The 144179-nt window shown below is 44.9% G+C and overlaps 1 protein-coding gene and 1 non-coding gene across 2 annotated transcripts; one reads left to right on the top strand and one right to left on the bottom strand.

Annotated features, from left to right (window-relative positions):
- Positions 1–28060: 28060 nt before the first annotated feature.
- Positions 28061–100461, bottom strand: Usp46 (ubiquitin specific peptidase 46). The gene is made up of 9 exons (XM_028859458.2): positions 100281–100461; positions 71089–71169; positions 66534–66747; positions 63720–63949; positions 49620–49696; positions 39598–39681; positions 37123–37320; positions 32212–32290; positions 28061–31689 (listed from the first exon to the last, which is right to left on the bottom strand). The coding sequence occupies exons 1-9, from the start codon at positions 100314–100316 to the stop codon at positions 31588–31590; spliced, it is 1101 nt and encodes a 366-aa protein (XP_028715291.1). The 5' UTR covers positions 100317–100461; the 3' UTR covers positions 28061–31587.
- Positions 100462–126373: 25912 nt separating this feature from the next.
- LOC114689897 lies at positions 126374–126495 on the top strand. Its single transcript, XR_003733992.1, has one exon. It is a non-coding gene; the product is annotated as a small nucleolar RNA SNORA26 (small nucleolar RNA).
- The last annotated feature ends 17684 nt before the right edge of the window (positions 126496–144179 follow it).

A 144179-nucleotide genomic window follows, 5' to 3' on the forward strand; every position in this document is an offset into this window, starting at 1 on the left:
CAGAAAAAAATGCTTACCTCAAAGGGAGACTATCTGAGGGTGGGGAAAGGGGACCAGCAGGAGGGAAAGGAGCAGACAAGAGAGGTTATGAGTGGGTGAATGCATGCAAAGTATGTTTGAGATATATATGACAAAAGTAAGCCAAGCACAATTATTGGCATATATACATATATATATATGAAAAGTATGTATGAAATGTAGATATATATATACGTGTGTATGAAAATCACACAATGAAAACTATTATTTTGTACACTAAAAATAATTAATATTTGGAGGATGGAACCTAGAGCTATGGCTCAGTGATCAAGAGCACCTACTACTCTCTTGCAGAGGCTCCATCTGCAGCTCCAGTCCCAGGAGATCTGACGCCCTCTTCTGGCCTCCATGGGCACTGCATGTATGTAGTATACATACCTACATGCAGGAAAACACTCAAACACATAAAAATAAATGTCTTTTAAAAATAATTCTTTAAAGAGAGGATGCCTGAAATCTAGTAATTCCCTCTGGGTATGTACCCTAAAGTACCTGTCTAGAGGTGCAAAGACAAGACTGTACATTGTAACTTAGCTCTTAGTGGTGAGTGTCAGATGAGAAGCAATCAAAACGTCATCTGCAGGAGAATTAACGAATCACACACAGTTGTCCAGTAGAATACTATTCTACATGTTATTGCAAATAAGTTATTTCTATATACATCAACATGAGTGAATTTCACGAAGCTCAGGAAAGAGTTGATCGCGAATGAGTATGGTACTTATTTTGTATATTTTTTTTAACACATGAGAATGCTAGGTGCTAAATTCTGAAGCATGGTTGTCTCTGGATGTTGGTAAAGGAGATCAATAGAAACTTCACAGGAGTCCTGCTGAGCTCTGCTCTTCGCTCAGAAGGCAGCCCAGTGTGCTTGCTGTTACACTCTGTGACGAAGCCCGGTAGGCAACATGTTACACTCTGTACCACTTTTCCAGCTAGAAAATGTTTCCCAATGCATGAAAATGTGCTCACAGAGAAGAAAAGAAAGAAACCTGCTTACATCATGACTGGGAAGTAAAAAATGGGGGTGTGGATGGCGTTAGGGTCCCACTGCTCCCCAGTGACGTCATACTAGGTCTCATTCTCCAGTACGGTGATGGACTGAGGACCATGCCTACAACAGACACACCATAGGCTTTTCCATTTTTCACTTCAGTTTGTTTATATTTACAGCCTCTCACAAAGATGGAACCCAGCTATTAAGCCAATGTGGCTACCATCACATAGTAAGCAAGAAAGGACACCCCATTGAAACAATTTGAAGGAAAACAGGTTCCTCTCTAGCTGCCAACCAGAAGGCTTTCTAGAAGAGATGTGCAAACAACAGACCCTGAGCACTGGGAGCTCAGAAAAAGGATGCCACTCCATCAGGGAAGGCTGTGCCTCTCTGTTTACAAATTGAGGGTGGACATGTGGTTTAAGAGTTTACAATTAGGAGGCTAGCAGATTGCCTTGTAAAACGTGATTCTCCCAGGGTCTACCATTTGGATTCACCCAAAGAACACTTATTTCTAAACCCCAGAATCCATTTTAAAACTGGGGTATAAAATAAACCATATGATGCCGTAGAGTTTCGGATCAATCCTGATACATTACAGCCATTTCATTTACATTCCCAGCTATCATAAAGCTGCTCTGGTTTTTCCAAGGCTACTCTAGCAATTTAGAGTCCTGCCCCGAAGTGTTGGCCTACCTCCAAAACGAAAATGCCCTATTTTCACGGAGTGCATAAGGGTTCGTTTTGTATTTTTCTTTCATTCCAAGTGTGAGCCTGGTTTCTAAAATGGATAGCCCACCCCTTGCAGCTGATCAGACAGATCATCTAAAGGGCTCAGTCAAGAGAAGTAATCCCTATTCATATGAAAGACTCCTGCCGTGAAGGCTTACCTGGGACCACATTCCACAAATCACACAGCCCCAGGAAATCCCCCTTCCCAAATACAGGATCTCACTTAAAGTTTTTCCAGTAGTGCTCAAGGCCCTGTAAATCTTGTGAAGGCTCCTCCATGGGATAATGAGATTTGGGAATAGGATTAATACCAGAGCATGTATTCCTGAAGTTTCAAAGAATTTATATTCCTTAAATCCCACTTCTCAGTTTGTTAGAAAATGAAGTTAAAAGAACATCAAATTGTTCCTTGGCTTGTTGTCTAATTAAAATAACATAGAGCAAGAATGCTATCTTTAGTCCACCAAAAAGAGAAAGAAGGGGAAAAAAGAAAGAAAAGCAAGCATTCTCTACCCAACTAATCCAGGTTCTCTATCTGGGCTAAAAATAAAATAAAATGAAACAAAACAGAAACATAAGTATTGTCACCCACTCTTTCAAACACTCATTATTAAGGCAAATAACCTGATCTCAGGGGCTTATTCCAATATTGTTGTTGATTTTTTTTTCTCTTGTTCATAGACAGCTCTGCTGGCTGTTGGGGAGGCAGCCTAATGGATCTACGATCTTACAACTTGTCTTGGGGTATCCAGAGAGCTTTGGCAGCAGAGGAAGGAGAACAGACAGAGCATTCATGGGCCTGCTTGCTGGGGATGTCTTTCTGTATGCTGTGAATGTGTTGCTCTGATTGATTGGTAAATAAAATGCTGATTGGCCAGTAGCCAGGCAGGAAGTATAGTATAGGTGGGATAAACAGAGAGGAGAATGCTGGGAAGTGGAAGGTTGAGTCAGGAGACACTGCCAGCTGCTGCCACCATGAAAAGCAAGATGTAACGTACTGGTAAGCCACATGCCACATGGCAACTTATAGACTAATAGAAATGGGTTAATTTAAGATATAAGAGCTAAATAGTAAGAAGCCTGTCACGGCCACACAGTTTATAAGTAATATAAGTCTCTGTGTGTTTACTTGGTCTGAGCAGCTGCAGGCCCTAGCAGGACTGGAGAAAACTCCAGCTACACCTGCTGCTAGCCATGGTCATCAGTTGTGGTTTAATGTAAAATGTTGCCCACAGGCTCATATTTTGAATGTTTGGCCCCTAGCTGGTGCTGGTATTTTAGAAAGCTGTAGAAACTTTGGAGATGGGGCCTGGCTGAAGGAAGTAGGTCACTGGGGCTAATCCTTGAAAGTTATATGGCATTTCTGGGCTGTTCATTGTCTCTACTTCCTGTCATCCATGATGGAAAGTGTCCAGCATGCCTTCCCCATCAAGATGCAGGCTGAATGAAACCCTGAGCCTAAGTCAATCTTCCCGACTTACATTATTCTTTCTAGTATTTTGGCTAAAATCATTCAAAGGTAACTAATATGTTGATGTAATTGACCCTTGGGCGAGAACTCGAGATAGTATCCCTACTGACTCCAAAGGAGGCTGGGTAATGCTTTTCTACTCTGCTCCCAGAAAGAGGACAGTGTTGGGTAATCCTCCAATTATTCTCTGTCACCCCTGGGATAACCATCATTTGGTGTAGTCCTCATCAAAATCAAAGCAGCTTCTTAATTTACAGTTTATAAAATCCTTAAATACACATTATACTTGGAGGCATTGTGAGAGACAGTCTTTTGTTTGTTTTGTTGTTGTTGTTGTTTTTCAAGACAGGGTCTCTGTGTAATCCTGGCTGTCCTGGAACTCTTTCTGTAGACCAGGCTGGCCTCAAACTCACAGAGATCCGCCTGGCTCTGTCTCCGGAGCGCTGGGATTTAAAATGTGAACCGCCACCACCACCGCCACCAGGCTGAGACAGCCATCTTGATCCACACTTTAAAGACGAACACACTGAAGTAAGAGAGAATGGACAGTGGAGCTGGGTCTTGACCCAAGCCTGGTGACTAATGTGTCTAGGGAAGTGGTCAAGGAACCTGCCTGTGTCACAGACTACGGATATTAGAATCCAAGCTCTGCTAAATGACAAAAGCCCAGGGCACTCTGTGAAAAAGACTCACTCTCAAGAACCCAACATAAGGCAGTCTTCCGGCTGGAGACAAACACAGTAAACCCTTCAGCACCATGGGGAATTTATAGTTATAATAACACCACACCACACTTCCACGGGCTCGGTAGTTTATGAAGACGCTTTCCCGTTTCATCTTTGCCCTATGTACGCCCCTCAAGGGAGACATGGAAGATGGTATTTCCCATTTCTAAAGTCCAGCAAACAGGGCTGGGCCTGTGGTTTATGACTTAATCTCAGTACCTGGGAGGCAGAGGCAGTAAGATAAAGTCCAGCAAATGAAGTCCTCGGTTATGTGATCTGGAAGAGTGGGCTGTAGGGCTATGAAACAGCCAGATTCTACTCAAGAGTGTTGGAGGATAAAGCATTACTGCCTTTCTCGGGATGGAGTCTTAGGAGTCCCTGAGAGAAGGACTACAAGGCATGCGATCATTTTAGAGGCCATCCTCTGAAGTGAGAGGGATAAGGGAGAGAAGGTGTGTGCTATAGAGCAGGTTACCCTGTGGATGACCGAGGCTCATCTGAGGGGGAAATCCTAGAGATACTCTAGTCATCCTCCAGTTATTGATTGACAGCTTCCTTCAGGGCCATTAGCCTATCAGCTAAGAGCCACTCTCCATGTGGAGCCTCCTTAGGGATCGCAGGAAGATTTTCATTTGTTTTTAAGACGGTCTCACTATGCAGCCCCAGGAGGTGCCCGGAACTCTCTAAGTAGAACAGGTAAAATTCTTCTGGGAGAGGGAAAGTGGATTTCCTCTACGAGTGTGGCCTGGGTGACCTGACCACACTGCAGTGGGAGGCCACACAGCAGTACCAACTGGCCTTGATGGGGAGAGGGGGACCTCTCTTTGGGGCTCCCACCCGCTGTGACTGCCACACACCATTTTTAAAATATGCCGTGTAGACTTCACGCTGTCCTTTCCTGGCCTCGTTCTAATGTTCCTCCTTTGGATGACACTGATGGTTTACCTGTCCAGAGTAGCCAACAGCCAAGTGTGGGCAAGGCCATAGCTTTGCTTGGCTGCCTGACTCCTGTGTCTCCTCCCAGCATACTGCCTACCACATACTCCCTCCTCCTTTCTCCCATCATGGGTCTCATGAATGTCACAGTAAATTTCTAAGCCCTAAATATCGTGAGCCGTATGGCCAGAAAGTGCATCCCTTTAAAAAAAACAAAACAAAACAAAACACAACAACAAAAAAACTTGGTACACACATGGTCATATAGTAGCCTGGGGGGGGGGGGCGGTGTTGGTTATTTGCAGCGCTCTTACCCTGCGAGGAAACGTCACGAAACACGACAGAATCCACTAACAAGAGTTTTATTAAGATAAGGAGGAGAGACAGAAGTGCACAGGCCTGTGGAAAGGACACGTAAGTAAAGATGGAGCCGGGAATCATGGCGCTGGCTTATATAGGCTGGGCTGCGCCTGCGCACACAGGTCCATGTGGCTATTCCACACATGCACGTAGATTACATGGTTGCGCTGTGTGCTTTACGCAACCATGCAAAGCCACGGGGTCCTGGTCACGGGAGACGTTTTGACCTGGAAATGACTAGGCAGAAGTGACTAGGTCCCGCCAGGCGTGCGTAACCATGCCCAACTGTGGGGGCATATTGTGAATCCATATCAGTGGGGGATGGTTCAGTGGTAGACTATAAGGTCCTGGGTTCAATCTTCCTCTGGTGCACATGCCCAACACACCACACACACACACACACACACACACACACACACACACACACACGACATGTCTGAAACACTACAGAGGAATTCACTCATTCCACAAAACTTTAAAGACATTTTTTCTGAAGTTTTTTTTAAAGTACTTTATTTTTATTTCTTATTTTTAAAAATTAAAGTTTAATTCCAACTACACAAAAGGTGTGCTTTATAAGAGAGAAGGGGGTGCTGGTTTTACTAACATATATAAAATGTCTAGCCCAATCTCTAGTTTCCTCAATTTCAGATAAAAACCATTCGGACTGAATAGTTACTCTGAGAGATCAATCGGTGTCCTAGGACAACCACACTAAATCACCATAAATTCCACAGCTTGAAACAACAAATACTTGCCTTCTTTGTTCCGCTGGAAGACAGAGACCTAGGCGTGGTTGCCAGGACTGGTTCCTTCTCAAGACTCAGGAATCTAATCAATCTCTGTTTCTCACCTCACCTGGCCTCACCACTGGCAGTGGCCACCATCTTTTCCCAAGTTCTTGGCTCGCGGCACATCACTCTACCCTCTATCTAGTTCATGCCCTGTGGCTTTGCCCTGTGCTCTGTGTTAATTACCTTTTCCTTCTAAGGAGAGTAGTCTTTTGATTCAGGATTTCCCATTAGTGCTGAGTGGTCTCATTTGAGATCCGGTACTTAATTGTGTCTACCTCTTGCAACAACTTCACACTCATGGGTATCAGGAATCAGGACTTGAATGTATTGTTCTGGAGGCTACAGATGAACTTACTACTAGTATATAATTACCTATTTATTAGAAAGCATAATTGTACGTGTGTGTGTGTGTGTGTGTGTGTGTGTGTGTGTGTGGAGAGAGAGAGAGAGAGAGAGAGAGAGAGAGAGAGAGAGAGAGAGAGAGAGAGAGAATTTACAAGTTTTAAAGATGTATAGAAAAACATCCGCTTCCTCTTTGCTGCCAAACATTAATTTGTTAGCATTGTTTATTTTTTGTCTTCCTGAGATGCCCTAGAGGAAAGCAGAGTTTTCAGTAGTTACCCTGAAGTTTATGAATAAACACAGGAAACAAAGAATTTGCTCCCTGGTTCATGGCCTTGGAGATGTGTACAAGTTCTTTCAAGCTAGCACTAATTATTTAGTTTAAAGGCTGATAATTTATTTGCCAAAGAGCCAGAAAATAGCCAGAGATTAAAGAGCAGCTGTGGATGAATTAATTTTATCCCTGTCACATGAATGAGAGCTGGAAATTTACCAGGAACAAAGCAAGTAGAAGAGTTGAAAATCTTAAGCGTGTCCATTACCCTTAAGCTGATTATTTCTGTTTCCCACAGCAGCGAATACTAATAGCATAAAATACTGAGTATTCGCTTCCTGCTCACCAACAGTCACTGCTCGGAGCACTTTGGAGGAATCTTCTCATTTCATCCTCACAACAACCTGTGACAGTGACCATCCCTCATTACAGAAGAGGGCACTGGCGCAACTCAGAGTGTGGTCAAAAAGCCACTCTACGGAAAGCCTAGGTCTTAAAGTAAGGCAAGACACCAGAGTGCCTACTGCCAATGTCTGCTATTTTAAACGGGTTTTATTATTATTATTATTATTTAAAACTATGCAGACAGCAAAGATTTTGTCTCCTGCCTGCTAAAGGTCAAAGTATTGAGTAGAATCTTGCCTATCAAGTACCAACCCTATGTATAGCTTCCCTCTTCCTACCTTCAAATTGCTTGATGTGTTAATGCATCTTTCTCCAGAAGAAAAAGAGGTGAGAACATGCTTCTGAGAGTGGTGTCTTGACTTGCCTGTCCATCCAGCACTGGACTCTAGGCATTGCAGACAAAGCCTACATGAAAGATGCTGTGCTGGTTTGAGTGAGAATGAACCCCAGAGGCTAATACACTTAAACGTTTGCTTAGTTAGTGGAACTGTTTGGGAAGGATTAGGAGGTGTGGCCTTCTTGGAATAGATGTGGCCTTGATGGAGGAGGAATGTCACTAGGAGTGGGTTTTGTGATCTCACAAGCCCTCACCAAGATCTCTCTCTTCCTCTCTTCCTCTCTCTCTCTCTCTCTCTCTCTCTCTCTCTCTCTCTCTCTCTCTCTCTCCTTGTAGATCAGGATGTAAAGCTCTCAGCAACTGCTCTAGCATCAGGTCTATTTGCCTTCTTCCCACTGTGATGATTGTGGATTTACCCTCTGAAACTGTAACCTAGCCCCCAATTAAATGCTTTCTTTTATAAGTTGCCTTGGTTATGGTATTTCATCACAGCAATAGAACACTAGCTAAGACAGATTCCTTCCAATATCACATCCAAGAAAGTCCAGACTATGGATTGTATAAAAAAAATTTTTTTTAAAGGTAACAAAAAGATCAATTATAAGGAAAAGAAAATTAATTGAACCATGGTGTTCAACCATGTGCACTAGGTAATAAAAATATTTTTAGAGACCCAAGAAAGTGATAGCTATGAAAGTGAGGAGAGTGGTTGCTTTTGACTAGGGAAGGACACATGGAGGGACTTCTAGAAGGATCTGCCAGCATTCTGTTTCTTGGTCTTCAATCACAGTGTCAGCCATTGACTTTGTGTGCTGTTTTGGATCTGCTTTACTTTACCCTAAATACATTGAAAATTTTTGAATAACATTTTGGTTTTGAAATAATTTATATTACTTATAAATGCAGAAGCAATCACCATAATAAATGACCAAAATAGATAGAGGTGGTTCTTCTGGGCTACTGCATTTCTAAGAACAATGAATGCCTGTGTTTCACCACAAATTTTTTGGTGCTGTTTGAGATTTTTAAACTACACAGGTATAAGATATAGATTTACAATTCAATTTTAACATAGAATAATCTAGAGATAGTAAAGATTTACTTGCACAACTATCAAAATGATTTATTGATGAGCACAGACCACCTAGCCTCATGTTCAGCTTGCAATAGATTCTTAATAAATGGTTGTGGTTCTATTTATTCTTCCACACAAAGCTGGAAGATGGGTTATCAATCCACAGATTCCCCAGCACTGCAGAGTATATGCTACATACTCAACAAATACACATTTATTAAACAAGTAAGTGAATAGTCTTTTTTCATCAAATCCAAAATATCTTCAACATAAATGAGTTTCCATCCCAGCAGATCCTTTACCACTGTGAGCCAGCTAGGACATGTGACATCACACTAAGGCACTTGCTATCACTATTAGGAGATATTCAGACTGGGGCTAACGTGATTCAAAAAACTGTAACCACTCCATCCCAAAATAATTGAAAATAAAGAAAGAAACTAAAGTTTAAAATCATAAAATAAATACATATACTAAAAACCACTAAGGCTATTGGTTTATCTCCATTCTTACTTATAGGCCAGACTTAATTATTTGTTTGCAAAAACTGAACATAAAATAAGAAATATAGAAACTTTTGTAGGATGTGATGGCACATGCCTTTTATTCCAGCACTTGGGAGGCAGAGGCCTGCACATCTCTGTGAGTTCAAGTCCAGCCTGGACTATATAGCAAGTACCAGGCCAGCTAATGCTACAGACTCAATTAACTTGTCATCAATGATGTCATGCTGATAGCAAGCCCTCCTGATTGGATGCCGTGAGAAGAGTACCTTGCCTACGAGGAATTTCCAAAATTCACAACCCTGGTCTCATCAGGAAACAAAACAAAACAAAAAATAGACAAGCCCAAACTGAAGGACATTCCATAAAATCCCCAAATAATACTCAAAACTGTCAAAAGCGAGACAAAGGGAAGAAATGCAAAGCTGTCTCAGACTAGACAAGATGAGGAAGACATGACCGCTACATGTAGTGATGTTTGCTGGATTGCATCAGCAGCAGAACGGGCTCATGAGTGGGAAATAAAGGATGCAGCTTAGTTAATAGTAAAAATACGGCAACATCGGTTTCTCCGTGTTAACAAATGGACATATTGACGCTATGGAGGATGTTGAAAGCTGAAACTGGGTGAAGAGCACAGGGACCTCTGCAATATCTTGCCAAGTTTCCTGCACTTCTTCTATTCTAAAATTCTCCTTTCTTCATGCCCTCCAACTGTGTGAGAACAGGTACACAGAACGTAGGAGCCACCCAGGACACTAGACACTCGCCTGCCAGCACACTGACTGTGGGCATCCTTGGATTCGAAAGCTGTGCCTTTGTGAACAGCTTCACCCTGAGACACCCCTGTACAGATCCATCTCCTGGAGCCTCAGGAACAGGGCTTCTTCTATGAAGCATGTGTTCAATCCAGAGTAGGATTTTACAGTACATGTTACCAATAGAAGCTCGTCATTTTACCAAGTACTCTAAGTGGAATTATTTAATCCGTTTCTCCAGCTTTATAAATATTAGCACACTTGCTTTCTATGCCTAAGAGACCAAAAATATTTTGAATAACAACAAAATACCTTAAAGTTTTTGAAAAGCTACATTTTTTAGATTCTCTTATTGCCAAAAACAGAAACAAAAACAAACCTGAAAACACAGGACAAGCACCTGCTGGAGTCATGTGGCAGTTAGTGTATTGTCTTAGTTAGGTTTCTACTGATGTTATAAAACACCATGACCAAAAGTAAGTTAGGAAGGAAAGGGTCTGTTTCACCTTACAGCTTAGAAGTCCGTCACCGAGGGAAGCCAGGGCAGGAACCTGGAGGCGGGAGCCGCAGCAGAAACCACAGAGGAACAGTGTTCACTGATTCACTCCTCATGGCTTGCTCAGCCTGCTCTTATCCAGCCTGGAAGAAGCAGCTGCCCAGGAGTGCCGCCGCCTGTGCCATCCCGCCTCAATCGTTCGTCAAGACAACACCCCCCAGACTTGCCTAGAGGACAATCTGACGAAGGAATTTTCTCAGCTGCCTTTCCCTCTTCTCAGATAACTCTAACTTTGTCAAGTTGTCATAAAACTAGGCTGTGGCTGGGCGAGGCCAGCCTGGTCTACAGAGCAAGATTCAGGAAAGGCACAAAGCTACACAGAGACACCCTGTCTCAGAAAAAAGAAAGAAAGAAAGAAAGAAAGAAAGGAAGGAAGGAAGGAAGGAAGGAAGGAAGGAAGGAAGGAAGGAAGGAAGGAAGGAAGGAAGAAAGAAAGAAAGAAAGAAAGAAAGAAAGAAAGAAAGAAAGAAAGAAAGAAAGAAAGAAAGAAAGAAAGAAAAATATTTAAAACAAAAAACAAAACTAGGTTGTACATATGTCAAGTACTCACACTCTGCCTGTAATCATTTTGTTATTGTAGCTATGACGAATACCTGAGAGACACTATTTGGAAGGAGGAAATACATTTAGTTCCCAGCTTCAGAGGTTTCAACCCCTGGTCATTTGCTTTCCAATATTTCTGGAGCAAGTGAAGCAGAACATTATGGTGGGAAGGGTTTGGTACAGCCAAGGAGCTTACTTCATGTGACCCTGAGGCAGAGAGAGAGTAGGTCTGTGTTACTGGACTTCCATCCTCCCGCTTCTGATCCATGAAGGCCCAGCATATTGGATGGTGCTGCCCACAGTCAGAGTGGCTTCCCAAGTCTACTTAATGGATGTGTCCCTCAAGGACACACCAGAGGTGTGCTTTAGTAACCTAGGTGTTTCTTGACCCAATTCAATTGGCAATCCAGAGTAACCATCACACTGCTTCTTGTCCAAAAGTCAAGAAGTTATGAGAAGCAGGAGCTAAAAGTTAAAAATGAAAGTCACCTACAGGCACTTCCCTACTCTCTCCATAGCTAAACTCTTGAGATGAACGGGCTAACTAATGGGAAGCAGAGCAGACTGGAGACACCTTTAGGGAAGATACTTGAGTTGGTTGAAGAATTGGACAAAGCCAACAACAGCCGGAACATCGTGAAAGGGAAAAGGAGGCAGGACAGAAGCAGGGCCAATGTGTAGAAACCTCATTGAGGCTGGGTGGTAGTGGCGCACTCCTTTAAACCCAGCACTCAGGAGGCAGAGCCAGGCGGATCTCTGTGAGTTCGAGGCCAGCCTGGGCTACAGAGTGAGTTCCAGGAAAAGCACAAAGCTACACAGAGAAACCCTGTCTCGAAAAACAAAAAACAAAACAAAAACACAAAAAACCTCATTGACCAAGGCACAGAACATTAACCCAGTGAGATGCCCCTGGAGCAGAAGATGCTTGGAGGAAATACCATACCTGCCTCCCATTGTTCAAAGGACCCTCTGCCTTCTGACAGATGCCGACAGAGAGTTCTGTCAATGAGCTGCTCCTGGAGAATCCTCCAGCAAACACCAGTGAAACAGCCATCTGTTACTGGTCTACATGCTTCAAAAGTCCTGACCCAAAAGGCAAAGCAAGCCTGGGGTTAAAGAAATCAGAAGACACACAGCAAGATGTCCAGGGTCATCACCTAGAATGAGAGAAATTATCACACATGCTGTTTCTTAACAACTGATGAAATATGAATGTGGACTATTTGTTGGAGAATAGTTTTGAATCAATGTCCGATTTCTTGAACTTGATCATAGTGTTGTGGGGTGACATAAGAAAACGCCCTCTGAGGAAATCACAAATTGAAGTGTTCAAGAGTTAGGGGCCATGCTGTCATCAGCATACTCTCCAGTGGGTCAACAGTTACAACAAATTACACATATAAATATAAGGAGATATGACAAAGTTAGTAAAATCAGAAAATCTACACACAGGGTAAATATGCGTATTGCTCTATTCTTGTAACTTTTTGATATGGTTTATGATCTTTCAAAGTGAAATATGAAAGAAATCCCTTAAGCTGTTATTCTAGGGATGTACTGAATGGAGCAAAAAAAGTCAGACCCAGAAAGAGCAAAAGATGGCTTGGGCTCAAAAGTTGGTAGCAGATATGGAGGGATGCTTCTGCTGTTGACAGATGTCTCGAAGATGATGAATAGGCCTTGGGAATGAAAGAAAGACCATGTTTTATTCATGCATGTCAACAAAATTGTACTAGTTTACTGCAATTGACCTGTTAACATACCACTGATTTCCAAGGTATCATAATAATTATTGAGATCTCCACCAACGTAAGTTATATGTCCCATCATTGTTATGATTATTACTAACTCCATGGTAACTTGTTTCCATTATTATAATAAATTATCAAGAATGAGCATGCCAAAACTCCAACCAAATGCACCTATGGTCTAGGAGATGTTGAGAGAGGCTGTGAGGTTGTGTTGTTGTTGGTTGTGGTGGTAGTAGTGGTGGTGCTGGTGAAGGTAGTAGTGGTATTAGCACTGTTTTTGGTATGAGTAGTACTGGTTATGTTGATATTGTTGTTAGTAATGATGATTTTTGGTAGTGGAGGTATTGGTGGTGATTTTTGGTGGTAGTATTAGCGTTGGTGCTGTTGCCTTTGGTGTTGGTGGTATTAACAGTGTTGGTGATATTGATATTGTTGGTGTTGGTGGTGTTGTAGATTGTGTTGGCATTGGTGGTGATTGTAGAGATGGTCATGGTATGTTTGCTGATGGTGATGGTGGTATTAGTGGAAAGCTCCCACTATTCTGAAGTACAGTCAGGTTAGTTACCCATTGCCTTGGGCATAGTCTGAACTCTAGACTCTGATAATCTCTCAGTGTTTCAGAGCAAATCTACCCTTAGGTTGCCATAGCACAAGGATTGTCCAACAAACAAAAGATTATGCAATAGACCTTGAGCCTATCGTGAGATGAGAGGCCATCTCTCATTGGGGGCTTGAAATGGTAGTCTACTGAGTCTTCTCTCCAAGACCTGTCCTTCAACTTTTAAATTTTATGTCTTTTATCTCAAAAACAGGCACACAAAAAAGTGAAAGTAAATTTTGTTTCATGTACAGTGTCTGTGGTGTGACTTTGGCAACGATCACAAAACAACTACAAATTGAAAAGAATATTTCATCAGGAAGACAAGTTTCACAACTGAACCCGTTGGAAATCCTAGAGCCTGTTGAAAGGGCAACAGTGGAAAAATACACTATCGACTTTCAAGCCTCTCCCAGCCTTAGGAAACCTGAGAAGAAAGAATTCCACACACCAGATGGGGACAGACGTTAAGCAAGTGATACTGTCTTCTAGCAAACTTGAAATTGTGTCTCAGTTTACCATACTTGGATGACTGGTTATGTATATCAACAAACACGAACCTTGCACAAGACTCTCTTGGCATACTTAAATAAAACCAAATGGTGCTGGGGTTCCGCGGGTTAGCTCTTGGTCCAAAAGACTTAGTGAGGCCCTCCCGTTTCCCCAGTTACATTTTCTGGGCTAACTTAGCACTCACACATGGATACAATGTTCCCTTCCATATCTGCTAGTGTAAATCCTTCATTCTTGGTGGGGAAAGTTGCAAGTTTTAAAAAATCCTGTTCATTCAAAGATATGTACAAAGATACTCACTGCAATGTTGCTTATAATAGCAAAAACAAACAAACAAACAAAAAGTCGCAAATAACCTTTAAATAAATGATGGCACATCCATATTTTGGGAATATATGCAGTGGTTTTTATTTTAATGAGATAGAAAGAGCTTCAAAGCTACCAAGCTGGGGAGAAAAGCAAGTACCCCACATAATTTAATGGTGTTAGTTTTTAAAAGTCAGTAAGTTCTGACTTGTGTGGCGTATACACGGATACATGTGCTCAAGGAAGGAAGTTTGGAAGAGCCTTCTGCAACCTTTCATTTGGGGGAGAAATGTAAGGGGATTGAGTAAAGGGAACTTTTTCTATTGAACTGGGTAGTCTGAATTTTTTAACTATAGTCATGATTGGTATTCATTTTTGTAATTTTACCAAAAAATAAACGTATTCAAGTCAATGGTAATAAAATGGCAAAAAAAATTTAAGATATTGTATTTCTTAATTGTCAACTATTTATTTATTTATTTTGGTGTTTTCAAGACAGGGTTTCTCTGTGTAGTCCTGGCTATCCTGGAACTTGCTCTGCAGACCAGGCTGGCCTCTAACTCAGAGATCCACCCACCTCTGAAGCACTGGGATTGAAGGTGTGTGCCATCACCACCAGACTCCACTGTATTTTTAAAATACAGTGTCTTGTCTGTGAGTAGTGGTGCTGCTTGGGAAGCTGAGGCAGGAGGATCCTTTGAACTCAAGAGATCAGCATAGTGAGATGCTGTCTCAAGAAAATAATAGACCAGCAACTCTAGCACTTAAGAGACTGAGACAGGAGAATTGCGAATTTGAGATCAAACTGCACAACATAGTGAATTCCAGGCCAGCCTGGGCTACATACAGAACAAGTGTTGACTAAAGTTCTTAGTTAAACATTGCACGAGGTAGATAGATCAGCTGCTTAGGAATTCACTGACTGTAGAGGGTTAAAATGACAGACCCAGAGGCTAGGGATCTTGAGCTGTCGTAGGCCCTAAATAGGCGCTTACTGCCTGACTCTGTGCTTGACCAAACAACCTTGTGACTGCTAGGTAAATCATTTTGGAATGTTCAAACAGACCCACGCTTCCAGCAGCCCAAGCTAAGAATGCATGAGGTAGTATCTGAGGCCCACAGGTGAGAGTTCCCCACCTTATAGCCTGCTTACCCACAGTTTTACACACACACACACACACACACACACACACACACACACGAAAATGTCTTGATTTATGATTTTCTTTGTTTTGTTACAATAAAAACTTGGTGAAACTGTTGCCGCTTGGAACATGGAATTTAAGGTAACTTAAATCTGTGTTCCCAGGCCAGGGTCACTCACATTCCGGTCCAGAAAAAAACTAACTCTTATCCTGTTTGAAGGAGAGCTGTGGTTTTCACATTGGCCCAAGATCATGTGTCTCAAAAAAGAAGCAAACAAACAAAAAGTAAAGCGTTTGGAAACAAAATGATTAATAATTTGCCTCACTGAGACGAGGGGACCCAAAGGCAGTTCCACAGAAGAACCCAGGAGATCCCAGAGCGGCTCCAGGAACGTCTCTTGGTTCCTGGGTTTATGATACAGTGAGAGAGCCTAACCTTAGCTTCAAGGATGTTTCACCACAGAGGCATCCTGACCTTTGGAAGTTGCGAGACCAGTAATGCCATCCATCGGTTCCCTCTCTTCAAACCGCCAATCTAATCGGGGGACACATCTGCCAAGATCCAACTCCAGTCTCGTGGCTTCCCTCCCATCTACTCCTTCCCTACCTGGTCTCTCCAGGCTGTTAGGAGCACTGGTGAGCCAAGTCATGTTAGATCCTGTGACAGCTAATCATGACTGTCAACGTCACTGCCTTGAGAGGCACTTCAGTAAGCCACATCTCCGTGGCTGTGAAGGTCCCAGAGACAATTACATCAGGAGGGCTCCAACTTCATCAATGATTTAAAATAGTTTTATTTTTATTTATTTTTAAATTCTATGTATGTGAGTGCTTGCCTGCCTGTCTGTATGTGTGTATGTATGTATACCACATGTGTACTTGGCGCCCACAGAGGCCAGAAGAAGACATCAGATTTCTAGAACTGGACTTACAGATGGTTGTGAGTCACCATGTGGATGCTGGGAACTGAATCCAGGTCCTCTGCAAGAACAGCAAGTGCTCTTAACCACGGGGGCATTTCCCCAGCCCCTTAATCAATGGTTTAAACCACTGACGACAGGTAGATTTTGAATGAATTACTGGTAGGTGGTGGGACTGTGGAAGGCGGTGCTTCCTTCCAGGAAGTGGGTTGCTGGGGAAGGTCTTTGAAGGGTACATTTTGTCCCAGTCCCCTCCCTGTCAGGCCTTTCTTTTTCATGACTGCTTTATTTCATCACATCCTCTTTGCCGTGATGTTCTGCCACCACAGAGGCCCCAAAACAACAGAGGCAGCTAGCATGGGCTAAGACTTACAAAAACCACAGCCAGAATGAATCCTTTATCAAGCGTGTATCACAATGATCAACAGTCTGAGTAAGGAAATTGCTTAGCTTACCACCCAGCACAAAATAATTGCTCGATGAACATGTGATAGAAATCATACATGTTTGTAGAAGAGTACCAGTCAATATATCAGCCAGATTAGTTTATCAGTTCATCTGCCAACATTCAACCGAGGCACACTCTGGGTCATGTGGCACTAAATGAGGAAGTATTGATGGAAGACAAGACAGAATATATACATATATATAGATATATTTATTTATATATACACACACATATATATACATACATATATATATATGGCAAAAATATGCAATTAAAAGCAAATAGAATTCCCAGCCAAGGCTCCTAATCCGGGGGGATGCCCGTAGTCCTCTTATGTGACAATTTTACTTGGGTCAGGCTCAGCCCTCACTTGTGATGTGTCCAGCAAGAGGGGACAGATGAGGATGAGATGTGAATGCAGGGACCCAGGGTCAACGCGCCGCTACTTCAATCTCTTTCTGTCCTCGGTGACACTGAGGTAAAGTGAGTTCAACGCCACCTCTCTGGGGGGAAAATGAGGCATGTGAGGGAAGAGCAAAAGCTGAAAGATGTCTCGGGTAAGAACAAAAGGTAAGCCTTGCCTTTTGGAATGTCAGATTGACGGCTTTCAAACCGTGTTTCATCAAACCCTGCTCTAGGAGTTCCACAAATCTCTTCATTAGAATTTCATTTTTACAGTATATCTGGGCTCGATAACCTACCAACACCCTCAAATGCGCTATAAATGAGGTTTGAACTTTATGGAGACTTGAGGTTACCTGCGAGGTTAATTCCCTTCCAGAAAGAGCCCTAAAACGAAGGCTTTCCCACTGTTCTTGTTTCTTTGAGCAGATGTTGCAAAGCAAATGTTAAAAACAGAACAATAACCAAAATCATGTTGAAAATAATAAATACATCTGTGTATATTTGAATTATCATAATCCCATGGGAAACAAAACAAAATTCAGATATTAACTGGTTACAAACAGTGCTCCTATCACCAATTATCCCTGACTTCATTCATTGGAAAGCTGTGTTGTTCTCATTAATTAACTCTATAAAATCATTTTTGAGGAGTAGATCATAATTAACTCATGTAAAGTAGCACACATGTGCACACATGCATGCACACACATACACAGTTCTAATTCTGTGTCCCCCTTCACTGCTAAGACCACATCCTCCTCCTTCATGCCCAGACCCTTCAGACCCACATGCTTCCCTGAGGTGTTGTTTGCAGAATCCGGAAGAGAAGCTGGTGTGGAACTAAAAATGGAGCCTCTTAGGATTGAGGAAATGGGTGGCTTAGCCAAACGCTTGCTGCCTAAGCTTGAGGCCCTGAGTTCAGATCCCCAGAGCCTGTGTGAAAAGCCTAGTGTAGCAGAGTGCAACTGTAACAAAATTTGGTTACAATGTATTTATAAGCAAAGCACAGGGCGGGAGGCAGAGACCGGGGATCCCTGGGGCTTCCTGTCCATCCAGTCTAGCCAAACCCAGGAGCTCCAAGCTCAGAGCCCCTGTCTCAAAGTGTTGGGAGACTAGCATGAAGGTTCATGTGCCCACAGATCTCCAGAGGAACCAGGAATGTTACACATATGGGATTGTCTTTCCAAGGGGAAAGATGAAAAACCTGTTCTATCCAGAAAGCTGAGAATGGCTAGTAATTAACACCCTGGTGATGTGTTATTGGTTGGGCCAGGCTATAGCTCTTATAACCAAGAATGGAGGTGGCTAGTAATCTAAAGGATCCTGATAGCCAGAGGCTCCCCCAAGCTCCCACAACCAGGACCAGAGGTGACTAACAGTCCAAATAACCTATACACTATCTGTATGACCAAGACCAGGCCAGACCCTTAGGCCCTTAAGCTAGTACATTTCTTGGAGGAAATGACCTGTACCCTGGGTTCAGTTTCAATGTAATTATGCTTCTTTGTGCAGTGAGGATTGTATTATACCAGGAAACTTATTTCCCCAAAATTGTACTAGGCTTAAGTACATTGGGAATAAACTGCCTGTTTTTAGATTCCCCAAAGTCTGATTCAGGCTGTCGAAGTCAATCTGCACCAGGTTTTCATTCTTATCTCTTTGTGTGGTGCACTTCCCTGTAGGACATCTGCAGGGACTCCACTCAAAAAAGGAAGACACCAAGCATTAACCTCTGGCCTCCGCTATGTGTGCACACAGACGCTTGCACACAAGTGCACATATACAAGCACAAGAGAGCTCACACCATTTCCTCCTGTGTAGATCACCAGTATAGGGGTGCTGCCTTGGTGGGGCATCTCCACCTGGCCCTCCTTGTTACTCTACGTGATACCAACTTGGAAAACCTTGAAAGCAAGTCTGGCTAAGATAAAGTCTGGCCCATTTTCAGGAACTCCCTCCAGTTCTGGTGTTGAGGAATATTATTTTAAGGTGTATTACTTTTATGTTGCATTTGTTTAATTCTGTGAAGCTGTGTTACTGTGCTTGTCTAAAACACCTGATGGTCTAATAAAGAGCTGAATGGCCAATGGCGAGGCAGGAGAAAGGATAGGCAGGGCTGGCAGGCAGAGAGAATTAATAGAAGGAGAAATCTGGGAGGAGTAAGAAGAAGGAGTAGCCAGAGAAGGAGGAGGACATCAGGACCCAGCCACCCAGCTACACAGCAAGCCATGGAGTAAGAAATAATGAAAGGTACACAAAAATAGAGAAAGGTAAAAGCCCAAAGGCAGAAGCTAGATAGGATAATTTAAGTAAAGCTGGCTAGCAACAAGCCAAACTAATGCCAGACATTTATAATAAGAGTAAGCTTCTGTGTGTGATTTCTTTGGGAGCTGAGTGGTGGGCCCCCCAAAAGAACAACAACAACAACATTCTGGAATTTTTTTTAACATCATCCAGGGATCTATGAAATCTGTAGATGACATGCCATGAGGCAAAACACCACAAGGAAAGGTTGGACGCCATCCTTTTTTTTAAATTGAAATAAAAATTTTATACAATATATTCTGATCACAGTTTCCCCAGACCTTCCCCACCTTCCCACCCACCTACACATCCCCCTCCTCTGGTAAACAAACAAGCAAAAGAAAGAAAAACCCACAAACAAACCAGAATAAATAAAAGGTAAACGAAACACAGATACACACAGATATGCATGCACACACACACACACACATGCACACACACACACACACACAAACAAAACCCATAAAACCACAAAATTAAAAACCATAATATGCATGATCCAGGATAAAAAAAAGTGAGGTTAAAAAGGACAGAGAGAGAGAGAGAGAGAGAGAGAGAGAGAGAGAGAGAGAGAGAGAGAGAGAGAAGCACCCAAACAAAGCAATGTAAGACAGAAAAAAAATCTCCAAAAATACCACTGAGTTCATTTTGTTTGCTCATCATCTACTGCAAGGAGGCATGGGGCCTGCCCTTAGTGTGGTTTCTATCCCCAGACTCCATTAGAAAAAACTTCTTCTTTCTTTGTAAGCAGGTCCTGTGCATGCTGCCACGGTCTCTGTGAGTTCATATGTGCATCAGTCCTGTTTTGTCTGGAAGACACTGTGTCCCCAACCCCGATGGCTCTTATAATCTTTCCTCCTCCTCTTCCACAGGGTCCCCTGAGCTCTGAGGGGACAGGTTTTGTGGGGATATATTGTAGACTGTAATAAACTTACCTGAGGATCAGAGGACAGAGCCAGCCAGATTAGACAGATTAGACAGAGAGGCCAGACAGTGGTGGCACACACCCTTAACCCTATCACTTGGGAGGCAGAGATCTGTCTGGATCTCTGTGAGTTCAAGATCACATGGAAACAGAACCAGGCAGTGGTGGCACACACCTTTAATCCCAGTACTGGGAAGCACACACGCCTTTAATCACAGGAAGTGAGGACAGGGTAGAGAAAGGTATATAAGATAAGGCGTGAGGAAACAGGAACTAAAGCAGTTCAGCTGAGACCCTTTTGGGTGAGGACTCGGAGGATTTCAGTCAGAGGATTCGTGGAGTTGGTGAGGTAATGGGTGGTGGCTGTGGCTTGCTCTGATCTTTCAGCTCTTACCCCAATATCTGGTACCAGGTTTTTTTTTTTTATTAAAAGACCATCTAAGATTTGAACAACAGGGTTTGATAAAGACATCTCATTTAGGACAGAGTGTTCAAAGGTCTCGCTCTGCACACTGTCCAGGTGTGTGACCTCATCCTTTTGAAAACAAAGAAAATCAGAAAAGTAAGGGGGTAATTGGAAAGGTGAAAAGCCTAGACAGGGGCATGATTTATGTATAAGTTTCCACTTTTGCACAAAGGTATGTAAAACTATACTCATAACTATTTTCATTTTCATTTTCCAGATAGAGGCAGCCCACCCACCGCAGAGCTCCGCCCACCGCAGAGCTCCACCCACCGCAGAGCTCCACCCACCGCAGAGCTCCACCCACCGCAGAGCTCCACCCACCGCAGAGCTCCACCCACCGCAGAGCTCTGATTCAGAGGGGAGAGAGATAAGTGGCTAATCCTCCAGAGCTGGCTGTCATCTGGAGCACACTTACACCTCTTGCATTCGCACTTGATCTCCAGGTGACTTTCCAGTCCTCCCTGACCATCTTCTCAGCCTGCAGGAAGGTTGGCCAGAGTTGGCTGCCTCCCCCCGCCCCGCCCCCCCGCCCCGTGGTGGTGCCGCCTCCTCGCAGGAGGGAAGATATTTTAAAGAAGAGACACTTGGGGGGTTAAAATGGCACTAAAATTCCACCCGGAACCCCCCCCCCCCCCCCCCCCCCCGCTGGGGAAAGGGAAAGGCTGAAGCCCCAGCTGCAAGAGGAACTTGCCTCCCGAGAAGAGATTTCACACAGCTCTGACCACTTGGCTGAGACAACAGTGGGCGGAACCACACCTGGGCCAAGGCCTCTTGTCCATGCTTGCCTCCTGCCCTGTCTTCAAACCTACACATCAAGTCACCATGCTGGAGGAGAGACTTGGGGGTCACTGGGCCCCTTTATCTGTTCTTCTTCCCAATATGGCCACATTGCCCAGGTCTCCTTTCTTTCTCTCCTTTTCACTACTAACTCTTTAATTAGCATGATGGGGACTGGTCCTTGAGCCCAGCTGGTTGAGCCTTCCAGGGCCTGGGCTCTGACCCTAGCGAGAACTTCAGTCACTGTGGGCTCAGCCTCATTCTGTATTCTCTTCTACCTTTATGCATTTTTAATTCCCCATAATAAGAAAGTTTTCTTACACATAAAATATATCTGCCCTCCCTGAAGTCCGTTTTTAAAATAAATTCCACGAGGCAGCTCCTTCTAAATCTTAATGTGACAGAAGTCACTTACTAGTCACGCCTGGGAGGAATAGCGTGTTCTTCTTCCCTGAGCCTTTCAGCTCGGCTTTGCAAGTCTTTGGTGGGTATTCTCACACTTTTGCTATTCGCTTCTTCACAGCTCCTGTTCCCAGAATGTCACCGCAGACTTTGGGTCAGATGTCTCACTCCCCCAGCGTGTCTGCCCGCAGAGAAGAGACACGTCATGAGGCTCACAGAGTCAGAGTTCTAGTATATGGCCTAAAACTAGCAGACACGGTGACAAATAAGTGTCCCTGGCAAAAACCATGTAGGGGTGTTCCAAAGTGCAAACCAGTTTGCCAGAAATTCCACAATAGCGAACGGGTTCTTCTGCACTACTACTCTATGGAAGGTCTTAGATACTTTGTGTGTGTGTGTGTGTGTGTGTGTGTGTGTGTGTGTGTGTGTGTGTGTCTGTGTGCATGCTCATGTGTGAATCTGCATATGTGCATGTACGCTGTGTATACATACGTGTGTGTATGTTTTTGTCTGTGTGCATGCTTATGTGTGAATCTGTATGTGCATTATGCTGTGTATGCATACGTGTGTGTGTGTGTGTGTGTGTGTGTGTGTGTGTGTGCAGGTCAAAAGACAACGTGAAGCAGTAAGGTCTTTCCTTCTAGCTTGTGGGTCCCGGAGATCTGACTCCAGTTGACAGTCTCAGAGGCAAGAACTTCTACCCACTAAGCAATCTCACCAGCACATCCTATAATTTTTGTTAGCAGAGTTCCCTGGGTGGGAAAGCATTGTATCAAAAGGCTGAACAGTAGAAATCAGTTCTTGGCCCTGGGCAGGACACCAAGGATGGCCGTTGTGCTGTGTGTGTCCCCTTTACAGGCTTACTTTGGGTGGTCTCCCAACACTTCCTAAAACAAGAGAGAGGCCCCTAGGTCTTCCATCCATTTCTTATTTCCCCCTTGCCTTCCTTCCTCCAACCGGAGGTTGTTTCTTTTAACATTAACAAGTTAAATGAGAGTGTCATCATGGCCTCTCACTCTTCCATCTCAGCTCACTGAACTGAAGACCCCATCCATATCATGCGTGTGTTTCACGCAACAGCCTCCTGAGACCCAGGTTTTGAGAGACAAGCAGGACACCTACTCCACAAGCCCACTGTCTCCTTCCCAGGAGTCTCCTTCTCCATGGTCTTATTCTGCACAAAGATGAGAGCTGGGTGACTTCAGCCTTGGCTTGCTGTCACAGGAGCAGTCATTGATGTTTCAGTTTGGGGTTTTGTTTAGCCGAAAACTCATAGGCAGTACCTATGAGACCACTCTTCTGAGAAAGCTCAGGGGTGTTTTAGGCCGTTCTCACTAGAGGGCACCAGACCCTACACTTGTGTCCTGGGTCACCTCGACAGCTAGGGCTTGTACTCAGTCCAAGTCCAACTTTAGGGTTATGGAAATCTTTTGAGTGTACACAATAAGATCAGAGAGACTGGGATTCCTGAAATAGCCTCCCACGGGGAAGGCTCTCGAGTTCACGATTCAGGGTTCAGATCCTCCAGTGGGGATTCTGGTGCCCCGGCAAATTCAAAGGTTCTGGAGACAGACACATCTGAGCCAAAGGGACCCCAGGAGGGTGTGGAGGCTCATGCCAATGCGCTTTCCAGAGGCTTCTATGCATCATAACTCTGCTGTATTGATCTTCCTGCTATAGGGCAGGGAAGACTAACGTCATTATTTACTCAACGTTGGAAGACTCGGGTCCAGACCAATACAACCAAGTCCTCAGACAAGAATCGCGGTATTTATGGTGTATTCTGCAATAATTTTTCCTTCCTGCTCTTAGACCAGCAAGGTACCAGAAACAGCTTACCTCTCCTTCCAGCACATTCCTGTCATCACCCTCCAGCCAGACTACACACACAATTATGGCGTTGTGATCAGTCCAGCGCTCACTGCCGCAGAGGCCGTGTGTCAGGCAGAACCCTGGGCATCTACTAAGGGGGCTTTAGAGCTTTAGAGCCCGGGGCTTTGGCTGGGACCGTGGAGGAGGACAACAATGACTTTTCAGGATTGGGCACCATCAGGAAGTAGGAATGATTCTTTGTGTATCTTGCTACTCTTATCTAGGTCAGATGCAAGAGGAGGTACAGTGGGAATTGGTAAAACAGCAGTGTCCCCCCCCCCCTTTCACTCAGACTCGGGGAGCAATGGGCATTTTACCATTTACACCGTGACCTTGTTCTTGCCTGTGCTTAGAGAAAATTACAAAGTTGACACGTTTCTTGTCTGGCTTCATCATGGTCACAGCATGACCTTGTCTAAGGATGCTGTTCTGTGAATTGCTTGTGGCAAGCAAGAAGACCCCATGGCCTAGCTCTGAGCTGCAGGCCAGCCCCTGAGAGCATCTGACATGCAGCTTTCTCAGGCTAGCTCTCGGCTGCCGTTAGGGATTTCCCCTCTCACCTCATTTTGGCGTTGTCTTTATGCCTAGGAGCTCTTGGAGGAAAAGAGAAAGCATCGTGGGTCTCCATGTTAGAGTTCATCTCCAGATGGAGAACTGATGCTTACCTACTCTGAAGTGTGTGTGTGTGTGTGTGTGTGTGTGTGTGTGTGTGTGTGTGTCTACATGCCAATGGGCTTTGGGGCTTGACTTCTTTGAGCACCTAGCTATTAATAGTTTCATCACTTTACCTCTATGTTTTGTGCCCCTTAAGCGTCTGTGTCCTGAGTCCCCTCTGACTCTCCAGGACAGGGATGAGATGAAGCTCAGGAGTACAGTAACTGCCTAAGATCCGTAAGGCCCGAGTTCAATCCAAGTCCCTTAAAGGTAGGGCCATCAAATCCAAATCGTGGCAGGGTACCCCAAGGCTAGAAGCTAAGCAATGAGTCTTAACCTTGTTCCCCAACTCTTTGCCCAAACCCATGCCTTTATTCACCTGCAGTCTACACAGGCCCTCACCCAGACAGGCTCTTCAGGATGCTCCTACTTCATAAGCCTTTATAGGCTCCTCAGATGACGTGCTACCTAAAGTTCCAGCTGCTAGTAAACATCCTGAGGGACAATCTGTCCTTTCCACAGGCTCCCCACAACTTCTGCTGAAGTCTTCTCTGTCCGACCTGGCACAGACATCCGATCCAGGTGACAATCAATACTGTTGTTGTTGTCCCCTGGGAATTAAGGGTGGTGGGTGGGGAAATATGTAGAAGCGATTTGTTTTTAAGGAGTTTTCAAACAAAAAGTCTTTAAAGAATTTCTTACCCGAGGGAATGAGGATGGAAGGCAAGTTTCTCTTTACATGGGTTTCCTAACTCATTTTAAAAAGTACCCAGGGCAGAGAGATCAGGAGATGTGGAGTTAGATCCCAGAACCACATAGACACCAGGTGTGGTAGCACACACTTGTGATCCCGGTACTGGGGAGGCAGAGACAGGCAGATCTGGGGTGCTCACAGGCTAGTCAGCCTAGCATAACTCCCAGTGAGAGACCCTGTTTCAAAAGGCAAGGTGGACAGCTCCTGAGGCACAATGCCCGAGGATGACCTCTGGCATATGTATATATATATATATATATATATATATATATATATATATATATATATAGAGAGAGAGAGAGAGAGAGAGAGAGAGAGAGAGAGAGAGAGAGAATGTGCAGAAGTACAAAATTCTCCACCTGGAGATGAATAAACTCTGATATGCATAGGCCTAGCTTTCGGCAGGTTTCAAGCCCGTCCTCCGGTTCTTCGGGTGGTGATTTTCACAGCACATGAATTCTCTCTGGCAAGGTCCACTAAGATAGCCTCTAGAATGTGGATGCAGTCTAGTCGACTCACAGGGGGAAGACTAGGTTGAATATATAGGAATGGTGGTTTCAATCATGGAGTCATTTTGCTTCCAACTGAGTCAGATCCAAATCTCCATTTTCATCTCCAAATCCCCACTGTCACAAGGGGCTGAGACAAAATAGGACCAGAGCCCATGTCACCGGCCTGCCTCGCTGCTTTACATACAGCACACATGCTCACTCTTGAGAGATGGAAAGCAGAGGATGGACCTGTGTTATAACATGATGTCCCAAGGTTAACACATTACAACCACGTGGGAAATGAACACAAGATCAGGCATCCTTTTTCTCTACATTTCTGACCCTGGACTTTGATCACCAAAACAAAGTTAATCTTCATTTGTCTTTAAGTCCCTCATGTGTAGTTCAAAACAATTTTCTTCAGATGGGCACCTAAAAATACCAACACTGGTTAGAAAGCCAATATAAAGCTACTGCTCACATAGCTCCCAGACTCTGATGCCCTGATTCATTCTGATAAGTCTGGGTGAAGTCTAATGGCTGGGTCATAATGTAAACAAGCTGTGAAGACAAGACAGATAGTGGTGTTCACAAAAGCTACCATCCGGGCTTTCAAAAGAATGACTTTTCCAAAAAGATTTCGTTTTAATCATGTGTACGTGCACACATGTAGGTGAGGATGCCCATGGAGGCCGAAAGTACCAAATGGCCCTGAAGCTGGAGTTACGGACACATGTGAGCTGCCAGCCATGGCTGGGAACTGAACTCGGGTCCTCCGAGAAAGCAGTACATGCTCTCAGCCACTAAGCCTCCTCTCCAACCACCAGAAAGTTGATTCTTTTATCATAAGATTAAAAGGCAAAATAGTCCAATCCACGAGTGAAACATAATAGGTTTGCCCTTTGTTAAAAATGGTGTCAGCAAGAGAGCAAAAGAGAAAGCTAAGGCTGAAAGCAGAGAGGAGAAAGCGGGTCCCCAGGAGGGGAACAGGGCTGCTCAGGGCCATCTGCACGGGGACCCCTGAGCCAAATGCCACTGCCGCCCCCATGTGTGGTATTTCTATAAAGCTGCATTTTTTTTTCCCACAGACTTTTTCTGAGGCAAGAAATGGGGGGGGGGGGACGGCATTTGGCTCATCTTTCTATATCTCCACAAGTGTTAAATAATGAATAAGAATCCCTCCACCTGGGGTATCATTAGGAAAAGTAAGCAGTCTGCTTGGAGTACTGTCCCTGAAATCAAAATTTACCCTCAAGAAAAGTGACTCCACAAGTGTCCTTCACACTCATGTAAGGAAGACGCCATGGGAACGGGATTCTCGGTTAAAGGTGCCGGCTGTTGGTTTGCTTAAGGTTTGTTTTATGTGCGTGAGTGTTTTGCCTGGATGTGTGCATTCGTGCCATGTGCATGTCACCCAGAGAAGGCAGTGGACTCCCCTGGAATAGAAGCTATGGAGGTTGTAAGACACCATGTGGGTGCTGGGAACCAAACCCGGGTCCTCTGCAAGAGCAGTCAGTGCTCCTAACAGAGCCATCTCTCCAGCCCTGTTAAAGCTGTTTTAAGCATCAATGAAAACAGAAGAATATTGGATGAAGAGGGTGGCTTCTCATTCTCTAGAAATAGTTATCTGAGTGGCTTGTAGCGACAGGTCTGTGCTTAAACCCATTTGACGGAGGATGAAAACAAAGCCTAGGGGGGAAATTCTTATTCCCAAGAAGGTCCTCTATTCCTCTGGTTATCCTGGAAGTCAACAGCCTGCTTGGCCCAGTCACGTTCAAGCTCATGAACCCAAATGAAGATGCAGGAACAGGGAGACTTACAGTTAGTTATCCACAGTCCTGGCCCACAGGGTCCCATACTAACACCGAGTCATGGACTCAGGGTCACAATTTCCAGTCTACACACAGACCCCCTGAAGTCACTAGCTGGGAAGAAAAGCCCAGATTCTGGCAACTGTGGGTTTTCCTCTTGACTACAGGTAAGGCCTGAACTCATGTATGTGAGTAGGAAGTAGGCTGCATCTGGCTTAGAATTTTGAGGGCAGGGTCCCCACAAATCAGGCTTGAAAGGCCAGACCTAGGAACACATTCCTACTCCTGGAAACCAGTGCTGATGGCACCCCAGAGTTGGGAGCCACATCCTTATTTTAGGAATAGCAGGTTATAACTAAGAAGATTCCACACAAGGGGAAGTGGACTGCGAAGTCTAGCCAGCTGGTGCACACACTCTAGCCACTGATTTTCTCAGTGTGCAGTTTCCTCAACAGCAGTCTGTGGCTCCTGTTGCACAAAATGAAGTAGATTATGTCCAGGACATGGGTCTTACCAGACTCCACGGAGCTACTGCCTTTCCATAGGCTGATAAGCAGACTCTCCTTCACATTTTCAAAATTCAGTCCCGAATGATTCCCTGCACAGCGGCCACACCACTGGCTCATGTGTGATGCCAAGGACTTGAAGGTCACATGTGTGACAGTACTCCGTTATGGTTCTCTATGGAGATAATTCCTGTTTTATTCATTTTTCTTGCAAACACTTCTAGAGGCAGAGTGTTAAAGCGAATAAAATCTCAGGACACTGACAGCATTACTTAAAGTGCTTGAGTTGGTTACATTAAAAAAACAAACAAAGATACAGATTATTTTAAATAGAAACTACAAGCTTTTTTTTTTTTAAGCAACAAAATCAAGTGAATGTCACACACATACAGTAACTATTTTGGTTACAGAAATAGGAGCCAAAAATAAGTTAATGTAATACTAGAAAACAGAAATTTAATTAGGCAGAAAAATAGGCAATAATTTTCTCTGACCCATGCCATTTGCATGGGCTAATCACAATGGTGCTGGCCAATCCCTTGACCAGGTAACAGCAAACCAGGAGAGAACATTTAGTGCACGATATTTTAATACACATGAATATACAAAATTGATCAAAATGAAATGTTTAAAAGATAAAATCCATCCATAATAAAGCTACACTCCAGTATCTAAAATAAGCCTTAAGCGCCAGTTAGAACACACTTTCGAGTTAGACATGCCCATGAGATTAAGGGTACCCATGAATACAAACGCACAGGGACCATTTCTGTCATGTTCCTTTTTATGTTAAGTCCAAAATATAACCAGGACATTAAACCACATGGGAATGGCTTCCTATTCAGACTGACACCCTGATTGTATTATTTCTGGCTTTCTTCCAGCCAGTCTACCTGATGATGGCTTGGAATGGAAAAACACATCAACGTAACGGCTCTATACATGTCACCATTTCACTACATTTTGCCTTGAAACAAAAGATTTTAGCATACTGTACCATAATCTAGATGTTAAACTAGCAAGTAACCAATAAAACAAACATTTCATTTTTTTAAAAAAAGTTTTAAAGTCTCTTCAAAGACACTATAATTTCTTTTTAAATACCCAGCAATTCGAGAATGCAGCAGGCTTCCTCACTCCTGCTGGAGAAAACACGCAAAGCCCCATCTGGGGGCCTGTTGCTGGGTCTTTGTGCTATCGCTGCCGTGACCTTGGAGGTGACCTTGGAGTGGTCTCACGTGTCCCACCGTCACTGTTGTTTCTGCTAGAACCAGGGACGGCAAGTGAGAACATGATTTCTCTAGGACAAGAAAAATGATGGGTGTGGAAGAGAGCTGCCTCAGGTTGTTTCCTTGACTGAAAAAGAGGTGAGTAGTTACCAGATGGTCCTATGTTTTAAAGACAGATGGCGTGTGGATGGAGATTTGTATTTGGTCTTCTGCGATCTTTTTCCCCTGCACCATAACCAGCTGAAGGTCAGTACAGTAGTCTCCATGCTTATCTCTTTCCGTTCCAAAAACTTCTTCATGAATACTGAATTTTAACTCGCTTTCTCTGTTAAAAGCAATGACTTTGTCCACACTACTGGGGAAAACTTTACACGCTTACCAAAGGAAAAAAAAGAAAAGAAAAGTGTGCTGAACTTTATAATAGCACTTTGGGCTTCCAATTGAAATAATTTTTTGTCTAATAAATTAGGTCCAAGAGTTGTTTCAAAGATAATTTTAATAATTTTTGTTCTATGATCAGTTCCAAATAGATTAGAAACCAGTAACCATTTTCTTAACCTTTGTAACCCACAGTCAAATATATGGGCCATATGTGGTACAAACATTTCCTTCCATCAATCACTTTCATTTAGAAAGGGCCTTTCTTTAAAGAATAAAGGTTCACCTCCAAGGTAAGTGATTAATAAATATGCTTCATGGAGGGGGAAAAAAGACACAATATTTATAAATACGCATTTGCCTCTAACCAAAACAAGGTCCATTTCGCCACTTGCATAAGACAATAACATGAAATAACCCTGTTCGTCTTCTCCAGTGAAGAGTGAGACATCCTCCTTCAAGCATGAACAAATGAAGTGTTGGCATGCTTAAGTTCTGAGCCACAAACAGTTCAAGATATTTCAAAAAATAAAAGGTCCAGTTTTCACCTAGATAAAGTGCTATCCTCTTCATTGTTGCAAAATGGCCACTGACGCTCTTCAATTACAGTTGTAGTTCACATTATGCCAAGAGTTTGCATGTTCATTCGCTGATGTATTGGGTCACAACATAACACATTCACAGTATACTATAGTGTATGGAAGTCAACTGACGTCCCAAAGGAACCCAAGATCTGTGACTCATAGTATTTGTAGGAAAACTAAGATTAACTCAACAGTAAAACACCAAATCAACCCTTTTAAGAAAAGGTACCAATATTCAAATTCTCTAATAAATACACACATAACAAAAGGGAAAATAGTGAGATGAGGTTCTCCCAGGACACTGTCTTGTCAAGCATTCTAGAAATCTGAGCCAGAGAAACAGCAGCTGTCTTGTTCATCCTTTCGCCCACCCCTTAACACTTCCGGTGACCCATCTCACACTCCACTAACTCCAGCATTCCCTTCAGGGAGAGTTTTGTTTTAGCCCTGGAACTCACCAGTGTCCCCGTAAACAGACTGAATAGGATTTTGATTTTTAAATGAAGCTGTACAATCTGCTGATGGTCGTCAAGGCAAACAGAGTAGTTGATTCATCTTCCTGGTCTAGGAAGGATGTTGGTGTCCACTGGCTAGAGAGAGAGATGTGCCAGAGGCAGCCAACTGGTATCTCAGCCCTGATGCCACTGACTGCAAAACACCAGCAGGATTGGAAAGCCAGCTTGAAAAGCTTAGCAGTGCCAGATACGAGAAGAAGACAGCTACAGGACCCAACAGAAGAAAATGGTCACTGAAAAGGAACAGCCTCGCATCGTTTTCCTGAAACTTGGCTTTTGGTAGGAAGATAAGGAACTTCTCACTATCCACAAAAACATGTTCCTCCTGGCTTTGCCTGCCCTGAGCTCCATAGTCTTAGCCCCTGGGATTCTACCAGCTAGGTAAGCACAGTTGGGTGCAAACACTGGCCATCATCAACAGCCTGGCTTCACCCGGTTCCAATGCGGAGGATGATTTCACCATGGACGTTGCTCACTTTTAGACATTTTCACTTGCACAGACTTAAAGCTATGGCTGCAGCCTTACTGGGAGAAGATCTATCTTCCTGCCATCAGAAGAGGCAGGCACGCTAACAATGGGTAGCAACACTTCCAGGGACATGTCAAAGGAATGCATGGAAAAGGGACCCCGGAAACCATTCAGGAAGCTTAACAAACACTCAAAATGGGCTGTGACATTTACAGGAAATGTCACTCTGACTTAGCCAGACATGACAAGCCGCATAACATTCACCCCAATCTTCAAATTAGCAACAGTTATTCATCTAAATCTGACTAGAATCTGACTGCAGTTAACTCCACCTCAGACCAGGACAAACCAGGAGTAGTGCTGCTTATAAAAACACAAAGGAAGGAAGTTGAACACTGCCAGACCAGTGGGCATCAGTGATAACGTCAGTGGGTTGTGGGGGGGAAGGTCTGCAGAGAAACAAGGCTGTAGTGCTTTGAGTATTTCCCTGCTGGAATTAGTCCCACGCTCCGCTAAGTTATTCTCTTGATTGATAGAATAAAATATATCCAGATTCTGAATTTTTTGATATATCTGATGTCAGGCCATAGAATTCTTCAATAGCTTGAGCATCTATTTTCTGCAATGAAGGGGGAAAAAATAATGTGATTATTTCCTATGACTCCTGAAAACACAGAATCTAAAATGAGTTGGTGTAAAAATGTAATTAGGAACCTTTGAGGGCAAATGGTTCATTCTACAGATGTGGCAGATGCAAACTCCTGCAGGAGAAAACCCAACCCTTTCATTTAACCATAACTGTACATAGACATCCTTGGAATAACTTAGGAAGTCTGTCTTCCAGACAGTAATCTGAGGGGTCTGTGAATAACCTCAGCTCTTCCAGTTCATCAGAGCTCTTTTCCTTTAGTGCCCAGTCCACTAACACAGCTACCCTGGAGGGCTAAAACAGATTCCACCTTTGAGGGTAGAGTTTATAATATTCCTTTACAAAAAAAACAATACATGAAGTACATGGATGCAATCTAAATATGTCTTTACTACTGGAAGGCAGGTCTATTTTAGGTAGCATTAACAACAATTGCCCACCCCAAATCCCTTCTCCACCCTAGGCCCATGGGAGAGCAACCTACATACCTACCTCTACAATGTCGTCATCGAACAACAGCCAGAAGCCATGACTTTTCACAATGGTGATGTAATGTCCACGGTTAGGACCACTGGAAAAGAACCAAGGAGCGAAAGTCACCAGGTAAACAAGTCCTTCTTTATAACCCTCCAGCTATCAATGCAAAAATCTAATGTCACCAAGTAGAGTCAGCCCACTGGCAATTGGAGGCTGAGGCAGGAAGTCAAATCCAGCCTGGGCACCACAGAGATTGGCTGTTTCCAAGTTAAAAGAATGCGGGCTAGTTTTTGTCTAAGTGCACAATTTTGGCAGAGTACCTGGGTGCATGGGGAAGGGGTTGCGTGCGGTACAGAGGCCCGATGGGGAAAGCATGCATTCAGATTCAGTTAACACTGGGAATTACTGTACACCTACTACCTGTCAGAAAAACAGTGAGCAAGACAAAGTACCTCCCCCTTCTCTTGGGACTTGGTGTCACAGGTTGAGTGTGAATCCCAAAGTCTATGAGTTATTGATTTAATTCTCGGTCCTCTGCCCCCATGAGAGTGCACTTGTTATAGGGATCTGGCCCTTCCCCCTTTCTTGCACACTTTTCCCACATGCTGTCTTCCTCCATGCCCTGATGTAATAAGAAAGCCCAATCTAGATGTAGTTTGGGGGCTTGAATTTATCCACCTAAAAAACAAAACAAAACAAACAAACAAAAAAACCGATGAGCCAAATGACCCATGTTATATAAAACTTACTCGGATGAGTACTTTGTTATAATAGTACAAAAGAGAGAGGTGTCTGGGGAGGGAGTCCCACTGGCTATAAACAAACCAACCACATAAGCACATGGGAGAGTCAAAGCAGGGTGCTGGGAAAGTCGTGTTGATAAACAGCGACGAAGGGAGAGCTCTTGAATGTGTGATGCCTGAAGGAAACAGGTCGGAGAGAGAAGTCATGTGACTGTATGATGGATGTTTCAGCTGAGTAGAAAGCAAATATACACCAATCAACTCAGAAGTCGGAACAGCTGGGGCCAAGAAACCCCAGGGGAGGACAAAGGGGACAGAGGGTCAAAGGGACAGACCTTCCCTGCACCCCAGCACAGTAGCTAAGATCTCTGTCTTTTTCCTGAGCACACCCGGAAGATGCCAGGGAATGCTCAGCAGAGGTATGATCTAAGTTAAGTTTCAGAATATGTTACGATGCATTATTCCATGCTCTGGGATGCACACCTCTATGTACTATGCACTATGAAAAGCGATGGGGGGGGGGTAGTATAACTACATAGTTGCATTTAGATTTATATAAAACGGAGACTTCAATCCTAAATCTAGAATTGTTTCTTAATATACATACTACTAAAATTGAAAAGCTGAATTCTTTTCCCCTCATCACTTACCATGTGTGTGGGTAGTACATGCGTGAATGTGGGTGCTCACATGTGCGTGCATACGTGTGTGTAAGCCAGGGGTTGATATGGCGTCATCATCAGTTGGGTATTCTGGATAGCTCTCTTGCTTAGGGAATTCCCTGTTTCTAGCTCCCAAACCGTGGGATGATGGGCAGGCTGTCACACTCACCCGGCTTTTTACCTTGTTTCCAGACATCTGGAAACTCTGGTCCTCAGGCTGGTGAGGTAAGCACCTTATGCGTAAGCCACTTCCTCCCCACCCCCATCTACTTTCTTTACACACAGATGCTGCACACGCTCAGTCCCCATCTCTCCCACCCAGCTGCTTCTCTCTCCTGAGCTCCAGCCTGCCGAGTTCCTGTCTCCACCGCCTGTCCACCTGTGCGTGGCCCCTGCATCACTCCTAACTCTGGATGAAAAGGGCCTCTTCTACATTAGTAACCATGGCCCATTCCACCCACTCAACCTCCACAGGCAGCCCTGCCCTGGCCAGCATCCTGAAACCAGCATCCTTCATCCCCTTCTCTTCCCTCTTCCTGCTTCCAACTCAGAGCACTGACCAGCATCCTACGTTACCAAGCAGAGGCTAATTTTGGTGTTGGGGAATATTATTTCAAGGTGTGTTACTTTTGTTTATGTTGCGTTTGTTTAACTCTGTGAAGCTGTGTTACTGTGCCTGTCTAAAACACCTGATGGTCTAATAAAGAACTGAACGGCCAATAGAAAGGTGGGAGAAAGAATAGGCGGGGCTGGCAGGCAGAGAGAATTAATAGAAGGAGAAATCTGGGAAAAGAGGTAGAAAGAAGTAGTCAGAGGAGGACTCCAGGGCCCAGCCACCCAGCTACACAGCAAGCCACAGAGTACGAGTAAGATTTACAGAAATAAGAGAAAAGGAACAGACATAGAGGCAAAAGGTAGACGGGATAATTTAGGTTAAGAAAATCTGGCAAGAAGAAAGCCAAGCTAAAGCCGGGCATTCATAATTAGGAATAAGCCTCCATGTATGATTATTTGGGAGCTGGGTGGCGGGCCCCCGAAAGAGTAAACAAGTAAAAACCAAAAACACAGGCCACTGTGTGGACTTGCCCATTATCCATCTTTCCCACCAGACTCTAAACCTGGCAAGGGCAACAAGACCCATGCTGTGTGTTGTATTCACTCGTCTGATTGGTTCATATGTTCAGATCCTGACACAGAACCCAGGAAATAAGAGTTCAAACCCCAAGAAGCCATCCACTCCCTACACACGTCAGCCCCATCCTATGTAAAGGAATGGATTGCCTCTACAGGGAAATGAAAACAGCCGTTCGTAACATGTGAGAATTGGTACTCACTGTCCCTTGTGGCCAGGGCTGCTGAGACCTTGTATCCCCATTAAAGAAACTGGTGATCCCAGAGTCTGGCCTCCCCAGGGATCTGCTAAATGGGTTGATGCCTTGCCCTCAATGGTCTTCTTGAGGATAGAATCGGTCCCCGACAGAAAGCCAAACTGTAAGTGTTCAGGTACCCTGCTCATCAGTACCTCTACTTCCTCTTTGCCCAACCTCCCTGGAACTCCTCACTTGTCCACTCCCTCATCCCCGCCATGATTCCCACCCATCCCCAGGCCCTGCCTGCCCACGCTCTATACTCCACCCCACTGTGGGGTCCCCAGTGTTCATGGCTGGGTTGTGATCACGGGAGCCCTATGTTCTTTAGACAAATAACAATTAGAACTGTTCAGTGGAGCACAAAGTTGAATCACAACTATCCGATAAATAAAACTGACTGAGAAGAAAATATCTAGCAACCTGAAGTGGTATACTCAGGACAGAAATGGGGTGTGTCAGACGGGAAGTCACGGTCTGATGCAGTCCTCCCCACAGCTGGGTGAAAAAGTGAAGCAGCCCATTCCTGACATGGTGACAGTGTCGTCTTAGGAAAGGTGGGTCTACAGTCTCCAAACCAGGCAGAGAGGAAGAGACATTTGCAATATGCTGTCCCACAAGCTAAAACCCACACCCAAGAGGGACCCTGTGCCCGTCCCGAAAGAGGACGTGAACCCACTTATCCACCCTAGCCAGATGAAGAATGGATAGAAAACAGGTGAATTTTCAATGCACTTTCCCATGAATTATACCAAATACGAATTTTTTTAAAATAAATGTGCCAAGAACATTCAGTGAAGCCCTTGGCTTCTTCATATTTAGGGGCTTCCTTTCTTTTTCTCATGTAAATCTTACTGTAGACTGTGGGGAAATGGAGCTAGGAAGGTGCTCAGCAGGTAAAGACATTTGCTGCCAAACCTGACGACCTGAGTTGAATTCCCCAGGATACACTTGGTAGAAGGAAAAAAACAACTCCCACAGGCTGACCTCTGACCTCCACTCTCATGCCGAGGTGTGCGTGGATGCACCCACACACTAAATATTGCGATCTTAAAAAAAAAAAAAAAAGTTATGTTTTTTAAAAAAGAATTGGGGACATGCTGAAAGCTACATAAAAAATATTTTTAAGAACAGATTTTTTTGACTAGTCAAAATGCCACAAAATTATGACATCTGATCGATTGCTTCCAGGTTTGATTCAGACATAGTAAAATATTTTTCAGATCATGATTTTTATATATACACATGCATATATTATGTATGTATGACTCTTTATATTTAATTTTTAATTATGTGTGTCTGTGTGCCTGGGGCTGAGGCCAGAAAAGTGTAAGACCTCCCGGAGCTGCAGTTACAGGGAGCTGTGAGCCACGGGACACTGGTGTTGAAATTAAACTCAGGTCTGGAAGAGCAATACACTCAGTCATCTTGCCAACGCCTATACATAGCTTTTCCAAACATAAAATCTGGGGTTGTAGAGACGGCTCAGAAGTCAAGAGCACCCAAGTTTGGTTCCCAGCACCCACGTGAAGTGACTTACAAACATCTGTAGCTCCACCTCCAGAGGACCCATTTGGTCTCTGCAGGCACCTGCCCTCACATGCATACACCCACATGCAGATACACACACCTATACATAATTAAAATAAAAATAAATCTTTAAAGTATATAAATAAAATCATAATCGCATAAGCATTTATTTTACTATGTTATTTTAGACTCATTGTCTACATCATTTCCATCCAAAGGAGATGAAATTACTTCCCTGAATGATAGAACATTTGGATTATCATTGTTCTCATGTTATTTCACGTGTATTTATAGGTATGATTATGAACAGGCATGTGCTACATACTGACATGTCTTTTTCTTAATGACATTGGACACGGGTCAGTAGTGCTGTATTATTATATCACCTAGTATTTGTTAAGTACCCTTGATGATGACCACATGATGAAGTCAGGCAACATTGTATTTCTAGGGTTCACCTCCACATTAAGCATTTCTGTATATTTGGAGGTGATCAGTAAGAATCTGAGTGGCACTTCCAGAAGTACTATTGTATGTAGTCCAGTAAAGGTGTACTGGGTCTGTCTTGATGAAGAGATAAGCCCTCTGTTGACCACAGAAACTTGCCTCCCAGCCCACCTTTACCTTCCACAGTGAACAACGACAGCCACCAGGTCGTACATGCGGTCCAGGTTCACAGCATCACTGGAGGTGTTGAAGAGCCGGAGCTCCAGAGGGAAGACCACCCGGTAAGACAGCTTGGTGTACCTGTGCAGCTGCTCCATGTACTTGAACCTCTTTAGGTGCAGGGCCAGAATCATGGGCAGCTTTTTTACCCTCATCCTAAGAAAGCGAGAAACGGAAAACCATTTGCGGCCAATGCCCATTAGAGGAAGAAAACACACCATTGCCTATACAAACGAGAGCAGGAGGGGTCTGGCAAGTCTCCAGACTTCTCACTAGCAGAAAGGTGTGCTCGTCTACGGAGACTAGTACATCCTGCATCCTTGGCTAACCCAAGTAGGAGAAAAGCACAACCATGTATCTCCATGTGGTCATCATGGCAGACATTCTCTTGCCGTGCCTCTCTGCCTGCAGAATAGAAAGTATGTGGACAGTCTACTCCCTAGTACGTGGACAGGAGGACTGAGAAATTAAGAAAAGGAAGCTGGGGAAAGGAGCAGGCAAAATGATCCAGATAGAACTTCAGGTGCTAAAGACCAGCAGAAGGAAGTTTCTGGCACATACCTGGGCATCACACACCATGGGTGCCAGGCTCTTGCCCACTCCTCACTCTATGATTTCATGCTACATGGGTCCCCTACTATGGTTCTCACTCTCAGTGTTTATAAAGTGCAGGCATTACCTAAGGGCCATGTTCACAAACTAAACTCCAAGGTCCTGGCTACATTAGTAAATTGAGGGGTGGAGGGTATGGAGGTCAAGTTTGAACAAGGCTTCTTCCCATGTTGAAGCCTCCACATAGAACAGTGCGTTGAAGGTTTTGAGAAATACTGCCCTGGAGGAACTGTTCTGGCCCCAGCCTTACATAAATAGTTTTTCCCCCTACTACCTGACCATGAATTAACATTCCTGGGTAAACTGTCACACAGTCACAGCTTGGGTAGATAACATGGCTAGTGAGAAAAGTACCCAGGTTCTTCTCCCGCAACCCACACCTCTACCCCCACTGATGAATGTGCTGAATTAGCCGTGACAAACGCCGCGGACCTGTGCACAGTCTAGTACGTATTGTTTGAAAGGAACCGAGTCTAAGAGGATATTTATTGAGGTATCTACTAAGGCAAAAAGCCCTCTTCACAAAAATAAAATAAAAACATCTCTAGAGACTGACATGATGGCACAGGCCTTATAGTCCCAATGCTTGGAGGGAGGTGGAGATAGGAAGCGGGCATGTTCTAGACCAGCCTGGGCCGCACAGCCAGACCCAGCCTGCCTCATAAAAACAAATCAGTAGAAAAACAATAATTATATGAAACCTCCATATTTCCCAGGAGCATATGTCATTTCAATACATGAAACCTCCAAGGTTGAACAGAAAATACCTTCACACCACACAGGTACCCAGGCTGCCTGAGGCAGAGTCAATGTCCACTCACGTAGAATACTGGCTGCCTGTCACAGGGGTTGGCCTTCTACTCTGATGCCATGAGGAAAGATGTGCATGGGTAGTGTGGAGGGTGAGGGGCTAAGCACCATTGAGTATCTATGAGCTACCTTGAAATCTCTAAAACAAACAAGATAAAACTTATCCCAAGTAGGTGTTCACAGGAAGATTAAACTGTCAAGTTTCTTGGCTTCTGGGATAAGATAACGGGGACCAACTAATTAGTTCAGAATGTGCAAGAGCTGTAGCTGACTGGTACTGGTGAAAAAAAAAAAAGATTTTTGTTTTGGTTTTTTGTTTTTTTCGAGACAGTATTTCTTTGTGTATCCCTGGCTTTCTGACTTTCTTAACACAGGTTCCTCCAATGGATGCGTCCTTGCCTCACACAACAGATTATTTTTAAATCTCTGGCTGTAAATAAGAGAGCCAAGGTCTAGCCCAAAGCAGCAACGCTGTGTATACTGTGTGTTGTGCATGATGCAAAGTACCTTATATTGTTTATCTTTAACCCTAAGGACGCAGTGAGTACATCGGAGGCCCTCTTGTTTGCCAGCATAGGATCTGGCACACAGTAACACTTGGTATTTGGTGAGGGTTGAAAGAACGGACAAACAGCAGCTTCCCCAGGACAGCGCTCCTATCCAAGTTTCCCGGGTGAGGAAGGTTCCTGACTCCCAGGCTCTGTGAAGCTGAGATCCCAGACCCACGGAGCCCTTCTGCTGGGAGCCACCCCCTTAACCCTCCCCACCCACTCCCCTTAGCCCCTCCCCTTAGCCCTCCCCACCCGCTCCCCTTAGCCTCTCCCCTTAACCCTCCCCACCCGCCCCCACTTAGCTCCTCCCTTAACCCTCCCTACCTGACCCCCCACTTAGCCCCTCCCCTAGCCCTCCCCACCCGCTCCCCTTAGCCCCTCCCTTAACCCTCTCCACCCGACCCCCATTTAGCCCCTCCCCTTAACCCTCCCCACCCGACCCCCTTAGCCCCTCACGCACCTCTTCTGAGCCTCCTGTTTGCTGCAGCACGTTTCACAATAATATTTTTGTTCACTACACAGCGTTTCTGTGTTGCTGAAGTCTCTGTGGAGAAAAATATTTTCACCTCTTAAAAAAAGCCCAGACATACTTAATACACCACATTTACACCCCTCCATTACCTGAAGGGTAATTTCCCAGTGAAAGTGGAGAAAACAGTAATCACAAAAAAAGCCTTCTGAAGGCTGGGACCGGTCCGCCATTAGAACACGTCTATAGGACTTTGGCTTCTCCATGAGCGGTCTGGAAACACAGCTTGCTCTAAGCCAGACGTGTTGGCACACACCTGATTAAAGCCAGCCTAAGCTACACTGTGAGTTCAAAAGCAGCCCCCGTCCCCCAACAAAAACAAAACAAAATTTTATTGAAGGACACCCAGACAGATACAAACTAGAGTTTCTAACAGACTCAGGAGGGGGGGAAGTCAGTATTTAATAATAACAACAATATCTGTAAGTTAGATAAATACCATCCACAACAAAAGCCTACTCTTAGACCATGATGTCCCCCAAAAAGGCAATCATAAAATCCAAAGTGGTATTTTTCTATGTTAACTTAAAAATGGCATCTCGGAGGTTCCATGTTTCAAAGATCAGGACGATACACAACTGTCCTAACTTTCAGCTAAGAGAACCCTAAGAAGGGTCCAGGGGTATAGCTCAGTGGTAGAGTTCTTGCCTGGCACATGCCAGAGGCCCTGGGTTCTATCCGTAGAGCTGTACAAACTGGGTGGGGTGCACTCCTATAATCTTTACACTAGGGAGGTAGAAGCAGATGGGTCAGGGCTCCAGGTCACCCACCACCTAGTGAGTCTAAGGCCAGCCTGGGCTACATAAGACACACACACACACACACACACACACACACACACACACACACACACACACCACATACACATTCTTGCTCTCTCTCACACACAGACACACATACACACACACACAGACACACACATTCTTGCTCTCTCTCTCTCTCTCTCTCTCTCTCACACACACACACACATTCACACACACACACACACACACACACACACACACACGCAGTGACAACCTTCCACCCACCCCTGCTCTCCCACGCGCCCCAGGATAAGCACTCTAGTCCACTGCCTTTTTTAAAGCAAGGCCGCTGTGGCTGCTAGCACAGTCATCAGAAGGTTCTGCCGACTGCTTAGAGCTTCCCATTTCTCCATGTCACGGCCTCTCCTTCTTTTTCTGTGGCCGGCTTCAAAAGGCTAAAAACAACATCTGGAATATACTGTCCTGCAGTTTTGAAAATGCCTATTGACACTTCCTTCTTCACAGACACCCTCACCACCACCCCCCCACCCCGGGGAGCAGCGGAATGATCAGGTTTTACTAAAGAGAAGATGGTGTTAATGATCTATCACTTATGAAGAGCGAAGAGTGCATCAAAAGAAAGCCATTATCCATTTGCTAAATTCCCAGATAGGTGCTAGGTCCTGGGGATTTGAAGAATAACTATGCTCACACAGAGACAAGTGCAAATGAGCAAATCAGTGTAGCTTAGTCACAACCACGAGAGGTGATTCGCCTGCCTAAGATCTCCTCTCCGAAAGTTTCCTCCGGCACTCAGGAGAAACAGTCCAGCTCCCACACCACAGGCCCTGGGCACCAGACCCTACTAATCGGACCCTGCCTCCTCTACTCTGCAGGCCCTGGGCACCAGACCCTACTAATCGGACCCTGCCTCCTCCTCTACTCTGCCTCTTCCTGATCCAGCCATTTGGGCCTTGGGTGGCTCTCTACCCAAGGGACACAGGTAGGGGCTACTTCCTCAGCAATGAGGGTGCTTTACAGAGGCCTCGTGGCTGGGAAGGCTAGCTATTCAGAACTCAGTGGATTTCTCTGACCACTTAAGGAACCCCAGCAGGCTCTGATCCCACTGTGGTTGGTTTCCTGTGTTTGCCTGTTTTGTTTTTAAAGGTGTGTGTGTGTGTGTGTGTGTGTGTGTGTGTGTGTGTGTGTGTGTGTGTGTGTGTGCGCGCGCAGAGGCCAGAGAGGGCATTGGCTATCCTCCTCTATCACTTTCCTTATCTTCCTTTGAGGCAGGTTCTCTACCCAAATCTGAGGCTCATGTTTTCTCAGCTAGTCCTGAGATCCGACCATTATCCTGCCTCGGAACACCTCAGAACTGTGGTTACCGCCAGGCACAAGATGCTGGACCCTGAACTCTGAGACTCTGTATCCACACAGTGAGCACTCTTAACAGGGCAGGGAGAGACCTTGTCTATTTTGCTCACTGGTAGATATCCAGCCTGACCCTGTTGAATGAATGAATGAATGAATGAATGAATGAACGAACGAACGAAGACAGAAGAATGAAGTCCATGGGGAAAGCAGAGAGAAAAGAGAAAATAAACATGTGCCGGAATAATCAAGGTATTTTTCTAAGAGGCAATGTCCTCATCAGGTTCTCACAGAAGGAAGTGTGTCAGGGAGACACAGATGTAAGGCACAGCATGGGGGTGTGCGGGAGGGTCACAGCTGCAGGGAGCAAGCAGCTCCTCCTCAGGTATTACAAGGAAGCCCGCATGGTCCCTTACAGCTCAGTGGCTCCTGAACACAGGAAAGAGAGGCAGACAGCGCTTCTGAGAGCTGCTGCTGCTTTCAACAGCTCTACAGAGAAAGGCTTGGAAGAGGCCGGGCGATAAGGAGACCCTTGACAGGCAATCATGTCGACCCTGCAGATTTCAAGTCCTTAGTGAGCAATCAGACTCAAACGGCGCTGAATGAAGACCTCACCGAGTAACTGCTGTGGAATTTTGTGTGCAATCGTTTCCTTGATCAGAACAATCAAGGGAAGCACAGCAAAGAGCAAGCAACCAAACACATTTACATCTTAAAAACTAAACATTCTTTGTAGGCGGAGATAGGATAAAAATACAGCCAGAAGCTCGCCCTGATTGAGCAACCCTGGTCTCAACATCCCAAACACATCTAGTCCCGTGCATTTAGATAATGGTTACTCAACTTGGATTGATTTAAAGGCCCCGTTTAAAAAGGCCACCATGCTCCTCAGGCTCAGCTGGTCAGAAGCACAATGCCACAGTAAGAATCACGATTGCTGTCTTGACAGTGAACTTGGAAAAATGGACAGGGAAGGTAGGCCATGAGGGGCCGGCCCAGCAGTAATGGAAGCAGAGCAGCTCTGTGAGCTCATACTGGTGGTTAGAACTTGGTGCTGTCCGCCTGTCAGTGCAGCGCCCAGGCACTTAGGCATGGAGGCTCAAGAGTTCAAGGCCTGGCTTGATCAGTTTGGGAGGCAACTAGGCAGTGGGACCAAGTCCTGTGCTCATTGCATGAGTTGGCTGTTTGAAACCTGGAGCTTATGCAAGGACACTTGGCTCAGTCTGGGAGGAAGGGACTGGACCTGCCTGGACTGAGTCTACCAGGTTGATCACAGTCCTCGGGGGAGGACTTGTCCTGGAGGTGGTGGGAATGGGGGTAGGCTGGGGGTAAGGGGAGGGGGTGGGAGGGGGAGAATAGGGGAACCTGCGGCTGATATGTAGAACTGAATGGTATTATAAAATAATATATATTATTTATATATTTATATTATATATATTTATATTTATATATAAATATATATATATATATTTATATATATATATATATATATATATATATATATATATAAAGAGTTCAAGGCCAGCCTGGAATGCATAATAGATTCTCTCTCTCACATCAAGATCAAAATAATAATAAAGCGAGCAAGAAAGGTTGGGAAAGTTTCCGAAGGCCACGTTAAAATAGGCAGGAGGCAACCGAGAGATCTCTCTAGAACTCAGCATAAAATTTCTGATGCACAGAGAAGGCTGGGGCAGGACAGAGTGCTCTGTGTTGCTTTAAAAAGGGTCGTAATAGCAATCAAACATTATTTTAAGATTCACCATGGGAACAAATCTAATAAGAAATGCATGCCTTTATAAAGAAACTTGAAAGCTTCATGGAGACATACCCAGCCTGAGTTAAGTGGAGAAAAACTGTTCTCGGGTGGGAAGGTGTTCCCATGTTGCAGAGAGCTAGCATGCCCAACTAATAATGTACAGACTTTTTATAATTTCGATTAAAATGGTTTCTTTTAATAAAGTTTTTATTACGTTTCTTTTCCATTATGTGTGTATATATGTATGTGGGCATGCACATGGGGAGGTCAGAGGACAACTTTGGGGAACTGGCTTTCTCCTTCCATCACCTGGGAGCTGGGGCTTGAACTCAGGTCTCGAGGCTTGGTAGCAAGCACCTTTACCCACTGAGCCATCTTGGCGGCCCTCAATTAAAATCTTAATCTAGTCAATAAAATAGAACCAACTCATTTAGAAGAGAAAATTCTTTTTTTTTAATTGAAAATTCATGTTATAATTCTAATCATAATGTTCCCTCCCCCGTCTCCTCCTAGACCAAACCAACACCACCTTCTTTCTCTCTTTAGAAAAACGGGCAGCTAAGCGTTAGAAAATGTGACGTCTGGGGCTGTTAAACTGCCTGTTTCACAAGCGTGGGGACCTGGGCTTGTTCCCAGCACCTATGTTAAGAGCCAGCTGGTGAGACAGCACCCATCTGTGACAGTAGTGCCTGGGAGAGAGGTTAGAAGGAAGTTCCCTACAAGCCAGCAGAGCTGAATCAGTAAGTTCCGGGGTCAGAGAGAAATCTCAAAAACAAAAGCCAACACCAAAGAAAAGAAACAGGAAGTCGTTGCACATTTAGTGCCTTGTCCTTCCCTCTGGCTCCTTCGCAGAACCTCAGCTTTGTCTTTTAAGTATTTTGGGTTTCTACTTTTTGAAGATTTGTTTTTAAATTGTCTGTATTTTGCTTATGGTGGTGGGTGAGTGTGTGCAGGGGAGTACAGGTGTGCCCACTGAGGCCAGGAGGCTTCAGATCCCCTAGAACTGGAGTAAAAGGTGGCTATGAGTTGCCCAACATAGGTGCTGTGAACTGAACTCAGGTCCTCTGTAAGGGCAGCTAGTGTTCTTAACCACTGAGCCATCTCTCCAAACCAAGTGCTCTATATTTTAAAGATTTATTTATTTAGTATGTAATATCTGTATGTATGTTGTGAGCTGCCATGTGGTTGCTGGGAATTGAACTCAGGACCTCTGGAAGAGCAGTCAGTGCTCTTAGCCTCTGAGCCATCTCTCCAGCCCCAAGGGCTCCATAATTTTAAAAGCAATCTCAATCAACACTCGGCTCTACCTTCCACTCCTACATCAGTCAAATCCATCAGATCCCTCCAGGTAAAATCCAGGCACAACTGTATTCCACTAGACCAGAAATCCCACTGAGCTGCCGGAGTGGAGACCAGCAGTTCCAGTCCACCCAGATGTTAGCATGCAAATGAAACACTTGGGGAATGTGGTCAAAATACAGATTCTGATTCTAAAGACTACATTTCTAGTGACATCCCAAGCAGTGTCAGTGGCGTTGGTGGTCCCCATGAGTTAGAACTGAGCTTGGTGTTTGGTGTACCAGAATCACCAGAAGCCCAGCATCACCAAGGTTCGTAACGTACTCTATGCCTCTGATTTTGCTAATATCTCAGGTGATTCTGCTACTTGCACCAAAGTGTGAGAACCACTAACTTGAATGTTAAAGAAACAAGAAAGAAGGAAGGGAATGGAGAGACAGACAGAGGGACGGAAGAAGGACAGACACTATGGAAATTAGTATAGAGAGTCCTCAAAAACAAATAAACAAACAAATAAAATATGACCCAGCTTACCACCACTGGATTCCCACTTGGAGGCCTTCTAAGTCAGCATACCTCAGAGATAACACATGCATCCATGCCAATTCACAATGCACAGAACCAGCCGAAAACCACAGAGACACTTGGACATCCGTGCTGATTGCTACCCGATTCACAAGAGGTAGAACCATCCTAGATGTCTATTGACAGATGAGCAAATTTAAAAAAAAAATGTGGTACATATATACAATAGACTTCTATTCCGACATAAACAAGAATGAAATCATGATGCACAGGAAAATGAATGGAACTGGACATCACTATGTTAAGTGAAATAAGCCAGATTCAGAAAGGTAAGTTTTCCATATATGGAATCTCTGTGTGTGTGTGTGTGTGTGTGTGTGTGTGTGTGTGAGAGAGAGAGAGAGAGAGAGAGAGAGAGAGAGAGAGAGAGAGAGAGAGAGAGAGACTGACTTGAAAGGAGCACTAACAGAAGGGGGGCAGGAGGGAGGTGACAGAAGAGATGAGATAGATGTGACGTGAAAGCAGAAGGGCCGTGTGAAGAAAGAAGGGAACCAAGAAGAGAGAGCAGGAGAGGCAACAAAGGTCGTGGGGATGAGTAAATAAGAATAAATTATGTCTGAAAATGCAACAGTGAAACACATTACTTTGGAACCTAACCAAAAAAAAAAAAAAAAATCAATTGAAAAAAGAAAGAAATCTGTGAGCGTCACATCCCAGGAAATTCCATAATGTCCCTAATGATCAAACCTAAAACAAAGGTCATCTACATGAAAGAGCACATGACAAGCAGGAAGAGTAACAGTGTGTGTAAACTCAGGACATAAATTAGTTTCTCAAAGCAGGTAGGAACAGATCCTACAGATCAGCTTTCACAGGGAGAGAGCGCAGAGAGATTCAAAGGGCGCTCGGACACCTGGTCGACCTCCTGGCCCAGAGGATTTCAGGTGAGAGGAAGAGCGGAGAAAGTCCTTTTAAACCTGAGCTCTTAGACTCGAAGTCTGGGTTCTGTGAAGAGCCGCAGGGAGAGGCAAGGGCACTCAAGGGGAAGAGCAAAAACACCAGAAAGGCTTTGGAAGGACAGTCAGGACAAACGGAACACAGGCTAAGCCTTTGCCTGAGGGCATCGCCGAGCTGGGATGGGGGTGGGGGCGATTCACCCTCTTTCTTAGAGTCCCCAGTCACAGGCTGCTCACCCTGCCTAGGCGCTGAGGTCTGAAGTTTGAGCCTTTGGCTCAGATGACAGTGTGGATCTGTGGCTTCTCTCTGGATTTTTACTGTTATTTATACCACGTCTCTGGGACAAAAGTTCAGTAAGGCTACTCTGGAGTCTGTCACCCAAAGCCCTTCTGGAAGGAGAGGGCTGGGCACGTCCTTCAGATCCCAAGATTTCAGCTTGAGTCCTGAACAGTCATTAAAATAAATGAAAGACGGGAACAGCACAGCATAAAACGGTAATGCAGGGGATATCAAAGAGCTAACTGACACACAGATAAAAGGAATACAATCCAAACTGAGTCCTGGAGGCCCATGCCTTTGTCCTTCCTTCTCCCAACTCAAAGACTTCAATTACTATCTAACATTTATTCATTTACCTATTTGAGTCCTAGTTATTATGGAACTCACTATGTATACCAGGCTGGCCTTGAATTTACGAAAGCCGGCCTGCCTCTACTTCCCAAGTGCTGGAATTAGGTGTGCAACACTGAAACCTTCTTAATCCAAAGATTTACCTGACAACAACAACAACAACAAAACCAGCTAATGGATCTGCTGGTGTTATCTACCCCTGGGTCTCCTGTACTTCTGACAGAAGAGGTGGAAGCTGGGGCACCATCACCAGAGCCCTCGATGATGAAGGATGTAGGTGAGCCGGCCAAGATCTAATTTGGGGGTGTTACAAAGTGCTGGAGTACTTATCAGGAATGCTGGTCTGAAGTGTCCATTCAGTTAGGAATATGAATGATCGAAAAGGCCAGTTTGGGAGCTATGATGGTTCATCACCCTTGTCAACTTGAATGACATTAGGGGGACTTAGGAAACATGTTTCTAGGGGTAGCTGTGGGGGTGTTTCCAGAGAGGAGAACTGGGAACAAATGGCCCACACTGATGCAGACAGCATCATCGAATGCACTGGGGTCTAGGACTGAATAAAAACAGGAAGAAGCAGGGTGGGGGGGAGGTGAGCTGAACGTGAGGATTCACCTGTTTCCTAACTGTGGACGTGGTGTGACCGGCTGCCCCGTGATCCTACCACCACGCCCTCCCCACTGTGATTGACTGAACCCTCAAACTGCGAGCCAAAAATCAACTCTTCTCCCCTCAGTTCCCATTTGCCAAACACCTTATAACAGTAATGAGAAAAGTAACTGACTTAAGAGATACTGCATGCTCCCCCATCCCAGCATGCTCCCCTATCCCAGCTTTGCCTTTACTGGGGAAACTGGACCAACACTCATTCCTCCACGGAAACAGAAACCTGTGTTTCAGTTCTCCATCACAGGTCAGATCTAATCACTCAGCACTTAATCTGCCGGGTTCCAATGCTACATCTACTATGGCTACCTGCCTTCAAACGGCCCAGGAACTCCCCCACAAGGTACACAAAGCAGCAGTACCTCTTCAAATCCAAATTTCTACCAAACAAGGGAATGGGCAATGTCCTCCCCCCACCCCAAAGGATCAATGTTGGGACAACTTTCTCTTTTTCCAGCCAGGTACATCGGGCATCCACTCACTACAGTCATCAAGCTCCGGGGGACTACCAAGATGGTCTGTTTTTACAGGAATGTTGAGAACCCAGCCTCTTCACAGAACCAAGCTGGAGGAAGGCCAGCCTACAGAGCAGAGTGCAAACTCTCCTTGCTTGCTCCTCGCTGAGAGGAGAGACGTGGGTCGCGGGCAGTGCTCAGGCCCCTGGGCAATACAAAAGCTATCTGCTCCCAAGTCAAACAAGCTACCACACTCCAGGTGAACCAAGAACCCACTCCCAGCAAGCTCCTGTCTCCTGATTCTTACTTATGCAAACCAACAAAGCCTTGTTATAATACTATAAGACGTCCACACCCTGTGGCATCTCTATGTTGGGGAAACCTGCCCCTACCACTCAGTCTACATTAGCACCTTCACCCGCAGTCACTCTAGAGGGCAGTCTTATTGCCTCAAATGCACTGAGGGTCATCTGTATAGTCCCACTTGACTGGAAGTGGACAGGTCTTTAGGCCTTAGAGCTTGGTCATTTTTGACATTCATTCCTGTAGCCTGTGTCTAGGACAGACCTAGGAAAATTATAAGCACCTATTTTCTTATTTAAAGGGAGTGGGGGTCTTTGTAACAATTCTAAGCACCGTTTCTTTCCTTTAAAAAGATTTATTTAACAAGCAATAAGAATAACAGTGTGTGTAAACTCAGAACATAAATTGAGTTTCTCAAAACCGGTAGAAACAGGATTCCTAAAGATCAACTTTCACATGGAGAATTCACAGTGAGATTCAAAGGGCGCTCAGACACCTGGCTAACCTCCTGGCCAGGAGAGGATTTCAAGTGAGAAATGGATGCAGCTATGGAGGCCACAAGCACTGAATCCCCCTAAAGCTGGAATTACATGCAGTTGGGCATTGCCTGACATGGGGGCTGAGAACTGAATTCAGGTCCTCTGGGAGAACAGTGTGAACACAGAACTACTTAGCCGTCTCTCCAGCCTCTCTGAACACATTTTCAATGCACAAGTGAATACGTTCTATCTACAGCAATCCTAGGCACATTACTGCCTCTCAACACTAAGGAGAGATCTCTAAAGAACATTAAAACAATGCAGAATTTCATCCTAGTTCTCAAAACACACAAAATTAACCTAAGAGGTTACCTTAGAGAACAAGTAATGATTTGTATCTGTATCATTTATTAACTAATTATGTGACTATGTGTTAACTAATTATCTGTCAGACACATGCACACATGCACATAGATGCATGCACACATACACAGAGAGCCAAAACAGAGATCTGTATTAAAGAGTCCAGTTTTAGTTTTAACTACAGTGACTAATTACTTCCACCTGATCCTCTCTCTGCTCCGTAAGACCCTTCTCCAGACTCTATGTGTTTACTTTTAATCTCTTGGAGAAGAAATATCAAGTAATAAGAATATATTGGTTTAAAAGCAAGATTACATCTTGAAGAAATGTGAGATTTGATTTCCCATATGTGTTCACTGGCCAGGTCAAAAGCTCAAACCCCAGCCAGAACGTAAGCGGTTACCTCAAACAGTGAGTGATGGAGGTGTTCTGCTCCACATCAACAGAGAGGTCAAGAAAATCTTCATCTTTGCTACTCACCTGAAGCAAAAAAACAAAAAGGGGGAGGGGTTAGGTACACAGCGGACATGGCCCTTAAAACTTGGAGCATTTACGGGTGACCTGACATGTGCCAGCACTAAAGGTCACATGTGGTTCCGACTGCTTAGCAAACCAGTGACGTCAGAACATCCCAACCAATCCCAGATTCCCAATTTAACCTCATCCCTTTCATAACTGATTCAAAACCTAGTAACTGAAACTCAACCAGGTTTCTATTCCTCTCCAGCCATGTCCTCGTTGTTCTGATAAGCATCTATGGAGCCCATGCTGACAGAAGATAGAGACAGAAAAAGGACAAGCAATAAGAAGCCTCCATCCAGATGGTGGCCCTTCACCAAGTCCAGTCCATTGATGTCACTCCCTTCCTCCAGCGCCCTGTCAAGCCCTGTGGGACCAGGGAACTAGACTGTCATGCTAATTCCCATCAAGCTGTCCTTTGAAAGTGGTCACCACGTGCAGAATCCTGTGCTGTCATCCCTGAGCTGGTCACACAGCCCATCGTGACAAGGGCCACTCCCAGGCAAACCAGCTCACTGGTCCTGGTTGCTCCTCAGGACGTCACATGTCTGTCAAAGCTCACCAAGTGACTACTTAGACTCCACTCACTCAACAACAACCCTGAGGTTTTAAAGTTTTGCTGGTGGCGTGGGAGGAATGAGCTGACCCAGCCACAAACTGGAAATGTTCAGTCAACTACGGCAAAATGAAGATCGCATTCGTGTAAAAGAGCAACTACTCTGTAACCACAGATTCTAGGAAAGGAAATGACCTAGAGAAGTACTCAACATCACAGACACGCTCTCTGATACTATTATGGGTAAACATAAAAATGGGACTGCTCCTGCTGCCTATGAAGTGGATGAATTGAGGCCATTACTTAGACTCTCTATACCTCAGTTTCTTCGGTGGGCTAGGAAGGACACCGTCTAAGACTATATTGTAAGATATATAATATATGCAAGAGCTCTAACAAGTAACTGTTTAGGGCTGGTTTGTGGAACATTCTTATCCCAGGACTTGGCAGACAGAGGCAGGTGGATCTCTGTGATTCTGAATCTACATAGCAAGTTCCAGACTGGCAAGGGTTACGTAGAATCCTAATCTCTAGCAACAACAAAAAGCTGGATGTAGTGGTGCATGCCTTTAATTCCACCATTTAGGGGGCAGAGACAGGCAGAGTTTGAGGCCAGGCTGGTCTACATAGAGAGTTCCAGGGCAGCCAAAGCATTCAGTAAATGGAGGAGAGGTAATATGTTTAATGGCTTAAAATGTTCACAGAGCTAGAAATGGTTTGCTACATGGTAGTTACATTAAATGAAAAAAGTAGGCTACACAATTCTGTTCACTAACTCTCAGTCTGTTTAAAAGGTATGGACAGCCTTTCTGGCTCCCTGTCACCTGCTTTAACTGTGAAGAGCATTTACCCCTGCTGGGGTGGAAGCCATCCGTGTGTGTGTGTGTGTGTGTGTGTGTGTGTGTGTGTGTGTGTGTGTGTGTGTGTGAGAGAGAGAGAGAGAGAGAGAGAGAGAGAGAGAGAGAGAGAGAGAGAGAGATTTTGAGACAGTGATTCACTATGCAGTCAAGCCTGGCCTTGAACTGAATTCTTGATCCTCATGCCTCAGCGCCGTGAGTGCTGGGATTCTCGAGGATTGTAGAAAGGCAGCCATGCACCAGCGCGCCCAGCTGTTTGCCCTTTCTTGAATCCCAGTGCAGCCCTGTAACTCGGCTTGGCCAGGGGAGACTTTAGAAGGCACATTATAAGCAGAGGCTTGGACAAACATTGCTAAAACTGCTTTCCCTTTTTTAAAAATTCATTTTACTTCATGTGTATGAGTGTTTTGCCTACATGTTTTTCTGGGCATTCCATGTGTTTCTGGTGCCTGCACAGACTAACAGAAGGGGTCAGGTACCAGGAACTAGAGTCATAGACAGTTGTAACCCACCATGTGGGTTCTGGGAATCGAACCTGGGTCCTCTGAAAAAAAAATAGCCAATGCTCTTAACTGCTGACTTGTCTCTCCAGCACCATGAAACTGCTTTCTTATACTTCTGCCATCACCATAAGAATGCTAAATCCAGGAGCTGGGTGTTGGTGGCACATGCCTTTAATCCCAGTATTTGGGAGGCAGAGGCAGGCAGATTTCTGTGAGTTCAAAGACAGCCTAGTCAGGGTGAATTCTAGGACAGCCAGGGCTACATAGAGAAACTCTTTCTTTCTTTCTTTCTTTCTTTCTTTCTTTCTTTCTTTCTTTCTTTCTTTCTTTCTTTCTTTCTTCCTTCCTTCCTTCCTTCCTTCCTTCCTTCCTTCCTTCCTTCCTTCTTTTTTTTGTTTTTTTGTTTTTTGAGACAGGGTTTCTCTGTGTAGCTTTGCACCTTTCCTGGGACTCACTTGGTAGCCCAGGTTGGCCTTGAACTCACAGAGATCCGCCTGGCTCTGCTTCCCAAGTACTGGGATTAAAGGCGTGCGCCACAACCACCTGGTGAAACTCTTGAAGGAAAAAAAAAAAAAAGCCCAGGCTGACCCTGCATTCAGGAAGAAAGTGGAAGACCCCAGGAACTGGGTCTCAACTCTGACACTCATCTGAAGCAAAGCCCCCAGCCAATTTACGACACAGGAATAAGCCAGCTTCAGTCAAGTCCAACCTAAATGAGTTGACCCTAAGCCAACACGTATTACAGGAGTTACAGTAACACGTGACTGCTGCACTCCAGCCTCAGAGCTATGAGGGTACTAACAGCAAACAACAGAGGATTGATAGTACCACAAGACATTATGTATTTTCTATTTTCTTTACTAAAGCTTGGGAAGGTTGGCTTTGATGGTAACTAAGATCCTAGTTTATTAACATGCTTCCAAAAAGCTATAAATCCCTGCAGGTACTTATATACTCAGGTAACCATCCATGAGAAGGAGCCCTCGAAAGGTGTTAGAGAATGAATATAGACAATACCTTCCTGAAGGAAGAGTTGTACAGAATGACAGATAGAAAGGGATCATGGGTCACTATCTTTGCCTGGGTGTCTATTGGGCAAAATGCAGTCTTTCTGGTCTGAGGGTGAGGAGACTCGAATCGGAGAAATTGTGTTCACCAGAAAGGAGCAAGTCTGAGATCGTTCTTCAGATTTGCCCACTCCTGACTGACCACGGAGCCCCACATGCACAGAGCACCCTCAATACACGCAGCAGACCCAATATTCAAACTGCCACCCAACAGGCAGAATTCTGGTTTCAGTCCAAGATAAACAAAATACAAAAACTAAGGAAAACTAGTATTCATTGAAGAAGAATAACAGAATCCAGAATCTCTGCAACTTAACATCTCAGGGCCCTTGACAAGACCCAAGCTTACAGCACACAAAGAAATGGGAAAATGGAAGATATTCTAAGACAAGGAAAAACCGACTGAGACCAACCCTGGGATGACCCAATGTTAGGATTAGCAGCCCAGGATTTTAAAGAGAAACCCCTCTAAACTCAATCCAATACCATGGAAAGAAAGGAGAAAAGGAAAACAAACAAACAAAGAAAGACACTTATATCCATCTTCAGCAAAATAAAACACACTTGTGGCAGGTAATGGTGGCGCAGGCCTTTAACTCAGCACTTGGGAGGCAGAGGCAGGAGGTCCTCTATGAATTCAAGGACAGCCTGGTCTACACATCTTTCTAGGTCAACCAGGGTTATATAGTGAGACCTTGTCTTGAAAACAAAAACAAAAGTGAGTTCCAGGGCAGCCAGGACTACACAGAGAAATCCTGTCTCAAAAATAAAGAAAGAGAGAAAGAGAGGAAGAAAGAAAGATGCTTGTAATAAGTTAAAAAATGAGTCAGGTAGTGGTGTACACCTTTAACCCCAGGACTCAGGAGGCAGAGGCAGACAGATCTCTGTGGGTTTGAAGTCAGCCTGGTCTACAGAGAGAGTTCCAGGATGGCCAGAACTACATATTAAAAGAGATCCTGTCTAAAATAAAAAAATAAAAAATAAAAAAACAAGGGGGGGGTGAGACAAACTAGAGGAAAAACAAAAACAATAAAATAGAAATCACAGAAATTTATAGAACTGAAAAATAAATGGGATGAATCTCCAGCAAACTGGAGATTGAGGGGAAGGGGTTACATGAACTTGACCTATCAATGGGAATTATACAGTCATAGATAAAGGAGAAGGATTAACAAATGTTCAGGGGCCTTTGGAACACGACTATACAGACAGCCAGAGCCCTGGAAGAGGGCAGAGAGAGAACTAAGTATAAAAAACTATCTGAGAAATAATGACTGAACAGTGCCTTGGTTTGATGAAATGTATACATATAAATAAATTCAAGAAACTCAACAATCACCAAGTGAGACCAGAAACAAAGAATGCCTGTCAAGAAATATCAAAGACCAATTGTCAGGATCCAAAGACAAAGAGCAAGTTATAAGTATACAGAAGGAAAAAAGAAGCATTACATACAGGACAATGATTCAAGCAGTAGTTAGGTATCACCCACGGAGGTCAGAAGATGTGAAATACCATCTTTAACATGCCCAAAGAAACCTTATCAATGCAGAATCTTTACATGTCACAAATAAACCCTTCAAGAGCAGAGGCAAAAGGAAGAGAATTCTTTGTTGTTGTTGTTGTTGTTGTTGTTGTTGTTTTGTTTGTTTGTTTGTTTGTTTGTTTGTTGAGACAGGGTTTCTGTGTAGCCCTGGCTTTCCTGGTACTTGCTCTGTAGACCAGACCACAGACTCAGAAATTGGCCAGCCTGATACTAGTGGTGATGGTGGCGACAGTCATCATGATGGTATTGGTAGTGGTGGTGATGATGATGGTGGTGGTGGTGATGATGATGATGGTGCCGATGATGGTGATGGTAGTGATGGTGGTGGTAATGGTAGTGATGGTGATGATGATGGTGGTGGTGGTGGTGGTGATGATGATGGTGCCGCTTATAGTTAAAGGCAGATTTGCAGTTTAAACATGCATATTCATAGACAGAAGAGCAGTGCTTTTGTTAAGTGCTCTTCTTAGTACCTGACATCATTTCCAGTGTGCAACAGGTACCCAATAAATATATACTACATGAATTACTCGACTGAAGAAATAGAAAGAGAGCTAAATCAGTGGCCTTTCAGAGGCAGAGATATGGATCTTTTCCTTTTGTTTCATATTTCCCTTTTTACATTAGCCCACAAATATTATATATTTAAATTGGTAAAGCACTCTCTTAACTGAAACAGCCCTTCCTTGGGAGAAGATAAAAGGATTATAGCCAAGTGGAATTACACCAAAATTCTGCAGGATGGGGTACAGAGAGGCAGGGAAAGACAATATTCTGTGGGACTGGATGCAAATCTTTTCTGTTTGACAGCTGTGGGAGAAAGGTGGAATCTCATTAAGAAACTGAAGAAAGTTGCTGACCGTTCTCAGTTCTGAATGCAGAGAGCTCCCAGGATGAGAGTGATAATGTTCTGCTTAGTAAATCAGCCCTGGGGGAAGCAGAGGTGGGAGAATGGGGGGGGGGTACCAAAGCCTGACACACCTTTCCATCTGTACTTTTTTCTCTGTCCCAGCCCCAGGAAGTCCCAGTCCAAGTGAGGCACGGTAAAAAATAAATAAATAAATAAATAAATAAATAAATAAATAAATAAATAAATACACTGTGGAGGTGTTTAAAATTTTGACAAGGAGGGGCTGTTCAGCTTTATTGGTCGGGTGTGGTTGGAGGGTTTTTTTTTTTTTTCTTTTTCTTTTTGAGGGGAGGAAGGGTTCTCTTCTTCAAGCAAGCTGCCAGGAAAGCATATTCTTCCCCCACAAGGAACTGGTCTAAGGGAAAATACAGCTTGTCTCCAAGGAAACACATCACTAAGAAATTCCAACACTCTCAGCAGGAACAGCCGACAGCCAGCCGCTCCTCCTTTCTTCCCTTAAGTCTGAGCCTGGTGTCCTCCCCCCATCACACCGCCCCCCCCCCCAAAAAAAAACCTCACCTTTAAAAAGAGGAGAAAGGGACCCTATTTGTCCAGTTTTAAATATTTGTAATTCAATAAATAGAAGCAATCAGCCTACTGGCCATACACATACATCATGAGTGAGTGAGGTCATCTTTAAATGTGCTTCTAGCTCCCCTGATTCCGGGGTTAGTGGGAAAGGGGACAGCTCATTAGGTCTCTGCCACGATGATGACATTGCCCTGGCTGGTACCCAAGGTTGGACAGGGGAAAGCAGCTCCTGCTCCCGTCTGAAGGCTTGACCTCCCTCCTGCCTCAGAAGCAATCTATGGAGCTCTCGGAAGCTCTGCCGGAGTAATATGGACCTCTGCAAACTAGGCAGGAAGAGCTGTAGACTTGGTACCGTTAATGAAACAGTTCTTTGCACATGAGTTTGGCTCCAGCAGCAAATATAAACATGTCGTAATGCCACTGAGAAGCTCCGAAAAGCCACGGATGTGCAAGGCAAAAACTCAGCCCAACATAAAAAGAGGAAGAATTCAAATAAACAACAGCAAGATTAAGCTCCAACCGGCCTAATAAATCTTAGGAGGCAAACAAAGGGACAACCAAGGGAATGGTTAGTGGAAAAATCCTGAAATCTCAAATCCAGAAGTGCCTTTGTCAAGGTTATGTGGACAAGGGAGCCCTGATTCCCCCTTGAAATGGCCCCTCCACAGCAGAGGAGAGCATTTGTCTCCATAAGTCCTTCATTTGACTTCTGCACTGCGATCCCAGGAAACGCTTTGCCAAGAGAGACCTGGCGGAAAACCAGCCATTGTTTCGGAACTTGAAAACCGACACAGAGGTTTCCCACAATTGGAGGGACAAGGGGCTGGGGTGGGGGCACAGGTCCCTCCAGGCTAATTTGATACTCAGGATCTAGGGTCGTTTAACCCACTGTGAGATTTCACAATGAGGGCTTTGGCAATTCTGATTTTAGTGAGTGCACAGCCTGCCCTAGGACAGTCCTTAAAGGGGGTTCCCAAAAGAAAGTTAGATCCTTAGGGCTCATGAGATGCTCTATGAAACCTAGTCCTGCACCTCGACAGCAGGAAAAGCCCACAGGCCATGCACTTTCTTAGAAAGTCCAAGGCTTTCTAACAAGTAGGGCTGTCTAAAAATGGAATGCATCCTTGGGAGATTGGCTTCCCTGCCTCTGGCCAGGGTCCAGTGGATGATGGTGACCAACTGGCTGGGACATCACAGAAGACAACCGGCACTGGTAAAACAAGGATTAGATGTTTCCTAAGAGTCTGTCCAGTTCCAGGACCTAAGAAAATAGAGGGAACGATCCAAGTAACCAGAGAAAGAAAAATAAATAAACCTATATATACTCTTGTCTCAAATGATTTATCAATGGGGGGGGATGTCTTTTTTAAAGTTGGTTCTATCTGGATTTTGAATGTTGTGCCACAAAGAAATGATAAGCATTTGAAACAGTGGATACACTGATTATTCAGATTTGCTTTATACAATGTACACAGTTTCAAAGCATCATGCTGTAGTGCAATTTATATAGCATTATATATCACTTTAAAATAATAATAAATAAACATGTAGGTTTTTTATTTTGTTTCCACTTTTATTATTATTTTATGCTGTTCAGGTGTTTTGCAAACATGTCTGGCTGTGCATCACGTTCATACTTGGTGCCCACAGAAGCCAGAAAGGGGCTTCAGATCCACTAGAACTGGAGTTAGAGACAGTTGTGAGTCACCATGTAGGTGTTTAGATTCAAACCCAGGTCCTTGGCAAGAATAGTAAGTACTCTTAATCTCTAAGCCATCTCTCCAGCCCTTGTTTATTTTTATTTTGAGTGTTTTGCCTACATGGATGTAAGTATACCGTGTACATACAGTGCCGAACGAGGACAGAAGAGGGCGTTAGATTCCCCTTAGAACTGGAGCTACAGATGGTTGTGAGCAGCCATGTGGGTGCTGGAACCAAACCTGGGTCTTCTGCCAGAGCAGCTGGTGTTCTTAGCTGCTGAACATCTCTCTAGCCCCAGTAGGAATGTTCAAAATCAATTTTAAAAGACTGTTTTTATCCTCCAGAAAGACACACTTGTAGACTATAAAATATAAACATTTAGAATACTATTATACAAATGCTTCCATATAATTAAAGAATTGGGGTGGAATCTTTGTGTACAGGTTCCTGTCTGGGCCTTTGGGAAATAAGGCTATGTAGTAACCTCTACAGCATGAGCAATATTTGTTCTGTTCGTAGATTTTTTTTTAAGCTATAAATATGATAGAGCCTATTATCAGAGTCATCCTGAAAATCCACACCGAAAACTGCCAGGGTCGGGTTACGCACAGTGTTAAATTATAACCTCAGAGGAGGAGCCAGGTTGCAGATGAGGTGCAGGCTTCCCAGAGGCAACCACACAGCACAATGCCACACTGCTCTGCTTTCTGCCTCTTAAGCACATAGAGTAGTCTGTGCTTCCTTCACAGGGTTTTGTGATCACAGTTATATAACCGATTATTCATCTCGGCCTTTGGATCTGGTTCTATGGCAGAAACACAGAGCAAGCACTGTATCCCGGGTCTTAGCTTACACAGCAGTGTGTGCCGGAAAGACATTCGCTGGCTATAAGAACACTTAGCCAGCCACTGGGCAGCAAAGGTGATGTTAGAGGAGGCGCTGAAGGACTGAGAGTGCTCTCACACATGCTGAGGAGGCGGCTCACTGGGTAACAGCACTTTCTCGCAAGCATGAAGACCCCTGTTCAGAACTCTAGAGGCTGTACAAGAAGCAGGCACAGGCAGCCATGCGTGCCCTCAATGCCATACTAAGTGATCACTTCAGCTTGCTAGCCACCAGCCTAGGGGAGAACCAACAAGCTCTTGGCTCGGTAAGAGACTCTGTCTCCAGGGACCAAGATACAATGCAATAGAGGAAGACATCTGACATCCTCCTCTGGTCTCCATACATGCCCATACACACCTGGCTGCGCACACATGTGTACACACATGTATACACTAATACAAAAAACAAAACCAAAGAAATAGAATGCTTATAAAAGGTGGAAACTGGTATAACATCTTGGGGACTGGACACATTCTAATGATATCAATGATAAACATATCATAATCTGCCATCTCATAAATCTATTTTCACGAGACAGAGTATAAATTCATAGGGAATTTTGGACTCTATGGCTAGATTTTATGTATCATAAGATCCATGGCAGCATTGTCCACAGTTGCCCCAAAGTAAAAATAACCACATAGCCATCAACCATAAAGTAGGTTAATAAACCATGACATTCATGCACCAAGTCACCACATGGCAGCGATAAAGAATGAAGTGTCATGCGGTGATACAGTGAATCTCACCAAGGATCCTAACCAAAGGAACCAAGACACAAAAGGCCATGAGGCCATTCATATAAACAACAACAACAGGCCAAACTGGACCAGGAATCTGAATCGTGCTGAGAGAAGTCCTGGCGGACATGCAGAGGAGAGAGACGTCAGAATGATTGCAAACTCTCCCATAGAAAAGTGATTTTGCAGATAATGCCGATTCCCAAAACACACAAGCACACTACAAGAAAGGAAAAGTCCAAGTCAATTTCACTAAAAACTAGTGGCAAAACGTTAAACCGTCACATCTCAAAATCCGAGATGTACATAAGAGACAACGAGCAGGCTCAGTTACTACGAGAACACAAAGCAGGGTTCTACTGAGTAAATCTACTAAGCTCACTCCCATCACGTTAGAAACCATCAACTTTTTACCTAGTACACCTGAAGAGGGGCATGTCCTATTACCAGCAATTCTGTGCCCAAGGGGATACCCTAAAGAGACGTACACACACACACACACACACACACACACACACACACACACACACCAGATGTGGATGAGAAGGCTTCCAGCAATGTTGGTCTCAGAAAAACCCAAACACCAGACATATCATCAAAGAATGGAAAAATAAGCTGTGGTACACTCCAAAATAAAATGCTACAAAATAGTAAAAAACAATGGACCACACCATACACAAACAAATACTGAATCACAAAAGCATGAGAAAAAAAAACCAGAAGACTATATATATATATGACTTCACACACACACACACACACACACACACACACACACACACACACACACAAGCATGTGCAGAATTAAGTACATATCTAGGAATAAACATGCAGAAATATTATATCTAAAACTTCAAAGCAGGGGGCTGGAGAGATGGCTCTCAGTGAAGGGCACTCACTGCTTTTTTCAGGGGACCCAAGTTCGGTTCCACAGCACCCACGTCAGGGAGCTCACTGTCTCTAACTCCAGCTCCACGGGCTCAGATGCCTCAGGCCTCCATGGGCACTTGCACCCACATGCAGACACACACACACCTACACATAACTAAAAATAATAAAAACAAACACTCTTAAAAACTGCAAAGCAAGTACTGGTAATATATAAAACAGAAAATAAGGACGAACTCAAAGGTATCGGTGAGAATAGGAGAAAAATGAAATTTCACAGCAGCTGAGGGTGGTGACGGGGTATGGGCAACATTCTATTTCTAACTCTACGTGTTGGTGACATGGGCAAGGTTTTGTTTTAAAAATGCTGCTCCAAAACCAACTTTCTCCAGCGGAGGGTCACTGTGTATATCAGCCACACTCTAGCGTAGGTTCCACACCCAGGAGTGGCTGGCCAACACAAATTGGACACCATGGGGTTTTATGGGTTTTTTGTTTCCTCTTGGTTTTATTTTGCTTTTTTTTATTTATTTATTTTTCATTTTTTTTTGTCTTATTGGCTTCTTGCTTGTTCCGATTTTCAGTTTTTGGTTAGTTTTGTTTTGTTTCAGGAGAGAGCAAGAAAGAACATGAGCTGGGTGAATAGAGAGATGGGAATGGTCTGGGAGAAGTTGGGGGAGGGGGAAAATGATCAAAATATATTGTGTGGGAAAAGAATTAGATTTAAAAAAAAATGCTGCTCCAAGCCTTCCTTTGCAAGTGAGTCTTTTGGTACGCATGGGCAAAAGTCTTTTCAGAAACAGATCTCCTAGGTAATTGCTGGCATTTTATTGTAAAAGTTAGGTAAATGAGGAGCCAGCGAGATGGCTTGGGAGAGGGATGTAGTAAAGGCTTTTGTTACCAAACCTGATGACCCCCATGGTAGAAGGAGAGGATTGACATCTGAAACCTGTCCTCTGACCTCCCACCACCACCTTGGCACCTGCACACACGCACACGCACACGCACACACAAATGTAATTTAAAGTTTTTCAATTAGGTAAATAACACCACAAAGATGTTTTCAAAATGTAGGAAATACTACAGGACAAACAACCTGATTTCTCAAAACAAATTAATCATGAGAGGAAGGAGGGTGGGGGATAAATTATAGATTAACACACATACAGCTATATGGATCGTAAATTAACCAACTTTTGCCCGGGGAAGATGGCTCAGTGATTATTCACTTGCTGTGTAAGCAGGAGGACTCGGAATTGGGATTCTCAGAACCCACTTAAAGGCTGAGTGGTCATGGTAACCCACTTGAAAACAAGAGAAAGGGGATCCCCAAAGCAAGCTGGTTCCAGAGATCAGCTGGATCAGTGAGCTCTGGGGTTGACTAAGAGACCCTTCCTGAAGGAATGAGGCGGAAGTGTAATGGAAGGTGATTCTAACATTGTTTAGGCTTCCACATGCATGTGCACTCACATGCACTGACCCCTCCAACACACACACCCACATCAGAACCCAATCAAGCTGGCCTCCTGACCTCAGTCCTCCTGCCTCCAGAACTGTGAGGAGTAAACCTTTACTATTCGGAGGGCTCGATTCTTAAACTGTGGATGGTGAGCCCACATGAGTTCACCTAACTAAATGTGAGAGCTGCAGAAAATATAGCAATGAAAAGTTTCTGGACATACAATGGGCCAGAATTAAGCAAAATCAAACACACAGTGAACCTGAGGTGTTTCTGATGGCCCTTGCCTATGTTGCCCTGAGATTCCACTGCAGTTTGGGTCCTGAACAAACAGCATGCTCATTTAGCACTGTGCAGGCCACCTCACCGCTGCCAATGAACACTGCCCAAAACATGTGGGCTCAGGTCTGAGACTATTGCATTTTACCAACGGCAGTGTTTGTACCGCACAAAGTCTCTGCTCTCATAAACACAGTGGTTGAATTATAGAAAACAAAGGTTTTTTTTTCACTTTTCTGCAACCATTCCTCAGCATGTAAGTATTAAATTAGTATATGTTTGGATTGTGTTAGAGTGTTTGATTTTAAAATCAAACTTTTTTTTTTAAAGTTGCTGACTTGAGCTTCTTTTAAATATTGTTAAATGGGGACTGGAGAGGTGCTGGGTGGCTACGAGTGCTGTGTGTTCTGAACACAACACTGCTCTTGTCCAGGACCTGGATTTGTGTCCCAGCACCTACACAGGGCAGCTCACAACCACCGATAACTCCAGTACCTGAGGCTCCAACACCCCATTCTGTCCTCCAAGGGCATCTACATGAATGTGGTACACATAAACTCATACTGGCATATACACGTACACATAAAAAAATATATACATAGCTTTCAAAAGCAAAAATAGAAAATTGCCAAAATAATTTTTTCTTAGGATTAGGATAGAATTTCCAACACGATATGAAATGGTCCTAAACATATTTCTGTCATTTCTTTTCCTTTGTATTATGTGAAGCAGTGTTCTCTGCACTGCTGATTATAAAATCAAAATATTGATCACCTCTGAAAAACACTGAAGATGTTCTGAATCCCACAGCATCACAGAGTCAGCCACTACCAAATTCTTTGTGTGAAAAATAAACAAGCAAATCCATCTCATTAGAATGCAAATATGCTTTCACCTTTAATAAATGGTAAAATTATATGGCCCCCAAAGAACTGTTGTAAAATAAATTTATGATTATTATAAATGTTTAGTTTATATGCCCACTTTATAAACCAGTCACATAAAAATTGCTTGGGCTAAAAGAGGTTACAAGTGGAAAAAGTAAAGCCCTGGTTTAAATCACCCATGATGGATAGCACCGTTAACAGCAGCTGGGCAGACCATGACGAGGGGCCCTTAGCGATTCTGTTAAAAGCCACTTATCTCTCCTCCCCAGAAAACTGCATATTCAGGCAGATCTGTCCAAATCCAGAAACTCTGGGGGCTCTAAAGAGCCACAGACTTTCTGGGGGGTTAGCAGTTAGAATAAAGGACAGATGACATTCATTACATACTCTGCCGTGTGTCAAGTCGGCCTGGCGTTTAACAGACATCACCAAATCCTTCCCAGACACGAATGGGATAATGTGTGCACATCATCCCTGTTTTACAGATGAGGACAGCAAAGACAGAGAAGAAACAATTCAATGGCAAGGTTGGAAAACTCTGTGAGAATCAGGGCCAGCCTGGAAACTCAGGTAGCTGGGATCTCCCCTCGCAAAAAAAATGAAGGCATTCTTAAAGTTAAATATAAGAAGTAAATATGTCACTCTGAGTCACTCTCTAGTAAGGATGTCCTTAAATCCAGCTAACTGTAAGGGCCTTCCATGTGTCAGATGCAGCCAAGCACACATGATACCCAATTCCCAAAAAACCCTGTGACAGGCCTCTCACCTGGCCAGTTGACTGGGTACAGCCGGAGTCAATCATCCTGTGCCTCCAGCTGTACCACAGCAGACTCCCAGAAGTCAGGTCAATGGTCCCTATGTCACCCCTGACCTCTTCGTGATGAGAACCTTACTAAGTGGGTCACAGTCTAGTTCAATACTTCAACATTCAGCCCTAAAATCTGTCCATGGAGTAAAATAACCCAACATCTAAGGACACTGTCCTCCTCCCACCTGAGACGACATCATGATGAGCCCATGCTTCCAAAAGTTTGTACTTCAGTTTCAGAGGCATGCTAGACAGGATGGCCCCCATGTAAGTGTGTGATATCTCAACACATATACGAGAAAGATGAACATCATCATCGCCCCTGCCCCCTCCCGCCCCCGCCCTGCCCCTGCCCCCCAGGACTCACGGTTTCACAGTTCAAGCATCGGGTTTCATTGGTGAGTGTTCCCTGAAAGATCTCATGGACCCAGGTGAGTTCTGGTTTATTATTCTCTGCAGGTTCATTCATGTTGCCATTTTTTAATTTCCCGTTTTGTTTTTCCTGTTTCTTCTCTTCCTGCAGGATGTCCGCAATAGTGTTTAGCAAATAATTTAAAAATTCGTGAGCATCCTGCTGCATGTAGTTGTCAAAGAGATCTGGAAAGGAGAAGGCCATGATTTCACACTCTGCATCCTGGAGAGTGGACAGACAGGGTTTAGCTCTCCAAGCCACGCTCCAGTATTTAGATTGAGAGTGGACAGGGGTGGCATTAAATACATTTCATCTCTACTATACAATTACAATGAGTGACTTTCCAAAACTCATTCCTTTCTATTTCCTACCACCCACCAAACACTAATATCTCCTTACAGTCCCCTATAATAATGAACTAACGTTTAATTATTCTAGAAAAGAACCAAAATTACTAGACAAAAACCCTGATAAAACATCCATTTGGTTTTTGTGTGTATGCATGCTGGGGGATGGGGGCACACATGTGAGCAGGTGCACACTTGTGTGTGCGTGAGTATGAAGCGGGAGGAGGCTGACACCAGTGTCCTCCTCAGTCACGCTCCACTTTATTAGGAAAAGGTCTCTGGCTAACTCTGGCACTCACTCATTTGGCTGGACCGGCTAGCCAGCTTGCTCTAACCATCTGCTATCTCCACCCTCCACCTCCCATCTATTGAGATTACAGGCTGCCTACCACACCTGCCCAGCTTTTCATGTGAGTGCTGGGGATCTGAAATCTAGTCCTCTCGCTTGCTTGACAAGGACTTTACCTACTGATATTTATCCCTGAATATCCATTCTTAATATGACGTGACCACCAGTGACTAATTAGCCATGGAGTCATTTTTGCTATAGCAACTAGATTCTCTTCCTGAGAGTCCTATTAAACCTAAGACCAGCCTGGAAGAATCTTATATGAAAGATGAAAGAGAAATGTGGAGCATACGTGAATAGAGCCTCTGGGAACCAGCTCCAACACCCCAAACCTACTGCTGTCCCTGCTCTCAGGACAAGCAAGCAGCTGGAAGCCCCTAGTACTAGTCACGCTCCCAACTACACTGGGCGGGTTGGCTTCCTCCTCTAGTCAGGTCACTTTTATTTTAGCATACATAAAATATTACAACTTCTAAAGATAGCTATCACATTCAACAAGACTTTGTAAGACAAACACAGGGCTAACTGTGTAAGTGTACTGGAGTAAGGTGGCCTCTGGGGCGGATACAAGTTGCCACATCAAATAGTCCCATAGTCAGAAAAATTAACAACACAAAACTTCCGGAATACACAACATATTTCAATCACCACTTCCCTTCCAAAAACAAGAGCTTGAGAACCTTGTCACCGACTTTTGTATGACTCAGCTCATGACTGGGACAAACACCTAACCAAATACACTCAGAGGAGGATGAGTTTATCTGGTCTCACGGTTTCAGAGGGCTCTGCCCTCGGTTGCTCAGCCCCAGATACTGGGCAGAGCATCACCCCAGCAGTGGAGCATGGCAGAAGCCGGCTCCCTCACAGTGTCCAAGAAGCACAGAATGAGGGGACTAGGAACCAGGTGTCACCTTCAAAGGCACACCCCTGTGATCTGCTTCATAGCTAAGTCCCAGCTCCTAAAGTTTCTATGACCTCCCCAAATAATACCATCAGCAGAGAATCAGCAACCCCAGACTGAACACACAGGAGCCTACAGGGGCACATGCCATTCAGCCTCTAACACTCATGTTATTTTTAACACACCAGAGCCACTGATTAGGTAACCTGTGTGTGCTTGCTTTAATCATAGTTCATAAAACAGTACTGCTCTGCTCAGTGATTACATCAACATATTTAACCCTAGGAGTGTAGTGCTCAAAAAATCTGCCTTGGTCATTTTTTTTTTTTTCTGTCTTACAATGATCCTTTCCAGAATGCAGCATGCTAAAAAAGAAAAAGAAAAAAAAAAAAAGGAAGGGAGAAAGAAACCGTTCTAAATGGGATGTCAAATCTCAATTTTTAAATTTCTATTATGTTTCCTGTTTCTTGTAAAATGGGAAAAGAAGAAATGTCTTCTCATGGCTGGTGTTGCAGGCCTTTAGTCCCAGCACTAAGGAGGCAGAGGCAGGAGGATCTCTGTGAGTTCAAGGCCAGCCTGGTCTACAAAATGAGTTCCAGGACAGCTAGGGCTATAAAGAGAGACCCTGTCTTTCTTTTCTTTCTCCTCTCCCTTTTTTAATTTAATTAATTAATTAATTTTAATTCATTTTTTTTGCAACGGGCCCTAATCATGTAGTTCTAGGTGGCCTGGAACTCATGGTTAGCTGCCTCTTTCTGTCTCCTGGGTGTTAGGATTAAAGTTAAACACCTGCTCTTGCGTTCTCTCTCTCTTTCAGATTTTTTCCCACTGTTATTTATGTGTGCATGTGTGTTGGGGGCGGGGGTGTCTATGTAAGTGTATGTAATATGTAGGGTATCTGTTCCCCTGGAACTGGAGTTACAGGTGGCTGTGAGCCACCCAGCATGGGCCCTGGGAACCAAACCCGAGCCCTCTGAAAGCGGAGCATGCACTTGGAAAGCGCTCGCTCTTAACCACTGAGCCACCTCCCCAGGCCCTGAAAGCACTACGGTTAGCCATCCTCACTTTCCCTTTAGAGAACTAGAACAAGCTTTCCCATTTGGAGGGCTACCCAGAACCGCGGCTTTTTCCTTCCTCCGGAGCCTGAACCCCAAGGCGGCCACATCGCTCACCGTTCTCCTTCCTCAGCCTCGAAATGAACTTCTTTGGTGGGATGACGCCAACCTTCTTCTTCTGCGTGGCGATGCTGTGGAAAAGGTCGGCCAGGCACGTCAACAGGTTTTCCTTCTTTTTTTGCTGGGCCTTGTATGCCAACACATTCTCCCGGAACGGCCGGCAGAAGTACAACGCCTGGAGCACGGAGTTGCAGTAGCACGTGTTTCCAAACTGCCAGAGCACAAGAGGGTTGGCTGCAGTCACTGTCTGGGGATGAGCCTCCTCCGAGCAGGGGAGGGGAGGGTCACAGATACCAGGGTCCAGGGACCTGCCAGTCCCTACGTTCCTGTATCAGAGCCCAGCACGCCAACTTTGAGAACAGTGGATCTGATCAGCAGGGATCGGAACAAAAGGGTAGAGCAGTGGTTCTCAACCTTCCTAACGCTGCCACCCTCTAATACGGTTCCTCAAGTTGTGGTGACCCCCCCTCAACCATGAAACTATTTTCTTGCTACTTTATAAGTGTTAAGTTTGCTACTGTTACGACTCTGTCGCTTTTCTTGGGTGACCCCTGGGAAAGGGTTGTTCGACCCCCAGAGGGATGGCGACTCAGGCTGAGAACCACTGCGGTACAAAGTCACCCCCCACCCCCCCTTAGCTGCAGGTTTGGTCGCCATGCTTTCAGTTATGGGGAGTCAAGCACGGTCTGTGAACATTACATAGAAAATGGCAGAAATAAATCATCCATAGTCTATTGTGTCCCGTTCTGAGCAGTGTGATGGAATCTCACACCATCCTGCATCATCCTGCCCAGGATGTCAATCATCCGCTCATCTAGTGTAGTCACAATGTATGTGGTACCCACCCACCAGTCACTTAGTAGCCACTTGGGCCTCACATGTAACCTTTGTGTTACTCAACTATGGCCCCAACCTAGTATTAAGAGACAAACTAATACTGATGACTTACCATAACTGTTCTATTTTATTAGAACATTATTTAATCTCTTGTGCCTAGCATATAAATTAAACTTAATCACCAGTATATGCATATAGGAAAAACATAGTCTATATAGAGTTTGGTACTATCCAGTTTTAGGCATGCATTGGGGGTCCTGGAATGCATCCTCCACAGATGCGACTACCAGTTCTAGTGCTTTTCTGATCCATCAAAGTCTGACTTTTAATAAGCACTCTGACTAGGAATCTAATGAGATCAGGTACTTAGGAAAGAAGCTGGGCGGTGGGGGTGAATGCCTTTGATCCCAGCACTGGGGAGGCGGAGCCAGGCCGGTCTCTGCAAGGCCAGTTTGGTCTACACAGCAAGTTCCTAGACAGCCAGGACTTTTACACAGCAAAACCCTGTCTTGAAAAAAGACAAAAGAAAAGGAGACAAGAAAAAAAAAAAAGTAGCATGGGGACTCAGGAAAGCAGCTGGTAAAGCCGAGGCACAATGCTGTAAAAAAAAAAAAAAAGCTCCCGTGGCAGCAGACACAGTGATGCGCGTTCATGAAACAGCTCTTGGGAAGCTGAGGCAAGTGGATCATTGCAGGTTAAAAGCCAGCCCGTACTACACAATGAGTTTGAGGCCAGCTTGAGCTATAGAGGGAGATCCTGTCTCAAAAAAAAAAAAAAAAAAAATCTGAGAGGACTGGGGATGTAGCTCAGTGGGAGATATCTGTGTGTGTGTGTGTGTGTGTGTGTGTGTGTGTGTGTGTGTGTGTGTGTGATATGTGTATACATATGCGTATATGTGTATATGTGTACATACATATACATACACATGTACATGTACACATACACACACACACACACACACACACACACACATACAGTGGTGGGAAGGATTATTTAAGGAGTTAAGAGCCACCTGCCCAACAGAAACCTTTAGGGAACAGAGCTTGTTTTCCTCTGTCGGATTGCAGTGGCCGCTGCCCCCGGGTACAAAGTCTCACTTGCTCCAACGCAGTAGAGCAAAAAGTGTCTCCGTAGGCCACCCTCCCGTCTCCCTAGCTCTTACCTTCTAAATTACCCTGCCTCGTGTTTCTTCCAAGGTGGCAATTGTCCCAGTACGGTATCGCACAAGTTCCTGGTCCCCCTATAATCAGATTAGGGGCCCACACGGCAGCAGTCTATCCCTCTCCAGGTCACAGACACTGAGATTTGGACTGCAGAGGCAAAGTCGTTATCTCACTGGTTCCTAAGTGGCTGGAAACCTAACTCCGTGGGAGGACCCAGCTGAGACCTGTACTTTACGGCTATTCCCACTCAGCAAATGAGCAGGAGGCAATTCCAGAGAAATAACAAGATTCATAGCCCAGACTTCGAAGGTCAAAGAGAGCGTGGGCACCTTCTCTGAATGGCTTCTTGGTGCATACATCTTCGGTTCCTATGTATTTTAACATTCCCTGACACAACCATATAATGGGTAACAAACCCCTTCACACAGGGGCTGGCACCTCCATAAATTACCAGTCAAGGAATCATAAATGAAGCTATTAATAGATGCAGCTTTTGTAATTCTTCTACTATCTAGGCAATAGACATAATTCTCCACTGTCTGCATTTGTATTTTCCTTGGGAAACATTCCCATGGATTAAATAACTTTCTTCAGAGAGTTCAGTGGAGGCCCCTGCACAGTGGCTAAAACAAACTGTATTAAAATTAGAAGGCTGCGTTTGGCCAATATGACACCCTGTATTCCCAGGGCCTTGCATACGCCTTCCTCTGCCCAGGCTTCACTCTGCTTCTCGGTGTCTTTTACCCAGACGCTCTTCAGTCACAACTGGCCTAAACTAGTGATCAACTCTGGGGGAATAAAAGGGGTATTTTCCAAGTGTCTACAAGACACTTTCCAAGCCTCCACCAGATCCTCACATAGGGGCTCTCGTCCACCCTTCACTGTGGCTCAAAAGGGAGAAAGGACTGCGACCACTGTTAACGTGGAAATGGAGGGCCAGAAAGGCCACGTTCCTGGCCACAGTTCACACCACCAGTTAACAGTACATGGAGAATAAAAATATAGTTCTTTCCTTTATATCCAAGGCAGCATTTACTTGCAAAGAATGTGTCCAACGTCTCCAAGCACACTTCACAGCAGGAAACTGGCAGACTGGCAGAGCAGCTGCTCCAGAAATCCATGTGTCTGTGAACTAACACCCTTATCACTTAAAACTTCTATTCTGTAAAGAGGGTACAGAGAAGTATAAAGCCCACAGGGGTGAAGGGCAATACCACCTTAACATCTGGGCAATACCACCTTAACACCTGACTCACCACCTTACCAAGGAAGCACAGCATAGGCAGAGCCAGGTAATAGGGGGCTCCTGCCCAGCACAAAGGAAACGGTGTTGTGAAACAGTTTCCTCCAAGATTGAAACACCACATCCTACAGGGAAGCTCCTTAGGTAGGAAAGTAACCAACTCAAAATAGTTTCAGGAAGTCCCTGAAACTGACTGGATCCACTGGGCCCCGCCCTGCTGGAGTGAGTAGACCTAAACAACAAAGGAGACTCTCAGAAGAACAAAAGCTGCAAAGAGGACTCTGAGACTAGACAGCTGCCTGGAAGGAGCAGAAACCAGCCAGGCTGCCTGGAGGAGGTTCAGACCAGTCACCTGGAAAGGACTCTGTCCACCCTGCTGGGCGGCCTACAGGCTGTGCCGTGTGCTCCAGTTTTCCCAACTTTAGTGAACTGTCTGTCACCCATGCTGGGGTGGGCCTTGGTGATGCAGCTGCCTTTGACTCATTTCTGCTCCTCTAAGTAAACTTCCACCTATATTCTTGTAAGTAACCCCAATAAAACCCATGGTTCACCACACTGGACTTCGATGGTATCTGTAGTTTGGTCTGTTGTGAGCTCCCCATTCTGGGGTGAGGAGATGTGTGTGTTGCATCTCCTAGGAAACGTTTTTGTCAGATGACAACGGGGACAAGTAATTCTGGGATAAGGGACTCTTGGTCCTTGACTGACAGCTCACCTCTCCCTCAAGTGGAGATCCTAATTGTATTGTTCTATAGCTCTAATATAAGCTATATTATTAGCCAAATACAGGTCAAGTTGCATTGGCCCATGCCAAAACAAAGACTGAAAAGTTCATGCTGTGAGAAACAGAGGACAAACCCAAGCAGGTTTGCCCATGAATGCTAATGAAACCACTGTGAAAGCAACATGTAGAAAGGGAACCCCTCAGGGCATGCAGGAAAGGGGTTGTGAATTCAATCAATAATGTAGTAATTAAGTCCTTTGCTGGGGACGATTAGTACATTTTAAGTAGTAGATTAAAATACCCCTCTCTAGTATTTGCCTCTACTACTCACTAAAGCACAGTTATTTAAAAATGAATAATGATGATAATGGCTGCAGAGAGTGGGCGTGGTACATAAGCCTGTAATCCCAGTGCTCAGGCAGAGGCAAGAAGATCGCTGAAAGCTCAAGGCCAGCCCGGTCAACACAAGGAGTTGGGGACCAACAGAGCTACATTGCTAGATTTTTGTCTCACAAAGCAAAAACAAAAAAAAGTCAGCAGAGTTACCTCAAATACTCTAAAACAGTGGAAACAATAGATACTTACATTGACCAACCCGAAGTAGTGTTCATTGATCGGAAACTGCTCTGGACCAATGTCTTTTTCCAGAGCAGAGGCATTGGTGCCCTACAAGAAAACATAACGAAAGTTTTGTGAGATGAAAATAGACAAGGAGATAAGGGGGTGTGCACTGGTCCACTCCCGACACCAGCATCCCGTGTCGACAACATATGAGAGGGGAGGATATGCAATGCTAAAAATCAGCCAGGAGACTTGCTAGCAATGCATGCCATCACGGTACTTCTCACCCAACCTATATGTTGCCCTAGCCCTGCATTGTGTGGTTTCAGGCGCCTCCCGTTAGAAGAGGATATCTGAGATAGATACGTAAATGAGAACGTGATCTTCTGAATAAAACATTCATGACAGCTGCAGCAACTTTCAGAAACAGAGTGCCTAGAAGACAGGACCACTTTCAAAGTCAATTTCTTTATTCTGATAAGGTTACGCCACACATCTGTTGAGCCAGGCACTCGTCTCGAGGGCCAGGCATTCATGAGCACAGTGACGGAACAGGCTTACATGCCTACTTTCATGGAGTTCCCATTTTCGTACATGAAGATAGTCTGAACCATGAAGCAATAAGACAATCCACTTGGAGATGATGAGTATAATGGAGAAAAAAGAGCTATGAGATGGGCTGGGGATGATGGGGATGCTGTGGCTGAGGGGCATGAGAGCTGTTAAAGCTGCATAACTGTATCTTGTAGAGTAATCAGGGAAGGTCTTACTGAGAAGGCACTATGCCCAGAGAGGGTTGCAGATAATGAAAGGATCCAATGTAACACCTGACAGCTGTCAGAGGCATCAGATTGCTAAGCCTGGTGATAGGCCAGCATGGCAAGTGTATCATCTCCTGCAACCTCTGTGCCAGGAACTGTACAGTTTATCCTCATGAAGCATCTAACAACTAAGAACTATTGGTGATGACTCTTCTTAGTTGTCTACATCTAGAATTAATTCAAAACCCAAGAGCGTGGATACACCTGTGAGGGACTTCTTTCTTAACTAAGTCATTTGCAGTAGGAAAGCCCACTTGGAATCTGGATCTTTTGAGGTGGGAAAATCCACCTTTAACCTGGTCCACCCCTTCTCCCGGCAGCCTGTACAAAGGACATGAAAGAAGGAAGCTTGCTCTCTTTGCCTGCTTGCTCTTTTTCTTCACTGGCATTAGAGCCTACTTCCTTGGGATGCTAGCATATCCTAAAGACAGGCTGAAACATCCAGCCTCATGGACTGAGCAACTACACGATGGGCCTTCCATTGGTACAGTCATTGTTAGACTAGCTGGACCTGGAAGGCATTCTGATAAATTTCCAAAGGCTGAACTGAGGAGTCAGGCTCAATCTTATCCAAATGTTGTCAGAGCTTATCCATCAAAACAACGATGAAGGCCCCCTACTTGGAGCCAGCCGCTGGTGATGGATGGTCATTTCTCCCTAAGATCTGAGCAGATTGGCTGTAAGTAAGAAAAGCTCACTCCAGTCAGGTACAATCATCATTGGCCACGGGAGCAGGCTCCAGGCCCCCTGGAAAGTTACTCAGTTCCTTTTCAAAATGGTACAGTCAGTGGTTCTCAACCTTCCTAATGCTGCAACCCTTTAATACGGTTCCTCATGTTGTGGTGAAACCCTAACCATAAAATTATTTTGTTGCTACTTCATACCTATAATTTTGCCACTGTTGTGAATCGTAATATAAACACCAGATATGGGACCCCTGAGGAAGGGGTTGCGACCCACAGGTTGGGAACCAGTGGTATAGTGGTTGCTTATAACCTACGCACATCCTCCCGTGTCTTTCTTTCCTACATTACTTATAATACTTGGGATAATATAAATGCTATATTAACTGTTAGAACACATGCTTGAATGCCTCTGATCTGCACTTAACTGGTCTGATGCTGTTCCCTCGCCATCTGCAGTCTTCTACTTCTCAGGCTGTCATGGAGGACCCAGAGCTCACAGGGACACAAGGATTTGGGAAACAGAGACCAGAAAGCTGAGTGTTTTATTCTTAAAAAGTAATGCTACTGGGCCCCGGAGGGATGGTTCATTAATGAAGAGTGGGTACTGCTCTTGTAGAGGATCTGAGTTTGGGACCCCACACCTAAGTCAGGTGGCTCACAAGCACCTGTAACTCCAGCTCCAGGGGATCTGAGGCCCTCTGCTGGATTCCATAGACACCTGCACACACATATACAGATAGACACACACACACACACACACACACACACACACACACACACACACACGCTTAAATAAATAACAATACATCCTAAACGATTTCTAACACTGTATGTTCCTTTATTTTTTATGTGTATGAATGTTTTGCCTGCATGTGTGTAAGTGCACTGTGTGTGTGCCTGGTACCAGAAGACAGCATCAGATCCCCTAGAACAGGAGTTAAAGATGATTGTGAGCCACCATGTTGGTGCTGGGCCCAACCCAGGTCCTCTACAAGAGCAACAAGTACTCGTAGTAACCATTAGACTATCTCCTTAGCGCCCCTACTGCTGTATGCTCTTAACTCATATAATTATCGTCTCCTCCTCCAGGAAGACATGACCATGAAGCAGACCGAGAACCAGTCAAAATCGTCACTTGCCCCAAAGCACACTTTAAATAGAAAAAAAACTCAAACCTGAGCTAACTGAGTAGAAGTATGGCAGGTTCATACTCCCGATTCTTGTTTCCATGTGATCTCTCTCTCTCTCTCTCTCTCTCTCTCTCTCTCTCTCTCTCTCTCTCTCTCTCTCTCTCTCTCCTCCTTTACCTCCATCTGAGAGGGGACTCAATGCTCAAACACAAGCCACTTTCAGTACATTTTCCTCAGGGTTATGAGTGAAAGAGTCATTGTCTCCACTACGACATGGCTTCGGTCTACAGATGAACTTTTGAAATACCAGATCAAATTATGGCAGGATTTCACCATACAGACAAAACAAAATAAAACAACAACAACAAAAAAACTACTAACATTTTAAATAATGTTATTTCTAAATCACAAATTAATGTAAATTATGGGTATTAAATAGACCTACATCTATCTTTTTTTCAAGAAAAAATAGAACATAGGACAGGGAGATCAGGGGATCAGGACAGATGTAAGATATGAAACACAGCAGTTAGAATAAGATCTTATTAGTTCTTTCCTTCTGAAAAAAAAAGGCAACATAGAGAAGTTAATACATGATTTTTGCTAGGTAAGTCTTGCCTGTCTTAGCACCAATTTTGCCATTTGCGGAAATGGAGCCTGGAAGTGAGAATGAAGATTTCTATGGAGAACAGAGAGACCCTGGGGTGACATAGTATCCACTCACACAGATGGAAGGGTTATTATACTCTACCCATTGGACTTCCCACCCAGCAAAGTAGGAACCCATTGTGAACCAAATTCTCCATCTTCTTCTGAATGCACACCCAGATGAACATGCAGTGCTAGGGGGAGAGAAAGGTCCAACAACCACACTGACCAGATTCACCCAAATCCACCCAGTTCTGGAGGCCTTACGAACACACTGCATTCAAGCTGGGTGTGGTGACACAAGCCTTTAGTCCCAGCACTCAGGAGGCAGAGGCAGATGGATTGCTGAGTTCAAGGCCAGCCTGGTCTACAAAGCAAGTTCCAGGACAACTGGGGCTACACAGAGAAACTCTGCCAGAGAGAGAGAGAGAGAGAGAGAGAGAGAGAGAGAGAGAGAGAGAGAGAGAGAGAGAGAGAATGAGAACGAAGGGAGGGAGGGAGGGAGGGAGGGAGGGAGGGAGGGAGGGAGGGAGGGAGGGACATACTGCATTCCAACATCGTAGAGTGCAATTGCTCCTCACTCTACAATGACTATTTCCAACTTTTCTTGAGCATCCCCTTTACCTCTCTCTAGCTAAATAGGAAAAAATAAAATTTATACCAGCAGTCAAGGACTCCCTTCATTGGCCGCTGCTCACAATCCTCTGTGCCTCTATGATCTAAGCATCTCTCCTCAGTCCATCGCATCATAAGCTCAACATCCTTCAGCATCTCTCATACCTCACATACTCCATCCTATCTCCCCACCATTGCCTCCCCAATCTTACATCTCCTTCAGAGCTTAACATCTTCTAACTGTTTCTACTGAAATGCATACAAATCAGAGGGTTCTTAAGGTTGGTGAAGCAAGGAAAGGTACAGAAGGTGATAAGGCCATGTGGTCGAAGCTGAGTGACAGGTGTGGGTGGGTTCACTGGACTATCCTGTCTATATTTTTACACCTACAGTCATGGATCTTCTAACCATGAGGACACATTCTGAGAAATGTGTTAGAAATGTGTTATTTGGGCCATTTTATCATTGATGGACATAGAAAGCACACACAAGCAGACTGAAAAGTACAACCTACCACCTACCTACACTATATGTAGTGTGTACTGCATATATGCACATAGGGATGGAACAGCTTATGCTTCTTGGGGCATGACAAAGGAAGCAGAAGCTCAAGTCAAGCGCAAGGGAAAAGGGTGAGATCAAGAAGGCACATTGGAGAGCTGCATCACTGGTTATGAGCAACCATTGCTCATGCAGAGGACCCAGGTTCAGTTCCCAGCACCCACACAGCAGCTCACAATCATCTACAACTCCCAGTTCCAGGCATCTGATGCCTTCTTCTGACCTCCACGGACTCCTGCACCCACGTGGAGCACATAAACCCACTCAAGCACATGTGCCTGCACATAAACAAATAAAATTAAGGAGACACACAAGCAGGAGCCATATGAGGGTGCTTCTGACATTACATTGCACACCACAGGAAGCTTTTTACAAATGGAGTGTACTCGAAAATAGCCCAGAGCACAGTAAAGTAGGTACATAATGCAACTACTTAGCTGTTTGTGATCATTACCAAGTGTTTTGTGCTCTGCATAATAGTATGTGCTATTCTTTCATACAAGGAGCAATAGGTTTGTTTCTATATGTCACCGCAAAGATGCAGAGCATGTCACACTGAGGAATAGGTCACTCTGTCCTGTTACATTGATGGCATTGCTTCGGACAGTGTAATAACGTAATAGTGCTCTCAAGTTAAAATGTTCTTTCCAGAAGACAGGGAAGAGGTTCAGGAGACTTGAGGGTAAACAATATCACATGCCTGGGACAGCTGAAATGTGCAGAATTCATGGAGGCCCCTCTTGATGCTATAGATGCAGTAAGCTGCTGGGGGAAGGGACTGAGACCAATCACACTGCAGAGAGAACATTCTCTGACCTGTGCTGCCTGCAAGTCAGGCAGAGAGCCCCAGGGTTGCAGCTTCCATGAGTGCTCAGCCTTTTCTCAGATGCAGCTGCTTTTGAGTCCCTCACCCAGCCGGGCGTTGGTGTCGCACGCCTTTAATCCCAGCCCTAGGGAGGCAGAGCCAAGAGAATCTCTGTGAGTTTGAGGCCAGCCTGGGCTACCAAGTGAGCTCCAGGAAAGGTGCAAAGCTACACAGAGAAACCCTGTCTCAAAAAACAAAAACAAAAAACAAAAAACAAAGTAACCCCTCACCCAAACTCTAATTAAGAGCCCAATAAAAATCCATGGGTTCACCAAATTAGACTTCTGTACAATCATAACTTTGGTCTGTCCTGGTTTCCTTTCTGGGGAAAAAAAGAAATGCATATCCATACACACACATGTATACGAGAGAGAGAGAGAGAGAGAGAGAGAGAGAGAGAGAGAGAGAGAGAGAGAATTATGCCTCCCCAGGGGAAAAAAATCTCTCACATACTATACTAGGCAGTAAGAATTTTTTAGCTCCACTATAGTCTTATGGAATCAGTGTGATAAATGTGACCCAGCATTTATCAAAACATGATTCAGCAGCACATGGATGTGTATATAGGTAGAATAACAGTCCACCAAGGACACCTTTGTCTAATCCCCCAAACTGGTGAATACATTGGCTCACATGGCAAAGGAAAACTGAGATGGTATTAATTTACACATCTCGGGGGCTGGAGATATGGCTCAGCAGTTAAGAGCACTGGCTACTCTTCCAAAGGTGGAGCCCACATAGGTTTCCTAGTGAGTTCTGAGTTTGCTTTACCAGCAGGGCTGCATAAGAGGACGATTGGACCATGGGCCTGAGTGCCAGGTGTTTGGAAGGGTCTATGCTTGGTTGTATCTGGCAGGTGGAGGTCTTTTGCCTTGCCCCTTGGCATTGTTATAAAAAAGCCCTTTGAATAAAGTTCTGGACCAGTAGATAAGGATCCAAGCCCTCCCAAGGCTATCCTGTGTTTCTTTCTCTCTCCCCTCTGTATTTCTATCTAAATCTCTTATCCCTCACTCCTCAAGAGTACCTTGGGGTAAAAAGTGGGAGCCAGTCTCCGACCCAAAGATCCTGAATTTGATTTCCAGCAACCACATGGTGGCTCACAACTATCTAGAGTGGAGTCTGATACCCTCTTCCACCATAAAGGCTTACATGCAGATAGAACACTCATATACACAAAATAAATCTTTAAAAAAATATTTGAATGGGGCTTGCTCTGAACTACTAATTTAAAGAGTGTGTGTGTGTGTGTGTGTGTGTGTGTGTGTGTGTGTGTGTTCTATGCATGTGTGTGCAGGTGCCCATAGTTCTGTGCAAGCATATGAAAGCCAGAGCAGCAGGGCATTGGGTGTCATACCCTGTCACCCTCTACCTTATTCCCTTGAAGTAGGGTCTCTCACTGAACCTAGATCTGGCAGCTAGTAAACCCTAATGGTATGCCTCTCTCCGCCCCACCCCCCAGCATTGTAAGGATAGACAAGCTGCCACACTTGCCCTTTTACTCAGATGCTAGGATGGGAAAGCAGGTCTTCACACTTGCACAGCTTGCCTACTAAGCCATCTCTCGAGCCACTAGGGAATTTTTTTTTTAATAGCAGGAAGAAGAAAGAAACTAATACACCTCCTCCACATCTCTCCATGCACACTGTCTCCCACATATGTGACAATTACTATTTATACAATCATTAGCATTTGGTCCCTAAAATCTATATGATGTGGCAGCAAAGACCATATGACCTTCCCAATATCACATTCTCAGTGATGAGCACATAGTAGGCCCACAGTACCTGTAGGCTAAATGGATGGTCGAATGGATGAGCACAGACAGGGGTGGTTAGGGGTGTCTGTGATGCAACTGCATGCATGATAATTTGGACACAGGTCTGTATATTCTCTCAATGTACTGTTCAATGAAGTAGGAGTAGTCCCCTCTACCACTTCCCCATTCTCCCATTCCCTTTATAGACACTCAGGAATTGGTTTCCATGGATACAGAATATAACAGATATTGACATTTGGAAATAAGCTCTTGCTTTTACATCCTAGCATTTTCCTTTGGTAATATGAATCTTTGTATATCTTCAATAGATTTGGGGATTGTATCCATTAAATGTAAATACATCCACGATACGGTGATATAGACATGATGGCGACTACCTCACCACACAATGATAGTAATGATGATGAGTGCTTAAAGGTTAATTAGGGTACCAACTGAGAATTTAGATGACCATGTCCCTCAATCCTGCAATTCTACTTTAATTTATTATATAGATATATTGATACAGGTAGGTACAGAGAATGTGACAAAGACCAAACTCATATTGTGGCACAATGAGTTTTCACAAAATGAAAATCCATTTGTCTCATTCACATAAATGTTCAAGAAGATGCAGGGCAGGTCTGGTGCAGCAGCCCTGCAGTGCTGTGGAAACAGGATCCTCATATATTGTGTAGCTTTGTTGTGAGTAAGAGTCCGTTTGCAGCTTTGGAACCAAGATGACTATTCTAGCTCCTGCCACCAAATAACTTCTGTCCCAGCAAAGGGGGGAAATGGAGGAATGTCTCCCCTTGCAAGAAGGCTTTTAAGTGTGACAACACATACTTTTGCTTATAAACCCTCTAACTGAGAATCTGTCTTAGTCCATATAGCTGCAAGGGAGCCTGGCATAAGAGGTCATTATCTAAGCATTTGGGACCAGTTAATTTCTCCTACACTAGACATAGAAAGTAGATATTGAAGGGACAATCAGAAGGCAGTGTCTCAAATAGTCCCTGCAGCAAGGATTGGTTGTAACAGGAAAAATTAGAAGTACCACAAAGTGATTCAATAATTATGGTCATCTATATAACAGAATACCATTTTTATTTTTGTGGTACAGGAACTAAACTCATGATCTCCTTCATGTAAGGCAAATGCTTTACCAACCAAACAATAACTCACTCCTTCTCTGTAGGTAATTTTTCAAGTAAAATTTCTTTTTAGGTATTGCTATGCAAAACTGTACAAGACAAATGGTAAGTAAAGTGCAGTACAGTGGCACTGTACACCGGACAACCCTGGAAATGTCACTTATTCGGGCCACATACAACTGCCCCTGTCTGTGCCTGCTATGTGCCCCACACTCTTCTGTATCTGAAGCACACGGTGAACAAAGTCAGCCAAGCCACTGGATTCAACGTCTGCATTTTAGTGAAAATTTTCAGAATACTCGAAAAATTACTTGCTTTTGGCTTGAGGGTTTGTTTCCATTTTGCTTGTGGGATTTTTGTTTTGTTTGTTTGTTTTTTGGGGGGTTGTTTGTTTGTTTGTTTTTGTGTGTTTGTGAGATAGGCTCTCCCTACATTGTCCCAGGTAAAGCTCAACTCCTGGGTTCAAGTCATCCTCCTGCCTCAGCTTCCAGAGCAGCTGAGGTTAGAGGTGCATACCACTACACCGGGCTAACACTCAGGAAAATATCAATAATACTGCCAGAGGGCAGGGCTAAGGAATGAGAAGATCACAGGGAACTTTTCTTTTTTAAAGATTTGTTTATTTTATGTATATGTGGGTTTTACCTGCATGTATGTATATACACTACTTGTGTGCCTAGTGCCCCCAAAGGTAAGAAGAAGATATCCAATCCCTTAGGACTGAAGTTACAGGTGGTTATAAAGCACCATATCAGTGCTGAAAATCGAACGTGGGTCCACTGAGCCAACTCTCTAGTCCCAAGAGCTTTCCTTTTTATCCTTTTAACTATGAACATTTTACTATGAAGATACATTATGTTGGAATTCACATTTAATAAGCTTAATAAAAGTTTAGCAAGCTAATCCTCTACACTAGCGAGCTAAGTGTACACACCCCTCACTGCTGCCTGCCCTTTCTTGCCAGTATTTATTTGTCTTTGAGTTCTGACCCTTCACTTTGGAGCTCAGAGGTCCTGGTGCTGATGTCCAACATGCCTACTCCAAAGGACAGCAGAGAGGCGAAACACACAGTGCAGGTTATCAGTACTACAGCAGCCGTGAAGGGCATTATTTACACAAAGCTTGCCCTCCTATTTCAAGAGCCCAGTGTAACAGCACAAACAGCAATTGGAGGTCCTGAAAACATAAATGCTGTATGACCAGATGCCGAACCAGGAACCAGTCCTTGTGGGAAAATCACAGGATGCGAAGCATAAGAAACAAAGTTCTTACTTCAGTCGGTGAAAGAAAGTGGGAACCTTTTGAAAAACAATACAAAGAATTTTATTAAAAATAGAATCTGAGCTGGGACGAGTTCCAACAAGACTGTAATGTTAGCTTTTCAAAGCACCTCCACAGACTACCAAGGGAGCTTCCAACACACACAACAAACAACTCTGGAAAGATGAATCATGAATGCACAGGATGGCACAGAAAGGAACTTCTTTTTTAAAACAATTTTTCAAGGCAATTTATAAGGAAAACAAGTTAGAATTCCTCCAGGGGAGGGAGGTTGCCTGAGAGAAAGAAATAATTAGAACAACATCATGATAAGGTCAAGGTCTATAAGCAACAGTGAGCACATTGCTGTAATATTTGAGAGCCAAAAAACGGAAACGCTGAGGCCAGAAGGGTCCTTGGAAGAGAGCTAGACTACCCCACAGGTGTAAAGATCAAGGCCAGAGAAATAAATGCCCATGCCCTAGATCTCCCCAAGGCAACTCATTTATCTGCATCCAGGACATGTCCCCTCTCTTTCCATTTTGTCCAAAATAGAAAGGGGACCCAGGGAGAGCCAAAGAGTGCATCTAAATTCATACAGAAGAAGGCATTGATTATAGTGAATTAAAACAGACAACAGGGCTGGTGACTGTTGCTGGTAAAACTCTAGATTTATGTTCAAAAAGCTACTCATCAATTAACTGTCCATAGCACAATGGAACCTTCAAAAGGACTGTATTCCTGGACTTCCGATGACAAAGGTCATCACACAGCCCAGGGACAGGATGCAGGGCAAGTTTGTGACATGAGTCAAGAGCCACCAATAAGGCTCAGGAGGAATAATGGACCTGGTGCTTCATGTGTACTCAATAATAACAACAGATAAGTGGGAAGCAGCATTGACTGCTTAGCCACTTCTCGGAGGGCTTTATGCACATTTTACTCATTTTAATCCTTACAACAATCCAGTGAGGTGAGTACAATTATTCTTCCCAGTAGGACAGAAAAAGGGAGAGGCAGGGGAAAAGGGAGGGAGCAAGGGAGAGAAAGAGGGAGAGGGAGAGGGAGAAGAAGAGGGAGAGAGAGAGAGAGAGAGAGAGAGAGAGAGAGAGAGAGAGAGAGAGAGAGAGAGAGCGCTCTTGTGTGCCCATTCATGTGCATGCCCGGTGTGTGCCAGAATATGGAAGTAAGAATGATGCTCAGAATCTATCTCAATCCATTCTCCACCATATTTTTAGAGATCATTCCTCTCACTGAATCTGAGCTCATCCATTAGGCTAGACATTAGTGAGGTACAGGAGCACCCCTATGTCAGAGGCATCCCCTGAAATAGGAAACATCCCAGTCCTCTTAAAATCTTCATCGGGGGAATGGAGAGATGGCTTAGTGATTGAGAGCACTGGTTGTTCTTTCCGAGGACCAGGGTTTGATTCCCAGCACCCACAGGGAGGCTCACAACTTTCTGTCACTCCAACCCCAGGGGATCCAACTCCCTGCTCGGGCTTCCTTGGGAGCCAGGCACAAACATGGTGCAGACATACATGTCAGAACATAACCATACAGAAGAGTAAAACCAAATCAACAAAACCTTTACAGAACTCTACAACCTGCTTGAAGGAAAAACCACTGGGGCTGGCAGAAACGGGACATGAGATGTCAAGGGAAAAAGTCTTTTCCATCACTGTTTCAAGGCCTTTACCCAAGGAAACCACTAACCATCAAATAATAAAATAAGGCGCAATTTTACCCCTGCATAGATACAGGAATGCAGACAATGGAACAAAGCAAGGGAACACAGCGAGAGGATGTATGTAATTAGAAAGAGTACACAGAACAAAAATGTCTCAGTCTATCCGTATAGCTCATCTCTCGGTAATAGGGCTGTGCGGAGAAGAGAAAGGAGAAAACTGGAGTTGGATTAGATAGATCAAAAATGTCTATTTTATCCAAAGCAAGCAAGCTGAAGCGCATCTACCACACCTTCAAAACCTACAAAAGCAGAATGGGATGTGAGACCCTTAGCTGAACTATCTAGGCCATGGCTCCATCCCTCAGAGCTGCACCCTGCCTGGCATACGCTCCCTTTCCACCTGTCTGTGCTCCACCATGTGGTTTCAATGTCACTTATTCCCTGACCCTTCCTCCTCACAGACCTTCTGCTGTCTGTTTCCTTTCAGCACTTATCCTAGTTTGAAACAGAGTAACTTCTTAGTTGCCATGTCTTCCTGCTAGGCGCATGTGTACCAATTACAGCTCACAGACCTATTTACTCTAAGCTACCAACTGTTTATATTTATAAAGTTTTACTGGAACACAGTCATGACCACTCATATATTCATCGCAACTATGTTCATGAGAGAACAGTGGGATCATGGAGTTGTGGCAGAGATATTATGACCCACAAAAATCTAAACTATTTACTATCTAACCCTTTACAGAAAAGCCCACCAGCCCTACACTAGACCTATCAATCCAGATTCTCCTCAGGAAGTGATTACGCCTGGTTCAAGTGCCGACACCTACCAGTGTTGGCCATAGAAAGAACCTGACACATCTGCCCTTTGAACACACTTGGGAAAATGAGGAAGGCTAGTGAATGGCATGTACTCAGTTACTCCAAGAACTGCACATCTGCACACTCATGTAATCTTACCCACAAACCCAAGGCAGAGTCCTCCAATCCTACACATGGAAATGTTGTGGGATTGCTGCCAGGTTCACGGAGCCAGTAAGGGCAGAGCCAGGGACCTAAACCCACAGCTGCTGACTTGAGTCAGGCCAGAGAGTCCTTCCTTCCCAGGTTTAGTAAGTCCTTAGCTTCGAGGGGAGGGGGCAGGCAGATAGCCAGAAGTATTTCCTGGCTGCTGACTGGGCACAGCCCTGAGTGTTATGAATGGCCGTCCTGGGTACAAGCTAGCAAACATCGCCACAGAGCTGCGGTGCCAATAAGCGACACTGAACCTAACTCTCCCTGCCAATAACTCTCCAATGGGCATGCCCCACCCCCACCTCACAGCCAAAGGAGAAGTGTGGATGGCGAAGCTGAAGAACCTGAAGTAACTTGCCAAGATCAGGTCTCAGCTGAGGCGGAAGTCATTGGCGGCCAAACTCTACAACCCCAGCTCCAAGTTGGAGAATCTTTTCCTAGCACTTCTTGGAGCTTCAACAAGGGAGCCAGCTATTCAAGAAGGCAGAGCATTTCATCAAGTACATGACGGCATGGGTTCCTGTTACTTATATGATCCTGAAAGGGGTCATGTGACTCAGAAGGGGGGGTGGTTTGAATGAAAGTGGCCCCCATAGGCTCATAGAGAGCGTCACTATTAGGAGGTATGACCTTGTTGGAGGAAGTGTGTCACTGGGGGCGGGCTTTGAGGTCTCATATATGCTCAAGCCAGGCCCAGTGTCCCTCTCTCTTCCTGCTGTCTGCGGATCTGGATGTAGAACTCTCAGCTACCTCTCCAGCACCATATCTGCCGGTGCGCTTCCATGCACCCCACCATGATGATGATGGACTAAACCTCTGAATTGTAAGTTGGCCCAGATTGTGTTTTCTTGATGAGAGTTGCCGTGGTCATGGTGTCTCATCACAGCAACAGAAGCCCTAACTAAGACAGAAGACTGGCATGATCTCATATAACGACTGTTACATGGAAGCCCAGTGTCCACTCCTGAGGAAGCGAACCCCAGGACATCTGACCACACAGTGGCAGGAAGTCATCCCACCAAGAAATGAATATCTGCTAGAGGCTTTGGCTGCTAAACCGATACAATGAAGTAAGTCCTCACACAGAAGTTAATTTCAATCAAGAGCATAAGAGAAATGTCAGGGTCCATGTCTGCTTTGCAGCTGAGGGAGAGAAGAACAGCACAGTCCCCCAGCCACTGACCGCAGTGAACTAGAGATAAGAACATCACTCTCAGTCTAGTGCCCCGAGATCCCTCCTCTGGGATGATGTCCCTTTGATTCTGACTTGCCTTTATGTTCTCTGCTTATCACTTTCCAAAGAGGTGTTGGTAGGGGTGGCATCCTGGCAAGGCTCCAGGCTAAAAGCCAGCCCTGGAAATTTTTACAATACAGGTATTTCATCCTTTCATTTCCCAGTCTGCCATCCCTGTCTCTGTGCTGGAGGTCTTCAGTGAAAACCATGATCCAGGCAACCTCCTCCCAGCATGGGTAGAACAGAGTCACCATACCTATGTATTGGCTGCCTCACCACCTGCAGAGACCCACAGAGGCTTCCTAGTGAGACCTTACTCAGGGTCAGAGAATTTGAGCTTGCTTTATCCAGCAGGGCTGCATAATGGGATGATTTGACCACAGCACGGTTGCCAGGTATTTGGAAGGGTCTACACTTGGCTGTGCAGTGTGCTTTGATCTAGCAAGAGGGGAGGTCTTTTGCCCCACCCCTTGGCACTGTTATAAAAAGCCCTTTTGAAGAGCCAGAAGGGACTGTTGGGTTTTTGACCCAGGTCCTCTCGAAGCTATCCTGTGTTTCTGTCTTTCTCCTATTTGCTATCTTTCTATCTAAAAGTTTCTTACCCCTCTCTTCTCCTCATGGGAACCCTTTTAAAAGGTGGGAGCTAGCTTCCCACAACCACCTTTAGGAACCATATCCTTCCAGACAGCGTGGCACCATTAGAGACGTTCTAAGGTGGCACCATTAGAGACGTTCTAAGATAATGAAGTCATTGGCCATGGCCATTGTGAAAGCAGAAATATAAAACTCTGCATTGCCTTCCCTCATGCCAAAGAGCACGACGTTGGGAGAAGGAAGATACAAAGTGAGCAGTACTTCAAAATAATATTACTTGAAAGCATTAGCTCCAGCCTCCAGCCAGGCTCAGAAAGGGCAAGCTCAGAGCCACAACAAGTAGCCAGAGCAGTTTTGTATCCGTCAGGCTGAGTCATTAAATAAATAAATAAATAAATAAATAAATAAATAAATAAATAAATAAATAAATAAATAAATAAATCGAGGCTTCTGTTTTATCTATTCTTGGGTTTTTATTCCATTCTGCTAGTGATCCTTTTTTTTTTTTTCTTTACCCAAAAAATATGGGCCTGAGACAGGTTGAAAAAAAAAAAAATACAACACACCCTTCCCTACAAACTCTGAAAATAATTGCCAGAAACAAACACTGAAATGAAATCAAGTTATTCTCTTACATGTGCGAACAGCTCCTCATGTGCACCTCTAGTAAAAAAGATGCAAAGAAAAGAAAGAAAAAAAGAAAGAAAGAGAGAGAGAAAGAAAGGAAGGAAGGAAGGAAGGAAGGAAGGAAGGAAGGAAGGAAGAAAGGAAGGAAGGAAGGAAGGAAGAAAGAAAGAAAGAAAGAAAGAAAGACACCAAGACGCCATTTGCCCCTGTCCGGCCAAGTGCAGATTTTTCTGGATGATACCAGCCAAGGCAAGGCTGTGGGCAACCCAGGCTGCACATGTGGCTAGGGGAAGGCAGTTTGGCAAAATCTCTCAGTCACCAAGACAAACCCATTTCTAAGAAGTCAGTGCACAGATCTGCCCTCCTACTGACAATGTGATATGTGAACAAGTTGGTCCTTACAGTGTTGTTGGTAAAAACCAAAGATGAGAAAACTGCTCATCGGTGGAGGCCTGGCGGAGGGAATCCAATACACCTCAAGCAACTGAATATTCCGCAGCAATGAGAAAAGGATGAGGATGCTCTTTACAGAGTCCAGGACGAAAAAAACCAGAGGCAGATCAGGGCAATCCGTTTGTACTAACTAGACTGTGTTTTTAAAAACCAGGAAGCTGAGGCCGGAGAGATGGCTCAGCAGTTAAGAACACCTGTTGCTCTTGCAGAGGACCTGGGTTCAGTTCCCAGCACCCACATGGTGGTTCACAACCACCCTTAACTCTGGTTCCAGGGGAGGTGATACCCTCTTCTGACCTCCAAAGGCACCAGGCATGCACATAGTTCACACACACACATGTGCAGGCAAAATACTCGCATAAAATAAAATGAGACAAAATACATGGATTCAAAGCAAAAATTTTAAATATTTATTTTAAATAAAAATCTTAATAAAAATTAAAACTAGGAGTATGAACGTATTTGCCTGAACCTACATAAGATACTTCATGAAAACACAAAAGCTATGACATCAGTAGACGCCAAGGGCAGGAATGGGAGGGTACCTGTATTCTTTAACATTTTCCTTTCACACATCTTGAAATTTTTGCCACATGAATGCAAATCAAAGGTTTGATTTAAAAACGTAAAGGGACTGTACTTAGTAGGTATGTATTTCCCAGTTCAGAACACCTCACTGCACACCAAATAACTCAAAAGAGGGAGCATAACACTCATGGGATGACAAAATAGATCCCTCATTATCAGAGAAGGGAAAAATCATCCTAACTGATGATTCCAACGCTTGGCTACACACTACAGCCTGGGTATCCTGAGGACATTTCAGTCTTAAGTCACAGACCCTTCCTGCTTCTGCCTTCCCTGACGAAAGCCAACGTTAGGTTCCAACAAGCCATTCCACAGCAAAGGTGCTTACTGTGTAGGCCCCGATGAATCAGAGACCTGTCGACATTGCTGAACTAGAAAGAGGCGGGGTCCTGCGATCTGGGATGCCTAGCTCAAGGCTCTGCCACCTCCACTGTCTGAATTCCTCTGCTAATAGGAAAAGGAGAGGCACTCAGAATGTACGTCACAAAATGGACGGCACCACATAAAGCCCTAACATAACTGATTCCTTCTGAGCCCAACAGTAGACCAGGGAGGTAAATTCATTCCTCACCCATGTGATATGGATGGGAGCGGAGTCTGGGAGAGATGGGCACACTGAGCTCTCACACTCACCCAACAGCATGGAGAAACTCAAACCAGATCTCAGGCACAGGCTGTCTGCCCTCAGGAAGCTCTCTGAGGTTCAACTGAAATGAAATCTACAGACTTAAGAAAAACTATTAGATAAGTTTGGGTGAAAATCAGCATTGAGTCACTGACCAGGGCTGGAGAGATGGCTCAGTGATTAAGAGCACTGGTTGCTCTTCCAGAGGACCCAGGTTCAATTCCTAGAAGCCACATGGCAGCTCACAACCATCTATAACTCCTGTAACTCCAGTTCCAGGGAACCTGAAACCCTCTTCTGGCTTCCACAGGCCACAAGTTGTACACAGACATCCATGTAGTCAAAGTACCCATTCATATAAGATAAAAATTAAAATCTACTCCATCATGTTTTTCTAGAGGAATTGGGAATAGAAGTAACTCACCCCTGGTGTACACATACACACACGCACACGCGCGCGCGCGCGCGCACACACACACACACACACACACACACACACACACACACGGTTCTGAATGTGACTGTACTTAAACTTCTTAATTGCCCTCATTTCTCCGGGCCCATGCCTTCTCCTAGACCAAGGAGACAGAGTCCCCTCCACATATCAAAGTGCCCTGAAGCCTGGCATTTAAATGACAGTGTCCCATGGTGGCTGGCTCTCAGGGTGGCTCCCTGAATAGCTCAGATTCCAGGCACAGTGGAGTGACCAATGCCTTATAGTCATCTTCGGCATCACTTTCCCTTTCAGAAGTCGGATCTGGGGAATCAATCACACAGTCTCCTATTACAGTGCAAAGCTGATTGGGAGATAGCTGTGGGCTTCTCTCCAGCTGTGGGCTTCTCCAGCTGTGGGCTTCTCCAGCTGTGGGCTTCTCTCCAGCTGTGGGCTTCTCCAGCTGTGGGCTTCTCTCTAGCTGTGGGCTTCTCTCTAGCTGTGGGCTTCTCTCTAGCTGTGGGCTTCTCTCTAGCTGTGGGCTTCTCTCTAGCTGTGGGCTTCTCTCTAGCTGTGGGCTTCTCTCTAGCTGTCTCTCTGACAACACAGAAGCAGAGAGACAGGGCCCCTCTCATCTCTGAAGCACCCATAGTTAGGGAATGGATTTGTTTTGTTTATTTGTTGTTTTAGAATTTCATACACCACACACACACACACACACACACACACACACTCCTCTTTAATTACTGTTGCACATACACACACCCTCTTCTTTAATTACTGTTGCACACACACCACACACACACAACTTAGTCCATTTAGTGTTAATCTAATGTACATGTGCTTAGGGCTGACTGCTTGGGATGGAATAACCTTTCAAGGAGCCAAGACTGATTCTCCTCTCTCAGCAGCCATTGATGGCCTGTAGCTCTGCATCTAGGGGTGAGGCACCATGACATTTCCACCATCCACACTAGCATGTCAACTGGCGCTGTCAATAACCAGGACACTTACTGCTAGCTAGTATCTTACAGACGTGATGGGGATGCTACACCCATGAAATTTCAACAAGGCATAGGTTGGGCCTCTGTACCCCCAATGTCACTATTCCCAGGCCAGATGAAGCGCCCCACTAACCACAAGTGGCAAGTCAAACGGAAAGCAAGTCTCCTTGGGCCTTGAGAAATTAAGGGCTTTGTACTTTCAACCAACTGAAAGGAAGATACTAACTCACTTCCAGAGGGAGATAACGATAAAAAAGCAACATGCACAAGGCCAGCACAGCTTGCTGAGTGTTTCCGCAGGGGAGTCCCTTTGATGCTCAAGAAAACAGGGACAGGGTACTCGGCTGTTGGCTTTTCTTATTAAGGCGTGAGGAGACGGGCTCTGAGTTTACCAAGCAGGATTCCAATCCCAAGCCCATCACCTTACAACCGCACAGTAGGGAAGCCATCCTTCTGTGTTCCTCCTTAGATCTTGCTGCTCTCACGGGGCTCCCACCAGAAGCACCCGCTTCCCCAGGAAAGGGGGCTGCATGGGCAAAATCTCCATCTCATTCCACACCTGCCAATCAGAATCAACGTGTTCACAAGCTCTTTGCATTCTGTGCCCAGAGGCACACCGACTGGTGGGAAAGTTCTGGGGTTTGGGTTGGGTTTTTGTTGTTGTTGTTTTGGTTTGGTTTGGTTTTAGTCCAAGGTGGCTTTGAACTCTCAACCCCATAATCTTCTATTCTCCACCTCACAAGTGCTAGGATTACAAGTGTATACACCACTATACCTGGCTACAAAGTAATTCTTCCATGTTACCACGCTAGATCTCTTTACTCACTCATCGAGAATTATCCATTGAACATCCATCCCCTGACTGCGCTAGGCACCACACTGACAGTGACACACACTGATTTTGGGAAATCACCAAAAGATCAGCCTAGCTCCTGCCCTGGGGGATTACCAAACCCATGGTTTAGGGCCACTGAGGTGGCTCAGGGGGTACAGCGCTGGCTGCATGAGACTGATGATACGAGTTCCATCCCTGGATCCCACATCAGGAGAGAATCAAGATCTGAAAGGTATTCCCACATATGCACACAAATCCCTGAAAGAGTAACATTTCCATTTTGGTTTAACAAATATGGTCATTGAACAACCTCAGCAGCTCATCAGAATTAACCATGACACTTCACACACACACACACACACACACACACACACACACACACACACAGAGTCAACCAACCCAGACTACATACAGTCTGAAACGGAGTGTAAGGCCCTTTAGCAGCTGAGTATCAAATTCCCACTGACAGGACCACTTTGTAGAACACTCTGACAATACTTAACGTATTTGCTCCATCTTCCAGTGCTATCACAAAATATCCCAAGACTGGGTCTCATAAAGAAACAGGAGCCAGACATGGTGGTGCACATCTATAGTTTCAGCACTCAAGAGGCAGAAGCAGGTGGATCTCTACGTTCTAGGCCAGTCTGGTCTACAAAGTGAGTTCCAGACAGCCAGGACTGTTACACAGAGAAACCCTGTTTCAAAAAACAAAAACAAAGAAAGGAAGGGAGGGGAGGAGCTTATTTAGCTTTTACTTTTAAATTTATATCTTATGTATTACATTATATGACACATCCACACACGTGAACATGCATGTGTACAGCAGGCAGGCCAAGAGCTACAGGAAGCTTGTGGAATCATAGGACAATTTGTGAGAATTTGTTTTTGTCTCTCCACCATACGGGTCCCGGGGATCCAACTCAAGCCATCAAGCTTGGCAGCAAACGCCTTGACCTGCTGAGCCATCTCTCTGGCCCCAAGCTAACAGTGTCCGAGGCAGAAAGTCAAAAGAGCATATGGTGAGGGCTCTGGTAAGAGCCTCACATGCATAGCTGACCAAGACAGGAGCACATGTGGCCAGTCGTGGTCATACACTGAGGCAAGGAGCCACAGAGGAGGGCTTGCTCCATCAAGGCCCCTCTCATGACAGTCCATCAAAGAGCTCAGCAGAATCCCAGAAGAACAATATCAGTCTCTCCCTAGGGCATGCCTGACAACCTAACATCTCCCTTTAGGCTCCACCTCTTTTTTTTGGGGGGGGGGTGTACAGTGAACTTTATTGATAGTATTCAAGAGAGTAGGGCTCCCTAAACCCCTCCTGTTATTCTGGGGGTCTGGGATGGAAACTGGGGGAGATGCTCAGTGTCGGGGGCTAAGTCCCCACGGTCGTACTGGGGAACCAAGCATTCAGCACATGAACCCTCGAGAGACACACTAGACTCGTACCGAAAACCTAGCACCCCACAAAGCTGCAGATCCTAAGACAGGCACATCTACTGCAGGGCTCCAGGACAAGGAAATGACAACAGGCACAAAGACAGGACGGGGACATCCACGGCAGCCCTGTTGTCAGAACAGAGTGCTTTAGAAGCTATCCAACCTGCCCCTGAAGAAGAGAACGAATAATGGAACCGCAGCCACGCTGAAGAGCGCGGTCACGGAGCCATTGGAATGAGTCAACTGGATTTCTGAGTCAACATACTCTCAGCCATAATTGGTGAGCGAAGCCGGAGAGTTGCAAAAGGCCGCCCAGCACATCTTCACACACAAACATTGACGGACTGCCTAGAGAATCACAAATAAAAGGCATGCATGGTGAATGCGCTATCAACTCCAGAAACCGTCTGTTCTAGGAGGAGAAGTAAAGGGAAAAGACAGAGAGTTGAATGTTGGTTTCTGAGCATTATATCTGAAAAAGGACTTAACCCAATAGGGCTACATTTTGATACCTATTAGCCCTGAAAAGTAGATATTTAGGTATAGGACATATATTACATTTTTTCATATTTGTGTTGATGTTTTATGATTTAAGTTTTTTAAAGTTTTTTTTTAAAGGCTTCACAGGTGACACACGGCCAGCACTCCGAATCTCTGTTGTAAAAAGGAGAAAGTAATAAAAACCTAGTTGTTTAATGTCAAGAAATACAACTAGAGAATAGCAACAATCTCTGGCTTTTGAGTTAAATCACTACCTTAAATAATTTTACATTGATTTTTGAAAACCTCTCACATGGCAGGTAATTTCTCTAAACAATATTTTTAAGAGATTGGGGCTATTACCCAAGAACTCTGTATTTCTCAAATCTTGATCCTCAGAGTGTGTGTAGGGAGTGAAGTAAGAAGGAATGGACATTTAAAATGCAGGTTCCCAGGCCCCACCTGAGCCCTGCTTACTCAAAGTCTCTGAGGGCAGACTCCTTGAGTCTGACTTTGTTTGTTTGCTTGTTTGACAGAGTTTCTCTGTGTAACAGCCATGGCTGTTCTGGAACTCGCTTTGTAGACCAGACTGGACTCACATTCATTGAGATCCACCTGCCTCTGCTTCCTGAGTGCTGGGATTAAATTCTTATTAAGAGAACACACCGGTATGCTCCATTCTTGCTACACAGAGAGCCACTAAATCATAAGGCATTTTAGCATCTATTGTGTTCAGTGTGGTGACATTCATATCGCACCAGAGTTGGGGTGAATGGTTTCTCGTATTGAACACAGCACTCGCACCAGGACATTCAAGCCAAACCTGATGAACACCGGACTTCCTGCACACAGAACCTACCCCAAAAGACAAAGAAACGAGCTTGAATAAGATCAGCTTCTAAAAGATCTTCAAACAGCAACTGGGTCGACAGGAAACTCCCCAAGTCCGGCCCTGCAGCTGTGAGTGCCAGCAGAGGCCTGACATGATTTTCACCAGAGCCAATTTCCTTCAAACAAAGCATGGACTTGAGCTGGAACACAAGGGGCTGACACAAGCACAGATCCGGAATGCACTTGCCACACTCCGGACGTCCCCAGAGGTGTGCATCACCTCCATGTTGCCAATCTCCACCCCACCCCACCCCGAGAACATGTTGGCATGTTCTTCCACTGTATCTTTGGATGTCTCCCCACGTTCCCTGACTTTTGCTTTGGTCTCCCTGATTTTCCTCTTCATCATTCCACTCCCTGTTTTCAGACAAAACCAACACTGATCCTGAGTTAGAAACAGCGAGGCATGATGTACACATGAGAAGATGTTCAACCTCACTAGTAAAGAATAAAGTGCAAGTTTAAACCACAGAGATGCAATTTCACCCCCATCAGATTGGCAAAATGCCACATCTAACAATATCAAGTGTCAGCAAGCGTGTGGAACCACTAGACCCCTCCCCCAACCATGCTGGCTGAAATGCAAATCGGTGCAACTGCTTCAGAGAGCAATCTGTCGATATATTACAATAAAAGATGCCCATTCCCTTTGACCCAGCAATTGCCTTCTGGACATCTACCACAGAGAAACTATAAACATTTACACAGGAAGACAAGTTTAAAACTGTTTATAACAGGCGGGTGGTGGTGGCGGTGGCGCATGCCCTTAATCCCACCCAGCACTTGGGAGGCAGAGGCAGGCAGATCTCAGTGAGTTCGAGGCCAGCCTGGGCTACAGAGCGAGTTCCGGGACAGCCAGGGGTATTACACAAAGAAACCCTGTCTTGAAAACACAAAACAAGACAACAACAAAATAACTGTTTATAGCATTGAAATATACTAACAAAAAAATTGTAAGCCCCCATGATTATTAATATATTGACTATAGTAGCACATTCATTTGAGGAAATATTATACAGCAGATAAACTAGAATTATGAATATCTTGATGAATAAACCTCATGATTATTGAATTAATATTAGAGAACTGATATAAGCTCAGATTTAGTTTGTTTAAAACACAAGAATCAGTACTATACCTACCTAGTTTGTCAATGAACACCAACCAAGTAAAAGTATGAAACACATGATAAATGCCAAATTTGGAATAATGGCCGCTGTGTCTATGGAGAGGAGGGATGAGTTGGGGATGCTCACGGGAGGTTTTAACTGTGTTTGTCATAGATCATTTCTTCCCTGGGTGGAGAGTGCTGGCTGCCGGCTCTATTATTCCACATACCTTTCTGGATTCTTAAAGTTCACCTCCACCCTAAGAAGGAATTCCAGGACTGAGTTTATTTACTCTGTGAATTCTGAAAGTAGCTGGAGGGACCAATGAACGGCAAGGAAAGCATTGAGAACCACCGGTCCCCTGCCCATGATCTTTATAAGGGATCCACAGTAAATAATCACACTCAACGCCATGGTGAACATGGGATTAATTACCATGTCCCTGAATTAACCCATAATCCCAGAACAGCAAGGGTGCAAAACGCCTATAACACCAGCGACAGACCGCAAACAATACAGGACATAATTATCTGAAGAAAGTTTGTGCAGGCTCATTTGAGGGCATTTTCTCTCCAAAGACCATTTCTCTCCAAAGACCTTTTAAACCCATAGACAAGCACTGATGCCACCACAAACGACTGTCCTTGTTAGCAACTTGCACGAAAGTATTTAGACCACACAAGCTAGCCGGATTAAGAAACGCCCCCTTCTATAACTCTTCCAGTCGGCTTGCTTTGGAATGGCTTCATGAGGACGCTAGGGCTCAAACCAGCAAGAGGTATCTTTCTGATGAGGCCACCAAGCTTAATGCCACCAGAAAATTTCAACAACCTGCAAAGACTAGGCTCAGATCTGGTGGTCCGGGACCCCACATCTAACTAGAGAAGGGCTTCTTGCTTCGAAGGCAATGGAGTTCAAAATTATTTTCAATTTTAATACGAACACCTGAAGATGCCACACTAGTGAACATGAATAAGCAGGACCTCGTGTACGGTTAAAATAGAATCCTGGGCTTCTAACTCAGAAAACATATCCCAGTCTTCAATCCTAGCCAAATATTGGTGTTCAAATTTGTCTTCCCCCAGGAATCCAAGGAAAAGAGACAATTCTGCAGACTTAATTGTCAGGTTTTGACCTAGAATAAACTCGAACATATTTGACAAGGAAGGTCAAGAGAGCAGTTTCTTTCTTTTTTTTTTTTTTTTTTTTTTTTTTTTCTTTAAACATTAACCCACCTCACCTCAGGCTGCATTTGTTAAACACCTAACAAATACCAGAATGGACCCCTTTTCCTAACTGTAACTTCTTCCAGCTGATACGGTAAACTCCACGTCCAGTGGCCAGTTATCTTTGCAAACAGAACTCATGAGTCATGGGAATAAGTTATCTCTTCATGCAGATTGTGAGACTTTTTTTTAAATTATTAAAATAAAATTCTAGAGCTGGGTAGAGGTGATGCATGCTTTTAATCCCAGCACTTAGAAGGTAGAGGCAGGCAGTTCTGTGAGTTTGAGGCCAGTCTGGTCTACAGAATGAGTTCCAGGACAGCCAGGGCTACACAGAGAAACCCTGTCTTAAAAAAACCAAGAAAAGAAAGGAAGGAAGGAAGGAAGAAGAAAAGAAGAAAGAAAGAAAGAAAGAAAGAAAAGAAAGAAAGAAAGAAAGAAAGAGAGAGAGAGAGAGGGAGGGAGGGAGGGAGGGAGGGAGGGAGGGAGGGAGGGAGGGAGGGAGGGAGGGAGGAAGGAAGGAAGGAAGGAAGGAAGAAAGGAAGGAAGAAAGAAGCCAGGTGGTGGTGCCATGTGCCTTTAATCCCAGCACTCGGGAGGCGGAGGCAGGTGGATCTCTGTGAGTTCTAGGCCAGCCTGGTCTCCAAAGTGAGTTCCAGGAAAGGTGCAAAGCTACACTGAGAAACCCTGTCTTGAAAAACAAAAACAAAAAAAAAGAAAGAAAGAAGAAAGAAAGAAAGAAAGAAAGAAAGAAAGAAAGAAAGAAAGAAAGAAAGAAAGAAAGAAAGAAAGAAGGAAGGAAGGAAGGAAGGAAGGAAAGAAAGAAAGAAAGAAAGAAAGAAAGGGGGGCGGATTCTGATCATTCTCAAACTATTTGCTTTAAAAACGTTGATTTATTAAGATAAAACCTTTTTATATAAAAATCCTCAGTTTGGGGACCGAAAAGACGGCTGAGCAGTTGCTCTTACAGAGGACCTGGGTTCAGTTCCCAGCCCCACAGGGCAGCTCACAACTGCATGGATCTGTGCTTCCCAGCTCCTACACCCTCTTCTGGCCTCTGTGGGCATCAGGCACATGGCGCACAGACATATAAGCAGGTGAACATATACGTAAAATTAAATTCTTGGCTTTGCTGCGAATGTTTACTGGTCTTACTTTTCCTTCATTTGAAGATGACTTCATCTACATAAAAGGACTCATCAAATGGGTCTCAGAAAACATCCTACGGGAGGTGCATTTAAACCGCCCATGTCTGGTGTGAGTTCAAGAAGGTTTGAAACAAGGCAGGTAGGAAGCAAAGTGACTGAGTCAATTAAGAGAGGAAAGGCTTTAAGAAATACGAGTCACTAAGAAACATCTCGTAACCAAAAATATATTAAACAGTTTTACAAGATGAGAAAAACTATGGACCCCCAGAAGTATAATTCACCAAAGGCCACCAACAATGTACTGGTTCTGTAACACATCAATGTTGAACTGGAATGACTCCCAAGCACACAGCTTCAGTTCTGACTGGTGTTGACTACGATCATGGCCTCATGAAAAGTAAAAACCTGACCACTTCCCTACTCCTAAGATTCTGTTCACCCCATCCGTGTGGCTATTACACTGCATTGAAATTGTCTCACCTTTGCCGACATCAGGCCGCAAGCTAAGGGACGGACGCCTGAGCTCCTTGGAGCTATGGCCTCACATCGTCATTTGTTAAGAACCTGCACACAGTGTGGGCCAACACTAACACTGCTGGTCCTTGACAGATGTCATTCCCAGGTACAAAATGTGTGTTACACATACACACCCCCACACTGCTGGAGACAAAACCCAAGACTCACACAGGCTAAGCAAGGCACTCCACCCCTAAACTACATGCACCACCACCTCCACCCACACACCCACACTGCTGGAGACAAAACCCAAGACTCACACAGGCTAAGCAAGACACTCCACCCCCAAACTACATGTTCCACTGGCCCCCTCCCCCAAATCTACTGCTTGATACAGGCATTCCCTGCAAAACACACCTTAACAACGACACTCCTAACAAATGAAAGGGAGAAGAGCTGGTTCAGGCCATTTGACACCAGTACAAGTCACATTTGGACCCCTTTTTAGGAAATTCCTCAATTCAAACAGGAAACAAAGCATAACCACAAATAATCTCTTCCAATGGAAGGACCAGGAAACACACGGGGAGTGAAATCCATAGCTCCGAACAACAGAGGATTGTCATCTGGGGACATTTCCTTGTGCTTGGAGCAGCTGAAGCATTCTTGAAATGACAACACACACCAGCCAAACAAGCTTTACTATCTCCAACCACACCTGCCATGTGGTCAGGCTGACTTGCCCTAAGAGAGCTGATCAAGCATTACTATGGGAGGCCTTCACAAGAAGTAAATGGGAACCAGTGCCAGACAAGGAAACCTCGGTGGGATGGGGAGGAGGAAGGGAGGGGATGCCGCTCAGCTCTCCATCACAGGAAGGACTTGCTGCCAGGCTTATTGAAGCTCTGCTGGGCTCCCCTCCGATGGAGGAAAGGAGTCAGCCTTTCAGAGCTAGATCTTCGTCTGTGTATCTTCCCCCAAGAAGATAGCATCTTTAAACACTCTTTCAGAACACACAACAGAGAATGTCTGAAATATACCAAGTGCCTTCTCTTTTATAAAGCAGCCTGAATGTGTTGCTCTATGGGAGAGTACTTCCCTGGCATGTTCAAGGCCCTGTTTTGAGCCACTCAGTACCAAGTAAATACAAATTAAAACAAAAACAAGCAATCCCTGCTTGCTCTCCAACTCCTTAAACAAGCCGAGATCAAAAGGAGAAAGTAGGCAGGATCTATTAAGAGCCCCAGTGAGAAGCGCTGTCACAAGTGAGACCGGGAACAGACCTACCTGGAAACAATTCATCATCCAGTGAGGTCTCTACACGGAGGTACAGGGAGCCTTTATTTCACTGTGGGGACAGAGACAGCCGCAGTCCAGCAGTCTCCTCATCACCACCCTTTTCCTCTGGGAAATGAGAAAGGGAGGAGGCGCAGAAGCGACCTGAGCAGCTTTTTATAAGGGGCGGGGCTTCCAGTTCCCACCCCAGCCTCGCTAAGGTGTTGTTCAGCCTGCTTTGTATAAGTGACCCTACGGTTGTTTCTGTTTGGGTAGGAGAGGACACGATTTCCATGGCCCCGGCAACGACTGGAAGGCAGCCTGGTAACAAGAGAGAAGGTGCTGAGCGAGCGGAGCAGCTGGAAGTCTCTGAGAACTTACTATGTCCTGGGCCCCGAGCCCCAGGGACTCACTCAACGTAACCAGCGTCAGCCCATTTCCACAAATGTACACCAAGGTACAAAAAGTAGCATGCCCAAGGACACAAAGCTGGCGTGTGCTCGAAGCAGGACCTACTTGCGAGCTGGATGAAGAGGAACACACCCGTCATCCAGTGCTTAAGGCGATCTCAAGCGGGAGGTCTACCTGGGCTTGAGAGACTGCCTCAAAAACACAAGCCACAGATAAATACATAAGCAGGATTGAAGCTGGAGTCTCGCCTTAGAATGCAAACATCTCTCCACAGAACAGGAAGGTTTACTTCACTAGGGGAAGGGGTTGGGGGACTGAGTAAGGGCCTTAACTCAGGACCTTTTAGGTCACCAGAGGAAGTGTTGATTCTATGCACACAGTATCGCCCATTCCTCTCACGCCCTCCCAGAAGCTTGCCTCTCTGGCTGAGTTTCACTGAAAACAGGTTGTGACATTCTCTCCAGGTGTGCCAAGAAGTCCTAGCTACAGCAAGGGCAAGAACAAGCCGGAGGCAGATGTCCTCTGGGGACACGCTCGCTCTTGAGTTTCCACTCTGCTTCAATACTGAGAAAGTGTCCCTGAATACAAACTGGACAAGACCCGCACACAAGCAGCCACCGAGTCTCAGGAGCCTGTGGGCCTGAGGGCCACCCCCACAGGCGGGAAAACCAGCCTTCAAGCCACTGTGGTTTCACAGTTCGCCCCAGGAGCTGGGTCACAGCAAAGACTCTGAGAAGAAACGCATTGTCTTCCGGAGGCATCCAGCGACATTAAAGCCACTGGACAGGAAGAAGCAGGAAAACCTGTGTCTTCAAGCAGAAAGGGGAAATGTCAAGGCTGCAGGCGCCACTGCCATCATCTAAGGAGCCCTGTTCCACCAAGCAGACAGCCATCTCTCGGGGAGCCCCTGCCTTTGCCCTGCTGGCAAGGCCTTGGCTGCCAGTGCTGAAAGCTGGAGCCAGCCACAGCAGGTCTCGACTCCACCTGAGCTAACACATGGCTCCTTAATGCTCTGTGCCATGTGTTGATCTTGCAACAGAATGTGGGACAGAAGATTTAAAAGTCTGCGATGGGGGAAGGGCAGCCAGATCACCTTACCCAAAGCCTTCTCAATCAGGCCTCCTCAGATTCCCTTTAGGGGCTAGTATTACTATCTTGGGGGGAGGGGGGAAGGATTCCCCAAAATGGCAAAAACACCAGTGTTCCAGCTTGAAGGGGCTCAGAGTGGGGAGAGGTTAGAGTATAAGCAGAGCACATACCCTCAAGCCCCACACCAGTAGGGAATGCCTTACTCCAAACTGACCTCCCTAAGGATCTCACAAGTGGGGGTGCCTGCTGGATGCATATCCAGGGGACCCAAAGGCTGGAAGTGGGTCCCAAGAAAACTAAACAGGACAGGAAAGTAGTGGGGGAAAAATCCAAATTGAAGTGCCCGCTGGGTCATGCCCCACCCCCGAGCCCATCAGCCCAGTGACATGCCAGGCAGTGCCCAAGCTAAGTGGAGAGGAGGCGGGGAAGGATGGCCCCTGCCGCCTTCCTCACACCCACAGCCGCCTCACTCCCAGGGCCTGCAAATGTTACTGCCATACACTCTCTCCTGCAGGTGGGGGAAACTGAGGCCTCCAGAACAAATCGCTGTGCTTCCCAATACCCGGCTTTACTTCACCTCTCTAACCAGATTCTGCACTTGGATTTTTTTTCCCCCACAGCTTGTATGTCTATCCAATTTCTCCTGATAAGAGAGAGCACTGCTGTTGCAAAGTGAATCTTAAATACAATCGAGGCTGAACTCCAAAAGGAGACGAGGACAGTCAGGGAGTCCAACGAGGGCTTATTTACTGCACCAGGAGGATGTCCCTCTCCGGACTCATACCCTCCCGGTCCTTCCCCGGGACATCGGTGCGCGGCCACCTCGAGCCCTTCACCCCCACCCACCGCCCCGCACCGCAGCTAGAGGGCGGGGGCATGGGGCCGCCCTGGGGATCCCCGGGATCTACTCGGTCCCCAGCCGGGACAGAGGCGGGAGGGGGACTGCGGTCAGCCGGCCCAGCTCCCGGGGGCCGGGAACTTCTGGCCGCGCGGCCCCTCCGGCCACGGCGCGCGTGCAGCTCCAGCCCGGGGTTCCCTTTCTTCTTTGCCTGGCTCGCCGCGGGCGCGACCCCCGGAGGCTCGGCGGCCACTCACCATATTACAGATGGAGGCGATGTTTCGGACAGTCATTAGTCTAAAGGTTGCAGCGATCGCGCACCGCCATCTTTACCAGGGGAAAACGGGACTGTCCATGGTGGCGCGCAGCGAGGCCGGGCGGCGGCGAGGCGGCCTGGGGCCGGCTTGCAGTGGGGTTGGGCGAGAGAGGCCGGGCGGCGGCGAGGGCGGGGCGGCGGCGCGGGGCGGGGAGTGGCGGAGCGACGCAGCCGGGGCCGCGGCGGGCGGGAGGAGGAGCCCGGAGCCGGGAGGCGCTGAACCGGGGGCCCTTACGCTCACAGACGCCCGCCCGGACTCGCTCGCCTAACCCCGCTGGAAGCCGTTCTTGCTCCGCTGGCCCCAGGGTCCCCGCTCTGCGCCGGCTGCACCGCGAGGCCGGCCCCGGACCAAACCCAGCACCACGGCCTTCCCGCCCGACCCAAGACCGCACCGGGGCACTGGACACTGGCCGATCGCCGGCCCGGGACCCACACACACCGCGGGAACACCGGAGCTCTCTCTCGGTCCCGATTTCTTTCTCTCTGCCTGTTCCTGCGGGTCTCCAACAAGCCTTGGGCTTTAGGGGTTGGGTAGAGGAGGGTATGCGGAGTAGGGGGTGACTGTAGTCTAACTTGAAAGTTTCTCGCCAGGGTTCTAGCCAGATGGCATCCGCCGGAACCCAAAAAGTAAAATATGACCAGGACATGGGCGTGGCCAGAAAGCCCTTGCCAGCAGTAACCCAGCTGCCTGGGAAAAGGTCTCTCAGAAAGGAAGGAATTCCGGATCTAGGCAGATGCACTCGGGCAGTTTGTGACATTAGCCTGCACAGAGGTCTGGGCGGTACTGAAGGCTGTCCAGGAATGGTCAAAACAAAACTTCCGTATCCCCTACCCGCAGAGCTCCTGATCTCAGTTTTGTGAGATGGACGCTGTTTGAGCTTTTTACACGTTCCTGCAGAGACTTCAGGCTCAGGGTGCAAATGTGTACCCCGCTTGAAGGATACGTTCATGAGAATGCAAAGAATCCATTTCAAACGCGGGGAACAATTGTGCAGACAAGGTTGCAATTCCGTGCTTCCCACGGGGAAGCTGTGCATGTGGAACGTGATATATTCCTGAACCAATGTGTTTTGTGACAAATTAAATTAGGAGATAAATTAATATAATTGAAGACAGCTTTATCTAGCCGAGAGTAACATACTAGGGGGCGAATGGGGTTATCCACATAACATGCGAGAGCTGTCCATTGGTGATTCTTCTAGGACCTGGGGTGGAAATAGAAGACAGATACTACTGACTGAAGGTTTGGGGGGACCAAGTGGATACTGTCTTTTTCAGTGTGTAGAAGGCTTAATATTCCCCCTCACGCTGAGTCATCCTACCTCACTTTTATTTTCAATTTTTTTGCTACTCTGTTATGATACACTTTATGATTCCTTCGACTTCTACCATGACTATGAGGTAATAGACACGATAGCTCCATATGGCTTAGAGATCAGGTATCTTACCCCAGGTTCTGAGTTACCCACAAGGTACAGATGAAGGTGTACTAACCTCAGTTGGGCACCATTTGGGGAGAAGACATTGGTAAAACACCCAACTATAACTGGCCAGAGCATTGAGGCCCAGAGAAGCTTAAAGATTTGAAAAAATGTCAGAAGCTAGAGGCCCTCAGTTACACAGATGGTTGGTCCAAAGCTTTAAATATGGATGTTTTTCTGGTGATAAAGTCCATGATTTCTTCCAATATGGATGCCCTGATGGCAAAGCCTCCAGGATTTAAAACACATTTGAGGGCTGGAGAGGTGGCTCAGTCAAGAAAGTGCTCACTGCACAAGCATGGGTCCTGAAGTTCAATCCCCCAGCACCCACCCACTAAAAAAAAAAAAAAAGAAAGAAAGAAAGAAAAAAGAAAAAAAAAGAAACATGATCACAGTGTAGAGACGGAATACCCAGGGCTTGTGTTTGCTGGCCGGTGAGTCTAGCCAAATCGCAAGCTACAGATTCAGGGACAGACCCTCTCGCTCTCAAAGAGTAAAGTGGATGGGCTAGAGAGATGGCTGGATGGTGAAGAGTGCAAACTGCCCTTCCAGAGGACCTGAGTTCAGTTCCCATCACTCACTGGGGTGGCTCACAAACATCTGTAACGGCACACTTGCAACTTCAGCTCCAAGGGATCCCACGGTTTCTGGTATCCATGGAACCTGCATCATGTGGGCATACCGCCTACACACACACACACACACACACACACACACACACACATCCATAGTTAAAACTAGAACCCTTCAAGCAAAAAATAAGGTGGAAAGGGCTTGAAAAAGACACTCAACACCTACCCCAGGGCTTGGCACACACATGTACTCACACAGGGACATATATACATGTTTACACACAAAAACACCGTTGACACAGTGAAAATTGATCAGCACCTGACTCCCGGGTGCTGTGCCAAGAAGAAACAATATTATTTCTGTGCCCTCTGACCTCCTAAAACTAAGGACACAATGTAAGCATTCAAGTTGAAATCTGAGTGTGGTGTCCTATAATCCAGCACTGGAGATGCTGAGTCAGGAGGGCTCCTACACATTCAAAGCCCACCTGGTCTACATAGTGAGTACCAGACCAGCCAAGGCTAGATGGCCAGACCCTGTCTCAACCTCTGACTCTGGAGAGAGAAAAAAAAAGTTGAAACTCAGGCTGTGGGTTTGTCAGCAAATCAATTGAACATAGCAGAGTTTATCCAACTCATGAATGATTAAATGTGTTTTACAATTCGACCAGGTTGATATTCACAAGTCTCAGTTACAGAAGGCTTGGGCTGAAGAAGAAGAATTGTAACCTTAGCTTCATCCAGTGAGGAAATATTACTCACAGGTGGAAGGAGGTAAAAATCTTGAAAATGGTGCCTAGATGAAGAGAAATTTTAAGGGAAGATATTCTACAGAGAGGACAGCTGGTATGAGATCTACAGTGAGTAAAAGACTAGCCACTGGGAAGAGCCTGTAGGCCAGCATCAGCCTAAGTGACTCCGAGGGAGGTGGCCACTCCAGGTAGTGTGTTCCTGATGGAAAGGGTGGTCCATGGACCAGCCCTGGCATCAGCTAGGATGCTGTGAGTTGTACCCATCTCCGAACAGGTCAAACCCTGCCTCAGCCAACCATTGTGCTGGGATTCACGATGTGCCTGCCGTGGAATCATTCCGATTCTTCCAGTAGCTGCTCCTGGACCCACCCTGGGAACTTTGCCTCTCCCATGTTTAGATCCTAGGGTTCAGGTGCATCTTACCTTGCATGTAGAGTCAGAGGGAAGCCTCATGGCCCAGCTTCAGAGACTGATTTGTTCAGTAGAGTCAGCCCTGGGACCTCATGTGCAGTGAGTGTGAATACTGATACATATGTGTAGTGTGTGTGTGTGTGTGTGTGTGTGCGCGCGCATAAACAAGGTTAGTATTGTGTGTCTTCTTCCATCATTCTCCACCTTATTTTTTGAGACAGGATCTCTCACTCAAACTGGAGTTCACTAATTTGGCTAGGCTGGTTGGCCAGTGAGGGTCCTCCTGTCTGTTTCCCTAGTGCTGGTGTTATAGATGTGTGCTAACATGCTTATCTTTGCACATGGGTGCTATCAATCCAAGCTCAGGTCCTCAGGTCTCCATTGCAAGTACTTTACCTCCTGGACAATGTCCCCGAGATGCATTTGTCTTGTTTTGGAAGACAGGGTCTCATTATCAGCCCAGGCTGGTCTCAAACTTGGGTCAGTTCTACCCCTAACCTTCAAAGTGCTGGGATTACAGGTGTGAGCCACCACCATACACAGCTTTCAGCCCTGAGACTTTGGCGGGGGAAAAAAAAAAAGGTCCTGCCCCCATTCCTGATTCTGCAGAGCTGATGGGACGTGAAGCCAACATAGGAAAATGGTCGGGGAGGCATGGAGGAGAGATCATATCATCCTTTGTTCTACTACAACCAGATCAAAAGCCCAGACTTTTCAGTAACCCAAACCAGTGAAATCCCTCTTTTCCCTGACCGCCTGCCACTGAAGGCTGAAGGAATCCTAATTTCATCAGTGTCTCCCGGCTCTGGGAACTCAAGAAGCAAGCTCACTCGGAAGCCATGTTTCTGCTTCTTCTGTGCTCTGCCCTCTAAGCAGACAGCTCAAGGTCTGCCTCCCAGGTTGCTCCTCCCCCAGCCACGGCTCTCCTAGCCCTCATTAGACAGGAAGGGACGGTCTGCTTGGCCCCCACGTTACCCTGGAGGAACCAGGGCACTGTCCACTGGCACCGTTCTCTCTGAATCACCGTGCATCCAACAAGCACTGGACACCCTCTGCACTACAGCCTGTGAGCAGTACTGGTGGCTTGGGATAAACCAAGACGATGGGTGTTGGAGCTGTTCTGGTTCTGGCAGCATTTGTGGGCGCTGTTTAGGAAAGTCTCTGCTACTTTGGGGGTACTGTGAGGATAAGGTAAGGCCAGCTTTGGAATGAACATTGTATCAGAAGGCCGCTAATGCAGTGGTTCTCAACCTGTGGGTCGACACCCCTTTGAAGGTTGAGTGACCCTTTCACGGGGGTCACCTAAGCCAATCTGAAAACACATATTTACATTTACAATAGCAAAACTACAATTATTAGATAGCAACGAAAATAATTTTATGGTTGTGGGGGGGTCACCACAGCATGAAGAACTGTATTATTAAAGGGTCGCAGCATCAGGAAGGTTGAGAACGTTCTAACAGAATAACCGCATCTAACGTCATGTTGTAGTTCCACTCATATATTTCCTGGTGCTGCAGTTCTCGTAAGCCCTCAGAATAATCAGCCTATTTCGAAGGCCACTGAAGGACCTTTTGAGCTAGATTGGAGCATGATTAGATTTTTATTTGATAACACATTGTAACTGAAAAAGCATTGCTCTGGCGGCTGCCCTTGGTGAAGGAAAGCGGAAGGGCAGGGGAGATGCTCCAGGTGAAGCCAGTTAGGAATCTGAGCGGGCTGGGGAGATGGCTCAGAGTTCGGATCCCCAGAATCCACACAAATTCCATGTGAACACAGCAGCCCGTCTGTAACGAGCACCCAAAAAAAACAGACACAGGAGAAGGCTAGACTAACCAAGCTGGTGAGCTCTGGGTTCAACTGGGATACCCTGCCTCAAAAAATAGGCAATCAAGGAAGACTTTTGATGTCAACTTTGGGCCGACACACACCACACATATGCATATATGTATACACATGTATGGGCCCACACACGTTCAAACACACACACACACTAAAATAAATAAATAGGCATCTGAGAGGGTCCCAGAGTTGATGGTAGCTTGCATCTAGAGGAATGGCCTTGGGGGGAGGTCGGGGTGGACAGAATGAAAACCGGCTTCTGCAGTCGACTGGGGTGGAAGACAGGGACCAGCCCCAAGTTTCTGACGAGAATAAAGTGTGTGCCACTTTTTATTTTTACTGTGTGTATGGGTATTTGGCTTGCATATATGTCTGTCCTCCATGTGCATGCCTGGTGCCCACGGAAGCCAGAAGAGGCATTAAATTCCCTGGAACTAAAGTTCCCGACAGTTGTGAGCTGCCATGTGGGTGCTGGGAATTGAACCCAGCTCCTCTAGAAGAGCAGCCAGTGCTCTTAACAGCTGAGACTTCTATTGAGCTCACACACACACACACACACACACACACACACACACACACTTTTATTTTTTAATGGGAAATGCTGAAGGCTAAGACTCAGGTGAGGGTGATCAGGAGCCTGGCTCAGGGTGTGGAGTTTGCGGACAAGCACTAAGTGCTTGAATTATTCCTCAAATGAGCCCTTAACTATGAGATCTGAGGCTAAGAAAAAACTTCACTGGAGAGATCAGTCTAAGAGTGATTAGTGTAGAGATGATGGAGGACATGAACTCTGGAGGAATTTGACCCAGGGAAGGTGGAACAGAAGACAAAGGGATGATGATCAGAGAACTCCATCCTGCAAGGCAGCCATGAGAGAAGAGGAGCCAATGGAAACCAGGAGAACTTCTGAATTAGAGAGGACAAAGGCTGGGGGTGTGATAGGAACTGAGTATTCAAAGAGAGAGGGACTATAAACTATCAAATACAATTCTAAGATCAGCAGATTCTACCACCCGGCACATGCCACCACAACCAGCAGGTATCAAATCAACATATCTCACCACCCCGGCATGCGTCACCACAACCAGCAGCTGCATAATGATGCCAGAGAGATAATGACGGCAACTGGACCTCTTTCTAAGATACGTGTCATCCTCACAGTTCTCCGAGGAAGGTGGTACTAGATTCTGTGTTCAGGAGGAAAGAGAGCCGAGGCTCAGGGAATTTAAGAAAGTTGGCAGAGCCCGTGTGTGGTGGCACACACCTTTAATGATACACACCTTTAATCCCAGCACTTCTGAGGCTGGGACAGGTGGATCACTCTGAGTTCGAGGTCAGCCTGGTCTACACAGTGATTTCCAGTTCAGCCAAGTCTACATGCATAGTGAGATCTTGGGAAGAAGAAAGGAAAAGAACCCCAGAGTCAGGTGGGGGTGACTCAGTGGGTAAAGGGGCCTGCTGCCCAGCCTGAGTTCCACCCCACCTGAGTTCTACCCCGCCTGAGTTCCACCCCCAAACTCCACACGGGTGAAGAGAAACTGACTGTGTGAGTTGTCCTCTGACACGCAAACATATACAGAAAAAAAAAAAGATGAGAAGGGGATGGGAAGACAGGAAGAGAGAGAGAGAGAGAGAGAGAGAGAGAGAGAGAGAGAGAGAGAGAGAGAGAGAACGAGCTCTCCAGAACCATGCAAGCATCAACTCTAAAGGGGGCTCTGTCACTCTCTCTAGGGTAGTCTGGGTGGAAGGTTGAGACACAGTATGGGAAATGGCTATATGGTAGAAGGAGAGGAGACGATAAACTCTGAAGGAGTTTGGCTGTGAGGGTCGGAGGTCGTGAAGTGAACAACGGAAGAGCTCAAAAACACCTTCAGTGAGGGTTTCTCCCTGACTCGAGCCCGTCACCCCCACTCCATGCTTCCAGGCCTGCAGCCCACACTTGCCCTACCATCTTCCTTCTCCGTCAGGTCCACGGATCCCTCAAAGCTTGCTTCTCACAGGAAGTCTTCCTGGGTAAGCGGCCAGCGCCATCACGGGACGACCTCAGATGCTTCCTTTCCCGGGCCCTTATGTTACCAGAAACAGTCAGCTCACTCAGTCTTAACCATAGCACTCACCATCTTGCTCTCCTGAAAAGGGTCTCTCTGCTCCCGTCCTGGTCTGATTTAAGTACAACTGGAGGCTCTGGTAGATTGGGAGGGCGGGGTCTGCCGGACGAGTCGGCCAGCGGAAGTTGAAACAAGACTGGCTTCGGTAGAAGTCAGGCATCCTGAAGAAGTCTGGCTGTAAAATTAGGATGACTCTTCAGCAAAAGCTTGAGGGAGGCGAGGGACTCAGTGGCCTTTCCTATTTATTAGTTTCTTTTGTTGAGATGGTCAGTGCGGGAAACGGTAAATGTGTTTCTCACCCGAAAGGGAAGGGCCTTAGGCCTGGCAGCAGGGGTTTATAATCCTGGAAATTTAGGAGGCTGAGGCCGAAAGATTACAAGTTCAAGGCTTCCCCGGGCTGCAGAGTAAATTCAAGGCCAACCTGGGCGACTTAGCAAGAACCCTGAATCAAAAGAAAAGGAAGAAAGGGACAGGGTGTGGGGTACAGTTGAGTGCTGGGGTGCTATGCTAGCCTGGGTTCACTCCCAAGCAGAACACGAGGAAAACCAGTGATGCACTAGTGACCAGTGACGCGTTGTGCCAGCTGCTCCCACGAGGGGTGAGCATCAGGGCACATCAAAGGTCCCAAGATAGAGGAAAGGAGGAAGCCCTTCCATTAGGGTGAGGAAAATCTTGTGAAATGCCACCTATCTTCTTCATGAAGCAAGAAGATATATATTCTCCGGGGGGGGGGGGGGGGGGGGGGGGTCTGATCTCTGTTCACAGCTGGATCCTTCAGACTTGTAGGCACATAGTAGGTGCTCAGAGAATGTTCCTTCAATGAGCGCCTGCTGAGAGATGGTAAAGCTGGAGGGAGGCTAAAGTAGCTGCTAGCGCCAGGTGCGTGATCCTGTAGCCAGATTAGAGTGAGACCATCATGTGCTTTCCAGCCCATACAATGAAAGAAAAATGGCCTCTTCCTGTGTCATGCCCCGTCTCCCCCTAGCTCATATATGGGCTCGTTTCCATTTTAACAACTCCCTACCCACTCTGGCTGCTTGGAGGCCAGGCTCACAGAAGCGGTCCCTGAGACACTGTCCCACAAAGGCCATCCCCTACAATTCTCTTTGTCCCTGTCCTAGGAAGTCACAACTAAACCACGTGGCCCACAGAAAGCAAAACAAGACTGTCCTGAATTCTCACATTAGATTTTATTTTATTTAGTATTAGTGTGTGTGTGTGTGTGTGTGTGCTCACACGTGCATGCGTGTGTGCAAGTGCACACACAACTGTGTGGAGTTGGTTCTCCCTTTCTCCCTTCACTTGGGTTCTGTGCATCTTTATCTTTGTACTGAAAGCACATTTACTTTTACTGAGCCATCTCGCGGGCCCTTCCACGGCCCCTTTGTCGAGTCTGAGAGTCCCAGCTCTTCATCTCTTCTCAGGAAACAGGGCAAACAGACAAGAGTGAGGTCTGCCCTTTCAGGTCATGCAAGTCTCATCCTCCTAGGAGCAGCTCTGCTACTCCGTGCCCTGTGAACATCTACACAAATGCTGGCCACCGGTCACTGTCACAAGTGGCCGAAAAAGATAGTCACGGAGGACCTGACAGGCTCTGAGGGCTGCATTCGGTTAACGAGCCCTTTCAGGATCGTGAGAGCTGGTAAGTGGGTTCAAGGGTCTCGAGAGAACTAGTTGATGCAAGGGTTTTATATTCTTTTAAATAAGATTCTCTTTCCGTTGCAACCTTGTGTGGGGGAAGACACTGGGCAGTGTAGAGGTCTCCATCTCAGGCACTCACCACTGTGGGAGCTTGTTAAATGAATGACCATGAGGACTGCATGCCAGAAATCTGAGTACTGAGGACAAGGAGGCAAGAGGATCAGGAGATCAAGGTCATCTTTGGTTATACAGTGAGTTCCAGGTCAGTCTGGGCTGCATGAGATCTTGTCTTAAAGAAACAAAACAAACAAAATCTCCAGAAAGAGTGTAGATGGCTGGACAGGTGGTTCAGTGGTTAGAGGCACTAGCCTCAAAGCCTGAAGGCCTGAGTTCAAACCCCCACCACCACCACCCACATGGTAAAATCAGACAACTGACTCCGACAAGTTGTTCTCTGCCCTCCACATGTGTGCAGTGGGGATATGGGCAAGATCACCCACACATACATACATACATAATAAATAAAAAATAAGATGTTTTTTTAAAAAAGAGTGTAGACGCTTGCAGCGGCTTCCATCGTCCACTTTTCTGAGAATTTGAGTTAGGACTCAGAGAAGTATAAGCTTTTCTTTTCCTTGTTTTTGTTTTTGTTTGTTTGTTTTGTTTTTTGAGTCAGGGTCTCTCTATGCAGTCCTGGCTGTAGGGTTTTCTTTTCTTTCTTTCTTTTTTCTTTTTTTTTTTTTTTTTCTATTTTGAGACAGGGTTTCTCTGTGTAGTTTTGGTGCCTGTCCTGGATCTTGCTCTGTAGACCAGACTGGCCTTGAACTCACAGAGATCCACCTGCCTCTGCCTCCCGAGTGCTGGGATTAAAGGCGTGTGCCACCACCACCCGAGGGGTTTCTTTCATTATCTTTTTTTCAGGTTTTGGTGAAAGGCTGAGCACGCTTTCCCGGGCACCATGGGCTCTCTGCTCTCTGCATTCGGTTAGTGAGTCTTTTTGTGCCCCCCACCTTTGCCATGGCTGCTCATTGACCTCCATTGTAAACAGCATGGCTTGCCTTCTTCCTCTTCTCCATGTCCCTCACGGAAGCTGCCAGGACTCAGCCTGCCTGCCCTGTTGCTTCTCTCTTATCTGCTAATAAAAGTATTCTTGAGCTTCAAAGTGTATAATAATAATAATAAATAGTGTGTAGACTGGAGGTGTGCTGGGTGGTAAAGCACTTGTCTTACCTGGCACCTGGCACTGATAAAATCCATCAATAAATACAAAGGTAGTATAATTATGTTTTAGGACATTGGTTCTCAACTGGTGGGTTGCAACCTCCTTGACAAATTTCTATCTCCAAAAAAAATATTTACAGTAGCAAAATTACAGTTATGAAGTAGCAACAAAAATAATCTTCTGGCTGGGGTTCACCACAACATGAGGAGCTGTATTAAAGGGTCGCGGCATTAGGAAGGTTGAGAACCACTGGGCTAGAGGATAGTAATTACGAGTCATTTGATAGAAGTCACTGCAAAAACAATGAGCTTCAGCTCCCAAATAGAAGGATTCTTCCAGGTTTTTACAACATTGAAAGACTTCTCATATCTAAATAAAAAGATTGTAACTCTTGTGCTTTTAATGTTTAATTAAGACATAACATACAGGAAAGCACTTAATACATGAGTGCTGATAAAAACAGACACACCTGTGCAATGGGTGCCCAGGTGAGGGCATAGAACAGTGCCCATCACCAGGACACCCATCCCCCCCCAGCACCCTTCCCATCCTGATCATTCTTCCACTTCCCCAGGAAACCCCTTCCTCTTTTCCAACACCATAGTTTGGCTTTGTGTGTGGTTTTTTTTTTGTTTGTGTACATTTGCATAAAAAAACATGTAGTTTGTGCTTTTCCTAAATATATTTATGAGATTGATCCATGTTGCTCAGAAAAGCTGTGGTTCTGGGCTGAGCCACAGTGGTAGAATGCTTGCCTACCATATTGCAAGGCCTAGAGTTTCATCCCTAGTGTATAAAAAAAGGGGGGGGGGAGCAGTAATTAATTGGTTTCCAATGCTGCATAGTATTTAGTCTATTATCCAAAAATCTCTTAATGCACTACAATAGATTTGAGTGTTGTTGTTTTTTCTACTTTGATCTCATCAGCAAACATGTTGCTGGAACTTTGTATGCCCTCCAGTGCACATGTACTCATTTCTCCTTGCTATCAACCTCATGAGTACGAACTTTGGGAGACAATGTTAAACTGGTGTGGAGGTGATCCCATTAACTTACCACCAACAGAGTGTCAGAGTTCTCTGTCCCACAGTCTCCAAGGACTTGGATAATGGGCTTGATAATGAATTCTAGTGAATTACAATACAGTTATAATCACTGCATAATTTGTTTTAAGCACTGTGTTTTAATAAAGCAATTGTGGTTTTGTTTTTAGCACAATAGGGCGAACCATAGATAACTTCATACTGCTCCCGAATATATTTTTGCTCAGCACGTAGAAGACCAAAGCAGAGAATTTTGAGTTCCAGGCCAGCTTGGACCGTTGGCAAAGACCCCATAGCATCCTATTTCGTTCCTTTCTGGTCTCAATACAAAAACACCAAGACAGACATGAAACCGCCGGTGAGCCAAAGGACTCATCTGACATCTCTTTGGAAGTAAATGAGACGGACAAGGAGGGCTGTGGCTGAGTGGCAGAGAGCTGCCGGGAGGCTGTGGGTTCAATTCCCAGCACTGAAACCTGGAAAAATAAAATAGAAGTCAGACAAATTAAGTCAGCAACTATAAACAGCAAAAGAGAAACAATGTTAAAAAAAATCAAATACAAGCCGGGCGGTGGTGGCGCACGCCTTTAATCCCAGCACTCGGGAGGCAGAGCCAGACGGATCTCTGTGAGTTCGAGGCCAGCCTGGACTACCAAGTGAGTTCCAGGAAAGGCGCAAAGCTACACAGAGAAACCCTGTCTCGAAAAAACCAAAAAAAAAAAAAAAAAAAAAAAAAAAAAAAAAAAAAAAAAATCAAATACAGAGGACTAGATGGGTCAGTGGTTAAGAGCACCAGCTTGCTCTTCCGGAGGAGCTGTATTTGATTCCCAGCACCCACATGATGGTTCACAACATCTGTAACTCCAATCCTGGGGGACCTAACACCCTCCTCTGGCATTTAGAAGTACCAGACACACAAGTGGTACACACACATACATGCAGGCCAAATACCCATGCACATAAAATAAAAATAATTTTAAATTTAAAAATAAATAAAGAATAAACTAGAATAATTAAGCATGATGTTGAGATTCCTCTAATTCAACCAAATTAGAACCCAAAGCAGTTCAGTGCCTACAACTTCAGCAGCAACAGGTGAGCCAGAGTTAGAAGTTTGGTTCATACAATACAGCCTCCCAGAATTGCCCTCCGACATGACTTCTCTTAAGTCTGATGTTTCTCCTGAAACTCAATTTAACTTCTCAAAGTTTGGATTCCGTTTAAAACTGTACTCAGTTACAGGTCGGTCTGTGGTCTGTAACCGTATAGCCATGCTTTCTCTCCCTAGTTAATTAGCAGACAACGCTCTGCTGAAATCCAATCCGGCAGAACATTACTATCTGCCCATCACTCTTCAGAAAGGCAAGTGCGGTCTGTCTAAATTCCCGCTGCTATCTCTGACAGCAAGTCAAGGCTTAGAGCAGTGGTTCTCAACCTTCCTAATGCTGTGGCCCTTTAATACAGTTCCTCATGCTGTGCTGACCCCCAACCATAAGAATATTTTGTTGCTACTTTGTAACTGTAACTTTGCTACTGTCATAAATTGTAAATGTCTGTTATACAAGATATCTGAATGTGGCCCCCGTGAAAGGGCCATCTGACTGCCCCCCCAAGGGGTCACAACGCACAGATTGAGAAATACAGGCTTAGCGTCTTACAAAGCAGTCTCTGTAAATATGCTGCGCTCTTTCCATTTGATGAGTATTAACCTTGTAACAGGACAGCCTTCACACAGAAGGACCCTAACACTGGCTCACAGTCCTCAGTGTGTGAGCTGCGAGTGACTGGACTTGAATGATCCATTTCATCCTGAGCTGCCGGTGACAATGGCTCCCATCCACAGAAGCCTGGCCTCTGGTTCTTAACCATAGCACATTTGTCCCTACAAGGGCCATGGTTTGAGTCTCCAATAATGGCTTTGACAAAATTGCTGTAACGTAATTTTCACTCACCTCTAATCTGATTCTCTTCTATTAGTTTCTGGTATTAATGTAAAGTATTTATGTCCCCTAAATCCAGAGTTCTAAAGCTGATGGCCCCTAGACAGATCTAGTTTAACTATTGCTGTGTTTAAGATCCATTTGAAGCAATGCCAATAATCTAAAATATAATGAGTTCACATGAAACTTCAAATTATCACAGCCAAGCATGATGGTGTACACCTGTGGTGCCAGCGCTTGAGAAGTGGAAGCAAGAGGATCCGATAGTTTACTGCCAGCCTTGACTACATAATGAGTTTGAGGCTAGCCTGGGCAACATGATACATTATCTCAGGAGAAAATTTAAAAAGAAAAGAAAAGAAACCATCATAAACTCAGATTATTGGGACCAAGGAGATAGTTCAGTCAGTAATGTGTTTATCCTGTGTCTTAGTTAGGGTTTCTATTGCTGTGAGGAGACACCACGATCACAGCAACTATTATAAATGTAAACATGTAACTGGGGTGGCTCCCTTACAGTTTCAGAGGTTCAGTCCATTACCATCATGGTGGAGAACATGGAGACATGAAGGCAGATATGGTGCTGGAAAGGTAGTGGAGAGCCACACATCTCGCAGGCAACAGGAAGTCAACTGAAACACTGGGCGGTATCCTGAGCATAGGAAACCTCAAAACCCACTCCCACAGTGACACACTTCCTCTAACAAGGCCACACCCACCCCAACAAAGCCACACCTCCTAATAGTGCCACTCCCTATGAGCTTATGGGGGCCAGTTACATTCAAACTACCACATCCTGCAAGCATGAGGTTCTGAGTTCAATCCCCAGAACACACTTCAACAAAGCCTGGCATGGTGACAAGCCCCTTGAATACTAGTACTAGAGAATCAGAGACAGGAAGATCCTTGGGATGCCCTAGCAGCCGGCCTAGCCTGCTCAGTGAGCTACAGGCCAAAGACAAGACTGTCTCAAAATACAAGGTGGGCAGTGCCTGAGGGATGACACCAGAAGTTGCCTTATGTCTCCCACATGTACTTGTTCACAGGCATGGACACAAATGTGTGCATACAACCACAAACACACATATACACAATAAAGAAACAACAACAACAACAACAACAAAAAACTCCACATTATCAGTGTCTTTGAGCTATCAAAAGCTTTAGCCATTCAGGGTCCCACATTCCTGGTTGTAGCCAGAAGTAGCTGAGTGGAGTGGCCTCCTTCAAGGGTGACATGTCTCCCTGACTCACCACAATCTTTTATCCAGGCCTCCTCACCTTTTGTGTGACCTTCTTGGCAACAATAGGCATTTGAGTTTCCAAACCCTGACCTCAGCCAGTTCTCTTGAGGCCAGGTGTCTGCCTGAACACAACAGTGTCAAGGTATTGGCAGCAACCGAGGACTCTCAAATGGGACAGTGGTAATTGTGCCCCCTGCAAGGTCCTGGTGGAGTGCCCAGTCCTTTGTTGCTGCCCTTTCTGTGTGCTGGATATTAGCAGGACTCCTCTGGCACACACAGGAACGGTGCCCATTGGAGAGTATCAGGATTTCTTCATCCCTCAGAACCTTTTCCACATCCTTCTTCCGAAGCACATGCTGAGAAAATTGCTGGGCGATGTGATCTAGCTTTCTCTGATGAGCAGCAAACACAAGTGACAAGGAGATCTGTACATCCGAAGCTTTTTTTTTTTTTTTAAAGCATCACATTTTCCCCTCTGTGAGTCAACACATTCAACAATGCTATTTAAAATTCAATAACTAAAGACAAATGAAACGATAAAAATGGAACATCTTTTGTGGAGAACCAACTAAATACATGTTTTGTTCAAAATGTCAAGCATTAGAAGACTTAAATAAAATATGGAAAGTGTGTTCCCTAGGGGAGATGAGCAATTCAGAACTCGAGGGGCTGACAACAGTGCCACTTCAGATTTCAGATAAAAATGCAAGAAGGAGATGTGTATCACCTGCTGAGATGACATAAACCAAGAAAGGTGGGGGGACCTCCGGGGCCAGGGAGAGGGAGAACAATGCGGGATGTGAGGAGGTAGGTGTTGCCACACTGTGTCCCTGATGATCCACAACGGAAATTAGTTTTTTGTCAGGAGAACTGCGTTATACTGGATCTGATGTTGGGGGGAATGTCCCCAGGGTTCTGAGAAGGCTGAGCAGTTGAAGCCCAATCAAGACCCAGCCCTTCAAGGAATCCAGGACTAATAGCTCTGCTCATGTCTGCTGGGCCTTGCCAGAGGAGCTAAGCTGCCCTCCCTGCCTTCTTGAATGTCTTGTGAACCTATCAAGAATAACTGCAGAGGGTTCCCCTCAACCCCTTGTCCTTTATTCCCAGTGTCTGATGGATCGTCCCATGAAGCTGCGCATGCTACAGCCATTTTAGGAACCCCTTTCCAGAAACCATCATTTCCTTTTCCTGGAAACCATCTTTTTTTTTTTTTTTTTTTTTTTTTTTTCTCAAAGCCCTTGCCATAGTTACTTTTCTATTGCTGTAACAAAATACCATGGCCAAGGCAACCTGTAAAAGAAAGCATTTAATTTGGGGGCTCAAGGTTCCAGAGGGTTAGCATTCATGACCATCATGGAGAGCAGCTTGGCAGCAGGCAGGCGGGTGGGCATGGCACTGGAGAAGTGCCTGGATGTCGTTCTGTGGGCTTCTGGAACCTCAAAGCCTCAAAGCCCTCAGTGACGCACCTCCTCTAACAAAGCCGCACCTCCTAATCCTTTTCAAGCAGTTCCACCAACTAGGGACCAAGTACTCAAACATATGAGTCTATGGGGGCCATTCTCATTCAAATCACCACAGACCCCCAAAAGTATCAATAGTCACCCTCTGCTGTTTTACCCTTCCTTCCTTCCTTCCTTCTTTCCTTCCTTCCTTCCTTCCTTCCTTCCTTCCTTCCTTCCTTCCTTCCTTGGTTTTTTGAGACAAGGTTTCTCTGGGTAGCCCTGGCTGTCCTGGAACTCACTCTGTAGACCAGGCTGGCCTCAAACTCACAGAGATCCGCCTGCCTCTGTCTCCCGAGTGCTGGGATTAAAAGTGTGTGCCACCACTGCCCCGTGTGTCTTGCCATTTCTTTAATAGATCATGAGATCAAAGTAAATGGAACTCCGTATGCAGCTTGGAGGTCAGGCATTAAAACACCCTTAACAGCACTATTTTTCTATTAAGGGATCATAAACACGTTTCCAGGGACATGAGAGAAAACAATTCTTCATATTCGGGAGCTTTTCTGTTGTAAAATGCATTGTTTACACAGTGACAATATGAGAGCAGCAATGGTTGCCCTTGGTTATGGCCTACTTCTAGGGTAAAGTGATAGCCACCTTACAACAGTCACAACTTGAGCTGTTCTGGGTCAAATTAAAGAAAGTGGTATCGGATTCATTTCCCTACATTTGGGCTGGAGAGAAGGCTCAGCAGGTAGAAGCTCTTTTTGCCAAGCCTGGTGACCTGAGTTGGATCCCTGGATCGCAAAGTGGAAGAGAACCAACTCCCAAGAGCTGTCCCCTCTGACCTCCATGAGAACACTGTAGCATTCTCTCTCTCTCTCTCTCTCTCTCTCTCTCTCTCTCTCTCTCTCTCTCTCCCTCTCTCCCTCTCTCCCTCTCTCCCTCTCTCCCTCTCTCTCCCCCCCATAAAATCAATTTCCCCTATCTAATTAATTAATTGGAGTGCATTTGCAAATCTGGAGGTCAATACTGTAAAGACCTGTACAATAAATTAGTTATTAGAGGCACCTGGATTTCATCACCTATAAAGCTAAACTTGGCTCAGGGTGGGGAGGTTAATAAACACCACACATAATTCTCCATATAATGGCCATCATTCTGTCAATTGTCCAGCTTCACCCCAGAGTTAAGGCCCTTTTTAGTAATTCTAAAAGTGATGTTTGAAAATTTATGTTTTAAACGTATTAGGGAACCTGACAGCTGTTTTTACGGCATTTCCTGTGTAATGCCAAGTGTTGCTAAAGTCAAGATTTAGGGACACTGAGGATTTTTTTATATAGTATTCTTACATATGTGTGTCTAAATTATGTTCAGTATCTGAGAACAGAGCAATTGATGTGTTAAACATAGAGTCCCAGCCTCCACCAGAGAGCATTTAGAATCATTCTCTAGGACTGGAGAACTGGCTCAGTACTTAAGAGCACTGACTGCTCTTCCAGAAAACTCAAAGCTCCATGCAGCACCCATACGGTAATCTGATACCCTCTCTGATCTCCTCGGCCACCAGGCAAACTCATGGTACACAGACATCCATGCAGACAAAACGCTCACATATGTAAAATAAAATAAATCTATTTTTTAAATGATTCTAGTGTAATATGGCCTGGTACTCTGTATCTCTAGCAGGCAGACCAGTGGATTTATTTCATGCACTAAAGTTTGACAGTCAAACCTTCAAAAACATGAAATTTCTCTTAAGTTTACAAGAAAAACAGAAATAATAACACCAGAAATAAACAATTCGTCAAACCCTACAAGCAGAAAACTTCAGGACAGTGGCCTGGTCTCTAAAGGTAGAAGCTAGTAGAGTGTGGTGGCCCATGCCTGTCTGTAATCCCTGAAAGAAAGATCAGGAGGTCAAGGCTAGCTGTGACTACACACAAGGAATTCAAGGTCTGTCAAGACTGCAGGGTGCAGGAAACAGACTACACAGAACCTGATGGATGGCTAAACAAAATGTTGTTCCTCATACGGCAATTATTGTTCAGCCATAAACTAAACTGATGTGTGATTCACGATATAACATGGAGAAAGCTTGAAAACAAGTATAAATGAAGAAAGTCTAGTTTAAAAAAAGGTCACATGTGTGATTCCATTTCTATGAAAAATATAGAAAAGAAAAATCCATAGAGAATGTTTTCTAAGGACTAGGGAAGTTTGGGGGGTTTTTGAAATTTTATTGATTATTTGTTTTTATGTGTGTACGTGTGAATCTGTGTGTGAACTTGTGGGTGTCCAGAGAAGCCAGAGGAGGACTTCAGATCCTCTGCAGCTGGAGTTACAGGCAGCCGCAAGCCATCTGAAGCGGGTGCTGGGAACTGAACTCAGGTCCCCCGCAAGAGGAGCAAGTGTGCTTATCTGCTGAGCCATCTCTCCAGCCGCCATGGGGCTTCTTTTTCCAATAAAACTCTGACTGTGCAAATGATCTGGGAGTAGACGATGGTGATGAGTATAAAACTTAGAGGAATATCAAAAATACTGATTTGTTCGCTTAAAAGGGTGACTTAGAACACTTGCATTCAACCTCAAAAAGTTATCTAAAAAGTCAGAGACATTACAAAGTAGCTCATTGTTTCTTCTAAACTAAAAGAGCCTTAAAAGAACACGAGTAAGCATAATGGAGAGACCTTGTTTAGGTCCTTTTTGAAAGGAACACACTGTAAAGTAACGTTGTAGGACAATAGAGCCATTGTTTGTTCGAGCAATTATACTGGCATTGTACTCAATCATAATTCCGGCTTTTCTTTCAAAATAAATACCCTAGTTTTTATTTAGAGGAAGAATAAATGAGGCTTGAGTTTTTTTTAAATACTTGGATTTTAAAAAAGATGATAGCTAGAATGGGTATGCAAAGCAAGTGGTCTGGGGTGAACAGTTGTTTGCTGGGAGAAGAATGCACAGGTGTGGCTCCTTGAACTTTATTTTTTGTGCATGATTGGAAATTTTCTTTCTTCCAAAATTTCTAAAAATGCATTTTATTATTAATAGAAAACTTGCAAATAAAAGTCATCTCACACCCTGGAAATTTAAATGAGTTAAGCACACAGCCAGGCGTGGTAGTGCAAGGGTGTAGTCCTTTCTATTCAGGAGGCTGAGGCAAGAGGATGGAAAGTTCCAGCCTTGCCTGGGCTATAGTGAGTTCAAGGTCAGACTGGGTAACTTAGTGAGACACTGTTTCAAAGTAATAGAGGTTTTGGAAGGTGTAGAGCATGAGGGAGACCAGGCCCAAAACTAAACCCCCCCAAAAAAAGAAAGAAAGAAAGAAAAGAATACCTGGGTGTAGAGTGGTACACATACCTGTAATCCCAGTACTCAAAGCTAAAAAAGATAATAAGTTGGAAGCATACCTGAGCTACACAAACTATTGGCTATTCAGCTCTTTATTAAACCAAAGACAGAAATATATCTTCACACAGTATACAAATGTCCCACAACATTTCCCCCTTTTTGTTTAAATAAAGAGAAAAACTTTTTTTTTTTTTTTTTTGGTTTTTCGAGACAGGGTTTCTCTGCGTAGCTTTGCGCCTTTCCTGGAGATCACTTGGTAGCCCAGGCTGGCCTTGAACTTACAGAGATCTGCCTGCCTCTGCCTCCCAAGTGCTGGGATTAAAGGCGTGCGCCACAACCGCCCGGTGAGAGAAAAACTTTTAACTCTAACATAGTAAAACTATATACAGTAAGGAAAACTATCAGGTGTCATCTAAATAAAAAGGATGGGTTTTAACTCTAACATAATAAAACTATACACAATAAGAACAATTATCAGGCCAGGTGGTGGTGGTGATGGTGGTGGTGGTGGTGGTGGTGCACGCCTTTAATCCCAGCACTCAGGAGGCAGAGGCAGGCAGATCTCTGTGAGTTTGAGGCCAGCCTGGTCTACACAGCAAGTTCCAGGACAGGCTCAAAAAACCACACAGAGAACCCTGTCTCAAACAAACAAACAAACAAATGAAGAAGAAGGAGAAGAAGAATTATCAGGTAAGAATTACATTTACAATATCCAGTCCATTTGTATTTGGCAAATTCAGAGCAAGTTCTGTATTATCTTTCCTATCTTGATGAATCTAAAGTTTTATACCTAAACTACTTTTTATTGTAACTTGTATTACCATCCTAAAAATATATTTTTAGATCTTAAAACATCCCTTTAGATAAACTGCTTAAGCTTTAATGTTTCTCAACCGTATAAACTTTACATCTCTTATCTAAGGTTCTTTTCTGAATCTGGTAAAAAGGAAAACTGTAACTATAACTATCTGGTCTTCAATCCCATAAAAGACCTGAGAAGGATATAATATTACCTGAGTAAACAGGAAGTGCAGAATAAGCAAGTTACAAAACTATAGAAATAACAGAAACAGCTGGCTTCCTGGACAGTCACCCAAGGTTCCTCTGCAACATTGGGCATTCATATTCAGCTTACAGGCCTAGCATATCTGACCGACTGTTTTTGTGAAGCAGGAATTTTGAAGGACTGTCCTACCTTGTCTTGGCAAAGTTCAGCAGTCACTTTCTTTTGTGTCCTGCTTGTCCAATTTGGACAGCATACTGTCAGCAGTGGAGGCAAAGGCAGTTTCTTGCCCAAATTGCTAGCCTTGCCACATTGAAAGCAAACTCCATATGGAGGTTCTTTGATGCCCACCATCCTTTTTTAAAGTAAATTGGTGCTGCCAGGACCAGACATGTCTCATTGTCATAAAAAGCCTTATGTTATTAAAAAAATTTAAATGCCATATTCTGTAGGTCTTTGAAGTGATTGAAGACCATCTCTTTAAATATATCTGACCGTCTCTTTAAAATATATCTGTTTGATCTTGAAAACATACCTAACATGACTATAAGTTTATTATAGATAACTAACTACTAACTTGTACTTTTTAATTATACATTTTAAATGAGCTGCATAGGTACAATATCTTAAACAAGAGTAGAAACATATATACAGTATAGCAAAAATAAATTTGTATCATCATACAAAAATTCATACCAATGTAAAATATTTGAGATTAATAGTTGTTTTTTAGTTCAAAAGTAGACTCAACAATCCACCCTTTTATCCCATCATTTCTATACACTATTCCTCTTTTTTCCTTTCAGAAAGAGATCCCTAAATCTAATCTCCTTTGAACAGCTTTCTTCCTGACCATGACCAATACCAACTTGTAACCAACCCCCACTAAATGATGACAAACATCCATAACCTGCCAGATGACCAAAACCACCCAACCCACCTTTTGGGAATGTGGGCATCATGTTCTCTAGACTGCTTCCCGTTGTCTGGGGGTGGTGGCATCTTTAGCAGACCCTGAGAAAAGTAGGATAATGGTTAAATCCTGGGAGAACTAGCTGCTGTCCAGTGTGGTGTGGTGGGAAAGTGCAAGGCTTATCTGAAGTTCTGGCTGAATAGTCTGTGAGGCTGGACCATCTCAGCTAGCAGCTTTGAAGTTGTTCTGGATGCAGAATTTTGAGGAACTGCAACTGAGGCATTCTGAAAGGCTGGATCACCTGGGATACTCATCTTTATTGGTGTCTGGTCCTTTTTATTTTCTGAAAACACACAAACTTTTAAAGGTAACATATGTATCTGCATTAACACAAGTATGGGATGTGCATTATGCACAAGTCAGTTAAAGATGATTTTTTTGTTCTGTATTTGAGCAGGTAAAAGGCATCTATCAATTTTATAAGCCCATTTTGACTGCATAACCAAACCTGTATCCATGTCCTATGAAAGAATGGCATGTAATAATAAGTCATGAGGATTCTGTAGCCAATAAGATTAATCATGTCTCATTCGGTCTCAGAACTGTTCCCATAGTAGAGGGATCAGCATATTCATCACCTGTCCTGTAGTCTTTCTGGGTTTCTTTTATCATGTCTGTAGCCAAGATTTTCAGGAGGTCTCCCCCAATCAAATCTGATCTTCATTAATTTTGAAGAGAGCCATAACTTTTTGTTTCCCATGGAAACAAAGGCATAACCTCTCCCCCAACACAACGCACTTCCCAACTTCCATTTTGAAGCAAATAACATTTCTAAAGAATATAGGCTGGTTTAATTCAGCAGTCCCTTCCATAATCAAATGTCTCTCACAAGCTTCTATTCACTCATCAGCATTCAAAAAAAAATTCCAAAACCAACAAAGCACCATACAGGATCCAGATGCCCTGTGTTCTTCCCATGTCTTAATTTTTTTATATTACTTTACACTTTCTTTAAAGACTATTATTTTTAAACCATTTTACTGTGACTGCCTATACCCATTTTCTTTTCTTTCTTTAGCATCAAAGTGCATTTGAAAGCATATTATATCTGTTCAGAGACCTTTTTCAGTCTGGATCTGACTTTTTGCATGTCTGCAGCCTCCTCTGACCACGTGAGCCAAATCTTAAACTGTTAGGCTACTGCTGCATGGCTCTGCTTAGCACACAGCACTTGCACATGGCGCTGGTAGCTGGCTCTAACCCAGTGGCAGCAGCGGGTAGCAGTGTCTCTGGACACGGAACACCAGCCTGCCTGGACATGGAGCACCAGCCTGCCTAAGAGATTGCAGGACCAGGAAACCTCCTCATTCAGCTCCTCGTCCAGAACTTTTCTTAGCTTCCTTGGGCCCTATGTTTGCATAGTTGAGCCTCCACATTGGACGCCATATATAATCAAATTTTTCTTTGGGCTGCCAGCTCACAAATAATGACATGGAGACTTATTATGAAAGCTCAGCCTGTAGCTTAGGCTTGTTCCTAACTAGCTCTTATAACTTAAATTAACCCATTTCTATCCATCTATGTTTTACCATGTGGCTTTTTGCCTTTCTTCCATTCTGTATGTCCGACTCCCTCCATGTCTCTTTGGCATTCCTCTGTCTCTCGATTATCTCCTTCTACTTCCTGTCTCTGCCTAGAAGTCCCACCTCTACCTCCTGCCTAGCTAGTGGCTATTCAGCTCATTATTACACCAATCACAGCAATATATCTTCACACAGCGTACAAATATCCCACAACAACAGAGCAACTTAAAAAGCAACCTGAACACCTAAGAGAGACCCTGTCTCAAAATAAAATGAAAGGCTAAGGAGGTAGCTCTGTGGTAGAGCAAGTTGAGAACATGAGATCTTGGGTGTGTTCTCATCATCTTTGTGGTAGTGTGAATGAAAATAGCTCCTATAGGCTCATATGTTTGAATACTTGGTCCCCAGTTGGTAGAACTGTTTGGAAAGGATTAGGAGGTGTGGCCTTGTTAGAGGTGGTGTGTCACTAGGGGTGAGCTTTGAAGTTTCCAAAGACTGGCCATTCCTAGTAGGCTCTCTCTGCCACCTGCTTATGAATCAAGATGTAAGTTCAGGCCACCATGAGTTTGTGCTGCCATCATGGACTCTAACCCTCTGAAACTGTAAGTCCAATTAGACACTTTATTTTGTAAGTTCCCTTCGTTGTGGTGTTTTGTCACAGCAACAGAAAAGTAACTAAGACGGCCTTCTTTTGTCTTGATTCCAGAAAATCTTGTTGTACAACTGAATATCAGCAGTGGTAAAGAGGATGGGAGGAAACCATCAGATGTGGGTTGTTGCCTTTGAGTTTTTCAGAAGAAAAATGCTAGAGGAAAGAAGATGGGATCCAATACCTGCATTAAGAAGAGAAAATGAATAGACAGGATTGGAAAGGCTCAAAGTAGCTTGGTCATTTAAAGAGAAAGAACATTCAATCTCTCTGCTCAAACACTACTTGAAATTTTGCAAAGATGGAATCCGTTGCAGGTTAAATACTCAGCTGATCGTCACTTTGAGATTAGTTAACTTTATACCAAGTTAAAGCATGTCCTTGTATTTTCTGTGTTAAACATTTTTTCTTGTGGGAGATTTTCTATGGTGATATGTTGCTTTTAGAACATAATTTTACTTTATATTCCTTTTAGATTGATTTGCCTTAAAGTTCTTCTGAATACACATACACACACATACACACATACATACACTAATTTATTTTTCATCTTTCCCCTTTTTACTTATTTTTTTTTAATGTGCATTGGTGTCTTGCCTGCATGTATGTCTTTGTGAGGGTGTCAGATCTTAGAGTGATAGACAGTTGTGAGCTGCCATATTGGTGCTGGGAATTGAACCAGGGTCCTTTAGAAGAGAAGTCAGTGCTCTTAACCACTGAGCCATCTCTCCAGCCCTCTTTTCTCTTTTTTTAAAGTTTTATTCATTTAATTATTTTAATGTGTATGGGTGTATGTCTGTGTACCAGTGTGTGCCTGGTGTCCTCACAGGCCAGAGAAGAGCACTGGATCCCCTGGAACTGGAGTTATAGATGGTTATAACCATGTGGGTGCTGGGATCAGAATTTGGGTCCTCTGGAAGAAGAGTCAATGCTCTTAATCATTGAACCAGCCTCTCCCTCCATCTCTTCTCTCTCCTTCTTAAACACTAGTCAAATCTGAATCTGTTCTTATTGTCCCTTTGGACAGCTATAGATCCCCCTAGTATTGAAAACGCATTTAGCACACCTACGATCCTAGCTTAGCCAATGAAATGTGCTCAGAGCTCTGAGGTCAGGCTACAGCTGGGCAGCATCACCCTACCATGCATCCTTCCAGGTTACCACTGAATGACTGAATTAGTGTCCTAAGATGTATTTATCAGTTCCGAGAGTCTTCATTTGTAGCCTGGCTACAATTGCCACAGTTAAACAAAAGTAATGGCTCCCAGTTGTCCAAATACACTGGTGTTCTGTCATTTCAACAGGGTAGTGTCTGGCTGCTAATATTCCTAAAATTGGTTCAGTTTCTTCTTCTACCCAAGTCACCTTAGTCGAACCTTAACCACGCCCGACACCAGATCCTACCATTCTCCTGGGCAGAAACACTGGGGCCGCTTTTTAATTATTCTTGGTATAAAACAGAAGCCAACAGGGCCCTCCGAATGCTTTCACCACAGGCACTCACTCACCTCAAGCCACACTGCTCCTGTATCTTTCAGTTCCCTTTACCCTTTGGGGCCCTCAAGTTGATAAGCACTTTTCTTTTCTACCTCTGAGTTAAGAGCAAGCTGTTCTTTCAACCTCTGTATCTTCATCTCTATAGAAGCGCCTATCTCCAATCAAAGAGACTCATTCTGTGTTCAGATGATCTGAGTTCAAATCCCAGAATCACCCTTACTAGGCTGCTCTCTGGCCCAAGTAAGTCGCTCAACACGTCCCCGTGTCCATCTACAGCTTGAGGATGATTAAAAAGAGATTTGTGAGATTTTTCACTTGCAAACAGATTGGGAAGCAGATGGAAAATGACTTATCATTTTAGCAATACTTCCATTGTACTCGGTTCATCGACTGTTTGCCGAGTTCAAGTCCGTCACCTTGAGTACACTGAGGGTGGTCCACCTCACCTCCCCCCACCCCCGAATCCTACTTCTGAATGATTTTTCTCCCCGAATATAGAAAATGAACACGGGAAAAGGCTGGTCCTTCCAGGAAAAAGGAAGAGGCCCTGGGAGTGAACTAGCCGAACAAGACTAGTTCTAAGACGGAACACATCGAGCATCCTTAAGGAAAGGAATGTTCTTGACCCGGAGCAGCCTGGAAGAACTTGGGGTCACCAGAGGCCCCGCGAGGAGGACGATGCTTAAGTACAGGGTCGCCGGCAACATGGCAATGGGTGGAGGACCTGCCGCCGGCAGCCAATGGCCCCGCGGTTCCGGCGATGGACGGCCCTACCATCCCCGCCCACAGTCTTTCTGAGGGTTGGCTGCTCTCTTTCCTGTCCTGCCCCCTCCGACAGGCCCGCTGATTGGCTGCGGCTTGCTGGCCAGCCCCGCCCCACTCCCCGGCGCTTGTATCAGCGCAGAGTGCCGGAGCTCGGTCTTTCTGTCCCCGGCTCGGTGGTGAGTGTCCTCCGGGAGGGTGTCCTGCGGGAGGATCGGCACGTGTCCCCTCGAGCTTTGCCCGCCCCGAGCTCAGCTGCTCCCGGCGGCCAGAACGTAGGGGTAGAGCAGTCCTCGGTGGCCCGGGGGGCGGGCGGCCGTGCCCAGCCCGGGGCCGCGCGAGACACAATGTCCCCTGCGCTGTCCTGCCCGGGCGCCCTCACCACCGCCCTTCTTTTCTCCGCAGCCCGACCTTCCGGAGCCGATCCCCAGGGCTCAGTCGTGCGGCCGCCTCGGACCCAGGCGCAGGTACGTCCCGGCATCGGTCGAAAGAAGGCCCAGGCCACGTGGCCCAGGCGACCGAGTGTCCCCGGCCTGTGTTTGTTGAACTGATTAGGTCCTCCCGAATCGCCCTTTCCTGTGCCCTTTTAAGGTTGTCGCGGTACTTTAAGAGGCTAACACAGAAGGGTAAAGGAACTCTCCATAAAACCCATGGAGGAGATTGTACGCCTTCTCTTTGGATCCTGTCTGGAGTCACAGATGAATCAGAAGAATTAACGTAGCTTCTGGGGATTATGAAGTAGTGAATTAGAATTAAAAAAAAGAACTGGGCTACTTAGTTTAATATGCTCGAGAGAAAAGTCCAGAAGAGTACATTTACTTGCCTAGAAATGAAGTTTGAGATCAGCCGAGAAGAATATATTTTAGTATTTTCCACTTATCTGAAACATTTTCATTCATTTTTACAGGCTGAAAACTACAAAAAAGAAACCAGTGAGCAGAATGCCTTGAAGCCGGCTCCAGGGGGGTAATGCCTCCAAGGTGAAGTAGGCTGGCCCGCGTCCCACCTTGGTATTAGGGCGTGGTGGCAGATTCCTTCTCACTTTGTTGCTGAGATAGGTGCGGAAGTCCCATTTTACAGATAGAGAATGAGGGCCCTGTGAGAGTATCCCTAAGTAGTCTTGTAGTAATTGACTGCACTGAAGGTAGGTCTTCCCCCAAATTATCATTGTTAGGTGGTGGTTCGATGGATGTTGCTCTATGCCTGGCTGCCCAGTCAGATTGTCCCACTTCTGCTAAGGTGCAACCAAAAGGAAGATTTGCTAGATCATTAGAATGTGTTGGTGTAGGGGTGGTTCTTGTGGCCCCCTTGCATGCTAGGGTAAGTTCTTAGCTAGGGCCTAGTCAGGAGCCTGCAGTCAAGTGTTATTCACCTGTATATTGCTGCATATCACTCATTTTCCAGAATCTTTAATAAAGCTTTTCCTGTGTCAATCTCATAATGGTCTTTTCCTTTTTTTAAATAACCATATGTGTCTGTGTGCTTACACTGGGGCACATGGGTGTCAGGACAACTTAGAATAGTCTGTTTAACCATGTGGATTCCTAGGATCAAACCTGGGGTGTCAGGCTTGGTGCCAGGTACCTTTAGCTGTGGGGTTGTTTTGGCCTTTCCAAACATAATTTATATATTGAATGAAAGAAATAAAAAGGTACATTGGAGGAGACTGTTGTAGATAAAACGGAAACCATGGGTAGAGGCAGAGTCATCTGCCTGAGCCCAAAGGACATAACCAAACTGAGGTGGAGGGAGAGGGGAACTGGGTCCAGCACTCAAGAGGCCAAAGGGTGGGTAACAACTTCTGGAGGAAGGGCAGCCCAGCGCCTGGGCTGGAGAATTCAGGCTAGAGGGCAGGGTATGCCCGCCATACCCTGTAATAGGTAGGGACTGAGGGATGCTGGGAGAATAAGTAGGACCCACAACCTTTTGCTGCAGGTTTGAAACTTGAACCCTTGATTTCCAATCTGCTGGGCAGGGTCTGTGTGTGTGAGACCAGACATGTCCCAACACATGCAACTTTTTACATGTTTCCAGGGATCTAACTTGTCATTAGGCTGCATGGCAGGCTCTTTTACCTGCCTTTTATTTTTCAAGTAAGGTCTTGTAGAGGAAGCTGGCATCAAGATACAATGTATAAAATTATCAGTAACAGTTATAGTTTGTGTTTTAAATATCAATTGTTTCTGTTTACACAATAGCTTTAATGTTAAATTAAAGCACTTCCTTCAGTGACCCAACTAGATAAAACTCAGCAGTTAGCTACAGTCACACTGGCCACGTTGTCAAGTGCTCAGTAGCCACATCTAAGAATTTTACTGAAAATAGAACATTTTTACCCTCTATATACAGGCTACGTAGTTTTGACTGTCTCAGAAGCAAAATTAGATCATTTGGTAGACTTTGTCTTTAATACCGGTTTAAAGTGGAATCCTGGGAAGTTCTGAAAATAGTTTTGAAAGTAGCAAGGCAGGCTGGAGAGCTGGCTCACTAGTTAAGACAACTAACTTGTTGCTATTGCAGAGCGTCTGGGTTTGGTTCAACCATGTGGAGGCTCACAACCAACTCCAGTTCTAGTAGGTGTGACACTTCTGACCTCTGGGTACCAGGCAAGCTCCGGACTCAAACTCTAAAAATTAAAAAAAAATATACCCAAAGTACCTCTGAGTATGTACTTGTTGAGTCCATTTAAAATAGAAATTTAAGATATATACAGAATACAAAATAGAGTCAAGTTATAAATTTTTACAGGGATTGAGGATAAAGGAAGAAAGCGATTTTTAACTGCCCAACAATCCTCGTTCTCCCTCCCCCCCCCCTCTCTCTCTCTCTCTCTCTTTTTTTTTGAGACAGATTCTCTAGTCCTGGTTGACCTAGAACTCAATGTAGACCAGGCTGGCCTCAAACTCGAGACCCGACTGCCTTGGATTAAAGGCGTGCACCCGGCATTCCTGGTGCTTCTCTTTCCTGCAGATGAGACTCCAAAACAAGCTGGGCGGTGGTGGCATACACCCTTGCAGATCTGGTGTGAGTTCAAGGCCAGCCTGGTCTACAGAGTGAGTTCCCGGACAGCCAAGGCTACACAGAGAAACCCTGTCTGTCTCTAAAAACCAAAAATAGCCGGGTGGTGGTGGCTCATGCCTGTAATCCCAGCACTTGGGAGACAGAGGCAGGCAGATCTCTGTGAGTTCGAGGCTAGCCTGGTCTACAGAGCTAGTCCAGGACAGGCTCCAAAGCTACAGAGAAAACCTGTCTTGAAAAACCAAACAATTAAAAATAAATAAATAAATAAAAACCAAAAATAAAAAGACTCCCAAATTTAAAAAAAAAATTTTTTTTTTGAGACAGGATTTCTCTGGCCTTGAACTCAGAGATCCACCTGCCCTCTGCCTCTCAAGTGCTGGGATTAAAGGCGTGCGCCACCACCTCCCGGCTATGAAATTTCTTTATTGCAGGCTTAGTTTTTCTGCCTGTTAGGACCAGACATTCTTCCTTCAGAGACATTTCCATAGAGAATCACGCTGGCTTCTAGCTTTGCATTGACAGTTTACAGTTTGCAGGTATCCGAGAGTTTGCGCTCACCTTGAACCCTGTGAGTCCTGTGTGCTCTCACTTAGTTCTTCACTCTGAGCTGGCTTGCTGGGCTCTGGATCAACAACTCCATGTATTACCACTCCAGTTTCACAGGCTGCATGACGCACCCATGAAGCCAGTGGAAGATGTTTAGAGACGTTCAGCCTGTATCACATGCTGACATTTCCCCAAGACCAAGGGGAACACCTTTGTACCCTGAATATATACCCAAGCTACAGGTTCTTGTTCTATTTGCTTTGGCCTCTGCAAGATCCACAAAGGTAACACTGAGGCCTGCAGGAGTTTTGTGTGCAAGTTTTCTTTCAGAGTGAGTTTAGTTTGCCGCTCCTTTTCTCATAATTAACTGTTGGTACACCTCAGATTTCTGGCCCTCAGTCATTTCATGGATTCTGTGGCTGACTGGATGAGGTCTCTTCAGATGTAACAGTTATCGGACACCTTAGCACTGTCAGTGGTTCTCAGCCTTCCTAACACTATGACCCTTAAATACAGTTTCTCATGCTGTGGTGACCCCCAATCATAAAATTACTTTTGTTTGCTACCTCATAACTATGATTTTGATACTGTTATGAATCATAATATGAGTATCTGATATGCGGCATCCCCCCTCACACATATACACACAAAAGGGTCGAGACGAACCAAGTTACAACCAACACCAGCAATAAATAGCTACTATGGTTAATTTCACAAGCTACTCATGAAGTATTAAAGAAGAAAAGTGCAAATTACCTGTGGAGAATTGAAGGTTTAGGCACTAAAACCACCTCAGCCTTCATTTTTTCCACCTATTCAAGGATAAGTTTATGTTTCCCCAATTGTTGAGTAAATGGGGGTGATATTTGAAGTGCCACATTATGGCAGACAGCACCACACACCTCCACACAGGATCTAAAGTAAGAAATGTGTCCTGAAAACTGCCCGTGGGCCGTATATTTTAGTTAGTTTGAGCCGGGTGTGGTAGCTCACAACTTTAATCTTTGCACCTGGGAGGCAGAGGCAGGCAGAGCTCTTGAGTTTGAGGCCAGCCTGGGCTACAAGGCTAGTTCCAGGGCAGCCAGAGCTGTTACATGAGAAACTCTGTCTCCGAAAAAAAAGAAAACAAAACAAAACAAAAGAAGGAGCTAGTTTGAAGCTAACAGTTTTTCTGTGGGTATGGGGGGACAATCAATATGATCAATTTTCAAGTACCTGACAAAGTGGAGTCTGAATAATACACTGTGTGAGGCTGGGTATCTAGAATTCTTGTTCTTTGGAACCCACGATGCAAATACTGCATACATTTATTTGGAGTTGAATGTAACACTTTTGAAAAGGAGCATTTTGTAAGCTCTGAACGTTTTTACTTCGTTTTCCAGGTCAAAGTGTGGAGAGTTATTTTTATTGTATGAAGGATTTCTCTGCCCGTACTTCATGCTTGCCCGAGGGCACTGGGTCTCCTGGAACCAGACAGTTGGAGGCTGCCCTGTGGGTGCTGAAACCAAACCGGCAACTACCCCACTTTCTCACCAGGAATGCATAAGCACTTCGAAACACTTTTCATGTTTTATGAACCTTCTCACTCAAGGCTTGCAATATTAAATATAAGATAATTTGAAGTTACTTGCTAAGTGAAGGAATGTGATCTGCGCTGATAGTCCTTTACTGGAGGGGTCGCATTACCTTTGAGGGAGGGGATAAGGACTGTGATAAGTGTTTGCATGGGAAAAGCACTTCAAACTATAAATGTCGCCTTGTTCCACTTAAGCAAAAAAAAAAAAATCGTGAGCTAGAGAATGAGTGGGAACATCGGGAGCAGTTAACTCCCTTACCCAGGGTACCAAGCCCTGCCTCAGGCACCAAAGAATACTCCAATGGGACCAAGAAGCTCCCTTTTCACGGCAGGGGTAGATGGCAGTACTCTTAGGTCCCCTAGCTGGGAGCGGTTAGTTAATTAACCCCAGTGACTCAAAGGGAAACACCCCGGGGACCTGACAACAGCAGCTAGGTTCGCGGGACGCGAAAACACTGGTAGACACGCCTGCCAATCACCGGTGGGGAGGCTCTGGGGGCATGTAATAGGTTAAGCTCAAGCCCCAACTCCACCCCTTCTGCCTGAATCCCCGCCTCGCCAGAGTTCGGGCCCTCTGCGGACATCCGGAGAAGGAAATAACCGTCGCCTGAGCTTGCTGTTGGAATTCAGGGTATAGAGGCGTTCCGTTTCCTCGGACCCATTTCACGCCGACCTGACGGGTCCTGTTGTCTCTTTCCTACCGTCGGCCTAACGTCCTGTGTCCTACCATCACCCAGTCCCAAGCAGGTGGTGGTTTTGCCTGTGCTTGGATGAAGATGGGCCGCCTAGACCTTGTCAACTCATTCCTCTTGAAGTCTTCTGAGCTCTATACTTGCATCTCGTTCTGTATAGTTGTACAAGAGGCATTGATCTCGCGGGCGGGAGGAATATGGCAATTACAACTAAACATTAGATCATTAAAGTAGCACCCAACCGACAGTTATAAACATTGTTCAAGAAAGAACTCGGAGACAAGAAGGCAAGTCCCATCATGCCTGCTGTCTCCCCATCCACGGTAATCTTTTCTTCCGGGTCGTGCTTGCTTTACATCCAGCCAGGCTTACTTACTCCTGCAAGCAGTCTGGTGAGGCCTCTCTCCTGCAGATCTTGTACTTATCTCTTCCTAATGCAAATCTGATCATGTCTCTCAAATCCGACCTGAGTCTCTCAAATGTCAAATCCTGTGATCCCTCGTTGCTTAGAGGTTCTGGCAGACGCTTTTTATTCCACTATAACAGACGACAGGTAAATACACGGATAATTAATGCAGTTTGTCGAAATTTCACTAACAAATCACACTCAGGCATAAACATAACCAGCATCCTGGAATGTTTCCCCTCAGACACTTAATCACTCTCCTCCACCCAGGGGGACCATAGCCTATCTTCTGGTAAAGAATTAGCTTTGTGTTTACACAGGCCCAGACATGTCAACATGCATTTTGTTTCTGGTTTCTTTAACTTGCTGTCGTGAGGTTCACCCATATTTTTCGTAGTTTGTTTATGAGGATGTGTTGCATTCCATTGTGTGAATGCAATAAAAATGTATCCAGACAAATGTTGATGACCACTGGAGTCATCTACGTTTTGAAACTATTAAAGTAAAATATTGCTTCTGTGGCCATAACAATGACATCTTTTGAGTATGATACATGGTAAGTGTATCTCTTGGTCATATGCAAAAAATAGAAGTCTTGGGTCAAGGATATGGCCATGTTCAGATTTACTGGATTTTTTTTTTAAGTTTTCTGAAGTGTTTGCGTTAATTTACACTCCCATCAGCAACATATAGGAGTTGAAGTTCAACATTCCCATCAACACTTTTTTTTTCCATTTTGGTGGGTGATAATTGAATTGCCTATTTTTTTTTTTGATTTGCATCTCTGTGATAATTAAGTAGAGCGATTTCATTTTGTTTTTATTCTGAGACAATATAGCCCAGACTGGCCTGGAATACATCATGTAACTGAGGATAACTTAAAAAAAAAAAAAAAAAAAAAAAAAAAAAAAAAAAAAAAAAAAAAAAAAATTTCTTGGGGGGAGGGGGGAGGAAAAGTTGTCCCATGGTGCACATGTAGAGGTCAGAGGACAACCCAATGGGGTTGGCTCTATCCTTCTATCCTATGGGTTGTGGGGATGGAATTCAGGTCATCAGGCTTGGCAGCAAGGGTCTTTCTGCTGAGCCATCTACCCACATGCTGGGAATGATCTTGGCCTTGAAGAATGTGGATCCTTCTCTATACAGACATTCACTACCATGCTAGCTGGTTGAGCACTTTTTCCATCTGCTTATTAACTACTCAGAAATAACTTTGTGAAGCATCTCATATTTTTTTTTTGTGCCTCCCCTATTTTTTCCTGAATGTTTTGTATCTTCCTGGAATTTGACTACGAAGCATCTTCAATATTCAACAATTTTTAAATAATTTTATAAAATTAAATGCCTTAAATTTACCATATAGATTCTGTTGCTAATAGTTTATGACACTGGCTTTATGAGATTTCCAACCTTTTCTCTATCCAACTTAACACGTGCATTTTGTTGTTGGTGGTGGTTGTTTCTCTGTGCAGGAGTGGCTGTCCTGGAACTCACTATGTAGACCAGGCTGGCCTTGAACTCAGAGATCTGCCTCCTGAGTGCTGGAATGACAAGTGTGGACTGTCTTACCTGGCTCTGCAATGCTTTTATAAGATGGATGTGGTATAAGCTTGGAACCTCGGGGCTGGGTGGTTAAAGAAGGAGAATCTCAAATCTGAAGCCAGAAGGGGGTGCGGTGAGGGCTTCCGACTGAGAACCCATCTGAAAACACCGAAGAGGGCCCAGGAGCAGGCTCAGTGGGTGCCAAGCCCGACAATCGGAGTTTGATCCCAGAGACCCACAGGGTAAAAGGAGAGAGCCAACTCCTGGAAGGTGTCCTCAGACCTTCACATTCATGCTATGGCACACATGCATGTACAAGCACACATATGTACAGGCATGCATGTGCACATGAACTAAATAAATGAATAAACAAATGCAATTAAAATAATATTGAAAACAAAGGTGCTAAGACAGGCATAGTAGAGCATGCCTTTAATCCCAGCACTCAGGAGGCAGAGCCAGGCGGATCTCTGTGAGTTCGAGGCCAGCCTGGGCTACAGAGTGAGATCCAGAACAGCTTGAGATACATAGTGAGACCCTGCTTCAAAAAAGTAAAAAAGTGTTACATTTTGTTACATGTAATATCCTGAATATTTGTCTACATTTATTGAAAATATTCTTCCCCTTCCAATTTCCTTTTGATTCTTTTAATGCTGTCCTTTTAGGAAAAATATTCTTGCCATTAAAACAGTCTAATTTTTATTGTTAGGGCTTTTTTTTGTTTTGTTTTGTTTTAGTTTGCTCATAATCTGCCATCCACAGTTGGAATGGTGGGTGTCCTGGCTAGATTTATCTTAATTTTACACAAACTGAAGTCATCTGAGTGGAGAAAACCTCAAGTGGGGGAAAAAATGCCTCCATAAGATCAGGTTGTAGACAAGCCTGGACGTCATAGGTTCTCAACCTGTGGGTCATGACCCCCTGTGGGGGAGGGGGTGGAATGCCCATTTCACAGGGATCGCCTGAGAACATTGGAAAGCACAGATATTCATATTTCAATTCGTAAAAGTAGCAAAATTACAGTTATGAAGTAGCAACAAAATAATTTTATGGTTGGGGGTCACCAACAACATGAGGAACTGTATTTAAAGGGTCGCAGCATTAGGAAGGTTGGGAACCACTGGTGTAGGGCATTTTCTTAATTAGTGACTGATGGATGAGGATCCAGCCTATTACGGTTGGGAACAACCCTGGGCTAACGGTCCTGGGTTCTATAAGAGAGTGGGCTGAGCAAGCCAGTAAGCAGCACCCCTTTATGGCCTCTGCATCAGCTCCTGCCTCCAGGTTCCTGCCTGGTTTGAGTTCTTATCTTGACTTTGCTCAGTGGAATGTGACTTGGGATATGTAAGCCAAATAAGCCTTTCCTCCTTGTGGTGGTTTGAATGTAATTGGCCCCCATAAGCTCATAGGGAGTGGCACTGTTAGAAGGTGTGGCTTTGTTGGAATAGGTGTGGCCTTGTTGGAGAAAGTGTGTCACTGTGGGGGTGGGTTTTGAGGTCTCATATATGCTCAAGCTGTTAGGGAATGTTAGCATTCTGGCACACCCCTTGGGGACCTGCCCAGCATCCTGACATCATCTTATGTAAAGGCCCCTTTAAGAGAAAGCCTCTCCCTTCTTCTCTCCTTCCATGAAGCTGCACTAACTCCTCTTCCTCTCTTTTTCTCTCTCTCCCTCTTTCTCTCTCTTCCTTCTCCTCTTCTCTTTAATAATAAAATTTTCCATGTGGATGCCATGTCTGCATGGTGTAACACTGTCCCACGCCACTCAGATGCCACCGTGTCTGCATGGTGTGTCTCCCTCACCCACCTCAGGGTACCTTGGCTCAAACCCACCAAGGTCACAGTGTGCCATTTTACAATACAAGCCAAGCCCAGTATCTCAGACCACCTCCTGTTGCCTGCAGGTCAAGATGTAAGAATACTCAGCTCCTTCTCCAGCACCATGTCTGCCTAAATGCTGCTGTGTCCTCCCATGACGATAATAGACTACACCTCTGAACTGTAAGTGAACCACCCAATTAAATGTTTTTCTTTATAAGAATTGCCATGGTGTAGGTGGAAGTTTCTGTCCCACCAGCAGCTCCCAAATGAACACAATGAAGCTTATATTAATTACAAATGTTCGGACAATAGCTCAGGCTTATTACTAACTAGCTCTTACGTTTAAATTAACCCATTTCTATTAATCTGTGTATTGCCACGTGGCTCACGGCTTTACCTGTCATCTAGCTTGTCTTGTTCCTCTGTGTTTCCTGGTGACTCCACTGACTCCACCCTTCTTCCTCACAGCAGTCTCAGTTTGGCTGTCCCACCTATACTTCCTGCCTGGCTACTGGCCAGTCAGTATTTTATTAACCAATGAGAGTAATATATATTCACAGTGTACAGAAGGACACCATGGCCATGGTGTCTCTTCGCAGTAGTAGAAATCCTAAGATACTCCTCAAGCTGCTTTTGGTCATGGTGTTTCATCACAGCCATCAAAACCCGGTTAAGATAGTGGGATGTGGAGGTGCCCACATACCATTTCTTTGTGTGGGTAGCCAACTGTTCTAGTACGTTTCATTTAAAAGATCACATCCTCACTTGGAGTTGCCACAAGGCAAGTGGTCATATCTAAATGGACTAATTTCCAAACTCTATTTCATTCTGTCAGTTGGACTGTGTATCTTTGTATCAATACCAAATGTCTCTACTACTATTGCTCTTATGACAGGCCTTGATGGTCTATCAGGAAATTTGATTATAAGTTCATTTAAATGTCTTGTGCAATCTTTGGATACACGGTAGACAGTACAGATACAGTACATTTCAATTCTCACTGGAAACTTTTTGGAGTAGCCCTGCTCTGGAAGGCATCTAGAAGCCAATTTAGGGGCCTTTGTTTCATAGCCACATCCTCCTGAGTTTAGTGATGGGGTAGTCTTCAAAATATTTGTCTATGCAGGGCCTGGAGATGGCTGAGCAGCTAAGAGCTCCTGATGCTCTTCCAGAGGACTCAGGTTTCGTTCCCAGAACCCACACGGTGATCCACAACCATCTGTAACTCCAGTTCCAGGAGATCCAACGCCCTCTTCTGACTTCCATGGGCACCACACATGTGTGTAGTACTGCGGTGATGTATTGTGTTCCCCAATATACTGTGTCTCCCAATAAAATTTACCTGAAGATCAGAGGAAAAAGCCAGCCACTATAGAAGTCAAGCAATGGTAGCACACACATTTAATCCTATCACTTGCCAGGCAGGGATCTGTCTGGATCTCTGTGAGTTCAAGGCCATACTGCAAACAGGGCCAGGTATGGTGGTACATGCCTTAAATTCCAACATGAGTTAACCAAGGAGGTCTGGAGGTCTGTAGAGACAGACAGGAAGTGACAGAGCTGGACAGGAAGAGGAAGTGATGTAGCTGGACAGAGAGAGCAAATTGAATGGCAGAACAGCAAGGCGTATATGTGTGGGCAGACAGGAAGTCTTGTCTTTGGAAGCTGAGGAGTTGGTGAGGTGAGGTTAGCATGTGGCTTTCCCTATTTCCCTGATCTCTCAGGTTTTTACCCCTATATCTGGCTCTGTGTTTTTTACTTAATAAGACCATTTAGAAATTCATTTACATAGTACACATATATACTTGTAGGCAAAACAGTCATATCATGAAATAAAATAAGCAAATTTTTAAATATCAAAATATTTATGTTATGCCTTTTTACAAGAAACTCAGAACACAGTTTCTTGGCAAGCAGAAGACTCAGAACTGCACGGATTGGAGGTGTGCCATGCCAACATGGCTCCTGCCACAAACAGTACTAATTCTACACATCTCATGGAGTATGTGTATGTCTGGAAGCAGTGTGTATGTATTATTTTACAGTTTTGGAGAGATAAATAAGACACCAAGTTCTTTTGCATTTGTACTTTTAGAAATGAAAATGTAAAATGGGTTTCTTTGATCAGACAGGATGAAATCTATAGCTTCAAATTGTAAAAAGATTCCCGTTGAAATACAGTGGCTACTAGGCAAGGGCTAACTGTTCATTTTGTTCAAGTGGTAGGCTGAATAATGGCGTGTAAATAGGTCTACACTCTAATCCTGGAGCCTTATACGGCAAAAAAGGGCTTTGCAGATACAGTTCCACACAGGAGCTTGAGATGGAACAATTGTCTTGGGTCACCTATAAGGAGGCTGAAGGAGATCTGACCACAGGACAGAAGGAAAGAAGATCTGACCACAGGACAGAAAGTTGCATAATGCAGTGACAAAATGTGTCTGCGGGCACCATGGGCTACGCTGCTGGCTTTGAAACCGGAAGAAGGGGACCCTAACCAAGAAATGCAAAGACCACAGCTTTTGACGCTGGCGCAGGTAAAGAAACAATGTCCCCCCCTAGTGCCTCCAGGGGGTGTGGCCCAGTTGACACTCTGATGTTGGCTCAGTGAAACTGATTTCCGATTCCTGGTCTCCAGGCCTCCAGAACCGTATAATGACACACGCATACTGCTTCAAGGCACGTACATGTTACAGCAGCCATGGGAGTTGATACACTCTGTGACAGCAGCCGCACTAGTAACACCTCAAATCAGTGAGGGTCTAATCTTACTCTTGCCAAGGAAGCATATGTGGCAGATCTCATGAACTCTGTTTTCTGGTGCAGACGCACCTACATGTGTCCAACATCAACTTATCACAGAGTGCTTTGTGAAGGACACTCATGCCTGGAAAGGTTGCTAACAACATCCGCTATGGCAGAACTCCAGGACCGCAGTCCCTGAGGGGTTCCCTTGACAATGTCATCCGTTGCTTTTCGTCAGCCAAGACCACACATAAATTGCCTCATTTTTTTCCCCCTCACAAAACCTAATACCAAAGAGAGATGCTTTAGTTCAATTCATCTTTCTCTTTGGAACACTAGAAACATCAAGTCGGATGCAGCTCACACTTCTCTCTTGATAACTTTCGTCACTTAAGAAGTGGTGACTGGGGGATAATGACAAGCCATTCTTCTTCCTGACCTCCCCTCAGTGGAGAATTCAAACAGCTGCAGCTGCTGCTCATGAAATCTACTGGACATTCAAAACAGGGAAGAAACAGTGGAGGGATGGCTCAGTTTTGTTTATGTCCATGTGCATTCCAGGCAGACCTGCATCAAAGGTGTGAGGAGGGTTGAAACACCTTTAATCTTGACTTCAAAAGGCTCCACACACAATGGTCTTTACAGCAGAGCTGTGCAGATTTCAGCTCCAGGCCCTACTTGTCTACACATGTGTGAGGGTGTAAGAGCAGCTAACAGTTTTTTTTTTTTTTTAGCAAGGTGTAATGGTAGGAGGAACTGGGGGTGGTGGTGTGCACTTTTTAATACCAGTATATTTACAATCCCAGCACTCTGATGATTGAGAAAGAATGATTGCTGTAGATCTGAGGCCAGTCTGGGCTACACAATGAGTTCAAGACCAGTTTAGGATACAAAGTGAGATCTTACTCTAAAAGACCCAAACAAACAAATATACAAATAAATTAATTTTTAACGTCCAAGTAGGGGCTGGAGAAATGGCTAAACAGTTGAGACCATGAGAAATGGCTGTTCTGCCATAGGACCTCAGTTTGGTGCCTAGTACCCATGTTAGCAGTTTACAGCCACCTCTAACTATAGCTTTAGGGGATTTGAGGGCCTCTTCTAGCCTTCACAGGCACCTACACACATGTGCATGCACACACACACTTAAAAATAAAATACAACTTAAAAGAAATGTAAGTACCTGTGTGGTGGTTTGGATAGGAATGCCCCTATAGGCTCATATATTTGGATGCATGGTCATTAGGGAGTGAAATTCTTGACAGGGATTTGGGGGTGTGGCCTTGTTGGGGTAGGTGTGGCCTTAATGGAGGAAGTATGTCACTGGAGGTGGGCTTTGGGGTCCTGCAGATCCAGATGTAGAACTCTCAGCTCCTTCTCCAGTACCATGTCTGCCTGCATGTTCCCATGATCCCCACCATGATGATAATGGAATAAGTCTCTGAAACTGTCAGCCAGCCCCGATTAAATGTTTTCCTTCATAAGAGTTGCTGTGGTCAAGGTGTCTCTTCACAGCCATAGAACGCTGACTAAGACAACATAATAATGTTATAAGGAAAACAATTATCACTAAGAAACTATTAGTCTTTCCTAAAATAAAAGATCTATATTATGTTCCCTGATACTCTGAATCTAGCTGGGAAGGAAAATTTGCAGCTATCCAATGTGTGTGTGTGTGTGTGTGTGTGTGTGTGTACACATCTGTGTTTTTTTTTTGTGTTAAAATTTATGTGATCTTGGCATTTTGGAAGTGGAAGCAGGAACAGAGGTTCAAGGACATTGTTGACTACCTAAGGGAGTTTGAGGCTACCCCAGGTTTCATGAAACCCTGTCTCAAACAAATAAATAATATGGAATATAAAATGTATCCTTTTTACCATTTATAAGCATACAATTCTGTGGCATTAAATACATACCCAATGTCATGCTACCACTACCCATTTCCAGGAGGTTTTCAACAGTCCAAATAGAAAACTCTGTACCCGTTAAACAACAACTTCCCAGGTTCCCTTAGACCAACTAGTCTACTTCCTGTCTTTGAGAATTTGACTATGCTCATTTTTATAAGCAGGATCATATATTTTCTTCTGGTTTGCCTTATTTCACTCAGCCAAGGTTTGTGCATATTGTGGCATGGGTCAGAATTCTCTTCCTTTTTAAGGCTAGACAATCTCTCCCTGTATTATACACACCACATTTTGTCTACCCACTTATTTATTGCTGGATACTGGGACTTCCTCCTTTGGGCTATCGAATGGTGTTGTGATGAATGTTGTTTAAATACACGTACACAACACATACTTGTTTACTGTAGGTTTCACAAATCTCTAATCTGGAATTTGTATAATAAAGGCAGTAAGTTGAATTTTGTGTTTGTGTTTATTTCCTCCTTTTTCTTTGAGACAGGGTCTTACTATGGTGCTCTGGCTGTCGTGGAACACTGTGTAGACTAGACTGGCCTTGAACTCACTAAGATCTGCCCTGCTTATGCCTCATAAGTGCTAGGATTAAAGGTGTGCACCATCACACCTGGAAGGAAATAGCTTTAAGAGTCCTTTGAGTTCCTGGTTGGGATCATTATGTCAGAGTCCTTGGAGGTGAGACTCAGGTATTCATGTTAGTTGTAAACCTTACCACGTGATTCAATGGTGCAGCCGTGTTTGAGCAATACGGCCCTGAAAATTAACCAGTGAACACTCATTATGGTTGAGATGAAAATGTTCCCCACAGGCTCATTGCTGACTGCTGAGTCTTCAGCTGTTGGCACTATTCTAGAGAGTTCCGAATACGTTAGGTGGTGGGAGCTAGACAAAGCGCGTCACTGGGGTGGGCCCTGGGGGGAACCTTATCCATGTCTCTCCCTCTCTCCCCTCTCCCTCCTTCCCTTCCTGGGTCTCTCCTTCCCCTCCCCTCACTTTCTGCTTCCTGTCAGCCAAGAGGTAAAGATGGTCTTCCGTCTGGAGCTCTAGTTGCCAGAATGTTTTGTCCAAGTGCATGGAACTAACTGAGCAAGCGTAGACTGAACCCTCTGAATCTGTGAGCTAATTAAGCCTTCCTTAAGGTTGTCCTCTTACATATTTTGGTCACTGAGATGCAGAAGTGACGTGATACAGCTTCACCTCATGCTCATGTTCTCCTTAGCTACACAATACATAGGATATTGATGACTCTCAGACCTTCCAGTCCAATGTAGTCAAATTGAATTCACTTCCGTACTTTTAAGACCTTCAAGCCAAAGTATTAAACACCTATAACTAAAGATCAGGAAAGTTGACATGGTGGTACACCCTGCAATCCCAGCACAGGGGAGGCTGAGGCAGGATGGCCATGAGTCCAAGATCGGCCTGGGAGACACAATAAGACAATGTCTGGCAAAAGCTACAACAAAGAAGAACCAAGTAGCAAGTCTCTGAGCAGCCAGCCTAGCTGGTGCTCATGATGAGGGGAAGAGGAGCGCTGCCAGAGGCATGAGGGACCCTGTATGCTGAAACGTGTAGAACAAACTTCAGTAACGAGACTCTAGACGTGTTCACTTCAGGACTGAAAAAAAAAAAAAAAACTAATTTGAACACAATTGGTCCTCACTCCCGCTTTAGAATATGTGAAATTTTCAGAACAGTTCTACAGAATACAGCAAATGCCATTTCAGTGCTAGCCTTTAGCTTCATTAATGGGAGTCTCGGGGGTGGGGGGGACTACATATGTGACACTGTGTCCTGGCTTTTGGCTAACATCTAGTGTGACGATGCAAAGAGCGTGTTCTTCAGCACGGTGAGATGGCTGCCCAAAAGATGAAGGGAGAGAGAGAGAGAGGCATGGAATGGCTGGATGCATACCAAGTTCGGAAGCCCGAGACTAAGTATTCTATATGCCTGTTTAACTCATAATTACACTAATGCACAGAGAGTCAGTGTGTTAGCACAACAACTGCTAACTATAAAATATCAGGGAAGACGTTTATAAAAATCCACAGGAAGGGGTAGGATATGGAGTTTGGCTAGAGGCTTGCATAGGGTATTGTAGGCCCTGGGTCTGCATTACAGCACCATGGAGGAAAAATGTCCCCACATAAAAATAAATGAAGTTGAATATAAAAGAGTATGTGAAAAGAAAGGCTATTATTAACTTTTAGAGTCAATTGTGCAACAATTAGAGAATTTCAGTGATTTCATAAAATTTTACTACAGGGAATTAAAATATAGAAACACACACTGCTATGCTGTTCCAAGCTTTAAAAGAGAGTAAAACAAAACTTAAATTGGTGGAAATTGCTAGGGAATGATCGTTTTGGGGTTGTTTACTTGCTTGCTGGTTTGTTTGTTTGTTTGTCTTGAGTCAGGTTCCTGGCTGGCCTGGAACTCACAGAGATCTGCCTGTCCTGCCTCAAGTGATGGAATTAAAGGTGTGTGCCTTTAATTCCTAGCAGAAACAATACTTATAACACAGTTGGAAGAAAGTTTTCTCTCCACTTGGAGGTATTCAATAGAAGGATACTGGAGGATCTGAGTAAGCACCTTATGACTTTAAGTATCTGTAAAAGGAAACAAAATAACCAGGAGGAGCATATGAGGGCGGTCGAGGTGGCTCAGCTGGCGAAGGCACCTGCCTTCAAGTCTGAAGACTTAAGTTCGACCCCCAGTATTCACATGGTAAAAGGTGAAAACTGACCCCAACGTTTGTCCTCTGATCTCTGCACATGCACGAAGCACACAAGCACATAAATGTAATAAAAAAAAAATTCTTCAAGAGCACATGGTGTTTGAAAAAATCAAGATAAGGTCTAGGGGATGACATGGTCGGTGTGAGGACCTGAGTTCTAATCTCCACCACCCCAGTCCAGGAATAGCTGTATGCTTCCATAACCCCAGTGCTGGGAGGGGGGTGGGAACAGAAGGGTGTCAGGGCTTGCCGGTGGCCAGCCTCACCAAACCACAACACAAAATGGTGCATGCCAGCTGCAGTGAGAGCCTCCTGTTTGAAGGGACTAGGAGCAGGTCATCTGAAGGCTTCCTCTTAGGTTCACCACACCCAACACCCCACACCCCACACGCCATATACCACGCACACACAGGCAAGCACACTCACATACACCAATCCGAAACCCCAAACCATGGCCCCCATAAAACAAATAAACGAAGAAAACCCCCAAATATCCCGGCAGAGTCTTCAAACTTCCTAACTGGTGTGCTTGCTAACCAGGCCCCGCTCTCTTGCTTACCTGGACACCCATCCTCCAGCTTGCGATGGTGAGATCCTTTTAGAGATCTGAACAAGACTGGTCCAGCTCTCATCATGTCACACTCTAAATGACCTTCGTGCCCCACTTGAATAAAATCCAAATCCCTAGGCAGGTCTACGAGGTCCCACGTGACCACTCACCTCCCCAGAGGCAGCATCACTTTTTGGGCCGTCCTCTGCTTGCAAATATTCGTCCTCAACCCCACTGCACAAGACTGGATCCTTTTCATCTTTTAGATCTCCGCTTAAATGGTTCTTTCTTGTAGAAGCCATATGCCGGCTCTGCATTTAAATAGGAAAAAGGTACTCAGTGTTCTTCTGTATGGCAGCCACCGACACTTGATATTCAGTACACATTCTCAGAACCCAAGGAGACAAGGTTCTATTATTATCATAGGCATCTTTAGCAAGTGAACCGAATCCCAAGAATTAGGTAAAAATTCCAGCAGGCGGCAAGAAAGTGGCTTACCAGAGTTGTCACTGGAGTTTTCTGTCCTGCTGTCTACAAGACAGCTTGCTAGCAACCCCAATCACATGATCTGCTGATTTTCACGCCAGCACATTGCAAGGTGCTATTTCTTTGAGAATTGTCCCTTCTTGACAGACTAAAAGACGATGTTTTGTCTGCTGTCTTGTCTCGCCCCTGGAATATGTGTAGCATATGCTAAGGACTCTGGGAATGCCTTTGTTCCATTCAGGCCCTCAGTGGCTGAGGTCTACCCACACCAGAGAGAAACCTGCTTTAATTCTAGTGTTGTCTACAGACTTAAATGTTAATCACAGCTAAAAACTGTCCT

Source organism: Peromyscus leucopus, chromosome 10, assembly GCF_004664715.2.
Source record: "Peromyscus leucopus breed LL Stock chromosome 10, UCI_PerLeu_2.1, whole genome shotgun sequence".
Lineage (NCBI taxonomy): Eukaryota > Metazoa > Chordata > Mammalia > Rodentia > Cricetidae > Peromyscus > Peromyscus leucopus.

Coding starts and splice junctions, on each gene's coding strand:
- Usp46 (XM_028859458.2), bottom strand. CDS start 100,316: ATGACTGTCCGAAACATCGCCTCCATCTGTAATATG. Junction 39,682..49,619: donor TCCATCACTCACTGTTTGAG/GTAACCGCTTAC, acceptor TTTTCTCCACAG/AGACTTCAGCAACACAGAAA. Junction 31,690..32,211: donor TCGATGACGACATTGTAGAG/GTAGGTATGTAG, acceptor CCTTCATTGCAG/AAAATAGATGCTCAAGCTAT.